Source organism: Pelodiscus sinensis, chromosome 28 (genome assembly GCF_052426305.1).
Source record: "Pelodiscus sinensis isolate ZL-2025 chromosome 28, ASM5242630v1, whole genome shotgun sequence".
In the NCBI taxonomy this organism is placed as follows: domain Eukaryota; kingdom Metazoa; phylum Chordata; order Testudines; family Trionychidae; genus Pelodiscus; species Pelodiscus sinensis.
Window position 1 is genome coordinate 3,291,018 of NC_143079.1, and position 144,179 is coordinate 3,435,196.

Sequence of the window (144,179 nt, forward strand, 5' to 3'; positions counted from 1 at the left end):
CCTCTTGGCAGCCTGCAGAGGGGATATTACTCAGCTCCAGACAAGCCTTTCATTGTTTTATTGAAAGATAAATACTGAGGTGCTGAGATGTTCCAGACCCATGCTAGCACTGGGTGGATAGGAAGGACTTAGCCTCGTTCCCAGTGAAGGGTGGGGGAACTCGGCGAAGATCTGGATGTTCACATCTTAGAGCCATCCAAATGTATCTGACACTCACATGTTTGGAAACTAAACCTCGCAAGAACATAAGGACACAAGAACGGCCGTACTGGGTCAGACCAAAGGTCCATCTAGCCCAGTATCCTGTCTGCCGACAGTGGCCAACACCAGGTGCCCCAGAGAGGGTGGACCGAAGACAATGATCAAGCCATTTGTCTCCTGCCATCCCTCTCCAGCCTCTGACAAACAGAGGCCAGGGACACCAATTCTATGCCCTGGCTATTAGCCTTTTATGGACCTAACCTCCAGGAAATTATCTAGCTTCTCTTTAATCTTCCGTGACAGTGCTGGGATTGAAGCCTAGCACATTACTCCAACATGTGTCCTGTGTTTCGCTTTCGTGGCTGGGGCACATATAAGGATAATAGCCTACTCATGCTTCCAGCTCAAGAAGTGGCTCTAAGCTTCAATAGATGAGACTCCTGCTTTTAGTTCTTTCAAGATTTAGTCCATTGGCTATGTCTAGACTACGTTCTATTTTCAAAAGAGGATATGCAAATTCCATAGGAATTCGCATATCTTCCGTGGGAATTTGCATATCTTCTTCTGATCTCACTTGTGAAAGAGGATCTTTCAAAAATGAAAGTAGTCTGGATGCAGGTTTTTTCAGAAAAAAAACTTTTTTTGAAAAAAAAAATGCTCTTTCTTGAAAAATGAGGTTTACATTTTTTTTCAAAAAGGGTTTTTTTCCCCCCCAAAATGTGTCCAGACTACTTGCACTTTTGAAAGATCCTCTTTCAAAAGTGAGATCAGAAGAAGATATGCAAATTCCCATGGAGGTGCATGAAAAATTAGGCGTAAACTGACTCTCGGGTGAAATGTTGACCATGCTAATTCACACAGCAAACCTCAGGGCAGGTTTTGCGTCTGATTCAAATTTGGGGCCAGTTCTAATCGTGAAAGGCTCATTAGCGTTCTTACGCCACCTGAAATAGAAGCGGCCGAATGAGCAGCAGTGTTGACCCACGGGTCCTGCCAAAGCCATTGCAACCTCGAGGTGTTCAGCACCTCTGGGAATGCGCCCGCTTCTTTAAGAGTTTAAGGTAAGTTGAGGCACCGAGGATTGGAAATGTTACTTGGCCCAAAATGACACAAGCTTTGGGCTCCGCTAATCAGGTTACAAGGTTGTGTTAGGAGGCTCATGGTGTTGCCACCATTATTTCTGCGGGCAACAGGGGAGCGGTGGCTGTAATGCTGCCCAGCTCGGAATGCAGCTGCCAACCAGCAGCAGTGCAGACGTCAGGGTGGCTGCTGAGCGAGGGCCCGGTGCATCAAGCAGCAGCACAGAAGGAAGGGAGGCAACATCATACCAGGACACCTTTCATCTGCACTGCTGCTGGCAGTAGCTTTACCTTCAGAGCTGGGCTCCCAGCCAGCAGCCGCTGCTCTCCAGGGGTACGTCTACACTGCATCGCTAGTTTGGACTAGGGATGCAAATGGAGACGACCAAAGTAGCTAATAAAGCGGGGATTTAAATATCCCGCACTTCACTAACATGATCTCGCCGACGCGCGAATCACAGTCCGAACTAACGCGTCCCGGCGCGCACTTCCTGGTTCGAATCAGCTGTGATTCAAACTAGCGCGCCGGCGAGATCATGTTAGTGACGCACGGGATATTTAAATCCCCGCTTTATTAACTACTTCGGTCGTCTCCATTTGCATGCCTAGTCCGAACTAGGGATGCCGTGTAGACGTACCCCAGCTGCCCAGCTCTGAAGACAACGCTGCTGCCAGCAGCTGTGCACAAGTCAGGGCAGCAATACCGCAACCCCCCTACAATAACCTTGCAACCACCCCTCCCACAGCTCCTTTTTGGGCAGGACCCCGACTGTTACACCACCGTGCAATTTCAGATTTAAGTAGCTGAAATCATAAAATTTCCCAATTAAGAAATCCGATGACAGTGAAATTGACCAGAACGGACCGTGAGTTTGGCAGGGCCCTAATAAGTGGTGAACCAGAAACATCGTACGCCATTCAGAAGCCGAATCTTAGCTAAGACGTTCAGCGAGCCTCCCGCCCCTCGCCGTGGGGGTGGAATCAACCGATCTCCTGTGCAGCGGGCTGGCATGCTGCGTGTGCACACTTGATCAGTCTTATGCTGATTGCATAGCCCTTTATTTTGCTCTCCTGCCAATGGCTGTTCAGGGTAAATGCTCTTCCGGCCAAAAACTCAGATAACTCGTAGCCCTGACTCAGTCTTCAATATATTTTTCAGCTAGAGACCATAATTATGGCTCTGGGTTACTGGAAAATGCTCCGTTTTTCTTGGCTCTCTCTAGTTAACATGAAAAATTTAAGAAAGAGCGAGCGAGAGAAGGTCCTACCTAGATTAAACTGTTTGTCTTAAGCTCTCCCAGTGGACGGCACAGAAATCCCAACAGCAATATTGCGCTAATTTTGTCTGGACTAACGAACAGCCCTGGTGTCATAGCACGTGGTTAGAGAGAAAACATAAGGCCGCAGCCCCGTCCCATTTCTATCGCACGATTGTTACTCCCATTGGAATTGTGACCCTCGTTTTCTTGTGCGTTTGGACCACACGTCCTTAGGTTGTATGGGGCCCTACGCAGGCCTATTAAGCTGCTGCCCTTATGCCCGATGGCAGCCGGAAAGGGGATCCTGATTTTATCATCTTCTGCCACACACCGCTGAAAACATTTGAAAGCAAATTTTAAACGAAGGCCCTGTTGACTCACACTGTCCACTCACAAAGCGATAGGGCGGCTGCAGCCCTGGAGCCGGGTGCACCAAAGCCAGGTGACTGGGGAAGGAACCCAGAAGGGAGGCGGGCCATGCCTGGTCCAGTGAACTCCCTCCTCCGAGGCCAGTCAGGTCCCGAGGGTGCCGGACCAGGGAGGCCCAACCTGTACCCCATTATCCTTGCTATTGACACTGTAAAGGGCAGCACCAGAATGGAACCACAGCCATGGCCCTCAGGGAGACAGAGGATGAGGAGACACTAATGCAGGCAGGCAGGCTACATATTGCAGGATGGCAATGGGCTTGGGTGAGTGGCTCTGACGTCTAGAACGCGAGCCAGATGTCCCCTTTCTTACCCATGGGAGGTAAACGAGAGATTTGAATTAATGTGTGTAGAAATGACGGCTGTTTGGTTATTGCGGGAACTCCGGGTAGCAAGCAGGGGGACAGTAGTTGAGGTCGGCTTTTTTTTCCCCCTCAAAAGATTCTAGCTACAAACCTCCCCAGGTCTGTTGCTAACCAGTCTCTCCTCACGCCCAGCTTCACCCGCACTACTCCCCAGGAAATATTCTATTTCCTGGGACTTTTTAGGTTAGAAAACAGTAGACTAAGGGGGGGATACGATAGAGGGATATAAAATCATGACAGGTGTGGAGAAACAAGAGCTAAGGGGGGGTGTCAACAAATGAAATCAATAGGTAGCAGGTTTAAAACAAACAAAAGAAAGTTTTTCTTCATGCAGCGCACAGTCAACCCGTGGAACTCCTTGCCAGAGGATTTTGTGAAGATCAGGACTTTAACAGGGTTCAAAAAAGAGCTAGATAAATTAACGGAGGATAGGTCCAACAATGGCTTTTAGCAAGGCTAGGCAGGAATGGTGCCTCTGGCCTTTGTTTGCCAGAGGCTGGGAATGGGCGGAGGGATGACTTGATGATTCCCTGTTCTGTTCAGTCCCTCTGGGGCCCCTGGCATTGGCCACTGTGGGAAGACAGGACACTGGGCGAGATGGACTTTGGTCTGGCCGCTCTTATGTTCTTGTGATATTTAATTCTGCAGAATAACAAAGGGTGGAAAAATGTTATTTTCATTTTCACTGAACCTTTCCACACACATTTTCAGGTTTTCGTTGAGGCTTTGGTTTTCCAAAAGGCATCACGTTTTAGTTGTCAATAAACTGGCCAATGTGTGCGTGTGGTTGTTACAATGTAAACGCAAAAACTGCAGATGAAGACAGATTCTGTTTCATGCCAATTTTTGTTTGTCAACACTTTTAGCCATAATCCATCCAAAAAAAGTGTTCATAATTTTTTTTGACTATTCGATGGGGGAAACAACTAGGTCTAATGCTAGAGAAGAGGATGAAGAATCAGAGCTCCTGAATCTTACCTAGCCTTTGGCACTGACTCACCATGTGACCTTGAATAAATCACATCCCTTCTCTGAATCTCAATTTCCTGATGTGTAAAATGAGGATAACAAGATGTTAGGAAGGAAGGAAGATGACAAAGAATTATTATATTCTTGGCAGTTATGGTAGCACAAAGGATGAGGGATTTGGGGTCGATAAATGTTCATCGTGTCATGATTACCCATAATGCACTCCCTGCTGGCTTCTGAGCTCTAGAATAATTCCAGTGAGTGTGTTTGAGGTGGGATCCGTGGGATCTTCGCTGCTTTTCACGGTGAGACAAGTGACATTTTTTAACCGTGTGTGAGTGTCACAGACAGAGGGAGAGAGTTGCCGATTCTATGACATTAAGATGTTTTGCTAATTTTTGTGGACTGCATGGAGTTGTGTAATTTAACAAAAAGTAACCCCCCTCACGAAACTCTACAAAAAGTGTTTTATTTGAACATTTTTTTAAATCAAATAGTTAGATTTTTGGATGTGAAGTGACTTTGTCAATTTGGATTATTATTGTTGGAAACATTTTTCCATTGGTTTATGGGCTATGGTGAAATTGCCATTTACCAATAAAAATGTGATCATTTCAAGAAATAAACCAAAATGTTTGTTTGATCTGGAACATTTGTTTAATTCTAAATTTAAGGAAGCAAATTTCAAAACAGAGAGGCAAACAAGAAAAATGCGGCTTGAAAATGGTTTAGAATTCAGTTTATGGCTATTTATTTTGACAAGTGATGTTGACAATTTGGCTACGTTTAGACTGGCATGATTTTCCGCAAATGCTTTTAACGAAAAAGTTTTTCCGTTAAAAGCATTTGCGGAAAAGGGCGTCTAGATTGTCACGGACGCTTTTCCGCAAAAGCACTTTTTGCGGAAAAGCGTCCGTGCCAATCTAGACGCGGTTTTGCGCAAGAAAGCCCCGATCACCATTTTCGCCATTGGGGCTTTTTTGCGCAAAACAACACCGCATTGTCTACACTGGCCCTTTTGCGCAAAAGCATTTGCGCAAGAGGGCTTTTGCCCTAACGGGAGCAGCATAGTATTTCCGCAAGAACACTGACAATCTTACATGAGGTCGTCAGTGTTCTTGCGGAAATTCAAGCGGCCAGTGTAGACAGCTGCAAGTTTTTCTGCAAAAGCAGCTGCTTTAGCGGAAAAACTTGCCAGTCTAGACGCAGCCTTTGTGTTTTAGCTGTTATAAAGCTTTAATTTTTTGAATCTCAATGTCTACCATCATGAAATAATTATTGTCTGAGCCCTCAAATTCCCACAATTGTGAAAATTTAAATTGCAAAAAAAAGTTTTAAAACAATATTATAAACACATAAAATTAATTTTCCAACTAAGTATCCAGGACCAGAGGGAAAAAAAGCATCTCAGTCATTCAGCCTCTGCTCAGTCACATTTAGAGATGGTTGCAATTTCTTGACTTTTGAAATTCAAACTTTTCTTATTTTCTTTTAAATTTGATTTTTTTGGTTGGGGAGAAACCTCCCCATGAAATATCATTTAAAAAAATACCACAACTTCTTCCAGCCACTGAAAGAACTGGATGAAATTTTTTCACCCTTTTAAAAATATTGACATGATTCTGAAATTTAAAATGAGACAGGAAACATTTTTCAAAAAGTTGCGATGACATGGTTAATTCCTCTCACCTCCCCCAACTTGCTCTAGCACCCCCTTCCCCAAAGCACAGATATTTGGGGGGGCTGACTTTATTATCTGAATTCTAGTAGTGCCCAGAACCCAAACCCGGATCTCTAGCGCATTGTGTGAAGGCCTGTACATTAAAGAGCCTACAATCTAGACAGACCAAGGTTATGAAAAGTGTGATCATCCCTTATTTCATAAAGGAAATGCGTAGGCACTGTGTGTCACATCCAGGGCCTGTGGTCGGAGCAGGCATCAGAGAGGAGCCGGCAGAGCTGGCGTTGGAAGTCAGAGACCAGGGCAGGGAGGAAGAACAAGGTAGGAAACAAGACAAGGTGAAGAAGGCAGGAGGAAGGCAAGAAAGAAGAGTCCAATGAAGCAGCCAGCCAGGGACTCACCTAGTTCTAAGACAACTTCCTGTATCACCTCCTGCCTTTAATAGCGCAGCAGGACCAATTGCGGGTGCCAGGTGCTCCTCCAGTCAGGACACCCTCGGGTGATGCCTCTATGGGGCTGGGTTCCATTAGCCAGTAGGCCTACTAGTTACTGGCCAGCTGCTGGATGGCAGCTCGGATGTAACCATGGCCAGGAGACCTGCCAACCCCAGCACAAGACCTTGAGAGATTAAGTGACTTGCCAAAGGTGACAAATGGATTCTGGGAAACCAGAGCTCCTGAGGCCTACACTGGTTCCTTAGTTACGAGCCCATTCCGCCTTCTTTTGTAGGGACACGGTGGCTTTGGGGCACCACTCCAGCAACTTGCTTAGCTCCCCCGGATCCCCGCGGACACTGGTGGGAACGGAGGGTGCTTAGCACTCGGCAGCATTGAGCCTTACACAGAAAGCACAAATGCCTCTTGCACGGGACAGCTCGCCAAGGCATTCTGGGCACCACCCCCCACGGAGCCCAGGCGACCACGGTCCGAAGACAACGTGGTCCACAGGATGCGGCCTGCTCTCTCGCCCTTCCCTTCCCCCTCACACAGCTGTTTTCCAGCACCTTCCCTGTGCCACGTGGCTTCCGTTGAACCCTCCATCGCCTGCCGTATCAAGTAGCCAACATTCGCTTTCGGTGCCGGCGCGGCAGGAGCAATGATGGGGCATGGAGGAAGAGAGGCCGGTGGGGAGACGCCTGCCCAAGACAGCACCCCGCCCAAGCACAAGCATTTTTTGCTTGAGCAGGCGGGGCCTGGCTGTGCTGAAGCCTCCATCACCGGGTAGCAGGCCCAAAGCCTCTCTGAATATGTACACAGAGCATTCCCGTGTACTGTCGCCAGCGTGACCAATTCGTCAGGCTTCTCCGAGGCCTGGAACTGGGCGTGCAGTGCTAAGCCAGCTTTTTAGCTAAGCGCACATACCTCCCTCTTCCTCCCCTGTGGAGGAGTGTTCTCCTTCCCCACCATTTCCCCTCCCCAACCCGAATGAGCCCTTCTTTCCATAATGGGTTTTTTCCACCTGGTTGGCTCGATGAAAGGTTTATGAGTTGACATTATGTGCGAGAAGAACAAAGCGAGCATGGGGACGCGGGCCGGCGCGGGGAGGGAGGGCTCGACAGAGCTGCTGAAAACTTTATTACAAACCAAGAGACGTTAGGAGCAATAAATCCGTCAGAGACTCGCTATTAGCCGGCAGAAAAAGCCGCTGCGGAATTGGATGGAAACTATGCAGCATCTTGAGTACACCAAAATTTCCATGGACTTAACGTACATCACCACCAGACAGTGCTAAGCTCCAGAGGTCCCAAGTTTGGTTCTGCCTGTCGGTGTTACGTTAGCGCCACGGAAGACGGGACCTATGTCACTGCAGGGTAGAGAGTCACCGGGCCTTGTCCCACATCTGCAGACGTGACTGTCAGCCAGCAGGTAGAATGGAAGGTTTATGAGATACAGTGTAGAACAGGAACCAGAAGCAATCATCATCCTCCATCTTGCAGAGAGGGGCTCAAAGCCCAGGGCCCTGCCCCCCATCTCTGCCCCCTCCCCTCAGCTAGTGAGACTGACACACCCAGCACACCCCCGCCTTGCGCCTTTGTCCAGCTTTCCGGGCAAAAGGTGTCACCTGGTCCCCTGCCCCTGCCTCCGTCCCTGCCGAAAGCATCAGCCATTGCGTATGCGGGGAAGGCTGTCACACTGAAATTCCCATGCCAGGGAAACTGAGGCACACACACACGGGGTTACTAGAGGCCGGTAGAAATCACCTGCACCAGGACAAAGCGAACAGAGCGAATACAATCCCCACTTCCGGTGAGATACAAGGTAAGGAGCAGAAACTGCTCAGCAGCCCTCCCTGGAAAGCAGAGCCTTTAAAGCCTCTGAATTGGCATATCCAGAATTGAGCCAACCAGAACCCCATTGCTGACTCCCGTTTGAAGATGTTAGGGTCCATATACCACAGTGGCAGGGGAGATCTTCAGAGCCCCCAACTGAAATTAAGCACCCGGCTCCTGCTGACTTTCAATGGGAGCTGAGCATTTATCTGCACTTTGAAAAACTTCCTGTCTCTCTCCATAGGAGTCTGGAACCAACCCTGCTTAGGAGCGTCCGGGACCCTTTTAAAGCTTGTTGTTAATGTTCATGTCTTTTGCTAGTTGCTCCTCAATTTGTTTTTTTGGCCGGGCTAATTGTCATAGAATCATAGAACCACAGAGCTGGAAGTGACCTCAGAAGGTCATCGAGTCCAACCCCCTGCTCTAGGCAGGACCAGTCCCAACTAAATCCACCCAGCCAGGGCTTTGTCAAGCCAAGACTTAAACACCTCTAGGGATGGAGACTCCACTACTTCCCTAGGGAACCCATCCCAGAGCTTCACCACCCTCCTAGGGAAATAGTTTTTCCTAATATCCAGCCTGGACCTCTCCCACCGCAACTTGAGACCGTTGCTCCTTGTTCTGCATCTGTCACCACTGAGAACAGCCTCTCTCCAGCCTTTTTGGAACCTCCCTTCAGGAAGTTGCAGGCTGCTCTCAAATCCCCCCTCACTCTTCTCCTCTGCAGACTAAACAGACCCAACTCCCTTTGCCTCTCCTCGTAGGTCATGTGCTCCAGCCCCCTCATCATTTTGGTTGCCCTCCGCTGGACCCTCTCCAATGTGTCCACATCCTTTTTGTAGTGGGGGGCCCAGAACTGGACAATACTCCAGATGTGGCCTCACCAGAGCCGAATAAAGGGGAATAATCACTTCTCTGGATCTGCTGGCAATGCTCCTCCTAATGCACCCTAATATGCCATTAGCCTTCTTGGCTACAAGGGCACACTGTTGACTCATCTCCAGCTTCTCATCCACTGTAACCCCCAGGTCCTTTTCTGCAGAACTACTACTTAGCCAAAAAATTATACTTTTACACTTCGCTTGGCAGTGCGCATCTTCCTTTCTATTTTCCTCTATCAGGTTTGCCTGCCCATTTTTAAAACACGTCTTTTTGTCTTCAACCACCTCTTTTACTCTGTTGTTTAATGGGTGGCTTTTTTTGATCCTGTGCCTAGTTTTCTGAATTGGTGATATAGATTTAGTCTGAGTCTCTTTCAGGTTTAGAATGTTTCCATGCAGCTTACAGGTACTTCTCTCTAGTTGGTGATACTGTGGTGGGCTTCTGGAGCATTTAGCTGCGATTGGTCCTGCTTTGGGTAAGGGGTTGGACTCGATGACTCCTGAGGTCTCTTCCAGCCCTAGGATTCGATGATTTCCACCTTAAAAAATGTTAAATTTAGTTACATGGTGGTCGCTATTACCCAACAGTTCAGCTATGATCCACTCTTGGACCAGAGCCTATTCTCCAAGTAGGTCTAAATCGAGAATCGCTCCTCCCCTTGTGGGTTCCAGGAAGTGATCATGAACGGTGTGTAGAAACTGCATCTCTGCCTCTCATCCTGAGATGACATGCCCAAGAGCTTACAGTGATAACCTAAGGCCAGCCCTTCTAACTCAAGCCCGACTGAACATCCACTGGAGGGACAGCTTGGAGATGGCTTGGAAGGTGTTGCCAGAGTCATATTGGCAAGCAAGGGAGGCTCCAGCTGGTAAAAATGTTCTGTTATTAGTTAAGGAGAAAGAATTGGCAGAAGATTGGGGGTGGGGAGGACCGTGCTTTGTTTCTCCTGCCTCGTGGCTGGGCTCTTTTGTCACAACTGAGCAAGGATCACCTGGCTTTGTGTTATGATCAAAATTAGAGCCTCAATCCAGTTTCCAGCCTTGCCGAGTAATTGTGATTAGCGAGTTTGTAAACTCTATAGGCCTGGCTCTGGTCTCTCTGTTGCTGTTGAGGGCTAACTCTAGGGAAGCCAATGGAGTTGAACTGGTGGGAGGAGGAGGATCGAAAGGGCCCTGGTGTCATGTCAATTACTCTGAACGTTCTCCTGTGAGAAACAAAGTGGCTACTGTCTCTTCTTCCCACAATCTCCTGCGATGTGTAAAACGACCAAGCCGTGTTCCCTGTAAGCTGTGCACTTCTTCCCAGCTAGTAAGCAGAGCACCTGCAGTGAGGTCTTTTGTTTCTACTGGTGGTGCACATCTGCACATTAAACATTGTTCTGCACATGGATGGAAAAGCGAGGAGGGAACGTTGCCGCCACATTCCATTCCATGCCATTCTAGGTGGGCTCGTTGTTCTCTCTCCCGAGCAATTGTTTGCTCTGCGCAAAGACAAACACGTTTCTGTGTGACACTCTAATCCAGGGCTGCGTCGTGCCTTTTGGAGAGCGGGCGTCCTGGAAATGTCACCGCGGAGTGCCACGCTTCAGGAATCAGAGGGGTTCCACTTTGCAAATGACACGGCACCGTCGCAGCTGGGACTCTGGCCCGAACAGCAAGAGCCGCGGCGCAGGCCAGAGTCTGAATTAAAACCAACACAGACCAGGTGCTGAGACTTCCCAAATTCCCCTGGCTTGGCGTTGTAGGCGCTAATCCCTCGAAGGCTTCGGCCCCAAGTAAATGAAGCCGAATTCCTCTAGGGCAGCGGTCAGCAACCACTAGTTTGGGATCGACTGGTCGATCTTGGAGCCTCTGACAAGTGATCCTGACTGGTTTTAGTCCCATTTAGTCCTCATTCCACAAGGAGTACAGCTAGTTCGGATTAGGAAGCCTAATCCAAACTAGCTACTCCATGCTGCGTGTAGCCGCGCGGCACGGGGTTCGAACTGCCGGCATTTAAAAATGGCGCCGGCCGGCTTTATGCAAATGAAGCCCGGGAAATTCAAATCCCGGGCTTCATTTGCAATTGTGGTATGACTACATTACCCTCCTATTTCGAATTAGGAGGGTAGTGTAGACATACCCTTAGTGGTTCTCAACTCGTTTCAGTCCACAGACCAGCAGGCCAATCAAAAAATGTTGGTGGCTCACCTCCTTTCTGAGACATGATAAAAAAGAGCAGACAACCAACAGTTTGGTTTGAAATGTATTTCTTATTAACAGATTTTTGGTGCCTGCCCGTGCCGTGTGACTTTGGACAGTGTTCCTGTGGACCACCAAAAAAGTCACCATGGATCACCAGCTGAGAACCACAGCCCTAAGTGAAGTGTTTGGCCCATTCTTTGTAAGCGCTTTATTTGCAGTTTGGCCGATTCCCAGCTGTTTTCCAGACCACGCAACAGCACCTGGAGCCAGAACAAATTTTTGGCCAGTGGATTGCAGCCCGTTTTATTGGATGCACACCTGGCTTCTGTGAGCCATGGATGGAAGGAAAAGCGCTTGACACTGGTAATCACTCCAGATTCACTCCTGTTTAACAGAGAGCAGGTTAGTCCTAGGATTCTAGGATAAAAAAGATTTCCTAACTATTCCAGTGTTTCACCACCCGGAGAAATAGCCCAGAGAGGCTGTGGAATCTCCACCACTGGAGATATTGACGAGCAGGTTGGACAGACACATGTCAGGGATGATCTAAGCGGTGCTTGGTCCTGCCAGGAGGGCAGGGGACAGGACTTGATCACCTCTCGAGGTCCCTTCCAGTTCTAGTGTTCTGGGATAGTTTCTTTCACACCCCTGAGCTATTATGGAGCCATGCACCTGACGGGGCTGAGACTATAAAGAATGTTTATAACCCAACTGCCTGATTCACTATATTTCCAATCCCCGCCAGTAAATAAATGAAAGGAGTTCTCTTCCTCCCTCCACACTACAGCATGTATACATGAGTGTTATTGAGTCTATCAGATCCCTGTACAAAAGACACTGCCGGACTATTAATAATCTGGAGGAACACCTTGAAACTTGACTCAATGAGGGCACATTGCAAATGGGCGCTAATGGCTTGTATTTCTCATCCCTGTCAGCTATGATCTAATCGGCCACTTTCCCATTTTTTAGCCCATCCGCTCCCTTCTACAGTCGCCCGAGCACCAGGGGAGTGAGGGAGGAGGTTAGCGATCTTTTATTCACAAAGAAAGGCCAGGTGTATCATGTGGCAGGGAGCAGAATCCCAGAGATTCTGAAGGGGTTGGATGTGAGGGGGTTGCATCATGGTGGGGGCCAGAAACAAAGGGAGGTTGTTGTACGAGGCAAATATCATGCTATGGCACAGAAGGGCTTCTCCTCTGGAAATAACAGCTCTTCCTCCTTCTGTGGCCCATGAGAAAAGGTTTCCTGGAGAATAAGAGGCCACAAGAATGGGCTCTTATCAGCCACAGCTGGGTTTCAGCCCAGATATGGAGTCTACAAAGAGGTCTAAATAAACACCCCATTAGGTAATTTCTTGTTCAGGTTCTCTAGTCTTCTCACCGCTTTTGGAGATGAGCCACGTCCATTCTGATTTAATTAGTATTGATCTCTCTCTCTCTCTCTCTCTCTCTGATAAACTGAGTTGCAGCTCACAAAAGCTCTAATACCTACCTGGTCATGCAATCATGGCTTTAAAAGTTGCCGTTCTTCTACAAAGGAATTTTACCAGCCAGTTACAGAGAGAGAGATTGCTGAACTGGAATTCATATACAAAATTGACACTGTTACCTTGAATATAGACATTAACTGGTTAACGCACTACAAAGCCAGTTTCTGCTGCCTTTGACATTCACATTTTCACATCAAAATGTATGAATGGGCACATCCAGCCCACTTAATTGTAGGACCCGTGTTAATGAAGCTAATTAACAGGCACTTCTTTTGCTGTTATATATACATGTTAGGTTCTGTTATTTCCCCTCCAACTCATCTGATGAAGTGGGTCTTACTCACGAAAGCTCATGATCCTATATATTTTTGTCAGGCTCAGAGGGTATGTCTACACTACCGCGCTAGTTCGAACTAGGGGGGTAATGTAGGCATACCGCACTTGCAAATGAAGCCTGGGATTTGAATTTCCCGGGCTTCATTTGCATAAGCGGGGAGCCGCCATTTTTAAAACCCCGCTGGTTCGAACCCCATGCAGCGCGGCTACACGGGGCTCGAACTAGGTAGTTCGGACTAGGATTCCTATTCCGAACTACCGGTACACCTCGTTCCACGGTACTACCTAGTTCGAGCCCCGTGTAGCCGCGCTGCACGGGGTTCGAACCAGCGGGGTTTTAAAAATGGCGGCTCCCTGCTTATGCAAATGAAGCCCGGGAAATTCAAATCCCGGGCTTCATTTGCAAGTGCGGTATGCCTACATTACCCTCCTAGTTCGAAGTAGGAGAGTAGTGTAGACATACCCTAAGAGACCACAGGATAACCTAATACATTTGTTAGTCTTTATGTTGCCACTGAACTTCTTGTTGTTTTTGCTGAGATTTAAGGTGCTTCTCCATTTCTGAGCTGAACCAAGCCCTTTCTCCACACATCCCTGACCTTTGCAGGAAGGAATGGTTCAAAAGCTGGCACCTACTCGCCTTTATGCAGCTTGGGCACCAGCCTACACATTAAAAACAATGCTCAGAGTTCACATTATAGCTCTTCTCATCTGCTGAATGCTTAGCAAATATTAATTAGTTGTTTAATTAAGTCTCGCTTGCCTCTAGACACACCTGGTTTGAATTCCAAGTGTGAAATCAAACACAAAGCCAGACTATTGGCTTGTGGGTTTGGGTTTCACTTAGAACATTTCACATGGCTCTAGTAATTACTTTAATTGGATGTAGGCCAGAGGACTGGGGTTAGCACCTCTAGGCTTACAAAGGGATAATTAATAACCTTAAACAGGCCAGGCTTTGGTTCTCTCTCTCAAAGCCACAAGCTTTGTAGACTTTTTTTTGAGAAAACAAAGCGATGGTTATTTAGTTCTCTTTCCTCTGGAAAAAATTAATCGAAAGAAGACACTCCCCGTCCTTTAAGAAGATACTGATATCCAGAGTTGTTGTTTCGAGTCCCATAACTTGTACTCGAGTCCGATTTAAGTCGCCTAGGTGACTCGACTTGAGACTCAACTTGGGTTCATTGTTTGAGACTTGAGACTCGACTTGAGACTTGCTAATTTTGTTACATCGACTTACTGAAAAAATTGTCCAAAAATGCTGATGTTGATGGCTTGTACAAAAGTGACTTGACGTTTTTTAAATTAAGACTTGAGATTCGACTTGGGACTTGACTCGAAAGTGACTTTAGTAACTCGAGACTCGACTTGAGCCTTGAACTGTAGTGACTTGAGACAACTTGGACTTGACAATGACGACCTGAAGACAACACTGTTGATATCATTCCCATATCTGAATTGGATCCTGGATAACAACATGACAGATAGATCCAGAGGAGAGCTGGGAAGCAGCCACCTGAGATGTATAAATTCAACAGCCTGTGCTCCTGGAGAGCGATCTTAAGCCCTTCCCATCTTTGTCTCTTACCCCAATGTTACGATCTGTTCAGAGGCCCCATCATTTCTGTTTTATATGGTTCCCCTAACATTGACTTCAGAACTATTTCCCAAACCTCCCATGGGAATCCAGCCTGGTTTTCATAGACAATGTGTGCGCAAAAATGACTAATGCTCCTCTTTCAAGTGAGTAGGAGAGAGAAGACTTTTGACTCAAGGTTGTTGGGTTTTTTTTTTTCTTTCCACTCCTTCTTCTAAGTATCTCTTTACTCATCACTTTAATTACCTAATCGTCAATTTCATTAGGGCGTTGCTCAGAAAGAAAATTAGCATCAAAGCCTGGCAGCAAATTCAGGGGCTTTTGGAGCTGGTCCAAGCCGTTTCACCTGTGATTAATTAGATGATTTTTTTTCTTTAAGTGCCAGAGGGCTGTTGAGGTCTTTAAACAGTTACATGACTGCTGGCAGCTGAGGAAATATGATTGATGTGTCAGTCTGATGTTAAGGGTTGCAGCTTCTTTTTGGCGTGTGTCCGCAGGCAAGGCAACACGCGCCTTTCTAACATGAACTGTTGTTATAAAGACGCCACCAACATTTTCAGAACTGGGCCCCTAAATCCACTTTGAACGCCTGTAAAAATGTCCCGATTTTCGGAAATGCTGGGCCCGCAACCCATCTTGTTCTAATGGAAAGCTCTGGATGCTTAGCAATTCTAGAAATCAGGTAATTTATTCTGGCCCATAAATATGAGCCAAAGGCCAAGAATTTTCCAACATTCTTTGGAAACTAGGGGCTACCAAATGAAATTAATGGGTAGCAGGTTTAAAACAAATAAAAGGAAGTTCTTCTTCACACAGCGCACAGTCCATCTGTGGAACTCCTTGCCTGAGGAGGTTGTGAAGGCTAGGCCTATAACAGGGTTTAAAAGAGAACAAGATAAATTCATGGCGGTTAAGTCCATTAATGGCTGTTAGCCAGAATGGGTAAGGAATGGTGTCCCTAGCTTCTGTTTGGGAGATGATGGGGATGGATAGCAGGAGATGGCCTGTTTGGTTTACTGTTACTCTCTGTGGCACCTGGCATTGGCCACTGTCGGCAGACAGGATACTGGGTTGGATGGACCTTTGGTCTCACCCCGTATGGCCATTCTTATGTTCTTAAAAGGCCTAAAAGGCCCAATTTCAGACAGCTTAAGGGGGCTTGATTTTCAGAGAGTGGCTCTCAGTAATGAACAATGGAGCCACCTCCCAAGTGACCAGCCATTCTTAAATAACATGGCCAAACTTCACACAGCTATTTCTGAACTTTCATGCTCTTGTGTCGGCAGCATGGAGAGGGAGTCGTGGACATATGTTTTCAAAGGCAGGACAGATTTAAAGACCCCAGCCAGCATCTGCTCTACCCAACATCCTTGTGTACAAACACAAACATCAACAGTAGCGCACACAGGGGTTGCTGGCAAAGGGTCTTGGCTGGAGAAGGAGAATTGGCCACAAGTCGGTAGAGTTTAAGTCCCCAAACAATAACACTGCTAAGTCATGGCTGCACTGTTATTCTGAAGCCTCCCGTTGAGTGAGTCTGTTAGGGGAAGAATATGAGGGAAAACAAACAGCAAGAATAAAAAAATCCCATCACCTGAGCACCAAACCTCCTGTAAAAATTTGGGGCTTTTCCTCTCTGATAGCACATCTTGACTTGCTCCATATCTGCACCGGAGCAAGGACCCTCCAGGTCTGTGTCTCAGACGCATGGCAGAAGGACTTTAATAGCCCCTACTCAGGCTCTGTGCTGGAATTAGTTATCAGGGGCTATCCATGTAGACCAGAGGCTGAGGACTGAGTGGCAGAGAGATAGCATGGCCTAGTGGATAGAGCACTAGGCTGGGAAGTTGAGGGTTCTTTTGGGCAGCCCTGACAAATCAAATCACATGCGTTTCCTCTCCCACCTTGTCTCTGCCTTCTGGGGAGGGACTGACTCTCACAAGGTACATGCCTAGTTCCTATATAAAACGACTTCCGATCTCACTGGCACCCCTTGACGTCCTAGAGTACGACTAAAAACAAGTGGTCTTTTACCTGCACCAATGACCTTTGCCGCTTAGGACGGAGGCAGATCAGCAGACCAAAGTATGGGGGAAATTGGACATCTATTGTCCGTCCTGTGCCTGCTTTATAGAATTCACTCACCAGGGCTTCTCATCACTGGCTCTAAACCCCATAAAACCCATAAAATACACAGAAATCAAACAAATACATAGAATCCTAGAATTGGGAGGAACCTCAAAAGGTCAAGTCTAGTCCCCTGCCCTTACGGCAGGACCAAGCACCATCTATATCATCCCTGATAGATGTTTATCCAACCAGCTCTTAATGATGGGGATTCCACAACCTCCCTTGGGAATTTATTCTTCTAGGCTGTGTCTAGACTGCATCCCTTTTCCATGAAAGGGATGCAAATTAGACATATCACAATTGCAAATGAAGGGGGGATTTAACCCCCCCTTCATTAGCATAAAAACCATTGCTGCTTTTTTCCGGCTCAGAGCTTTGCCGGAAAAAAACACCAGTCTAGACGCGGATCTTTCGGAAAATAAAGTCTTTTCTGAAAGATCCCTTATCCCTCTTAAAATAACGGATAAGGAATCTTTCGGAAAAGGCTTTATTTTCCAAGAGATCCGCATCTAGACTGGCACTTTTTTCTGGCATAGTTCTGAGCCGGAAAAAAGCGGCAGCCATTTTTATGCTAATGAAGAGGGGGGGAGATTTAAATCGCTGCTTCATTTGCGATTGCGATATGTCTAATTTGCATCCCTTTTATGGAAAAGGGATGCAGTCTAGACACAGCCCTAGCGTGTAGCCACTGTGAGAGGTAGGAACGTTTTCCTAATGTCCTACCTAAACCTCCCTTGCTGCAGTTTAAAGCCCATTGCCTCTTGCCCTGTCCTCAGAGGTTTAGAAGAACAACTTTTCTCCCTCCTCCTTGTAACAACTTTTTAGACCCTTGAAAGTTGTTATCACATCCCCTCTCAATCTTCTCTTCTCCACACTAAACACCCCCAAGTCAGTAGAATATCTTAAAGCTGAAGATTCACAGCTTCAGAGAACACACACACACACACACACACACACACCCCGCTGGTCTCTGGCACCTTTGCTTCTTGCAGTTTGTGACAACAGAGATTATTTCTCACCGGGAAAAGGCAGCATTGTTGACATAAAAAAAAAAAGCCCTTTGCTTGAACAGCACATGCCGTCTTGATGGGCTGTCTCCGGTGCCTCAGCTGTACAAAGCATTTAAACCTGCCTAACATCAAAAGCAAGGTAAGACAAGTCACTTTGATACTCCACAGAACATGCCTAACATGATTACTGCAGAATATTCCTGGTGATAATAGACTTATGCAAAGGAGGCCTTGACCCATTAACGCTTTTACCTTTCTTAGAGTCCCTCCCCCCTTCTTTCTCTCCTGCAAAGCAGAGATACATTTGTGCATAAATGCCAACCAAACACAACAGAATAAATAACGGGGAAAGCATCCAGTCCCCCCTCCTAGACCCCCTCCTCACAACCTATGAGGTTTAAAAAGTAGGGGGTGTCAGGTAAGATGAGTGGAAACACGCCATCGAGGGAAAGCTTCCTTGCTTATTCCTTTTTCACTTCCCATATCACCCCTCTCTCTTCCAGAAACCTTGTGAACATACGAAACAAGAGCATCTGTCACCAGTCATCAGCCATGCTGATGACTGACAGTCACTGGAATGCAACTGACAGTTTCACATCTAAGGAGCCCTTGGAGGCAAAGTACATGAACAAATACAAAAAGCCAGCTTCAAGCTGCTCTTGTAGCTGGAAAGAAAAAGGGCTCGATTCCCTCTGTGGCGCCAGGCCATGTGACCTTGTTGTGAGTTGGGACAAGAATGTTTAACGTATCTGGCAGCTGGATAAAACAGAACTCGGAGAACTATAGCGAGCACAATAATACAGATGCCCCCCCCCCCCCAATGTTTACCCGTTTATTCTGGGGCTGATTCGGAACAAGGGAAAGGTTGAAATTCATCAAGCAATAAATAAATACAACTAAATTTCCCACTTGCTTTCTGACCTGGAGGAACCTAGGAATGTCAGATTTGGATGTGCATCAGAGTTCTCTTGGTTGAAATCTCTTCTCAGGCTAGGTCTACACTAAACCCAGCAGCTCTGCTTAAGGTATGCGACTCCAGCCATGTAGAATATGTAGCTGGAGTAGGCTTACCTTAAGCCAAGCTTGCTGGCATCCCCACAGTGGGATGCTGATGGGAGCAAATACACCCATTGGCTTCCCTTACTCCTGGAAAGAGCAGGAATACTGCATGCCAAAAGGGGCGCACTCTGAGTTTGATTTAGCAAGTCTTAACTAGACTCGCTAAATCAAACTCTGGAAGATCGATCACAGCAGCGTCGATCTTTGTGGAGTGAAGATGTGGTCTAAGTGTGTAGGAGTGTGTTGGAAAGGCAAATAAGATACCTGTGTGATCTAATAAATGTTAGTCTCCAAGGTGCCACTGGACTACTTATTGTTTTTACATCTACAGACTGACATGGCCTCTCCTCTGAATCAATGTAGGTGGTTATCAGTGAGCCCTAAGTTTGAGGAGTCCACGGGCTCCATGTAGGATCAGAATTTATTGTCCTGTTCCCTTCCCTTCTCCCGCAAAGTTTGACTTTATTAATAAAGACAATGCAAACTCCTGTCCAAGACTTCTCTCCAGTCTAAGCGGGTCTGTGTGTTCAAGCTCATGGCTACTCAGCCTGCTCCTTAGATCTTCTCTCTCACAGATATAAACTACAAATTTAAAGTACTTACATGGCCCTGTTACCATAGTATCTGAGAGCCTCACAATTTTTAATGTACTTACCCTCACAACAGTGCAGTGAGGCAGGGAAGTGCAACTATCCCCGTATTGTAGAAGGAGAACTGAGGCACAGAGAGGCTAAGTGATGTGCTCAAGGCCATACAGGAAGTGTGTCCCAGAGAAAGGAATTCAGCACTTATCTCTCAAATCCCAGGAAAGGGCCTTAATCACTGGACCATCCTTGTTCTTTAAAACCCAGGACCTCTCTCTCATTCAGGGTCGCTCAGCTCTGAGACCTACTTTCATCTGTTGCATTCTTATCCAGGCTTTAGATTGCAGGGAGGTGTTTCAGAGAAGGGCAAGCTGTCTCCAGGACAGAGTATTAAACACTTCCTTCTCTGATACAGTGTCAAGTTTGTCCAGCCCACCTCAGCAAACAATACAGCTCATGAGTGAACTTGAGGACAGTACTACTCAATTAGGCCATTGAGAAGCCTGCAAATTGTATTGATATCCTTAGGCCATGTCTCTACTTACCAGAGGATCGATGCTCTAGCGATCGATCTTCCAGGGTTTGATTTAGCAGGTCTAGTAAAGACCCACTAAATCGAACGCTGAGCATAAGTGGTACTACTCACTGTCACAAGGAGTAAGGAATGTCGATGGGAGAGTTTCTCCCATCAACCTCCCACAATGGGGCCATCCCAGAAAATCAATGCAAGGTACATGGACTCCAGCTACTCAGTTCACGTAGCTGGAGTTGCGCATATTGCATCAATTTTTTTCACCTAATACTGTTCTGTGTTCCTGCTTGTGACTGAAAGGCAAAAGGCCTCATCACCATCCATGTTCCTTGGTTTGGATTCTTTTTGCATATTTACTTCTCTCCGACTCCTGCATGAGCCATAATAGAAATCAATGTGAAATCAATTGACCATGTTAAAGAGTAACTAAAGCATTAAGCCAATCACCTTTTGCACTTGGAAATAATTGGGCTGCGCTTGTCAGTTGTGGAAGAAAGCAGAGTCCAGTAGTGAATTTTCTTCTTTTCTCTATATAAGAAGTGGCTGTCCGGTTCTATCTCCATCAAAGGAACCCCTGCTGTGCAGTGACAAGCTTACAAAGTTTCTCTTCAGGTTACCGCTCTGGAACGTGTGTTTATTTTTAAAAGGAGCATCATTGACAATCTACAACCCATCCTGGAAAAGGATTCCTCACTCTCCTAGGCCTTAAATGGACACATCAGACATAAGCAAAGGTAACATACAAAACCCAATAGGGGAACCTGTTAGCTTCCCTGGACACAAAAGTAGCCATTCTGCTACAAAAAAAAAAAAAAAAAAAAAAAAATCTTCAAAACCAGAATACAGGGAGAAAGAGCGGAGCGGCAATTCAGTTGCAAATTAAACAAGATTGAATTAGGACGGAATAAGATTTAGAGTGGGTCTCTCACTACAAAGGCAGTTTTCCCTCCCTTGTTATTCATAGCACTCCATCAGCTGCATCCATGTCTACACTGCAGAATTTTTTCGGAAAAACGGCCAATTTTCCAAAAAAACTTCACTTACATCCACACGGCCATCGCATTCTTTCGGAGAAAAAAAATCAAAAGAACAAAAGGGTTTTTTCAACCATAAGTAAACCTCTTTCTATGAAGAAGCAGCCTTTTTCCAAAAGAGCTGTTTCAGAAAAAGGTGTGTGTGGATTGGGAAGAGGGAGTTCTTTTGAAAGAAGAGGAAAGAGGAAAAAGCACAGGTGCCCTGGTGGCCACTCCGCCCATAGTAATCACAACTGAATGCGAGAGAGCGTCCATTCAGTGTGGACACGATCTTCTGAAAGAGCAAATCGCTCTTTCAATGCGCTTGGGCAGTGTGGATGTTCACTTGCGGAAGAAGTTTTTTCAGAAGATCTCTTCCAGAAAAGCTTCTTCTGAAAGAAGTCTGCAGTCTAGACATAGCCTGGCTAAATTGGCCTTGTTAACACTGGGCCTTCACTTGATGATTAACTCCCTCTTTTTGATATACTAGTACAGGCAGTCCCCGACTTACGCGGATCCGACTTATGTCGGATCCGCACTTACGAACGGGGCTTTCTCGCCCCGGAGGTCGAGGTAGCGGATTGCTACCTGCGAGCTCCGGGGCGAGACAGCCCCATTTGTAAGCTGCTCCTGTGCCCCTGGTCTGCTGGAGACCGTCTCCAGCAGACCAGGGGCACCGGGCGGGTTCCCGCGCTTCTGAGGCTTTGCCAGAGCAAAGCCTCAGAAGCGCGGGAACCGCCGCTGCTGCCGCTTGAGACCCGGTGCCTGTGGTCTGCTGGGGACGGTCCCCAGCAGACCACAGGCACCGGGACTGAAGCTGCAGCCGCGGGGGGGGGGGGGTCCCGCGCCTCTGAGACTTTGCCAGAGCAAAGCCTCAGAGGAGCGGCACCCCGCTGCCGCTGCTGCTCTGCTCCCTGTGTCCCTGGTCTGCTGGGGGCGGGGCGCGGATAGTGTGCCCCCCCCAGCAGACCAGGCTTTTGTTTTGGACCCTGGAGCAGAGCAGCTGGGGCGCTGCGGATTGGTCCTGCAGCACCTGCTCTGGGCACTATTGGACCAACCCGGCAGCACCCCAGCTGCTCTGCCCCAGGTCCTGATTCAGCCGCTGCTGGTCAGTTTCAGCAGTGGCTGAATCAGGACGCCTGGGGCAGAGCAGCTGGGGTGCTGCTGGGTTGATCCAGTAGCGCCGAGGAGCGGTGCTACTGGAGCAACCCAGCAGCACCCCAGCTGCTCTGCCGCAGGCGTCCCCAAGTCAGCCGCTGCTGAAACTGACCAGCGCTGACTACAGGAAGCCCGAGGCAGAGTTGCTCTGCCCCAGGCTTCCTGGAATCAGCGCTGGTCAGTTTCAGCAGCAGCTGACTTGGGGAAGCTTGGGGTTCTTAAGTTGAATCTGTATGTAAGTCAGAACTGGCGGTCAGTTTCAGCAGCGGCTGAATCTGGACGCCAGTTCCGACTTACATACAGATTCAACTTAAGAACAAACCTACAGTCCCTATCTTGTACGTAACCCGGGGACTGCCTGTACAGTGGTTCGCAACCTATTCGAGCATACGGACCCCTTTTCAATCTATTCAAATTTCACAGACCCCCCCACCCTGGGGGAGGAAAAAAAAAGGAAAAAAAAGGAAGGAAGGATCAGGCCCACCATGGAGGGCTCACTCCTTATTTGTAAACTTTCCACGGACCCCCGGCAGTACCATCACGGACCACACGGGGTCCATGGACCATAGGTTGGGAACCCCTGTACTGGTATATATCTATTTCTCTATCACCCTCCCTCTGTCCTTTCCACTCCAATGCATCTGACACACAGTGTTTTTTACCCACGCAAGCTGATGCCCAAACACATCTGTGAGTCTCTAAGGTTTTTGCAGACACAGACTAACCCAGCTCCCTTTCTGAGACTAAAATTTTAGTTACGTGCCCAAAAGTTAGACGGCTTCTCCAATCTAAGGGTATGTCCACACTTGCCCCCTAGTTCAAACTAGGGAGGCAAATGAAGCATACCGAAGTTGCAAATCAAGTGCGGGATTTAAATATCCCGCGCTTGATTAGCATATTCGCGGCTGGTTGTCATTTCAAAATGCCGGTCGCCTGATTTAACTTGCCGCTTGTAGACGCGGTAGTTCGATTTAAAACCCTTCCCTTGAAATAACTGGTACTCCTCATGAGGGAGGAGGTTAGGGTTAAATCGGGCGACCGGAATTTTAAAATGGCGACTGGCCGTGAATATGCTAATCAAGCACGGGATATTTAAATCCCACGTTTGATTTGCAACTTCAGTATGCTTCATTTACCTCCCTAGTTTGAATTAGGGGGCAAGCATACACATACCGTAAGTGAAGCTTTGGATGCTAGGCAAAAAAATCAGGGTAGTTCTCATTCCTCTTTGATCCCCTGGTGTGGTCCTCCGTTGCAGCAGGGCTGATTTCGGCCTGCACAAAAAGTTTGTGGGTGGAGGAGCTCCTGAGAAACTGGCTGGCATGACCACGGACATCACGGAGTGAAATTCTCAGGCGTGTGTTATGCAGGACAGACAAGAGGCTCACAGTGCTCTTCTGGCATTAAAAATTTATGAATGGCTCCAGCAAAACACACCCTAAAACACCCCCTCCAGCAAAGCCACCCACCTAGGCTGAACACAGCGATGGAAATTCCCCGGGTGTGTGCTGGGGAACTGCTGAGCTGAAATCACCGATGACAGATTATCTGGGTTTGCCTGTGAGTTCCCTCCCACCCTCCCTCCCAGAGGTTAGATCTGTTAGTCATGAACCCTTTCAAAAAACCTTTTACATTTCATTTCTGTCAGCACTTTATTCTCATCTGCCGCAGGTGAGACTCCACCTCCGAGTCTGTTACTTCCGCAGTCATTAGGGCAATCTCGTCGGATGTGTGGGGGCATGTGTACAGCTGGTTTTCTTACCGAGCCCTTCTTCCGAGAGGGATTGTCTGCCAACTTTTCTATGGAAACATCATGAGCCACAACAGCTCCAAAAGCACACCCCACTAGAACAGATGGAAGGAGTTTATAAAAGAAGTGATTTCATTGGTGCTGGCCAAAATACTACACGTGTACCTTGAGGAATGCTGTAGATGGATGATCACGTGGTTAAGAAACTGGACTGAGAGTCAGGAGACTTAAGACTGAGTCTTGGCTCTGCCACAGACTCACTGGGTGACCATTGGCACATCCATTAATCTCTGTGGTTTCATTCCTCCTTCCAATTATCTTGCCTTTTTGGACCGTAAACTCTTTGGGGCCAGGAACTGAGTTACTTTTGGTCTGTACGACGCCCAGTGCAATGGCCTCTGAGCTCACTTGTCTTTTAAGGTGTTTCTGCAAACAGTAAATAAAATAATCAGAATAAGGAACCTTACGATTCTAACTTTGAAATCCAAAGGCCCCCAAATGTGTTTCTTTGGAATTAATTCCATGTTCTGTACTAGCTCACAACACTTTTTATTGGGGGGCAGGATTCTGGACTAGATGCAGTACTGATTCGGAGGCAGAGCAACGTCTATAGCCGTAGGAACATGTGTAAGTTCCAGTGTACAAATTTGCCTATAATTGGTGGGTTCCTCCCCTAAAAAATACCCCTTACCACCTCAAAAATCCCACAATGGTCCTGTAGCAATGTAAGAAAAGAATGGTCTGCCTAGCCCAGTAGCCTGCCTTCTGACAGTGACCAATACCAGATGCTTCAGAGGGAGTGATCAAACCGGAGAAATGATTAAATCATCCATCCCCTACCATCCAATCCCAGCCTCTATTACTCAGATGTGACAGGACACCCAGAGCACGGGGTCACCTCCCTGACGGCCTTGGCTATTAGCCACTGATGGGTCTGTCCCTTGAGCAACTCATCCAATTCTTTTTTTGAATCAAGTTACATGTTCAGCCCTTACAAAATCCCCTGGCAACGGGTTCCAATGCTTGATTGGGCGTGATGTGAAGAAACATGCCCCGATGTGGGTATTAAACCGGTTGCCTCTTCCTTTTACTGGGTAAGCCCCTGGTTCATGTGTTACGCGATGGGGCAAAACTTCTTTATTCACTCCTCCACACCCTCAGTGAGTTTACAACCCTCTGCAATAGCCCGGTCAGTCATCTCTTCGCCATGCGGAACTATCCCACCCTTGTTAATCTCTCGTCATCCGGAAGCTGTGCCATACCCTTAATCCTTTTCGTGGTTCTTCTCTGCACTTCGGTCCAATTCTAATCTCTCCCTTTTGGGATTGAAGGTGACCACAATTGCACGCATGATTTAAACTGGGAAGTGCACCATGGATTTATATTGCAGCACTATGGTATTTTCTGTCTGGGGGTATTTCTTGGTCATCGGGGGCGATGGAACAAGCCTGTCTCTAGATGCTGACTATTAATATTTGTCATTGGGCCTGCTGATGGAGGGAGTGGTGAAATTGCTACTGGGGCAGCATGCAGTGTGCTCCTGGCATCTCTTAGGACTGTCTGGACAGGTGGAAGGGCTCCGAGGTACGCTCCAGACAGCACTGGGAGGGGGTGCTGCAAACTGGACGGCACAGAGAGTCTGCTGCCTTTAGCCCCGCCCCTTCTTCCTAAGGCCCCACCCCTTCCTCCCGAGGCCACGCCCATGCCAGGAGCATGGAGCCAGCCACTGCATCTTGCCCAAGGGCCCAGCCTGGCTGTCGGCTCCCCATTGGTCATGGTTGCACTTGAATCCTAGATCAGGATCGTATTGGGCTAGGTGACACACACAGTAATTAACAGCCGCGGTCCTAAATTGCGTTCAGTCTTAACAGGCACAGGGTGAGTCATCAGCCTTAATTTGCCCAGATCACTCAGGCTGTTTGTGGCAGACCTGGGAAAGGAACCCAGAGTGCCTTCGGTTCTTTAAGCTGCCTCTCACTCATGGTGTAATCTTGGATTTGCCAATTACATGGGCCCGAAAGGACTTTTAATCCAACCTTTTTTCCTCCCCGTTCCCCTTCAAAGTAGAAAAAGGACTTAGACTCTCTTCCTGAGCTCCAGGGCTCCATTAATTGGCTCCCTAGTAAAATTACATGGCATCGGCTGCCTGATCGTGATTGTAAATGACAGCGACGATCAGGTTTACCTTGTGACTTCCCTGGGGAGCTTGCAGTTAGTTTAGTCTGAACTCTGCTGCAGCTGTTCGGGTTCCTTTCTTCACGGCATGCGATGGCTGGACGCAAGCTGCCATCTTTCAAACCTCATTAGCATTAAGGGAAGAGGGAAAAAAACCAACATCCTTTTCTCCTTCCCTTGGCTGACTTTGCAATGTAAGGACAGAGCCTAATTTATGGCACACGTTCCTATTGGCCGTGTCTACACTGCACCCATTTTCCGGAAAAGGGATGCAGATTAGACAAATCGGAATTGCAAATGCAGTGGGGATTTAAATTTTCCCCGCTGCATTTGCATGAACATGTCTGCCGCTTTTTTTTCCTCTTAAAATCAGGAATAAGGGACCTTTCGGAAAAGGCTTTATTTTCTGAAAGATCCCCGTCTAGACTGGCGCTTTTTTCCGGCAAAGCCCCAAGCCGGAAAAAAGCAGCAGCCATGTTCATGCAAATGAAGCGGGGAAGATTTAAATCCCTGCTGCATTTGCAATTCCGACTTGTCTAATCTGCATCCCTTTTCTGGAAAAGGGGTGCAGTGTAGACACAGCCTTTGAGTTTTATACGTCAGACCAATCCCTTCAGTTGTGTTTGCATGAAAAGAGGATTTGAGAGTACAGGTTGATCCTCTCTAGTCCGGCACGCTCTGGTCCAGCAACATCCATGGTCTGACATGATTTTAGTGAGCTGCACGTCCACTTATCATGGGTTTGGCCAAGCTGCTCACGGTCCCATCAAGTTTGTTTACAGCCACCAGGCCTGGCTCAGTGTTCTGTGCTGTTATTTAGCTCTAATTTACCCCTAGATACTCTCTAAGATCCCAGCAAGCAATGGAAGCATTGGTCAAGCTGCTAGACAACAGTGACCTCCCATGGTTCAGCAAATTCTGTGGTTCGGCACCAGTCAGGTTCCAAGGGTGCTGGAGCAAAGAGGTTCAGCCTGTACTCGGGTTTGTGAACATGAGGTCCTCTCTCCCTCACCATGGTAAAGGAGCAACTAATCCCCCCAAAATAGTTAATTATAGCTGATCCATGCATTGCTCAGCAGAGTTTGAAGCATCTTCTACTTCCCATGGGAGAAAAGGCATCCACAGGTCCATCACACTGGTTTGATATTAACCTTTGAGCCGGTCAACATCTTAAAACATCAATGACATTTTAATTTTCAAAAGTCCATCTCTCCTCCAAAGCCAAGCCAAACAGAAATGACAAAAATTCCCACCCCGTGCCTCTGTTTGGATCAGCTCTAGAGTGGATTGGCTTTTTGTTCAATTTTTTTAAAAATCACATTTTGAAATTTCAGAGTTTGAGAAACCGGGAATATTTTCAGGGAGGAAAGTCACGATCCTCCAAGCCTTTCTTCTGAGCATCTCAGGCAGGCAGGGGTGTTTCGATCCTCTTCATTCAACGTTCCTTGGCCCAGATCCTTAGCCCTCCAGCTGACCCACAGGTTATTGTTTCACACTTGAAAAAAGGAGCTAAGCGAGGAAGATTCTCTCACTTGGCACAACGGGCACCTATAAGATACAGGAGGGAATTTCCTTCTCTGAAGTGTTATTGACCATAGGCAGAGCACTGTGCTAGAAGGACAGATGATCTAACCCCACATAGCGTGTGTCCAATAATCTATAGTGAGAGAAGGCTCAAAAACAAAGGGAAAGAGTAAAAAGATGGTAAACGATTGATTAGAGGGGAAGACGGCGTGGAAGAGAGACCAATCTGAAGAAGTGCGTCGTGCCCACAAAAGCTCATGAGAGCCACCACTATTTTACTGCCTAGCCAAGCCTTATACCCACCTACTTCTGAGACCATATTTGATTAAGATTTGACCTCTTGTCTATACTGGGCATTTTATTTGGGGCATTCTGAGCATGGTTGTAAGGGTTTGCATAGATAGAAGATTCTTCAGTCCCTCAAAGGAAATCTGGCTAAATACAGCCTTTGCATGCTAACAAGAGACTTATTGCTAAATCTTCTAACTGAAGGTAAGTCATGTATGCAAACTGATATGAGGTCTAATGTGGCCTCATTCTAACTATTACTACTACCAGGATCAAGCTGCAGAGCCGATTCAAATAATCATGAAATTTCTTTGATTACTCCTGCTTTGCATAAGAAGTTGAGTTTCATCGGTTTTCCTGTAGAAAGAGTTCAGGCGCTTGCTAAGACATGAATGATTATTGACTTGATCATCGGAACTCAAGTCATGGGTCAAAGGTTAATGTGAGTGCTACGGAAAAAGCCACACAGATGCACACATCCATGTTTACGCCTTTCAAACTGCCTGTTCCAATGACCAAGAAACCTCACTGTGCGGTCTTAATAATCAATCACTACATTATATTTTATTTCCAGGGAATACATCACAGGCTAGGTTCTTGCTGCTCTCTGGAGCTGTTGGTGTGGCTCTCCTGCCGCCGTGGTGTGCAAGTTCCTCCTCACAAATGGACAGATCCATCGTTGCTGTGGTGCTGAACGGGACAACACAAAACAGCAGATCCGTAGGTAGCATCTTGAAGTCACTGGGGGGCCGAGCAATCACACACCTGGAAAAGCACCAGAACATGAGAATCCAACAGCTCTGTAAACTCCTTCCACCTTTGCTAAGCAATGCTTCGGGGAGATAGAGTACATCAGCTTTTTGCAATGTCTAATTGCATCTGAAATGTCCTTGTGAATAATTACTGTACCATCCGGAGAGGCCTACTTCTATCCTTCCTTATAACTAGGGACAAGAGACATTATTCTAACAGTGAAGTTAATGGATCATGGGAAGAGATTACCAAGGGATGGGGTAAGTTACAGTGGATGTCTTTCTAAGAGAATTGCTCTAGTTACACCAGCATTCTTGGCTCCTTGCAGGAATCAATGAGTGCGATTCTCTGGCCTTGGTTCTACTGGAGATCAGATTAGAGTATTATTGTGCTCTGTTCAGAGTGTAAAATCGATGCGATCTATGAGCTTGAACTGCCCCACTGCAGCAAGTAGTCACAAGCATTATGATCTCTCATGGTGGCCTCTAGGTAGGCCCCGTAACAACCACAGAGCTAGCTTTATCTAACGGTCTCTGTTCAGGGGATACCCAGAGACGTAACAAGGGTGTGTAGCTTCACTCAAACCTGGGGAGCGACCCAAGACTAGATTATCATAGAGATACAACACTGGAACAGATGGGGCTTCTCTAGTTGAAGGTGAAGGTTCTCATCAGAGCTGCAAGTCAAGACTGAGGTGTTTTGTTAGAGCATGTCGTTAGAGAATACTGTCACTCCTTCGTTTCCATGAGCACTCCCAAAAATTGATTGTCTCTCCTTGCCCGGCTCTACAATAATTGCTGCATTATGATCATGATTGATTAAACTGATCTTTCTGGAGACCTTTCTTGCTCGGCTCAAATTGAGGTACAGAGATCTCAAAATTTCAAAGGAAGAACACTCCCCTATTCTTGTATGGATTGGGCTCTTCTTCCAGACGGTGAAGACCAAAGCAAAGGATTCCAAACCAATCTAGTGCTTTGCAGTAAATGGCTCCAAAGGTATCCTGCAATGAGAGAACAAAAAAAGTGCGCTCAGCTGGAAGGGTTGTTCAGCTCTCTGGTGAGAACAGTTGATAAGTGGAATTTATTATTGGCATTTCTGTAGTATCGAGGAACCACAGTCAGGGACCAGAAACCTACAGTGCTCGGTGCTGTAGAAGCACAGACTAAAAAAGGAGCTTGCCCCATAGAGTTTACACTCTGGCTGTGTCTAGACTGGCCAGTTTTTCCGGAAAATCAGCCGCTTTTCCGGAAAAACTTGCCAGCTGCCTACACTGGCCGCTTGAATTTCCTCAAAAGCACTGACTTTCTACTGTAAGAAATCAGTGCTTCTTGCGGAAATACTATGCTGCTCCCATTCAGGCAAAAGTCCCTTTGTGCAAAACTTTTGCGCAAAAGGGCCAGTGTAGACAGCTGAGATTTGTTTTCTGCAAAAAACCCCGATTGCGAAAATGGCGATCGGGGCTTTTTTGCGGAAAAGCGCGTCTAGATTGGCACGGACACTTTTCCGCAAAAAGTGCCAATCTAGATGCTCTGTTCCGAAAATGCTTTTAACGGAAAACTTTTCCGTTAAAAGCATTTCCGGAAAATCATGCCAGCGTAGACGTAGCCTCCCAGTATATTAAGTGAGGATACTAAGTGGGGATATTGAAAACCCTTGGCCATATATTCAGATCAGATTTAATTAACTTGAATTTTACATACGCCACCTCATCTTCTGTCTCCAAGGAAAAGGTTGAGTTTCAGAACCAGCCAGTAGAGCAGAGGCAGGCAGTAAGAAAGTGCTGGCCCTTCAGCGTTAATCCCTGGCGGCCCGCCGCTATGTTTAGCTGCACCTCTGCAAGTATCGGGGCCATCGCAGCTCTGGTTGGCCTCAGATTGCCAGTCGCAGCTAATGGGAGTGGCGGGAAGTAGTACAAAGCAGGACACCACGTCCCACTGCTCCTATGGGCTGCGAACGGCGATCCGCCTCGTGAGGGTGTGGAATCTCCATCATGGGGGATACTTAAAAGCAAGTTGGACAAACACCTGTCAGGGATGATCTAGATGGTGCTTGGTCCTACCGAGGGATGGGACTTGACGACCTCTCGTGGTCCCCCTCCAGTTCTAGCATTCTATGATGTGCTCTATTAGGGCAGTCCCATGAGCATCTGAATTTGAGTCTTGATCCCACCTCACTGTGAGCCTGAGCTATTTCTTGGGTTAGCAACGTTGTGTCACAGGAGTGGAAATGGTGCTTGTTTCATTGCGTGGCTGTGTAACCCTCAGGACACTTTGCACTTGTGTGCACATGACTTAATACAAAAGGCTGAAGAAGCAGAGCGATTTATTCCGTTGCGCAGGCGTGGTCCAGACCAAGAGCCCTTGCATCTTAGTGGTTCTGGAGCAGGTCTTTGGCTGATGTGAACTGGACAGTTGACAGCCAGCTGAGGATCCGACCACCTGTTGCCAAGCAGTAATGGGAGCTGGCGTCAGACTGCAGTAGGTGATGAGGTTGGATAAGGGAGGAGGTATTTATTGACTGCACTTGTTGACCAACTCGCTTTTCAGTGTGAGCTCATGGAATATTTACCCCTTAAAACACTGAGATATAGGACAAGGAATGGGTTCTCTGGGGAGGGAGTTAAATCTCCATCCCTAGAGGTGTTTAAGTCCCGGCTTGACAAAGCCCTGGCTGGGATGATTGAGTTGGGGTTGGTCCTGCCTTGGGCAGGGGGTTGGACTCAGCCCACCTTGTGATTCTATAACAAGCCACATACATGGTTTAATCTAAAAAAGAACGAGTAGAACACTAGGACTGGAAGGGACCTCGAGAGGTCATCGAGTCCAGTCCCCTGCCCTCACGGCAGCACCATGGACGTAGTCCTGTGGTACCTTAGAGACCAACAACCCCTCCCCTTCCACACACACACCAGTTTAATCTGTTTACACTGCTGCACTGAACAGTAATCTGGGACCCAACTCAGTACTGGGTTTCCATTGACTTGCGGGGAGTTACTTCAAACCGACACGAGCGTGAAGTCATGGCCAAGCCCACAGAGGGCTCCACTCCCAAGATCCGGCAATAACTCACCTGGGAGTCCATTAACAGTCTGTTGGACAGGGGCAGAAGGCCGAGTTTGCACCTTCCTCTGGGTGCCACGAAGCCTATGTTGTTGAAATTGCCACTCAGCATATTCTTCTCTGCCAGCTGTTCCTCCAATTCCGGGCTTGTCCCACCCGTCACCAGAGTCTGGAGCAGAGCCAAGATGTGATGGTTACGGTAGGTCTGGAAAGGAAGGCCAAGCAGACAGGAAAACGGCCAGTTTGTATCAGGCTGACAAAAGCAATCACCCTGTCACTTTAAGAAGGCACTGAACTATGGATCACCTCTAGTACGGAGCAGGCAGGGTTGGCCCGAGCCATTTTGGTGCCCTGCGGCCCAGGCTCGCAGCCCCGCCTCCGGGCGCACGGTGCATGCACGGGTCCCCCCCGGGGTGCATGGGCGGACACATGCGTATATGCTGCCTGGGTTGGGCTGCGCCTGGCTGTGCAGGGCCCTGCGGCCGCGGGGGAAGGGCGCTGCTGGCCGGTGCTGCACGGATTAACACGGCTCCCGCCCTGGGCGGCCACTGCAGCCCGCCGGGAGCCGAGCGCCCCCCCCGTAGGTTGGCGCCCTGGGCAGCTGCCCAGCTAGCCCACCGCTTAGTGCGGCTCTGGGCGCAGGATTATTCTCCACAGCAAATGCTCCAGTGTTTACACTGGACCTGGTCAGAAAGTCTACGTCTACACACCAGTGCTATTTCGGGATACTGGAGGTATCCCTAAACAGCTACTCTGTGTCTTTTGAGCGAGCCCGTTATTTCGAAATATAACAGGCTCACTATTCTGACGTCCCTGTAAACCTCATTGCACAAGGAGTAAGGGACATTTTGGAATAGTGATTTATTTTGAAATAAGTAATGTGCAGACAGCACCAAATTTCAAACTAAGCGATTTTGAAGTCACATCAAAAGAAGATACAAAATCTGCATAGCTCAAATTGAGTATCTTACTTCGACCCATGGTGCAGTATAGACGCACCCAAAAGGAGACTTCTCTCCTCCTTTCCCCATCCCAGAAAAATTAGATGAGAAATTCACTGAATCATGACCAAAAATGAAACCAGCTGAATGAACCAGAAATGGGAAGGAGGGATGGGCAAAATTGAACTGGGTCAACAGAAAATGTTTCATCTTGATTAGGAGCTTTTTTATTTGCTTAAATGCTTGTTGCATTTAAATGATCTTAAAAAAATGTCTAAAGAAAAAGTTGTTTGGAGCCAAAAAAATGGAACTTTTTACTTAAGAAATGTCAAAAAGGGAGCCCATGGGAAAATTTGGAAAATTCTTTTTTCAAAGGTTTTTCAAAACAAGAAATTAATTTGAAAACAACCCTTTTTTGAGAGAAGTTTTGGTTTTGAGGAATCTGTGTTTTCCAATGAAAAAATACTTAGTTGAAAATTTCCCCTCTATCTCTAATTACAGTCTAAATCAGGGGTTGCAAACTCACAGCCCGTGGGGGGTGCAGGGAAGCCTGATCACTTCCCAGCACTAGGTCCCCCTCGTAATCCCCGAGGCTGTATCCCTGGGGGGACTGGGTGCCATGCAGGGGATTGGTTGGGATGGTGACGGGTAGGGGTGGGACTTAGGTGATGGGTTCAGACTTTCCCCCCAGGCTGCCAGGTCTCCTGGGCTGGATTGCAAATATGCTCTGGCCGTAGACGGCCCACGGGCTGTGAGTTCGAGAGCCTTGGTCCAAACAGACAAGTCAGACAAGGGGTGAAACAGAAAACAGGCAGGGGAGTAATGAAAAGACTTGCCTAAAGTCACACTGAGGTCAGTGAGCGACGGAAAGAAAGCGCAAGTCTTCTGATGCCAAGCCCAGTGCCTTAATTATGTGGCTTTTCTTTTTAAGATACGCAGGGCACTTTTGGCACACGGGTGCTCTGTTTTAGAAGAAGCCTGGTGAAAATGAAACTAGCATCTGGAGCTTTCAAAACACCCTACTGACAGAATGATTCATTTACACCAATACACAGTGGGCAAAAAATGCTACCAACTCAGATCCACAAGTTCTGAAACAACACTCTTCACAACATAAGTAACTCCACAAGGAAAAAAACAACAAATGGTCTGGTAGCACTTTATAGACTAACAAAACATACAGATGGTATGAGCTTTCTTGGGCACAGCTGTGCCCACGAAAGCTCATGATACCATCTCCATGTTTTGTTAGTCTATAAAGTGCTACCAGACCATTTGTTGATTTTTTCTGTAAGGGTCCTGGGTGGGGGAGGGATAGGTCCACGGGTCCAGGGTTATTCTGAAGTGAGACTGCTCCTGAGGAATCAGCATTTCCCACATTTCACGAAAGCACGCTGAGCGGTTTCACATATTGTTGGTGCACGTTTTGACATCAAACGGATTCGGTTAGCATACATGGGCGAATGAATAGGATTTGTGTGTCACCCTCGTTCTGTACTTTCTTTGCTCAGCTACACTGTAGGAGCTTGAAAACAAGTTGCGAGATGTGCAAGAGCATACTCACGCAGGCGCGTTTCGGTGTGCGTAACACGGGGCTCCGAGCTCACTGTGAAGGAGCCATGTTCGTGTGAGGAAAGTCAATACTGACTTCTCCAGCTGGTATTTGGTTACAGCCTGCACAGAGCGGATTCCCTTGGAAAGCACTTTACAGGACAGGGCAGACGGTGATCTTTTTTCTTACGTGACTGAACAGTTAGCCAGTCGGCCCATTGACTCCATGCTGGGCACGAGCATTATGGAGAATCCAGAGTAATTGTTGTAGGGGCTGAGCATTTGCAAATCTGGCCCTGCATGAGTTGCCTCCCATCACGCAGGAAGCCTGCGGTAGAGCTGTTCATTGGACTCTTTTCAGTGCCTTATCTGCAAGACCATCCTGTCTCTCGTCTGCCCAGCCCTCAAGTATCAGGTTAGCGCGAGAGCCATTTCTGCGTCACACTTCTGGGAGGGGGTGTATCACTTGACAGAACCAACTGTAGTTGCTTTTCCCACACTGGCTTCGCTAGCACCATCCTTTTCAGTTACAGGAAAACAACAAGCCAGCTCTTTGGCAGTCCCCACCCCCTAGCAACAACGAGTAGTCCTGTGGCACCTTAGAGGCTAACCAAAATATATATTACCATGAGCTTTCATAGGTACGAGCCACTTCCTCCGATGAGTTGGAAGTGGGTTTTGCCCATGAAAGCTCATGATCCTATATATTTTGGTTAGTCTCGAAGGGTGCGCCTACACAGCGCCCTAAACTCGAAATAAGACACGCAATTTGCTCTACACAAATTGTGTATCTTATTTCGAATCTATTTCGAAATAGCTTATTTTGAAAATTGGCACATCTACATTACACCAAATTTTGAAATAATGTGCCATTTCGAGCCATCCCTTATCTCTTGTGCAACAAGGTTTACTGGGATGGCAAAATAGTTCGCCGGTTATTTTGAAATATTTTTCGAAATAATGAGCAGCTTGTGAAGACACGGGGTAGCTATTTTGGGATATCTCCGGTATCCCGAAATAGCTGTGCAATGTAGATGTGCAGGACTACTTGTTTTTAAAGTTTCAGACTAACAGCTACGCCCCCCCTCAACTCAAAAACCCAGGAACGTTCAGCAGCTCTTCACAAAGATGGGAAAGCGACGGTGATATTTCACTGGAGTGCTTTCCTTTATTCTTTGTTCTCGTTCCCGTGCTTCGCTTTTCCCAGCCCTCTGCCTGACACTGAAGCTGCCAAAGAACAATCATGTCTCTTTTCCTTTCCCCCTCCACGTAAGAGCCAGCCGCATTGAACCAAAGACGCTCTCCTGCTGAAAATAAGAGTTGAGTGTTGATCATTCCTGGACTAACTTGGGATCTGAAGCCAGAATGAAATTTTATCCTTTAAGACAGGTCATGCTAGATCTCCAGTTGCTTTTACACTTGACACCAGCAGTCCTTAATTACAGTCAGGCTGACTGACATATCAGTGACTCGCAGGAACATAATACTTTCCCTAACACTGGAACCTTCTTGTGGAAGCATAACTGGCCTTGACACGTTTTTTTTTTTTGTTGGACTGATTATCCCTTCAAGATTTTCACTGTGTATTTATTCAATGTCTCTAAAACTGCTGCCCAAGCAGGATCTTGTTACACCTGCATCCCGGGCAAGTCACGTGTAACATGACTGCGGCACAGAAGGGAGTGGGGGAGGGGATGCGGCACAGTTAAAGGGCAGCCAGTTTGGGAGGTTGCTTATTACGAATCGAGCGGCTGTTTTGCTGACAAACCGTTGGCTTCGCTGCCCCAACCCTTTCCGTCATCCCTGTCACCACCAGGAGTATCACTCACTTCTGTCAGCGATCTGACATGAAACCATCACAGAGGTGGGGACCTGCCATGGTGTCTCTGCTCACCCCATCCCATGTACCATGCTAAACACGCTCGTACAGATACACACGTCCCACAGAGCCACTGCTAATCATTTTTGCAGGTTCAAAACGTCACCACTTTTGTAAGGGTCCTAATCGGGTGTGACTTGCAGACATCTGGATCGCACAGGGACCAAGATGGAGGCAACATATGTAGAAATACAAGCTGAACATCTCTAATCCAGCACCCTCGGGACTGGACTAGTTTCGACCAAGAGAATTTGCCGGACCATGGGAGGTCAATATTGTCTAGTAGTATTATCAACACTTCCACTGCTTACTGGGCTGTTAGAGGACTTTTAGGGGTAAATTAGAGCTAAACAACAGGACTGGTGACTGTAACCAAACTTTATGGGACTGTGGGAAACTTGGCTACACCCATGAAAAATGGACATCTGGCTAAATAGAATCGTACCGGACGATGGATGTTTCCGGACCAGATAGTTCTGGATTAAAGAGATTCAACCTGTAGTTGTACACCTAAATCCCTTTGTAGATTATATACTACCGCTGTGATGCAAAACCCTCTAAAGTCAACAGGACAACTTCTCTTGACTTCACAATCCAGCCCAGTTAATGTCAATGAGGGTGCAAGATGGCCATCCCAATAGAATCAAATGTTCTGTTTGCCCCACCACCGTTATTGCATGGTGGTGGTCATGCAAACATCCCCACACTTCAGCTCAAGAAGGCTCTGCATGCCAGGCTTGGAGGTACCTCCTCCAGGGATGAGCAAGAAGTTTGAGTCTTACTAGGCCATTCTCTTTTTGGCACTACTATTGTGATTTCCAACAAAGGGGCCAAGTGGCATTAAAGGTAGCAATGGTTTGAATTAATCCTTTTCCCTTCATACTTACAGCTGATCTAAACTGTAGTCAAAGAAAATCAGACTCCCAACTATCTTTTACAGCAAGTAAGGATTCTCAGGCTATGTCTAGACTGCAAGCCTCTTTCGAAAGAGAGCGTCTAGACTGCACGGAGAAATTTCGAAAAAGCGGCTTGCTTTTTCGAAAGAAAGCATCCAGTGAGTCTGGATGCTCTCTTTCGAAGAAGCCCTATTTACATTGAAGAACGCCTTCTTTCGAAAGAAGGCGTTCTTCCTCGTAAATTGAGGTTTACCGCCATCGAAAGAAAAGCCGCGTTCTTTCGAATTAATTTCAAAAGAACGCGGCTTGAGTCTGGACGCAGGGGAAGTTTTTTCAAAAAAAGGCTACTTTTTTCGAAAAAACCCCTGAGTCTGGACACAGCCTCAGAAAAACAAACTCTTATGAAAACACTATAAATTAACTGCAGGCAATTTGTATTTATATAGTGTCAAAATGGAGAGTACTAGTAACAGTGCACTCTGAATGAGAAGTCTTGGAATTCATGGTTCTCTGGATTCCCATTTCCTGTGGCAATGAGTTCCACAAGGTATCAAGGCCAAAAGCAGCATTCAAAAGGGAGTAAGCATTTCTCTGGATTGCAAGACTATCTAGAGCTATAAAAGTTAAAAGGATTAAAAATAGACAAGAGCATTGGAAGAGCTATAAACCCAGGGCATAAACCAACCTCCAACTCATCCCACCACTGCCAACAGCAGGGTTTTTTGTGCCTTGCTCTGAAACAGCTGGTGGTGGCTGTTTGCGGAGACAGGATGGGAGCCTTGTTAGATGTAACCCATGTGGCAATTGCTATGTGCCTTGATCAACTGTTCCTGCCCTAGTGAGTGGTTGTTTAGGAGGCAACCAGTCCTAGAGGTCAGTGACGTACTTACAGTGGACAAGAGAGAATCCAAAAAGCTATCGGAGAATATAGTTTCACTAGGAAAGGTGGTGGTAAGATCCAGCTCCTGTCCTGGGGTTTGAGAGTGTCTGCTCGTGTGTTGATCAATGAACTGCACATTTGATGTAGCCTCTGTGGAATGAAGCATCAATCCATCAATCAAAGAAGGAATGTGAAAGTTCAGAAACATAGTAGTTACGAAGCAGAATGGGAACAGAATTAGGACTCATGTCGCTCATTGTCCTGTCTCCTGCACCAGCCAGATCCTATTGCTTAAGAAGAAGGGAGGGGGGGAGAAATGTTTAATGAAGAACCCAAGCGTTAGTGATGTAGCATAAAGGTTCCCAAAGCACTTAAGTGACTTAGGAACTAAAAGGGAGAGGATGAAATCCAATCGCCATGGCAAGTAACATTGAAACTCCCCTGGTTTTTCATTGGCCCAAGATTTCACCCCGAGATATTAAGGGTCTAAGATATTAAGATGCTTTTTCGGGCAGGTTTTGAGTGGTGTGCGACTGGTACCCAGAAGTTGCCTTTGGTAGAGGATAACATTGGTAACGGGCATCCTATTGCTGAGATTGTCAAGTGGCACCCAGCAGTGACCAGAAGTGACCACAGACTTGATCCAACAAAGCCTTTGTGCTAACTTGAAGGCCCTGCCATAAACGCTTCACTGGAACGGGGTGGGGAGTCTAGGCACGGGACAGTTTGTTAGAGGTCGTCCATCAAAAGAAAGCCCCCAGCTTTTGTGTGGGTCTCTGGGTCATGAGAGCATTTGCCTTCCTCCCTTGCCCGAGCCGGCAGATTCCTATTCTATTCTAGGCCACTGAACAGAGACTTGGCACCCTGACAGTCCATTGCCGGTCTGAAACGGTCAGCTCAGCAGTACGTTTTCTCCTCGGCAGGGCAGTATCACAACAGGCAGCTCACAATACATTCTGAGGTGCTGAGCAAATATCAACACATGACTACAGGAAATCCAGGTGTCCGAGTGGCCCATATGTCTGAGATGCTGGTAGGGGCACGTGTTATTATCTGCGTATTATTTTTACTGCAGTATTGGCTAGGAATCCCAGTCACGGATGAGTACTCAGTTCTGGGCACCACATTTCAGGAAAGATGGGGACAAATTGGAGAGGGTCCAGAGAAGAGCAGCAAAAATGATTCAAGATCAAGAAAACATGAGTTAGGAGGGAAAATTGAAATAATTGGATTTGTTTAGTTTAGAAAAGAGATGACAGAAAGGAGACACGATAACAGTTTTCAACCCCCTAAAAGGTTGTTACAAAGAGAAGGGAGAAAATTATTCTTCTTAACCTCTGATGACAGGACAAGAAGCAACGGGCTTAAATTGCAGCCAGTGAGGTTTAGGTTGGACATTAGGAAAAACTTACTAACTATCAGGATGGTTAAACACTGGAATAAATTGCCAAGGAGGTTGTGGAATCTCCATCACTGGAGATATTGAAGAGCAGATTAGGTAGACATCTATCAGGGATGGTCTAGATGGTGCTTGGTCCTGCGTGAGAGTAGGAAATTGGGCTTGATGACCTCTCGAGGTCCCTTCCAGTTCTAGTGTTCTAAGAGCAGATTAGATACACGGCTGTCTACCTAGGGAAGTAGTGGAGTCTCCATCCCTAGAGGTGTTTAAGTCTCGGCTTGACAAGGCCCTGGCCGGGTTGATTTAGTTGGGATTGGTCCTGCCTAGAGCAGGGGGCTGGACTTGATGACCTTCTAAGGTCTCTTCCAGCTCTATGATTCTATGATTGGATGGTCTAGGTGGTGCTTGGTCCTGCCGCGAGGCCAGGGGATGGGACATGATGGCCTCTCACAGTCTCTTCCAGTTCTCTGATTCTATGATTGTCCCTCCAACTACAATAACTACTAGGTTACAAGCTACACCCCTACAGCCATCTTTGAAGTTTTTCAGTACTTCCTGCGCCAGCCAGATCTGGGAAGCACAAAGGGTCATGGAAATAAGAGAACCAACCAATCAATAAAATAACATTATTGTCAAACCTCAGACCAACCAACCAAGCCTGACCCGGAGCACTCAGTTCCCATTGCCAAAGACGAAGGAACCAGGGTCCGGGCATAACGCTCAGCGCCACACGATGCAAATGTGCCTCGTGTCAGCACTCTGAGTGGAACTCAACATCTGCCCCCAGGAGCCGAGCAGCCAGCCCTACCGCTGTGGGGGTCACACTGCCTGTTGGAATAAAAAACAGGACTGTGTAGCACTTTAAAGACTAACAAGATGGTTTAGGTGATGAGCTTTCGTGGGCCAGACCCACTTCCTCAGATCAAATAGTGGAAGAAAATTGTCACAACCATATATACCAAAGGATACAAATAAAAAAAAATGAACATATGAAAAGGACAAATCGAATTTCAGAACAGAAGGAGTATGGAGGGGGGGCAAGAGGGGGAGGTAAATGTCCGAGAGCTAATGATATTAGAGGTGATAATTGGGGAAGCTATCTTTGTAATGGGTAAGGTAATTAGCGTCTTTATTCAAATTTGAGTGTAAAGTGTCGAATTTAAGCATGAATGACAGTTCAGAGGATTCTCTTTGAAGTGAAGTCTTGAAAGGTGTTTGAAGCAGGATGCAGGTAATCAAGTCGTTGAGACAATGTCCTGGTTTTTGTTTTGCTACACAGTCCTGCACCAGACTAACACGGCTACATTTCTACCACTGCCTGTTTGGTTTCTCATAATCGGTTAATCACTGCACAGGTGTGTAATTAATGGATTTAGTACGTCATCACCGGGGGATGAAGGTAAGACAGCCACAAGGAGCAGGAAAGAGGGTGGTGGGCTGTCTGTGTAATGAATGGAATCCAGAGTGGCTGAACAATGCGGGATGTGATGCACAGATGCCTCCGCTGAGCTGGCTACTACAATGCCCTGAGCTCTCCCGTGTCTCCACACGTGCAGGGACCCCATCACAGGAGTGGCTGAATCCCTCACAGTCATTGTGAGTGAGCTCCGCAGCCCGTCCCTGAAAGGCAGGTGGTACTTGGACTGCAGGCTCTTTGGTACAGGGACTGGCTTTCTGGAGAGTGGCCTGAGGCCTATTGGTGACAGAGTTGTACAAGGAAAACGAAGTATGAATAGCCCTAATTTTACATATGGGGAACTGAGGCAGAGAAAAATTAAGTGATGTGCCCAAGTCCCAGAGTGAGTCTGTGGCAGAACCAGGAATCGAACATATCTCTCTTGAGGTGCAGGTCAGTCGCAGAGCCACAAGGTCATCTTGTTTCTCTCAGACTCACAACACACCGGGGATTTTGTAACAGTCTCTTATAGATTCACCCCCCACCCCCTCCGACTTCTTCAAAGCCACCAAATTAACATTGATGTCGACCCTTTTAATGCTCCTTGGACATGCAGCGCTTGTTGTTTTCAGTCTGTGAATTTTAAAGAGGCCCGGGGTAAATAAATAATGCAGCATGCCTATCGCCTCTGTGAAATGTGTTTCCAGAGAATAACTTACTCAGCTCCGTGATGACGGGGATCCTTTTATAACTCGGCACTGATTCATTCTCCGGCGTTCTCCCTCGGACAGCTGCCTCTGCAGAAAGAATCAACAACAACATGGGAAGGGTAAAAGTAGGACCTGCAATGGTTCAGAGACTGACAGGGGCAGAGAGCCCCTTACCTGAGCCTTAAATTTTTTTTAAATTGCATTGTCATGTAAAAATTCCAAAGCACTTCCTGCACATATAAAGTTTCTTGCCTGGCTTTGGTTTTCCAAGGTGCATTTTATTCACTCAGAGTTTCAAAGGATTAAAAAAGAACAGCTCTCCTGGGAGCTGCTTATTGACATCATAACTAAAATATAATTACCCTCTGCGGAGCAGCGGGGCTGGTAATAGTGTTGTTAGGTACAAAACCCCTAGTAAGCCAATTTGCACTCCAAGGGTTTTTTTTTTTTTTCCACTTAAGGAAGGCTGTAAATAAATGGATTGCATATGCACCGCAAAAGTGAAGGGGAAAGCAAAAAGGCCTGTGTCTTGCAACTCAAGATTCAAGTCGGTGATTTAAGAGAGATCTTCTAAGGCCTTCTGGAAATCATTGCTCCTGATTCTCCTCTGACTTTACCCTCTCTGGGGCCAGGTCCACACTAAAGGGGAAAGACGACTTAAAAGATGCAACTCCAGTGACGTTAATTACGCAGCTGGAGTCGACGTATCTGAAATCATGTTTTTACACCATCCACACACCGGAAGGCTGAGGGGAGCACATACAGCCATTGGCTTGCAGGAGTACCAGCACTGACGGGGGTGCCCTCTGAGTTTGATTTAGCGGGTCTTCACTAGACTCCCTAAATCGAACCCTGGAAGATTGACTGCTGCAGTATTGATCTTCTGTGTAGCGTCCACATGGGAGCCTTCATGGAGTTCTCTCTGACTTACATCACTGGAAATGAGAAGAAAACCAGACCCATTTTATTTAAAGACAGCTTTCAGAGCCTGCACCAGATTGTCTGCTTTCCCCATCTCTTGTTTTGATAAGGTCTGAGTCCATCTCCCTTACTTATGTTCTATCAATCAACATCTAAGTGCTTATTTGAGTGCCCGTCACTGTAATATCTGAGTAGGTGACTATTCACTGAGTAAGGCATTATTGACAGGAAAGATGGCAGAATCCATGTTATGCTAGGGACTCCGTACAAAGCAGGATCTTGTCTCAATCAGAGTGTGCATTAGATAGTCTAACAAACCCTATATAAAGTGGCTGAAAAACAGGGAGAACAGACGTATTCTCTGGGTCTGGAAGTAAAATGCATCAAACCTCCCCTCTGACTCAACACTGATATGGTGGTAGCTAGGCCACAGGTCTAATCTAGTGTGACAATTCCTAAATTCAGGTGACAAAACTGCCAAAAGACATTTGAAATGTGGAGCACAGAAGCACTCTTCATGCAGCATCGAAAACACCTCCTGGGCGTGCATTGGCATTTCTGAACATCTGCTGGTGACATCAACTAAATGCCTGAAAATGAATTATTTCCTTTATTCCACCTTTCCCCGTACTGCAGCAGCTGATTTGAATGTATGTCAGATCATTGCCTGGATACATTTTCCTTATGTCAATATTTTTGCTACCAAACGGTACACTGCTCTGTACCTGAAATTTTACACACTGGCAGGGTGCTATTACAAAAGATTACTTAATTGTAGATTACTACTGTACATTTGAATTTCAATAGCGTATTAAGTTGTCAGACTTAATTACTGTTATATATTTAGATTATGCCACAGATTATTTAGTTCAGTACCTAGGTTTGCCAACCTGTTCTCGTCGTGACATGACAGAGTGATAATTACAGCATTACTGGAAAACCCAACATTTTCTGTGGGAAAGACTAGAAGTCCTTGGCGTTTCAGCTGACCCTAATAAGTTGCAGGTATTAATACAATTTACTTCCATGGGAGGGTCTTGCTCCACTAAGAATTTTCCTGTTGCATACTCCTTGGGACAGGTAATGTGTGGGAGAGTTGGGCTAGGCTCGGATGGAGCTCTGCTACATGTTCATGATGAAAGCCAAACCCACAAGAAACACTGGTTGAAGCGTAGTTACAAATCCTCAAGCTCAGACCAGGTAGCTGCAATGTTAACTTCACTTTTCAAGGAAGTGAGGACTTCTGCATTAAGTCATGACCCACATCCAACTTTTGCAAGGTTGGGGGCATAGAATGGGGCAGGAGGAGATTTTATTTACAAGGTGCAAAGTTTAAAGTGATGGAGAATCAGGATTAGGCAGGTGACTTGATGGCAAGCCAAGTAATTGAAAGGTCCATCAGCAACTGATACAAATTGCACAGCAAAGTCCAGGTCTTAATTCTGTTTTTAAACCAGGTCAGCTGTTTCATAACCAGGCATTTACATCTGTCCCATCTGGATTTGCTAGCTGCTCAGCTTATTAGGATGTTAAAGACCTTCCTAGTCCATCCTCTCTCTTATTTCCCAGACCAAGTGACTGTCAGCCAATGCTTTCTGCTCCTGATTCCTAGGATCAGTCTGGGTGCTATCAAGAGCAGGTCTCCATCAGTCACTGGATCTCTGGTATGAACCCCACAGACCCTAAAGCAGGGACCCAGTGGTCATGTTTTGTGCTGCAATCTCACTTAGTTCAGAAGGACTCTTTGGACTATTTATCAGTTCCCCTTCCCTTGCTTCAGTTCTGGCTCCTGAGTTAGTTTACAAGTTTGCTCCCCAGTCCCAATTCTGGGACCAGTCGGGCTCGGTCTCCACTGGGAGGTTTTTGTTTGTTTTTTTGTCTTGTGATGATCTTAAGGCTGCACCAGTGTAAACCCCCCGTGCAGCTGTGCTGCACTGGTGCAAAAGGAGCTGCTGTGGTCTGGTGCAATTCACTGCCAATGAGGTACTAGGGTGGCTTGCAACAGCACAAGCCGTGATGGGCTTCTACAGGGAATTGCTTTTTTTTTATCTCTGGTTTCCAAAAATATAAGGATGGATGGATGTCTATCCTGTGCTCTGGGCACCTCCTCCACCCATTCAAGTCGCCAACTATGCAAAGAGTTGACTCTCAGTGCACCCACTCCTTCCCCCAAAGCCTTATGAAAGAAAAGAGGGAGGCTCTATTAGGGGTTTGCAGCAGAGCAATTGTATACCCTGGTGCAAGTTTCCCTATTCAAGGCCAGGTGCCTCTTTCACTCTACGCACAAGCTTGGTTCCCACAAAATCTATTTGCATGTGCCTGAGTGCCTGAGAGCAGGGACCTTTTGAGACAGAGCCCTGGCATAAATAGCTTTGCTAGCCTCACCCCTGCTGAGCTGGGTGTATTGGGCAGTCTCTGGCTCTGTGCTCTCTTTCTCCTCTGCTTTGGCTTGGCTCAAGTCTGCTCCCTTGCTTTTATCCCTCCCCCCTTCTCAAAATAGAGACACAGAGCAGAGCCCCTCCCGGCCTTATTTATAGCTGAGTCATCAGCTGACCTCAGCAGGCTCAGCTGTCTCATCCCGAGGCCTTCCCCTCCATTAGTGCCACCTGGGCTCAGCTCAGCAGCAGGGCTGCTCCCTGTATTGCAGGAGACTTTTAGCCTCCTGTCCTACCACACACAGAGCCCCTGCTGGAGCAGTCATAGAGGCAGGAAGGATCAATTGTAATCTGCCCTTGGGGCCAGGTGTTCAAAGGTATTTAGGGATCTAAGCCTGAAAATTGGCACCTCCTGGGAATTTCAAAAGCAGCTGAGAAGGCTCCATGGCAGCACCTAACTCTTAAGTGCCTAGAGAATCGCAGGAACAGCACCATGAGCCATAATGCCAGGTTACTGGGCTCCATAACGTCCACACAATGCACAGGGGGAAAAAAGTGCCTGACAATGCAGCCCACAAAACAAGGGTGCTATGGGGGGCAGTAGACCCCCCCCTAAAGTTTCAACCCCTGGATTTCATACTTGAGGTCTGCTTAAAGCTACAGGCCCTGGCTCCAGAGGCAGCTGTTAATTGCAGTAGAGTTTGAGCTGCTGCCAGGTTTACCTTTGGGGCTGGGAGTTTGTTGTAAAAAAGAAGGAGGCGGGTGATTAAAATCATCATGAAAACATTGCTGGGTGCTCCCCTTAAAAGATAAGGGGGGGGGGGGGAGAGGAGTGGGAATGATTGATGTGCTGTTGAGATCTGCATTTGGACCAGGACTGTGAAACTGATCAATGGTCTTGAAAAAGGGCGAGACAGTGAGGTGGCAAAATGTGCAGACACCACAATTACTCAACATGGAGAAAGCCAAAGCTGACTGCAAATCGTGGCAAAGGGATCTCACAACACTGGGTGACTGGGCAACACAAGGGCAGCTGCAATTCAGTGTTGAGAAATGCAAAGTCATGCCCATGGCAAAATATAATCCCAGCTATTCATACAACAATGCTGGGGTCTAAAATAGCTGTTCCCACTCAAGGAAGAGATCTTGGAATCATTGTGGCTAGTTTCCTGAAAACACCCGCTCAGTGTGCAGTAGCCATCTAAAAACTAAAAAGTGAACAGAATATTGGGAATTATTAGGAAATGAATAGATAATAAGACAGAAAATATCATATTGCCTCTATAGAGAGTCATGCTATGCCCACCTCTTGAATACTGCACGCAGATCTGGTCACCCCATCTAAAAAAAGACCCTTCTAAGAGAGATTAACAAGATGGGGACTTTTCAGCTTCACTAGAGGGTGGGGGGATGTTAGAAATCTAGAAAATCATGAATGGCATGGGAAAATAGAATAAGGAAATGTTATATAGTCCTTCACTTACATAACACAAGAATCTGGCCCAATTACATTGATAGGCAGCAGAGGAAAAAGTGAATCAAGTGGTTGTTGAAATAGGAGCTGAAACACCTGGATTCTACTCCAACTTCTCACCACTTTTGTTCAAAACCTCCTGGCTCACCACATGCACTTGCTGGGACTTGATTTATCCATGTGCAAAAAGGGTGTAATGATAATTTACTTCTTCCCAAGAGCTGCATGTTTGTAAGATGGTTTTGAGATCTTCCTATGAAAAGCCCCAGAGGCATGTAAAATATGGGTTCAAGCTTTGGTTGGATCGGCAGGGGCTTCCTACACGTGGACCTAGACTTCCAGGCTCTGGGCCCGTAATTATAAATAATGACAGCTGCAAAGAAAGGGGGCTGGTTATTTTAACATGAATGAACCTAGAAAGAGGAAAGAGCTGATTTGTACTCAGAAGGTGACTTGCTAAACAGATTTACTGGCTGGCTCGGGGAAGAGGAAATGCTGGTGTTGTAGCCTTATTCGCAAATTTATCTTTATTTACTGATGAGCATGTCCTGTAAGTGAAGACGACTTTTCTGTCCCCAGAAAACAGTGTAAATCTGAGAAATGGCCTTAATGGAGTAGCCCAGGACTTATGAGACTGGGATTGGAGTAGGGATCCAGCACTCACTAAAAAGTGAGTTCAGAGGCACCTTATAAATACCTGTGTGACAAACCTAGAATGCAGCAAGAGGGACCGTATGGAGGAACGCTGGCTTTCGCCAGAAGATGTCCAAGCAGTTAGAGTGGCGGGGGACAGAAGCTCTTTCCTTTTATTCAAATCATTCTTTTAGAAAACAAACAAACCAACCCTGATCACAGTCGGGAGTAATAGAAACAAGACTAATTTCCATTTCCACTTTGCCCTTCGGGCCGAAGATCTCAAAGCACGCTGCAAACTTTAATTAATTCGGCTTCACAACACTCCTGTGCCTATTACTACAAGGCTACGTCTACACTGGTATGATCTCCCCGGAAATGCTTTTAACGGAAAAGTTTTTCCGTTAAAAGCATTTTTGGAAAAGCGCATCTAGATTGGCAGGATGCTTTTCCGCAAAAGCACTTTTTGCGGAAAAGTGTCCATGGCCAATCTAGATGTGCTTTTCCACAAAAAAGCCACGATCGCCATTTTCGCGATCGGGGCTTTTTTGCAGAAAAGAAATCTCTGCTGTCTACACTGGCCCTTTTGCGCAAAAGTCTTTCGGAAAAAGACTTTTGCCCGAACGGGAGCAGCATAGTATTTCCGCAAAAGCACTGACAATCTTACATGAGATCATCAGTGCTTTTGCGGAAATTCAAGTGGCCAGTGTAGGCAGCTGGCAAGTTTTTCCAGAAAAGCAGATGATTTTCCGGAAAAACTTGCCAGTCTAGACACAGCCCAAAGGTATAAAACTGGGCTGCAGATTGGCTAGGTTGTGGCCCAAGGGCACACAGCAGGTCAGTGGTAAGGATAAGAACAGACCTACTGCCAAGATTCTTGCTCTACATTGTAGACACCGCTTCTTCCTGAATTCAGAAGCCCTGACTCGCAGTTCCTTGCTCTAACCACTAGGCAACACTCTGTTCATGAGTCAGAAAGAGAACCCTTGATTTTTAATCAGTCATCCCATCTCCAACCAGTACACTAGACTCCTTCATTGAAACAGAGTCTAGGTGCATGTCTACACAGCAACGTTATTTTGAAATAATCGACGTTATTCCAAAATAACACAGCGCGCGTCTACACAGAAAGCCATTATTTCATAATAATGTCGAGCTGGAGGACTTCTTACTCTGCTTCCTGTAACCCTCCTTGTACGAGGAGTAACGGAAGTCAAAGGAAGAGGGCTCTTCCTTTGACTTCCTGCTGTGTAGACCGCACCAAAAGCCGAATTAAGCGATTTTGACTACAGCTACGCAATTGACGTAGCTGCAGTGGTGTAGCTTAATTTGACTTTTGCCCTGCAGTGTAGACATGCCTGGCTCTCACTCTGATGCTCTAACTACTAGTCTTTTTTTTTTGTTGCCATTTTTCCTTCTCCAGCGAAGCAATCTGGGTATGTCTACACTACCACCCTAGTTCGAACTAGGGTGGTTAATGTAGGCAGCCGGAGTTGCAAATGATGCCCGGGATATGAATTTCCCGGGCTTCATTTGCATGTTGCCGGGCGCCGCCATTTTTAAATGTCCGCTAGTTCGGACTCCGTGCCCGCGGCTACACGCGGCACGAACTAGGTAGTTCGGATTAGGCTTCCTATTCCGAACTACCGGTACACCTCGTTCCACTAATCTGAACTACCTAGTTCGTGCCGCATGTAGCCGCGGGCATGGAGTCCGAACTAGCGGACATTTAAAAATGGCGGCGCCCGGCAACATGCAAATGAAGCCCGGGAAATTCAAATCCCGGGCTTCATTTGCAACTCCGGTTGCCTACACTAACCACCCTAGTTCGAACTAGGGTGGTAGTGTAGACATACCCTTTGATTCCTCATCGTCTGGTCAGTGTCCCTGCATCTCCTACAGTGGGGCTGACTGGGCTTTTCCATTGCCCATGACATACGATTTTTTTTCTCCGTCCCTCTGGGTCATTTCAATGAATGAGGAAACCAGAGGCATTGGATTCTACATACTCTGCTTCCATAAAACAAATCATCTTGTCATCTGTGCTTCTCCCCACAGAATTGCTAGAAGGAGACCTGGTGTGAGAAAGGAGGGTCTTGTAATTCTGCTGGGCTACTCGTATATTGATGTTGTTTTTTCAAGGTATTGTTTAAAAATGTGTCGCTGCCTTACTCTAATTTTTTCTCCAGCCCAGCCATTGTTTTAAAAGCCTGGTGAATGACAATAAAGTGCGGGGAAAACACTTAGGAGAGCCATATATTTCTCGACCCATTCTCCGTTAATTAATACTTCTCCTTTCCCCAGAGGAGGACAAATCTTGGCTGCTTTGCCAAATGAAGGGAGGAAGAGAGATGCAATAAATATTCGGCTGGACTGGAGTCGTGTTGTTTCCCTGGCAGTTCTGTGTCACCACCGCTGGTTAGCTGAAAACAGCAGGGTTCACCTGCCCCACCCGCTGTGGGGAAACACACACATCTGTGTGCCCTCTAGTCCTGGCCATTAGCTCCACTCGAAACAGGAGCTACTAAAGCTTCAGCAGGAAGTATGGATCCCTCCCCTTTCCCCTCCGTTACCCATCCTCAGAGGGTGGTAACCCAAAGTATTGCTGTGAACTGGCAAGAGTTACGGGGGTATTTATCTTTGGGAGGGATTGGCCAAGTATCAGAGCTGTGAGCGGGCCGTGTCCAGGGGGTGGTGGAGAGAGACAGACAGACACAGATTCCTCATAACATTTTTCGATGTGACTCAGTCGTGTTTTGCTCGGGCACCCTGGGTGGTTCTCTGAGAACGTGGAGAACAGGTCTCATCGACCCATTAGTTTTCTATCCAATGAAACACCTGCTTATCAAGCAAAAAAGTCTCCCCCCCCAATTCCTGGACTCACCTCATTACTTAAGCTTTCTCTGTATTTCAATTTTTCCCCCCAGTTATTTTAGGACAGAGGTTTCCTAGCAACCGAAGATGGCCTGAGGAACACCCAGGCCCCTACGGTTGTTCCTGGCAGTGGTAGCGGGTATATCTCCCAAAACACGCTTCTCACTGTTTCTTCTCATTGGTGAGAGTAACCGGCTTCCTGGCTCTACTGGCCCCTTGCCAAGGGGTTACTCCTACTTGCTGCCCCTCATCTCAAAGCTACAAGATGGTGGGAGCTGCCCCCTTGTATCCCCTGATTTCTACCAACCTGACACCAGTACTGAAGCAGACAGAGAGCCGAGGCAGCCTTGTCTTTAAAAACTTTTTCCAGTTGGACAAGCAGGGCAGGGATTGTAGCAAGAGTTTCCACGTGCAGTCCATCGCTGGAGAAAGTCCAGCGGAGGGCAACAAAAATGATGAGGGCCCTGGAGTGCATGATGTATGAGGAAAGGCAGAGGGATTTGGGTCTGTTTAGTCTGCGGAAGAGAAGAGTGAGGGGGGGTTGAGAGCAGCCTTCAACTTCCTGAAGGGAGGTTCCAGAGAGGCTGGTCTCAGTGGTGGCAAATGGCAGATTGAGGAGCAAAGGTCTCAAGTTGCAGTGGGGGAGGTCCAGGTTGGATTTTAGGACAAACGATTTCCCTCAGAGAGTGGGGAAGCGCTGGGATGGGTTTTCTAGGAAGGGGGCAGAATCTCCATCCCTGAGGTTTTGAAGTCCCAGCTTGACAAAGCCCTGGCTGGGATGATTGAGTTGGGGTTGGTCCTGCATTGGGCAGGGGGTTGGACTTGTTCAGGAGCAGCCTGAAGCCGGCTGTGGCAGCTGGCGCTCCAGGCGGAAGGCGCGATCGGCGTCCCTGTCTGCATGGCCGTCAATGGCTGTGACGTAATCATCGGGCACCCGGGCACCCTGTGACGTCATCATTGGGCGCCCCGGGCCGGCGGCACCCTAGGCGACCACCGAGTCTGTCTAGGCTCACAGGCCGCCCCTGGACTTGATGACTTCTGAGGTCTCTTCCAGCCCTAGGATTCTGGGATCCTACTGGTGGGCAGGGATGCTACATACCTACCAGCCCTTGGACAAGGCACAGGGCATGGCTTCATGCTTCCAAAAGGGGCCAGGCTAGAGGCAACCAGACCACGGTGCTGCCTGAAGTGCACCATGCCATTCCCACCCCCCAACCAGACCTCAGAGCCACCCGGAGGATGCCGTGCTGGGCTCCGGCTGCCACCGCGGCTGCAGTAGCGGCACCAGCGATCAGGAGCCTGGGGCCCTTTTGAATCGCCGGCCTTTGGGTCACTTGCTCTCTTTGCACCACCCCTGTCTTTGGGCCTGCTGGTGGGACCTTGAAAACCTCAAAATTGATGACCAAATCGGATACAACCCTCCTGGATGGTGTTGTCCACTCTCCATGAAAGATCAGATTCAATTTGTCCTCTGCCAAGGTGTGCGCAGAACTAAACTCCAGGATTCCTCTGCTAATGCCACTTCTCGAGAGAGGGGAGAGCATTGTATATCCCCTGCTTCTGCACATCAAGATGCTCACGAGCATCCCTGTGAAGCTCTTACCTCCAGAAGCCGAACCGCTAGTAAACTGCATGGACTGGATGTTAAGAGTCGCTAAAATGCTTTCGGTGTCCATCAGAGTTGGATTAGTGGAAGTCCTTAGGTCAGAAGACAGGATGGTACACATGGTGCAATCCCTTATATTCACCGCGGTCAGGTCTGCACTAGAGAGTGCGCTGCCCTGGTGAAAAACGACAGAGAGTTTGAGTGTGAGAGCCAGAGAAGGGTGAACGTTAAAGGGCCATAGGTTTGGTTCAGTTAAAGGAAGACCATTTCAGAAACGTCTCCAGCGCTCCTCTCCTCAGCAAAGATCCAGACGTAGAAACCACAAAAGCTTTGGGCTTCTCTTGTGAAATTTTGGATACTTTCCGACTTCTTGTGGGGAGTTGGTTCCCAGGGCTTCTGCAGGAAACCAGACTGTACAGAGGCACCCATAAAAGAAAACAAACTTTGAAGAAGGGAAAATTTGCCAAGAAAGTTCAGGTTTAAGCTTGAGGCAGAAGCTCCGTTAAGTCCCTGTTGAATCTCAACCGATTTTCCATCCCCTGATGAGAAGACAGAATTGCCAAACCCAGCAGACGACAAAAGAAGCAAATTCTCATCATAAGGGAAAAGCATCATATTTGGAGGGTTGTACATGGGCACTAAAAACATCTTGATTTTTAAAATTGTCTAAAACATAGACAGATGAGATGAAAACGAGGCTATGTTTAGACTTCAGGCTTCTTTTGGAAGAAGCTTTTCTGGAAGGCTGTGTCCAGACTCAGGGGTTTTTTCCGAAAAAGTAGCCTTTTTCCGAAAAAACTTCACCTGCGTCTAGACTGCAGCCGCGTTCTTTCGAAATTAAATAGAAAGAACACGGCTTTTCTTTTGACGGTGGTAAACCTCATTTTACGAGGAAGAACGCCTTTTTTTGAAAGTGCTCTTTTGAAAAAAGGCGTTCTTGAATGCAAACAGGGGTTTTTCAAAAGAGAGCATCCAGACTGCCTTTCGAAAAAGCGGCTTGCTTTTTCGAAAGTTCCGCTTGCAGTCTAGACGCTCTTTTTCGAAAGAGGCTTTTTCAAAAGTATCTTTCGAAAAAGCCTCTTTCGAAAGAGGCTTGCAGTCTAGACATAGCCAAAGAGATCTTCCGAAAAAACTTCTTCCAAAAAAGAGCGTCTATTCAGCAAAATTGCATTAAAAAGGCGATCTGCTTTTCAAAAGATAGCGTCCACACTGAATGGACACAATCTTGCATTTAAGCTGTGATTACTATGGACAGAGTGGCCTCCAGAGCACCTGTGCTTTTTTCTCTTTCCTCTTCTTGCGAAAGAACTCCCTCTTCCTCGTCCACACATGCCTTTTTCTGAAAGAGTTCTTTTGGAAAAAGGCTTCTTCCTTGTAGAAAGAGATTTACTAATGTTGGAAAAACCGTTCTGTTCTTTTGATTTTTTTTCCCCGAAAGAACACAATTGCAGTGTGGACATAAGTGACATTTTTTCGGAAAAACTCTACAGTGTAGACATACCCTTTGAGAGACTGAACAAAGAAATTCTTACCGGGAACAACAGCAGTTTTGGGAAATTCTGGATAAATTTCCACTCTCTTTTCAAATATTTCAGAGACCCGACAAAGACGATGTCTTTCAGCTCCTGATAAGTGAAGTTACTGGCTCGTAAAGGCATGACAAAGTTCCGGAGCCCAATCAGGGTTGAGTTAGCGTTTCCAAAGACACAGACCACGATATGATCCCGCAAAGGTGAAATAGTTTGCCCCTGGCACGTCTGAAAACAGAACAGACACCAAACTGCTACTTTTTTACATTTTTCTTCAGTGTTAGGAGACCTTAGACCAATTCCTTCCTGGATAATACCCCTGTAATGGAATTAAACTTCCGTATAAAATGAAACAATTCCTCATAAGTCTTTTGAGTTCAAATTCACTCCGTTAAAGTTTCAGTAGTGGGAATACTACATGTCAGAGAAAATAGCATGTAAAGGTGAGGGGAGCTATATGATCCAATCCCAACAGGATCTGCTGAACCCTACAGTCTTCTCAGGCCATGTTGCCGCGATCGATCTTCTGGGCTTCGATGTAGCAGGTCTACTGAAGACCTGCTACATCGAACTCAGAGGGTGCCCCTGTTGGTGCCGGGACTCCTGCTCCTCATGAGGAGCAAAGGGAAGCCGACGGGAGTGTTTGCTTCTCCCGCTGCCCCCGTCCTAGCATAATCTTGCAGCTCTCATTGATCAGGCTTGCAGCAGTTCACAGACCCACATGGCCCCTCAGCGGATGCAGGGGCATGGAAGGCAGGGAGCCTGCCTGAAAAACCTGCTGGGCCGCTGGGCGGGAGTCACCCAGGTAGGTCTCTTGACCAGTGCCTGGCTCTGTTCCCCTAGTCCCTTCCTTCCCCACAACCCTCTGCCCCCCCACTCCTGGCCCTCTACCCCTCATAAACCAAACCCTGTTCCCCTTCCTGCACCCAGGCGTCCTCCAGATTTTGCACCACAATCCCCTACCTCAGGCCACAACCCCTTCCTGCCATAGGACAGAACCCAAACCTCTGCACCTCTTCATCCCCCGAAATCCCCTGTCCCAGGTCACCAGGGCTCGCTGAACTGCAGCGCGCCCTGCTCACCAGCTGCACTGTCCGGCGATCTGCGCATGCACAGATCGTTCTGCGCACGCACAGATTGCCCGAACCCGGCTCTTCCAGGTTACAATCTACTTACCACGGGCGAGTAGATTGTATAATTTGTCGAGCCCTGCAGGTCACAACCCCCTCCGAAGCCCCCTCCCAGATCCCACACCCCCTCCTGCACCCCAATCCCCATCCCCACACTCTCTTCTCCACCCCACCTGTCTCCCAGGCCCGGCACCTCCCTTGTTAATATCGTGGAAGAAGGAGGCCCTTGACCACTTCCCAAATTCTTGGAGTGGCCCCCTACCAAAGATGATTGCCCACCCTGCTCTAAAGACACAGGGTATCCTACGTGAACCCGGAGGAACACGAGTAAAGGGAGGGAGGAAGTGAATGGGGCCAGCCCTCGCTACACCGCCCGAAAGCCTCGCCGATCACACCGCACCTACCAGGACAGCCTGTTCCAGCGCCACCGCCTCACACCAGTGAAACATTCCCGTGGCGTCCAGCAAGCTACTGCTATGTTTTCTCATGGTCGCCGCACTCCTAAACAGACAGAGCAATGCATCAGCTGCAGCACAGCCCCATCGCAATGATCCTGTTGCCAAGATCCCCTCTTGGTCCATCTGTCCCAGAGCCGCCGAGAAGATCACGTGTGTGACGCCTATAAGGGGCTTATTTCGAGGAACTCCGTTTGTATGGGTGTGCAGAGCCAGGCAAAGGCAGGAAAACCATATTCAGCAATGCACCGGGTGAACTCGTGGTCGCTTGTGCTCGCTCCCCCCCGACTGCTCTCACCGCCGCCCTCAGCAGCTAAGATGCTGGTGGAAAAAGTAGTTTAAATGCAGCCCTGGGCTGGCCCCCAATCTCTGGGACACTTGGCGTTGGCCACTGTGGGCAGACAGGACACTGGCCTGGATGGACCTTCGCTCTTATGGTCTTAAAAAGGATGGACAACGATTTGCTGCCTTCACAAAATAGGTTGATAGAAGGGCTAGAATCGGACGCCAGATTTCCTAACAATCGGTCTACTACAGCATCCATGAGCTGCAGGTTCAGAGGTGCTTTTGTAACCCACACACCAGCTGGGCACGGTGTGCTGTCCCTTGGGGTGACACTTGGACCACTTACAGAGACAGAGAATGAGTTTGCTCTACAGCAAGGGTGGGCAATAATTTTTGACTGGGGGCCACTTTAGAAATTTTTGAAGTGGCCCTGAGCCACCCCGGAAGGGGCGGGGCCAGGACACTTCCATCCTTCCCCTCCCACAGATCCTGGTTGGTCTGGGGAATAAACACTGGAATGAATTGCCTCGGGTGGTTGTGGAATCTCCATTTCTGGAGATATTTAAGAGTAGGTTAGATCAGCCATTCTAAAACTTTTTGGCTCCAGAGCCCTTTACATGCGTAAAAATGTATGCGGAGCCCCAGCGGTCCACTGATTGTACGTGTTGTACCTATCGATGTTTCTAGTTTGTCAACCTCGCGGAGCCCCTGGAGATGTCTCACGGAGCCCTGGGGCCCCACGGAGCACAGTTTGAGAAACACTGGGCTAGATAAATGCCTATCAGGAATGGTCTAGACAGTGCTGGGTCCTGCCGTGAGGGTAGGGGACTGGACTCGATGACCTCTCAAGGTCCCTTCCAGTTCTAGTGATCTAGGACTCTGATTATTTTGCAAGTGAGGGATGGTTGAAAATTGCAAACCACTCACTTATGCTTGCATCAGTGCTAGGTCTCTGGTAGCCCCTAACTATGGCAATTTGGGGGCACATCTCCACTGGAGCGTTATTTCACGTTACTTTGAAACAACAGAGTGCACATCTACACAGCAAGCCTGTTATTCTGAAATAATTTCGAAATAACGGGCTTCTTATTCCAGTTCTGTAACCCTCATTTCACGAGGAGTAAGGGAAGTTGAAGGAAGAGTGTTCTTCCTTTGACTTCCTGCTATGTAGACAGCGCCTAAAGCCGAGTTAAGCTACTTCGACTTCAGCTGTACAATTAACTCGACTTTAGCCCGCAGTGTAGACATATCCTAGGAGACCTACCCCACCCTCGATTCACCAGCTGTGACATCACCAGGACATCATGATAAACTGTGTCAAAACTAGTTACCTCTCGTGGTCCTGCTCGTGTTTCTACATATTTCACGTCACTTCACTACTGGAGAACAGTCACTGTTTTCACTGAGGCGTGGGAAAAAAACGCCTTTCGCTCACAGCACAAACTTCTGAAGGGGGGCACCGGGGAAGAAGGGATGAGGTTTGCCTCCTGGTGGAAATTGGTGCAAAGTCCACAAGTGGTGTGTTTTGCTTGAGTATGGATGACTGAATTTGGCCCCTTAATTATTTGATCAAAACCTCAGAGCACATGATGAGTGTGAAGGAACAATATTGAATTGGGCAAACAGGGGAAAACAAATCTGATCATAAAGATGAGTAATGGCCAATGACAACCATGCCATTTTCTGTGAGTTTTTCCACAGTGCCCTCTTCCCCCCTCCCCCTCCTTTTGGTTGCTGCTTATCAGAATTTGCATGGCTAGTTAGCAGGTTAATTTAATTATCAGCAGTGCTTCTCAACCGCCTGATTGGATAAATGGATGGCAATAGAATCTGTTCTTAAATGATGAAACTGCACAGTCTCACACATCTGGGGGCCATCGTGGGACACGTCGCTGTCTTGCAAACAGGCCTCTAATCTTACAATATTGTGCGAGACGCTTCCAATCAGTCCATGCTTGCAGGAGGATGGTGACGGGGAAGGGTTGGGATAATTCATGACTCAGTGCCACCAGCCACTTCCCCCCACTCCTCGTGACACCATTGCAAACTCATCTAAAGAACAGAACTTGGGTTAGTCAAAACCTTCATGGGGGGGGGGGTGTGAATTTTCACTAAGGCTGGTAGCCAGCGAAAGCTGGGACTCAGCTATGCAGCAGCTCAGGCCTGCCAACAGACGTGGCAAATAAGGCAATTTCCCCAGGTCCTGGTGCTTCAAAGGGGCCTGGAGCAATGCGGCCAGAGCCCCGGCCCTTTTATATCCCTGCTGGAGTGCCACGTGGTATGGTCTGGACAGCACCAACGGTTGGGAAGGGGGGCACGACACTCTTCCACTGCCACTAAGGGCTGCCGAGCCTTAGCTCCGCCTCTTCCGCCGGAGGTCCCGCCCCTTCCGAGAGTATGGAGTAGGGCCCACCCTGCCTTGCCCTGGTTGCCGGCCCTGCCGCAGCCGGATACCACGTTGAACTAATACTCTAGCAAAAAAGGACGACTCCAAGTCCTCCTTCCTTAAAGCGAGACTCCCCCGGGAGCGTCAGTGCTGTGTGAGGCGAGGGTGGAAATTCACTACTCCAGGAGCTGCCCAGGGAGGAAATCCAGGAATGTAAAGTTTTTCTTTAATTAAAGATGATGTGATTCAGTCTCCAGGAAAATATCCAACCGTAACAGGCGACCCCTGTCCCACTCACCTAGGTGGAGGTGCAGGGAAACCCTGCAGGGCAGCAAGGTAGCTTGTGGGGGGAGAACTAATTTCCCTCAGTCACAGGTTGAGCTATTGTCGGGCCTTTACCATGTCCTCAGTCCGTACACACAGGTAGCTCCCACTAACGGCACAGTCCTTACACCCCGGTGGAGAGGCTCCGCATGGGCACCATGCACCTCGTAAGCCTTCAAATTCAGAGTAAAGTCGGTTATTATTGCTGGTGGGCCTAGAGGCACTCAATCAACAGGAGGGCCCTAATGCCCTAGGCAGTGGTCTCTAACCTTTTTACACCCAAGATCACTTTTTAAATGACAGGCCAAGCCAAGCTCTACCGCTCTGCCCCTTCCTTGAAGCCCCGCCCTCTCTATTCTCCTCCTCTCCATCACTTGCTATCCCCAATCCTTATACTGCTACTTTTAAAAAAAATTCCCACCATTTCTCGCAGCTACTCACCTGTGCTGTTGCTCGGTGAGTAGCTGCTCCTCAAATGAGGAAATCTAATGTAAATGTACTGCACAGGCACGCAGTTCAGAGAGGGCTCAAGAGCTACTCTTAGAGCCTCCGAGATCTACCAGTAGATCACGATCTACTGGTTGGTGACCATGGCCCTAGGGGCTGTACACAGGCCTACCAAGAGAGAGCTTCTGCCACAAACAATTCACAATTTGATACACAGAGGAGCCTGGTGCACAGTAGAAAATTAGCTTCAGGGGGTAGCTGAGTTGGTCTATTATAGAAAAAAACAACCAATGGTCTGGTAGCATTTTATGGACTAACAAAACATGCAGATGGTATCATGAGCTTTCGTGGGTACAGCCCACTTCGTCAGATGACCAGAGTTATCAGCAGGGGATATGAAAACTGGAAATAAATAGGAGAGGGGAAGAGAAAGTAAAAAGGAAGGGGGGTAGAGGGGGGACAAGGCATCATTAAGTATCTGGAGAATGGGTACTTAAACCTAAGCAGATAAAGATCAAAGTCAATAGATTGCTGAGACAGGAAGGATACCACTCAGAAAGCTGTTAGAGCTTTCCCCACCAGCCTATATCTTGATTGAGTCCATTAGCATGTGGAAAATTAGGTCAATTTAAATTAGGTGTAGGGATTGAAGAATCCATCTTCCCAAGTGGCTTAGCACTGCTAACTTCGGTCTCCACAGAGCCTATGTCTACACTGCGGGCGTTTTCCAGGATACCAGAGGTGTACTCCGCCCTGTCCAAGAAACGCGTTTGCTCTTCCATTTTTTTTTTTTTTGCTCTTTCAGGGAGCCCTGTTTGCCTTGTGCTATGAGGGATAAGGGTTCCACCGAAAGAAAAAGCTTTTCCACCATTTGGTCCTATCTAGACTGGGCCAAATGGCGGAAAAGCCTCTTCTGGAACAGCGATTGGAAAAAGGAACGCAAATGGCAGAGTGCAATTTGCGTAGCTTTTTCCGACAAAGAACTGTAGTGTGGACCTAGCCAGAGATAGTATTAGGTCAATGGAAGAATTCTTCCACTGACCCAGCTACTGTTTTGAGAGGAGGGGGGCTACCTCCACTCAGAACGTAACGTAAGTGTGGGTCGGTAGCTGTGCCGCTGTCACATTATTAAGTGCAGACACCCCGCCCAAAAATTATTATCCCCCTTTTACGGAAAAGGAGCACAGAGATCAAGTAACTAGCCAACAGTCATGGTTTGTGGCAGCCATGAGACTGTCCTTCCACTGCCTTACCCACAAGCCCATCTTTCCTTTAAACATGGCATATTGCTCTGGGGCTGGCTTCCTGCTAGAAAGCACGCTAGAGCACCAGCTTCACCAACAAAATATGGCTGGCTTGTATTCCAAGGAGCTCAGGATCTTTGCTAATCCACAGCATACCTGTTTAACTCAAATCCCCGAGCAGTAATTAAATAGTTTTTAATGGATCATTACAGTGTGATTTATGACTTTTGTGTAATTGTCAGAATTACTGTAGGTAATTAAAATACAAAGTGCACACTGCCAGAGACTTCAGTCACTCTGCACCTCATTAAAAATCAGGGGCTGACCAAACGAGAAATAAATTAGTTTGCACAAGTTCTCAGGGAAAGCTAATTATGAAACTTATCCTGCTGCATTCAGCATTCACAGTGTCATGCAAATTCTTAAAGTGATTATCCTATTGTAGAATGTGAAATGGAGTTAGTAATATATGGGTGGGAACAACTCTCATTCGCTATGCAATGCAACTTTTTTTTGCAGAGTAAGTGTATGCCCCAAAGTCTTTAGCAAGCTTGATAGTGGGCATGAAGGAAGGGAATGAACAGTTTCAGGGAGAGAGAAAGATTGGAAAGTGCAGGGTATAGCAAGAAGTTGCAGAGAAGAAGGTTTTCTCACCAACAGCAGCAAGCTGGAAAGAGAAAGAGAGAGAGAAAGAGAGAGAGAGACCAAAGCACAGAGAATGGCAGGTGAAGTTGAAGTCTGTGAGGCTGGCTGATATGCTTCCACTGACATCCTTAAAAACAAGGAAGGGAGATTTGTACTGGACTGTGAAATGCATGAATAAACAAGGAACTCAGCAGATGGCAGGGGCTGAAATGGCACAAAAGCTGGCTAGGAGTTCTCTGGAAAACTGTTTTCCCAACAAAATATGTTGATTCATCAAACCTGAAACTTTGCAGAAAAGGGCTTGTTTCAATTAAGTACCTGCCTAGAAAAAATAGGGAAAACAAGATGAAAAATTGTTGAAACAAAAAGTTTCAACTTCATAGCTCACGATGACTTTTCCTTTTGAAATTAGTGCTATGAGAATTTTTAAATTTTATTATTAAATTGAAATAAAATGTCCCTCAGTTACTTAAATAAAATGACTAAATAACCCAAACCATTTTTTCACTTTTTCACAGGTTTGTGAAAATTTGAGATTTTGACTGTTTCTCCTGCTTTGGGATATGAATTTTTTTTCTACGTTTTTAATATTTTCCCAATGCGGATAAAACATTTTCCCCATCGATGGAGTTGATGATCTTGGGGCATGACATTCTACATGTTCTACTGTCTGGAGAGTAGAGACGAGAGGATACGGAGACCAACATGCAGACTTCAGCTGAATTTAAGTAAAAAAATAAATTGGTGAAATCATAGTCCTATTGCCCGTCAATGGCAAAACTCCCAATGCAGACAGGATTTCACTTCTAGAGGCAAATGGAGATTTTCTTATAGGTGCTATGTAAAAATGTAGTACTTGTGTTTTGGTATCAGTAAGGGTACATCTACACTGCGGTGCTATTGTGGGATATTTCTGATATCCCGAAATAGAGTTTTCAGCATCTTGACAGCACGCCCGTTATTTCTAAATGTAATTGAAATAATGGGTGCACTATTCTGATGTCCCGGTAAACCTCATTCCATAAGGATCAAGGGACTTGTTGGAATAGCAGTCTATTTTGAAATAAACTCGAAAAAAGGTACGCAAATTGAGGAGCTCAACTTGCGTAGCTTATTTCGAACTAGCGCCACAGTGTAGACGCACCCTACATGAATCACATTTATATGTAAACAGATTTATGATAAGTCATTTATATGTAAACAGATTTATGATAAGTCATTTAGCCAGGCATCTGGAGTATGTCTAGACTACATGCCTCTGGCGACAGAAGCGGGGATTATTTAAACCCCGTAAACCTCGTTTCACAAGGCATAAGGGATTGGTCGGCAAAGGCTTCCCCAGACAACCGATCCGCATCTAGACTACCACGCTGTGCCAGATCAGCTGATCGTCAGCACAGTACGACGGCCATGTTTATTTTAATGAAGCGGGGATTAAATTATAAAATCCCCGCTGCTTTGCCTATGCCAGGTAACCTAATCTACATTCCTCTGTCACCAGAGGCATGTAGTCTAGACATACTGTAGACAGTTTTTGCACTCTTTCCACAGCTGTTGTCTCTTATACCAGTGTTTCACAACCAGTTGTATAAGTACCCTTAGGGGTACTCGAGAGAAGTCTGGGGGTACGTCCACACAACTGAAATTTAGAGAAAACTGAATTTTTGTTTTAAGTTTTACAGTATTTTATTATTGTTGTACTTTTTACACCCAAAAATTTCATCCCCCACCCAACTATGATTAAGTTGTTTAAACAAATGTGTTGCAATGGTAGAAAAAAAATTGTGTCTGAAAACTGTAGATCCTGGGGGTACTTATAATTTTTCTTTTTAAAGGGGTATTTTATAAAAAAAGGTTGAGAAACACTGTCTTATGCCATAAAACCACAAAAACCCTGGTTACAGACACTTGAGGCTTATTGGTTGAGTTATCCTTACATTGAAAAAGACATGAGAGGTCCAAGATCAAGATCTGTCTGGTGCTGTGTTAGATAATTAATAAGGGTGTTTCAAAAATTCACTTACAAAGGAAAAGAGGAACCAATATAATGATGCTGGAGTGGAGTTGGGTTCCCATACCGGACTCTGGAGGCTAGGGGTTGTGGAGAGTGAGAGAACGTATTCAGTGCTGGATTAAGACATGCTAACACCCTAAAATATGTCAAATTTAAGAGGCCCCGTGGCATTAGCAGTTAAAAAAAAAAAGAAATTTAGTAATTTTTAAAAATAATCCGAGGCCCTAAAATGTATCTTATTTATCTTGTGGGCAGATCTGGCACTGACTATATCCCACTTGATTTGCCCAGTGTAGATAAACCCAACAAACTGCATAAACTTTTATCTACTGAATTTATCTATCAATGGGTATGTCTACACTACCCCACTAGTTCGAACTAGGAGGGTAATGTAGGCATACCGCACTTGCAAATGAAGCCCGGGATTTGAATTTCCCGGGCTTCATTTGCATAAGCGGGGAGCCGCCATTTTTAAAACCCCGCTGGTTCGAACCCCGTGCAGCGCGGCTACACGGGGCTCGAACTAGGTAGTTCGAACTAGGCTTCCTATTCCGAACTACCGGTACACCTCGTGGAAATTCAAATCCCGGGCTTCATTTGCAAGTGCGGTATGCCTACATTACCCCGCTAGTTCGAACTAGGAGGGTAGTGTAGACATACCCAAATCTCTCTAATCTGTCATCTTGACACAGACAGGGCTTTTTACTAATAACAACAGGAAGCATAGGACTTCACTGTAGGGCAAAGAGTAGAATGCAAAATAAGACCCTCGCTTTCCAGAATGAAAAAACAAAACTTTGCCTTGGAACAGATTCACCTATCTTCAAAAAACAAAACAAAATGCTCATTTCATGAGTTTACTCTCCACCCTTCACAATCTTGCCCCCAGCTCTGCCCCGCTCTATGTTTAAGGTCATATGGAGTCCGAACAAGATTTGGGAAAATGTGGACAAAATAAGAAATGGCCTGCTAAACATTTCCCAAAAGCCCAGTCAGACGGATTAACTTTGTTTCTCATTCCTTGCCCCTCTTAAAATGTCTATTTCCAAATGACATTGGAAGGCCCCAAATTTCCTAGACAAAAGGGGCACAGAGAAACCTCTGAACTTCTCACATTAATGCAGGTTGTGTGATGGCTTTAAACACCCATTGACATTTCCAGCAAGAGAAAAACAAAGGGAAAGTGAAACTTGTATTTCTTGTAAATTAAGTTTCCCCCACCCCCACTCAAATAGAGGCAGCTTAACTTTCCTAGAACCCCTATCCCTCTGGGTAAATGCCAGGTTGGGAGCAAAGCCACACAGTTCATGCTGACAAAAAGGATCTTGCGTATCGTAACAACACTTTCTCCACCTCTATCTATCTCCCTTTTCTTGAGAACACAGTTTTACACTTGTCCTTCATACAAATAACCCGAGGGTGAGAATTATTCAGAAGGCTCGTGTTTGACACCCCATCTGTTCACTTCTGACAGCGATATATAATGTAAGGCTATAAAAACTTGAAAAATAATGCAACATAAAAAGGGATTGACTTGGCTCCAAGAGGCCATAAACGGTAACAAATACCATTGTATGATTTATTTCATGCTGTAATCTTTACAGTAAGTCATCTTTCAGACATTTCCATGTGACAGGTTTTAATAATATTAATGCCCAGAGCAATCCAAATCATCGCCAATAGACATATTTATCAAGCTGCCAATCCAAGTAAATGAAATTCTATAAGCAATAATGTAACATGTTTAAAGGAAGCTAATAAAACAAGTCAGCAGAGAAATATTACTTCAAAGTCTTCTCTCTCTAATCCGGCCCTGGATGTTAGACAGCCAAAATGCAAATCTTTCCCTATGTGATTTATGGCTCCAAAAATAACGGTGACCTTTTCTCGAGCTTCTGCATAGCCCCTCACACACATTCATAAAGACCGCGATGCATTCCGCCAGATTAGCTGTGTGCTGGAGTGCTTAGCATTATTGCTTTGTTTTGCTTTGCCTTTGGATTGAGATGTGATGGGTAGCATCAAAGAATAAGTTCTTACATCTTTACGATTTATTAAAAACTGACAAGCCCTAACATCAGGTTCACAATTCCGCAGGTATTTATGACCAATTATCCAGATGCTAGATAAGTTTCAATTAAAGAGGAACTAAAATTGGGTTCTTTATAACCTGGTTTTCCCTTTCATCTAATTCAGGTTTTGATGAATCCTTTGTTTTGCTAAACAATCAGGACAAAAAGGAATCTGTCAAGAAGCAATATGGGATCTTATGCACACACATTCTTTAGTACCGATCTAGAAACAGAGCAGAAAGGAAAAACAAGAGTCAAGAACTCAGCAAAAAATACACCATTAAATATGTCATGCCCATAGGCAAGAACATGTGGAAAACCCATGTCTAATAAAGGAAGTGTATTGATGGAAGGACTCATAAGTATCTCAGGTCCTAACAGGCTCATATATTCACTGACAGCCAGCTTTAAGAATCCCTTTTGTTAAATGCTATCACTTAAGTTAATTTCCTGGGTAGAAAGACCCACTTCTGGGAGATCTAATTTGGGGGAAAGAATGTGTATGGGTGTATCTGAGTTGTGTGTGTGTATGTCTGAGTTGTGTGTGTGTGTGGTTTGAGAGAAGGCATCTTTAATCTGAGATCTGCAAGCAACCAAATATCTGTGCAAGACTGGGCCCGATGCATATTTGAGGGCATGAAACCCTATTCCCTCCAATGGGACACCTGAAATTCTGAAAATGCAATTCTGTCGAAGAACCCCCCTCCTGACAAATGTAGACACAAGAGTTCTGTCTAAGAGGTTTTGACTACATAGGGAGCTAGTGAAAACTTTTTGAGCAGTAGAAAAAATGTGTTGGTTTTTGACCTTCGAAAAGTTCTGACATGCCATCAAAGCATTTTGAAAATTCCTGATGTTTTTAATTTTGTTTTTTGTTGGGGGCTTTTTGTACCTACTCTGCCTCGTTTCTTGTTCCTTTGATGGAGTCTGTGTCAGTGGTATTTAAACATTTTGCTTCTCCATGGGTCATTCCCTTTGGGCCTGTCTGTACTACAGAACCATAAAAACATAAGAACGGCCATACTGGATCAGACCAAAGGTCCATCCAGCCCAGCGTCCTGTCTGCCGACAGTGGCCAATACTAGATGCCCCAGAGGGAGGGAATACAACAGGGAATCCTCATATGATCCCTCCCCTGTCCCCCATTTCCAGAGAAACAGAGGCTAGGGGCACCATTCCTACCCATCCTGGCTAATAGCCATTGATGGACCTAACTTCCATGAATCTATCTAGCTCTTTTTTGAAACCTGTTAAAGTTCTAGCCTTCACCGCATCCTCTGGCAAGGAGTTCCACAGGTTGACTGTCTTCATTGGCACAGCTATGCCAACAGATCCTGCTAGTGGAGAAGCAGGTTAAGTGGACAGCAGTTCTTCTCCCAGCATAGCTATATCACCTCCCCAAAGGACATTTGCGAACATAATAGAAGCAATCTCCTATTAACATAGCTATGGCTATACCAGTGATTTTGCCCAGATAGCTACCTTGGCTAGGGGGTATGATTTTTTCACATTCACAGATGACACAGCTATGCCAGTAAAACTTTGTCACATAGTCTGAGGCTTTGTCTGCCATCTCTATTTAGACTGTGTGCTAGTTTAAAAAGGGACAGTCTCTTACCGTACGTACATATAGTACCTAATATAACAAGATCCTGATCTCAATAGGAGCTGATAAATACTACATGTTGAACCTTTCTAGTCCGGCACTCTGTGATCTGACAACATCTGTAGTCCAGAATGATTTTAGTTAGCCAGATGCACACTTATCATGGGTGTGGCCAAGTTTCCAATGGTTCATAAAGTTTGTTTACAGCCACCAGTCCTGATGCTCAGTGTTCTGTGCTGTTATTTAGCTCTAACTTACGCTTCAATGTCCTCTAAGGGCCCAGCAAGCAGTGGCCGTGTTGGTCATGCTGCTAGTCCATATTGACCTTCCATGATCCAGCAAATTCTCTGGTTTGGCACCAGTCTGGTCCCTAGGGTGCCGGACTAGAGAGGTTCAATCTGTACTACTGTTACTCCCTGAAATACTGTAAAACGTCCTCCCATGAGAAGTGGTGGAACTCCAATCCCTGCTGAAATTTAAACCTATACATCAGGACACTTAATGTAAATGACAATGATGCCTTGTGTCTTTTTGTGATTTGTTGGCGAGGGACAATCTTGATGGGAAAGGGAATTAGGCCTTTGCAGACTCGGCTGATCCTTCAGGGAATCACAGAACATCTAGTAAAATTGATGTTCCTTTTGGTAAGCGGCAGCAAAGAGCTCAGGGATAAAATAAATAATTAAATAAATAAATACCTAATCCCTAAGGTGTAATGCCAGAGTATGGAAACTCACTTCTCAGGAATACCTCCCTCTGGCATAATTGACTTTTCATGCACATTTTAATAATGATATTTCAGTAGGTTGTGAGGGCTCTCTCGCTCTCTCTCTTTTTTTTTTTTTTTTGATAAATTATGTTGGGGAATGTTGGGAGAAAAGAAACGTGTTATAAATTAATTGTGTTTTCCCTTCCATGTAACGAGTTGGCACAATGTAAAGGCGCGTGCGGACGGGTTTACTAGGCCATTCCAATATTTACAACTGACCGATCTGGTTGTAGGGCAGGCGCAACGAACAATGTTTCATTGTTTGGATGCTACATAAATGCTGGGGACAGCTGCTGAGCTGCAAAACGATCTGGAGGAGACCTGGGAGTTTTTGCTATGCCAGTACTCGCCTGGGCTGTCAACACAGAGGAAAGTTTTGGCGTGGGATTTATTTAAGAGGTGTACTCTTTGGGACTATGGTGTTCAAGAACTGCTTACAGACTTTGATCCTTGTGGAAGGAAGGTGACAAGCATTGGTCGTGTGTTCCTCCGAGCCAGGATCATGTGTACTTCCCTTAAGTCCTTGTATAATAACTCTGGTCAATATAAAATAAGGAGTCTGATGGCACCTTAAAGACTAACAGATTTATTTGGGCACAAGCGTTCATGGATTAAAACCACTTTTATGCTTCTGTTTAACCATGAACGCTTATGCCCAAATAAGTCTCTGAGGGTACGTCTACACAGCAGTGTTATTTCGGATTAACTGACGTTATCTGGAAATAACAAAATGCGTGTCTGCACAGAGAGTCGTTATTTCAAAATAAAGTCCAGCTGGAGGACTTCTTACTCTGACTCCTGCAACCCTCATTTCACGAGAAGTAAGGAAAGTCGGGGAAAGAGCGTTCTTCCTCTGACTCCCTGCTGTCAGAAAGAGCACCAAAAGCCAAATGAAGATATTTCGACATCAGCCACACAATCGACATAGCTGAAGTTGCGTCGCATAATTCGACTTTAGCCCTGCTGTGTAGATGTACCCTAAGGTGCCGCAGGTCTCCTTGTTGTTTTTGCAGATACAGACAGACTCACCCCTCTGTGATCCAGTATGTGCCTCATCTCCTTTACCGTCTGGTTCATTAAATTGTAACAGCCTACTACTGCTGATAGCTAAGTATGCAGGCCCACTGATGGTGAATAGGACTCCTTGGGGGTAAGCATTATTCAGCACGAGAAAGATTGTGATACTCTAAGCTGACTGGAGTCTGGGGCATTTGGCAAAGTAGGTTCCAGCCCACGAAAGCTGATACCTCTCCCTGCCTTTCTCTCCTATTTATTTTAGGTCTGTACATCCTAAAATCAAAACTCTGGTCATCTGAAGAAGTGAGCTGTGCCCATGAAAGCTCATGATCCCATCGACATGTTTTCTTAGTCTATAAAGTGCTAGCAGACCATTTGTTGTTTTTTCCTGTACAAACTAACTAGCTTCCAAATAAGCTACCACGAGATTCCCCATTGCTTGTGCTGAAATAGACTAACCTAGCTATCCCTCTGACACTTGACTGGAGCGACTCCTTTAGGCACTGCAGGAGAGGTCTTTGGTGCAGTACCCAGGTTCATCCTCTTCCTCAGCGCAGCCGACAGCTTCCGCAGGCTCTCGCGCAAGGTGCAGGAAGGGGTAGGACTTCAGGCAGAAGAGGCGGGACTAGGAGCAGGCAGAAGAGGAGGGACGTGGACCGCGGCTGGCTCCTCCAACCCTAAGAGCTGCGTAGTGCGTGCGGAGTGGCACTACAGTAGTGATTTAGCAGCACTGGTGGCCAGAAGCCCTGGGTCTCTTTGCAATTGCCCCCTTAACCCCCTCCATTGGGGGGGCGGCTTTCTTTCTCATGATCTTAAATCCAGGGCACACACGGCAGAAGGAATTGAGACTGTGAAACCTGGAAAAGTCTCCCCTTGGAGTTACTGCCCCACTAGGGTCAGCAGTGTGATTCACACCAGTGCTTCAGCTAGACAAGTCAGGCTACCGGCAAGGGGTTCTCTGGAGTTCAACTCAGCTTCCTAACACGCTTCTCCCATGCCTTCCCACAGTCCAGATTTGCTAACCTTCCAGGTGTGCCTGGTGCTGAGTTCAGCACACCTTAGCACGCTGCAGAGCATTGCCCTTGCAGGAGGGCAAGGCTTGGTGGCCCAAGAAGCTGGATGTGCAGGGTTGAATTGAACTTCTCCAAGGCCACTGAATGAACCGAGGCAGGGAGGAGCCGTTAAACCCACCCACTGCAATCGGAACCCGGAGCAATGCCACAAGGAGTGGGAGCCAAGGGTTTTAATTTCATCCAAGGAAACACCCGGCCGTTCTCCTCTTACTCACAAATACTCGCTGCAGCCAGGAGACCGCGAGGAGTCCTGAAAATCTTACCTGGCTGCGATACCTGAAGCAGGAAGGATCCCAAGAGACCTTGACTTCACCAGCACTCGGTCTGAAACATGCAGAGAACTATGGGGAATCCTCAGCTTGTCTGAAAGAAAGATGACGAGAAGGAACTTGGCTCGATCTATCCCTCGCTTGTAGTTATATGCTGGTTGCAAAACGGGGCTTTGGGTGATTGCTTAGCCAAACGACCATACCACTAATACACAGTGGCAACATATTATGGTGCATAGGTATAGTGTGTATATGACACCCTTCTGTCCGACTAATGTGACTGAGCTACAGAACTCCTGGGTTCGTTCCAAAGGCCCTATTCAAATGCATCTTTTTGTTTGTAGTGTTTAGGGGACTGATGCATCCCAAAATGCAAACTTGAAGCTGCCAAGTTTTGCCCTCCAAAACAGATGACCCGCCCATGAGTCCTTTAGTAACAAGAACTCCAGACCATCTCTGACAGGTGTCTGTCTAACCTGCTCTTAAATATCTCCAGTGATGGAGATTTCACAACCTCCCTAGGCAACTTATTCCAGTGTTTCACTACTCTGACAGGAAGTTTTTCCTAATGTCCAGTATAAACCTCTCTTGCTGCAATTTAAGCCCATTGCTTCTTGACCTATCCTTAGAGTTCAAGGAGAATAATTTTTATCCCTCCTCTTGTAACACCCTTTAAGTACTTGAAAGCTGCTGTCATGTCCCCTCTCAATCTTCTCAGAACTAAACAAACCCAATTCTTCCCGTCTTCCTGCATAGGTCATGTTTTCTAGCCCTTTTATCATTTTAGTTGCTCTTCTCTGGATTTTCTACAACATGTCCACATCTTCCCTGAGAGGTGGCGCCCAGAACTGGACACAACACTCCAGCTGAGGCCTAATCAGAAGGAAAAAATTGCTTCTTGTGTCTTACTCACAACACTCCTGCAGTGTCACATTGTGGACTCATGTAGCTTGTGGTCCACTAGATCTCTTTCTGCTGTACTCCTCCCTAGACAGTCCCTTCCCATTTGGCATATGTGAAACTGATTGTCCCTCTTTAAGTGGAACACTAGGCATTTCTCCTTATTGAATTTCACCCTATTTACACCAGTTGTGGATCTGGCTCGCGATTTTTTAACTCACATCAGCTGACTGTCATTGGTACTGATTAAGCTACATTACTTCTATTGTCACAGACTAACACAGTGATTTTGATGCAGTGTTTTGTTGTGATACATCCAAATTCCTAGGGGACAATTATTGCTTAGCAAGTGTCACTTGCACTAAAATCCCACCTTGTCATTTCATCCAGCCCTCTAAAATTGTACAAGAAAGAAAAGGAAAAGCCTTCAGGTGTGAGCACTCTTATAGCGTCACTATCTGTCCGTCTGTCTCTAGACGACTTTTCTGGAAACGCCTCTGTATTTCACGGAAACCCCTGTTCTGGGAGGCATGTGACTTTCGGGGACCGTAGTTGCATCTATTTTAATATGTATGTGGAACTGAAAAAACGAGCTACGGTTTCTCTTTGTAAATGACATTCCTACATGGAATCCTCCAGGGGTCAGCATGCTTGTGTTTGTTCACATGGCTTGTTTTGTGGAGCGCTCTCTATGAATGAGTTTTTCCTTTCTCTCAGCCCAGTACACTTCAGATATTTAATAACGAGGCTTGGCTGCCATCTACTGCTGAAAGGAGATTTACTTTAAAATACGGATTTTGTGTTTGTGTGAATGTGCTGGCTACTGAGGAAAGATACCTGACTGACAGCTCTGTATGGCAAAAGTCCAGTATACCCAAGGCACTGCCACAATGGCTGAGAAATTTAAAACAGTCTAGGAGATTGACAGACGCATTCTTCACTAAAGCTAGAGGATTTAGACACAGCTCTTCCGTTAGGGTATGTCTGCACCGCAACATTATTTCGAAATAACTAGTGTTATTCTGAAATAACTTAGTTCACGTCTACACAGCAGGCTGTTATTTCGAAATAATGTTGAAATACTGTCAAGCTGGAGGACTTCTTACTCGAACTCCTGTAACTCTCATTGTACAAGGAGTAAGGGAAGTCGGAAGAAGAGGGCTCTATTTCAAAATAAGTGCCGTGTAGATGCTTCCAATTTCGAAATAAGCTATTTCAAAAGAAGCTACACAATTGACGTAGCTCAATTTGCATAGCTTATTTCGAGTTAAGCTCTGCTGTGTAGACGCACCCCCAGGCAGCTTCTGAAAATTTCGTAGCTGCAGTGCATGGCGCTGCATACAGACGCTGCAAGAGAGCTCAACATTAGTCTGCAAACATTATTGGGATTAAGAGGGTATCACAGTTTCTTGGCCCGTCTAGGCATGCTGGTTATAATACACGTTGTGCTCTAATCAAACACAAGTTGTGAATTTTAATGGCCTGTTATACACAGAAGGTCAGATTAGGTGATGCAATGTTATTTACTAGCCTTGAGCTCCATCAATCTATGAAGCAAGTGGGGTGTTAATTAGTAATGAACCAAGTGGCGTGGACATGTGTCCAGTAAGGAATGGACTGAGATCCATCAAGTCACTATCTGGGTGAGGTGGTTGACTTAGTACTGAAAAAGGTGTAGGTCCCATTTTTTATCTCAGGGAAATTTGGGTGGGATTGGAAGAGCTATTCCACTGTTGCATTGGCATTATCATGAATAGGAGTTGTCCCCTCCAGTCTATACTTTCCCAGTTTTTAACTCCCTAAATCTGATCATACATCCTTGCTCCACCTCAAACACGTTTTCGTTTTTATTACTTCCTAGTCTTACGGTGAGGATAACATAGAGAGCCATTTCCTGACATCCGTACTCATTGTCATACTCAGCATGAGTTAGGACAGGCTCAGAGGGGAAGCCGTGTTAGTCTGTCACTGAAAAAACTTACAAAACAACAAATAGTTCTGCAGCACCTTAGAGTACCTCTACACTGTACGGCTATTTCGAAATAAGCTATTCCGGAATAGTTACCGAAATAGTTTATTTTGAAATAGCATGTCTACACTGTAGGGAAGCCTCAAAATGAGTCTGAGGCAGGTTTCCCCAATGTAGATGTGCTATCTCGATTTAGAGCACCAGGAGGAATAACTTAGAATGGCCATAGTGAGGGGCTATCTTGAAATAGCAGTGTCTACGCGTACCTTATTTGTAAATAGCTATTTCGGAAGAGGTGTTATTCCTTGTAGAATGAGGCTTACAGAATTTGGAATAAGCCATCCATTATTTCAAAATGATTTCTAAATAATGGAACGGCTGTGTAGATGCTCACATTGTTAATTCAAAATAACGCTTGTTATCTCCAAATAACGGTGCAATGTAGACACACCCTTAGAAACTAACAAAAGATGTAGATGGTCTCATAGGACAATTCCTAGCAACTTTAATGAGAACTTTGCTTGAGCAGGAATTGAGTACAACATGAGAATGGCCACACTATGTCAGACCAACTAGCCCAGTAAACTGTCTGCCGACAGTGGCCAATGCCCGATGCCCCAGAGGGACCGAGGTCAACTGAGTAAGGACCTCTGCGATGATCCTGTAGAATCTTTCATGTCAAAGCACCTTACAAATTATATGTATATTGCACCAATAAGATGCCATTGTCCACTCTCCAGGAATTAAAGAGCAACCCAGGCAAAGCATGACCATGAGGGTAGGGGAAATTCTGTCCAAGGAGATGTGGTTCTTAAAAGAAAATGCAACAGGAAACTTTAATGTCCAATCAGAGTAGATGGAATCTAAAGGTCTTCTGAGAACTCCAGTGGAAGATCTACACAGGCAGAGGAAATAGGACGTAGTTAGGTAATTCATACCTGAGTCATAGGTTACTGGACCATCCTCTTCTTTATTGTAACTGAAACCTAGTCTGAACAGAACATTACCTGGTAGGGATTGTCTCCGAGATTTGTTTTTACAGTGACATTTTTTAATTAGCTCCGGATTATCAATATCGCTGTGGCAGACTTTACAGTAAAAATGAGCCCTGGGTGACAAAAGCAAATGGGGAGATACTGTATTAACTATAGGGGAGTGGAGGAATATGTCCAAATGCATTTGTTAACTCTTGAAAGCTCTACTTGTCCAGACGTTTTTTGCCGGAGGATAATATGGGACGTTACCTTCTGATTTCTGCCTTGGATCTGGCAATAAAAAAGCCCATTGTGTTTTGGTGGAGCTTGATCTCAGCAGATGGGTTGACCAGGATGCTATTGGAAAACAAATGAACAAAGTCAAGTACCCATTTGCAGATTCAAAGGCCAAAAGAAATCCTGGTGAGTCTTTAATCTGCCTTTCTATGTCACTCTGGCCACAGAACTTCCCAAAATAATTCCTAGAGCTGATTTTCTGGAACTAAAAACCATCTAATCTTTGTTTTCAAAGGCTCTGTGACAGAGACTCTACCATGATGCTTGGTAAATTGCTCCAATCATGTGCAATTTGGCCTGTGTCCTGCAAGAGGTCAGAGCAGATGCTCATAATGGTCCCTTCTTGCCTTACAGTCTACAACGCGCTTATACATTTCTCCACTCACACTGTCCTAGTCGAGGTTCACAATGTGCCCACAATTAAGGGAAATGGTATTCATCCCATTTTACAGATGGGGAAGTGAGGCAGAGAGACTGACTTCTTTATGGACACATGGGGGCTGTGTCTACACTGGGCCACTTATTCCGGAAAAGCAGCCGCTTTTCCGGAATAAGCTGCGAGCTGTCTACACTGGCCCCTTGAATTTCCGGAAAAGCAGTGACGATTTACTGTAAGAAATCAGCTGCTTTTCCGGAAAAACTATGCTGCTCCCGCTCGGGCAAAAGTCCTTTTTCCGGAAAACTGTTCCGGAAAAGGGCCAGTGTAGACAGCACAGTAGTCTTTTCCGCAAAAAAGCCCCGATCGCGAAAATGACGATCGGGGCTTTTTTCCGGAAAAGCATCCTGCCAATGTAGACGCTCTTTTCCCGGAAATACTTATAACGGAAAACTGTTCTCTTTTAAGCATTTCCGGAAAAAGGTGCCAGTGTAGACACAGCTGGGGAGTTTGTGAAAGAGGTCCAACTCAAACTCTAATCTTCTGAGTCCCAATCTAGTATTGTAACAAAACCAACTTTCATGTCATTATCAAAATGTAGTAAAGTTTGGGTTTTAAAAAAAATGTTTGTTATATTGTTAAGTTTATAGGAAACTGACTCTTTTCATTCTCAGAAACTATTTAAAACCTTTAAATTCACAGTTTAGCTGCAGGTGTTGAATATCCCAGATAGATCCAGGTGTCTTGCAGAAGATGCCAACTGCTTCCATTAAAGCTTACCTGTGGTGCTTCTCAATGTATTAGGGATGAACAGGTTCCATACACCTGCTGCTCTGCTAAACATACTCCTACTTCCACCTGAACAGTCCAGGCCCATTCTGGAGCATGTCCCTGCCATGTTGCTATAAGTACTAGGTAGAAACCCTCAGCGGTGTTACTAAATTTATCAGCTGCAGTTAGGCAGAGCTGTGCAGCTGCCTAGATGTACCAGTCACATCCTACTGATTTCAACCCAGTCTTAATGGGTCTTGGCAGGACAGCTGAAGTAGGAAAGAGCCACCTAAGGATTTATCTTTTCAATTCTCATCCAGAAAGGAATAGGATACCTCCCCTCAACTCCTCCTCCTCCACAGCTGCTTGGTTACTAATGAACAAGACAGCAGAGGCAGAAGCAAGAATTATTCATTAATTATTATTGTCAACACAAAAGACTTTGGCCAGACTGGGTCAGACCAAAGGTCCATCTTGCCCATTGTCCTGTCTTCCAACAGTGACCAATGCCAGGTGCCCCAGAGGGATTGAACAGAACAGGGAAACATCAAGTGACCCATCCCCTGTCATCCATCCCCAGCTTCTGACAAACAGAGGCTAGGGACATCATCCCTACCCATCCTGGCTAAGAGCCATTGATGGGCTTATCCTTCATGAACTTATCTAGTTCTTTTTTTGACCCTGTTAAATCCCTGGTCTTCACAACATCCTCTGGCAAGGAGTTCCACAGATTGGCTGTGTGTTGTGTGAAGAAATGCTTCCTTTGGTTTGCTTGCTTCCTTTTGCCACCATCTTGGCAGCCCCTAGAGGACTCATCATTGGACCAAGACCCCATTGTGGTCGGTTCTGTACGAATACAGAACACAAAGATGAATTCCCCGCCTCCCTTGTTATCCACATATTTCCCTACAAAGGCCAGAAGCACCAGATTCTCCCAGGAGCTAATCACCCCATGACTTTCACTGAATTCATGGTCGTGAGCTTTCACCACCTCTGGAAATCAGCCCTGTGGGATCTTTAGCAGTTTTCTCTCTCTTCTCTTCCTTTGTTTTGTTAGTTTTCCTTTTCAGGTTCTCAGTTTTCTCCCCAAGGCAGGCAGACACTTCATTTACAAAGGCAGAAAAAAATAACTGCTCTCAGTAAAGTGCTGGTTTCTGGATAATTTTGCAGCGTTTTCTAAAATCTATAGCACCAGGTCTCGGGTGTCTTACATTTCATCATTAGAGAAGACTATTATTTGCCTTGGGCTCAGATCAGCTTCAGATTTTAGCAACGTCTGCTGTCCGCACTGACGGATTAGACCTTTGTGACCACATGTTGTGGCATTTAGGAGCCGTTAACTCCTGAGGGTAAAGCCTAGGGAAGGGTTCCTATTCGTCACGGAAAGAACCAGGCTCAGCTTGAGCTGGGTCATCCCAAATCGAGGTGAGACGTTTGCAGTTTGCACAGGAGATTGCAGTTAAGACCATGAAGTGAGGCCTAAACCAGGGAAGTTAAATAGGGGTTCATTGAATAGTCGATTAACCTCCTGAATTCTTATTGGTTACTGGACTATTTTATAGTCCCCGGGGGCGGGGCCGCAGCCAGTTCACTCTGTTTCCATGCGCAGGGAGCCCCCTGCCACTCTGAACTGCTGCCTCGGTATCAGAGGCAGCAGTGTGTGGTGCTGGGAGGAGCTTGTCCACGAGTTTCAAAACCAGCTCCCCTCAGGGGCTGGCTTCTTATCACCCTGCACTGCTGCCTCTGATACAGTGGCAGCAGCCCCTGTCCAGGGCAGGAAGGTCTTTGCTCCAGGACCTGGCATGAGCCAGAACTGAGCCGGGCTGCCTGCCCACCTGGCTCCTAATACACTTTCAATACAAAGCGGCAGCAGGGATAGGTCCTGGACCAGGTGCAAGCTGGGACTGAGCCAAGCTGCTGGCCAGCCTGCTAAGAATGTACTAGCGAGGGTAGGGGGAAATGCGTGTAGTCGATAACATTAACCGATAAGCTTTTGCTACTCAGTTAATCGGTTAATCAACTACATGTTTACATCCCTAGCCTAAATGGCTGAGCACTTCCGGTTTTCATGTGCCTTCCTCTCTCTGTGGTCACATCCATGGTGCCAGGGTCTTGTACTGGCTGGAGAAAGGACCTTTATGTCAAGCAAGAGTGGGCTACACTGATGCAGGGGATTGTTCTTCCCCTGCAATGTTAAAAAAATCCCTTGGCTCCCTGGGATGGGGTGGTCTAGGATGCAGGGGATCTCTGGTCCAGGGGCTCTCTGGTTCAGCAACATCCATGGTTCTGCTGGACCCTGGATGGTATCGAACCAGGGCGTCTCGGATCAGAGAAGTTCAACCTGTAGTCAGGGCTGGCCTGAGCCATTCGTGCGCCCCGGGCCCCGGCAGTGCGGCACTGTCCCCAGGAGTGCAGCACATGCACAGCCCCACCCCCGGGCGCCCGGTGCATGTGCGGCCCTACCCCCGCCCGGTCCGGCAGCCCCGCGCGGTGCCCCCTACAATGGGGCATCCCAAGTGGTAGCCCGGTGAGCCCGTAGCTTGGGCCGGCTCTGCCTGGAGTAGCTTGAGTACAAGATGGTGAGATCTGGGATCCATTCCCAACTCTGCCTCTGCATGAGCTGGGGTGTGCCACGGCACATCGCTGCCTCAGTTTACCCATCCATAAAAAGACAGGTAATGATCCTGACCTCCCTGGTAAAGAGCTTTGAGATCTATCTGGAAGATTTGAGAGGGCTATGGGGAAAAGAATTGCCCAGATTCATTCTTCTCTGGGGAATGGACAGTCCCTGCAGTACTGGGGTGCACACTGAAATCTAGCTCATTTGCCATTCCAGTGATCATCTTGGAGGTGAAAAGGGAATGGAGGAAACTAATCCTTTGTGGTGAAATTAATTCCTTTTCATTCACTCATCTCAAAGCCGTATCTCACATAGGTCTTCAACCCAGGCTGAAGCCAGAGGTATGCCGTGCTGTGCTAGCGCTCTGTCCCGGGATGAATTCCATCCAAGGCGGTGTAGGAGTGGTAGCTGCCTTGAGAAATGGATCAGCAGCTTCACTGCTCACCTGTTTCCATGGATGCCTGATCTGAATTCAACGGCCAGCAGTACAAGGTCCAGCTTCACAAAGCACAACCTAGAGAAAGGAAAGTGTTAAATTGCAGCACGTCCCTGCGTAAGCGACCTTCAATCACACTGTTAATTCACTTTGGAAATGAATTAAGCAAAATCATATGAAGGTCCTAATAGCTTGTCTACACTGGGAATTATTACAGAATTGCTATTCCTAATTAACTCTAGAGCTGACACTTTTGTTCTGGAATAAGAGCTTCCAACGTACGAAGTTGATAGGAACAGTTAATTCACAGCCTCCCGTACTCTGGATTAAACTGCATGTGTAGACAAACCCGACAAGAGAAGGAGGCGAGAAACAGGGATTTCTGTTCTACCCACCGGCAAACCTCTGGAAAAGTCATGTCCACAAAATCATTGGAGAGCCAATGCGTCAGCAGTTTATAATCTTTGCCTTCAAAAGCGTTCCGGCGCCGTACGCCTTTTCTCTTCTCCTAAAAGAAATAACCATGAAGCAAAGGCTGTTTTGCAAAAAGGGGCCCCGGAACAGTGGGCTGCCTCTGGCCACGTGTTTATACATTAGTGCGGCAACCTTGAGAAGGCAGCCACGTAAAAGGCAGCCCCTAGAAGAATGGGTCGAATTATTCCATAAATCATCTGGATGCGTCACACGTATACGCTCATTGTGGCTGGTTGTTTATTCAGACGAAAAATGGGGCAAGTCACACGGTGAGGGAAAAACACAAAGAAGTCCCAGGGTCAGACAAATCTAAGTGAACTTTCCTTTCCTTTGCAATGACAATTCGGGCATGTCTACGTTTAAAGCACCAACAAGACCCTATTTTTGCACAAAAGCCACGGTTGCTCCTCCACTCGCTTTCTGGGCTGAAAGTCAGAGGTTTCACTGCAAAAAGAAGACCCGCCCCCACAAGAGGCATACAACTATTACTGGTGATGTGTTAGTGAAGATGCTTCCTGCTTACAGAGCGTTTAGCCTCTGCAGGATATCCCATAGTACCAAGCTGACCACTCTGGCCAGTAGATCTGCTTGCTTCATGCCAGGTCTGCCTCCCCCTCCCTGTAAAACCCTGGCAACTTTGAAACTCCTCTTCCTGTTTTCTTTGCAAGTGCTCGCCCAGTCAGGTGACAATGGCTGCTCCATGGGGGCAAAAGATCCCTTGTGTGGAGCAATGCTGAGCTACTGGAGCTGATCAGTGTTAGAGGAGACGAGGGCTGTGTGGTGACCCAGGATCGCACATCCCCTTCTCACAAGTTCTGTCATCAAAATGGAGAGAGATGGGCTGTTGGATAGTTGGGCTGTTGGATAGCTGCCTGCAAGTGCTCCAAGATAACCACTCTCTGACACCTGTTGAAGTAGGTACCCAAACCAGAGCTTGTTTTACACCACCTCCCTATCACCAGTGAAGCACAATGCAAAAATTCTGCAAGTGTAGACATAGCTGGATCTGTCTACCTACCAATAGCAGGGCTGGTCTTCTCTTAAAAGCTTTAGTTTGTTGGCTAGAGGTCAGACATTTTGCTGGCATAGTTATACTGGTAAAAGTCATAGTGTAGGATAAATTATACTGGGGTAAAGGCACTTTACATCTGTGGTGCTTATTTTAGTTCCTCAGTTGGAATAAGCGGTACCAATATAGTCCCCTTTAACTATGTATAAATGTGTGTGCATATATACAAGTATATATACAAGTGTATATATATTCAAGTGTGTATATATACAAGTATATATGTGTGTGTCCAAGAGGCATTGCTGCTTTAACTATACGTCTACATCTACACTGCAGGCTTTTTGCACAAGAACTGTTTTGCAGAAGAGTTCTTGTTCAAAAAATCTTCCACAAGAGCGTGTCCACATTGCCATGTGCGTTTGCACAAGAGATGTGGTTTTGCGCAAGACCATCCATGGCAGTGTAGGTGCTCTCTTCCGCAAGAAAGCTCTGGTGGCCATTTTAACCATAGGGGCTTCTTGTGCAAGAAATTCATGTTGCCTGTCTACACTGCCCTCTTGTGGAAGCGCTCTTGCACAAGAGGGCTTATTCCTCATGGGGAGAGGAATAACTCTTCCGGAAGAAGCCCTGTTTTCCTACGCTATACTGTAAATTTACTTGCACAAGAACGTGCATGCGGTGTAGACAGTTTTTGCGCAAGAACAGCTGTTCTTGAACAAGAAGCATACAATGTAGACACAGCCTACTAGTATAGTTAAAATAGCAAAATTATCTAGTGCAGAGAAATCCTTCTGGTTTTACACTGTTCCCCACTCCCGCCCATCGTCCCGCCAATCACCGTGGTATCTTTGTGCCTTTTACGATAAACAATTCATGGAGCTGTTTATGGGAAATTTTCTGACATGATTTTGTGTTTTGCATTTAAATGGGAAATGGCTTTATTGATAACATGGACATGTGGGGATGGGGGAGAAATGGCCATTGTCCAAAATTTTCAGGTTTAAAAAAAAGAAAACCGTTTTTTGTTTGCTTCTTTATTATGTTTTTTGTCAACTTAAACAAAACAGAGATTTTGGTTGAAAAATAAACACCTGAAAAATTTTGCGAGAAAAAAATTCCTCACCAGCTCAAATAATTATTAATAATTAAATAGTTTTGTGGGCAAATTTAGTCCATTGCCATAATTACTGTTTGATAATGGATCAGTTCTGAATTCCATTGTCACTCAACAATCACATACACAAATATTTTGGGGGGAGGATAAAATAAAAATCAAGAAGTGACCAATAGAAAAGATACATGTATTACATCCAGGCACAATGAACTAAAATATTTTTTCTAATGCAATTCATCAGGTTTTCCATTTGGGTCTCTTTTTTTCTCTGGCCAGCTGAGAACTCAGCACACAAAAACCTTCGTGTCAAAAGTCAACACATTTCTTCAAAATATTTTGGCTTTGATGACACAGTATAGTTTGATGAAAATATATTTCGTCAAACACGTTCCGACAAGTTTTAGGTGGAACTTTTGTATATGAACGAGACTGTATTAATTTCAGATTCCAGTCACTTAATCTGGATAAACAAAACTGTGAATAAAAAGTGTCAGAAGTAAAAAACACTAGCGTAATTCTCTTGTCACTAAAATATAGGGAAATTCAGCCAGCATGTAAGTCACTACAGAAGGCATCTCAAATGGCCACTAGGTGATAGTAAAAACATATCCATTGCACAACACAAGGAAACACGAGGCTTCTCCAAACAACTTAATGCTTGACCGTTATTTCCTTTAATCTTTTTATTACATCTTCCGGCATTGGCTGGAGGAATTGCAGAGCAATTTTGTCTATTGAAAAGATGGTATCTTGCTTATTAATTTTTTTTCTTTAATAGGAACAGATCAGGAAAGGGCAAGTAAATTAGTATTCAGTCTTTTGCCGAAGGACATTACCTAAGTCCTGTGAATCACTTAAGTCCCAATTAAATTCCATTTGGAGGCTAAGTGGCTGAGTAGCCTTGTTCTGTCCCTGTGTAAAGGCTGAACAGAAGGCTGTGTCTAGACTATCTGGAAGTTCAGACTGTAGGGCTGTGAACTGCCGTGTGCACCAAAGCATTGCACTGTATCTCCGATATGTGGGTGCTGTGCGCATGAACTAAAAGGTTCCTGATTCATGTGACTGTTGCCCTGTTTACCTTTGAGTTCACTCCCCTAGTGTGCAAGCCGGGGGAGTTACACCGGAGCGCTTTGGTGCGCACGGCTTTTCACTCCCCGGTAGTACAACCTGAAGGGCTGTGGAGACAAGCCGTGGTCAACATAAAGTTAGGCTGACAGAACTCCGGTGCTCATGGGCATGCAAAATTCGCATGCCTGGGCACCACAATCCGCTGTGTAAACATAACTAGGATTCTTCTAGCTCCCTTCACTTGGAGAGAATGACCCCTAGAGCAAGGCTACTCAACCTTGTAAGTCCTGGGGCCCACAATGATATTCATAGCACATGTCGAGGGCCGCAACTTAAGTTTGGTTTCCTATACATGCAAATATATATGCAAATATATGCAAATAGCTTCTTTCACACTGACAGGCGTGAATACGCATGGAGGGTAGGTCCATAAAAGGCTATTAGCCAGGGGATAAAATGGTGTCCTTGGCCTCTGTTTGTCAGAGGCTGGAGAGGGATGGTAGGAAACAAATCACTTGATCATTGTCTTCGGTCCACCCTCTCTGGGGCACCTGGTGCTGGCCACTGTCGGCAGACAGGATACTGGGCTGGATGGACCTTTGGTCTGACCCAGTACGGCTGTTCTTATGTAATACAAAGCACTTCCCACAATGCCCCAGCACTTCCAGCACCTCTTCCCTGGGGCTACAAACACCAACACCCTGTACCCGTCTGCTCTAGCCATCCTGTCCGTTTGCTTTTTTCAGTGCTCACCCCACCTGGGAGACACCTCGCCGTTGTAGAGCGTGTTCCCAGTGGAGGCCGTGTCCAAAGGATCCCACCCACTGGCCGCATGTTGAGCCCCACGTAACACCAAACTGCTCCTGGGCCACAAAGAAACGAGCCACAGGCCACGTGTTGAGTAGCCCTGACCTAGAGCAATGGAAAAACCCCTTCCCTTGCTGCGGGGAAGTAGACCCTGGCATAGCTACAGGCCCAGGAGCACACTGGCAATTAAAATAGGCCCGGGAAACGGGTTGAGAACAGCCCTCCCCATGACGTCACCTCTGCGTGCCCCTCAAGCCCCGCCCCTGTGTCATGTCTGGCACACGGTGCAGGCGGCGGGTCAGGCTCTGCATGCCGCATACAGCATGGATGAGGAGCCGCTTGGTGTGAGGGGCAACGGCGTGCGGACACGACGGCCCACCGGACAACGGCCTACCAGGAAATTCCCGATATCCTGCCGGGCCAGTCCTCCCCTGTACAGGCCCAAAGCCCATCATGTAGACATGACTTAACTCTGTCAGGTTAAAACAGACAGGAAATCGATTCACGCAGGGAGATCCAAAAGGGTGTGAACTAATACAAAGCACGGACAAGCTATCCCGGGACTAACCCTCCCCTCATTGACCTCAATCAGGTCACATCAGGAGTAATTCCAGTAATTCCAATTGAGAGCAGAATCGGGACCCCTTCATGCAGCAAAGCATCATTGCAAACAGATGGCGTTACATAAAAATCGCCCGTTCCGCGAGCTAGTCTCCCCTGCCAGATTAAGTCCCGGTTTGCTCAAGCAGAGTCTGAAAATAGACAGACCCATAGTCTCCTATAGACAACCACCTAACCTCAAGGTGATTCTTACCAACAACCACAGGACATACCACACTAATACCAACCCTGATACCTTTCCTTGCAACAAACGCCGTTGCCAGCTTTGTCCACATATTCACTCTGCTGATACCATTATTGGACCCAACCAAGTGAGTTATAAGATCAAGAACACATATTCCTGTGCATCCAGAAATATAATTTATGCAATCATGTGCCGAAAGTGTCCGTCTGCTATGTACATTGGACAAACGTCTCAGACACTTCGCCAAAGGATCAATGCCCACAAAACAGACATCAGACAGGATCACAAAGAAAAAAAAGTTTCTTGCCATTTCAGCCAGAAAGGACATTGTCTCAACGACTTGATTACCTGCATCCTTCTTCAAAGACCTTGTAAGACTTCACTTCAAAGAGAATCCTCTGAACTGTCATTCATGCTTAAATTCGACACTTTATGCTCAAATTTGAATAAAGACGCTAATTATCTTACCCATTACAAAGATAGCTTCCCCAATTATCACCTCTAATATCATTAGCTCACAGACATTTACCTCCTCCCCTTCCCCCCCTCCATCCCCCTTCTGTTCTGAAATTTGATTTGTCCTTTTCATATGTGTTCATTTTATTATTTGTATCCTTTGGTATATACGGTTGTGACAATTTTCTTCCACTATTTGATCTGAGAAAGTGGGTCTGGCCCATGAAAGCTCATCATCTAATAAACCATCTTGTTAGTCTTTAAAGTGCTACACAGTCCTGTTTTTTGTTTCAGCAGCATCAGACCAACACGGCTACATTTCTACCACTATTCTGAAAATACCCAGGCATCGCTTCCACTCATAGGACGGACACACACTGGCCAGATAAGGTCCCCATTCACAGGGCTGGGAAAAGGCGAGGGCTTACCTTGGAGCTCTTTTTCCTAATGAACAGGCTCCTGAGGAGCGTGGACAGGCCTGGGACCAAGCAACTCTGTGCTATGAAGCCGAGTTTTAGTTCCGCAAAACAGATGATGCTGTCTCCTCTCCTCCAGTCCCAGTGGGGGATTTTGGACAGGTAGGCCTGTCTCGGGATAAGACAGTGAATACACATGAGGATAAAGGCAGGCAGGTCCTTTGGTCTGACCCACTATGGCCGTTCTTATGTTCTAAAATAGAATGATGTCCCTTTCAAGGCAGACAATGTGACTGAGAGAAGACATTTAGTAACAGTAAGGGTGTATCTACACTGCATGGGTAGCTCGAAGTAAGATACTCAATTTGAGCTACACAAGCTGCATATTTTATTTTGATCTTATTTAAAAAAGCTTATTTCATCATTTCAAATTAACCCGCTATTCCAAAACGTCCCTTACTCCTCGTGGAATGAGGTTTACAGGCACATCGGAATAACGAGCCCGTTGTATTTTGAAATAATGTCCTTACTGTGAAGATGCAGGATAACTATTTCGGGATACTCCAGTACCCTGAAATAGCATTGCAGTGTAGACGTAGCCTAAGTGACACACTTGATGTGGCAGTAATAGAAGGGTGAAATCCTCTTTTTATTGAGTCGATCAGAATTTAGCCCATTGATTTCAGTGGGGCCAGACTTTCACCCAGGATGATCAGCACTAAATGAATAAAACCAGACTGACAAAGCTACTGGGCTACCTTGTTATGAGACTGGATTATCTGTATGATGACTCTTGTCTTTGGATAGTGGTTCTTGACAGACAGCACCCTGTGTGAAAACATGCCTGTTTTATGATAGGTTAACCAGCTTTGCTTATCTTCAATTCCCTATTGACATCTAAAGCTAAAAATGGGACAATTCCCGCCCACTCAATTAGCCTCATTAGCACCCGGACTACAATTGACAGGTATTTTTTCCCCTCCCTCTCTCTTCTTATTCTGAGGGGCCACCTTTTTTTTCCTCCACTGAAGATCATCTCCTCTGAGGAAGTGGGTTTTGCCCATGAAAGCTCATGAGACTCTCTCTATATTTCTTAGTCCCGAAAGTACTCCGGGACCACTTGTTGTTTGCAAAGTTACAGACTAATCCAGTGACCCCCCTGAGACTTTTAAACACACGTAGCATGTCAGAGCTAATGTCATCAATGGGGTCTAGTTAGATGGCATGGCTGTTTCCTCAGGATAAAGGAACCTGCCCACTTGAGGGCCGCAACATTATTCACGAGGGTGAGAAAGCAGAAATATCCACTGCAGGGCTCGGGAGGTTAGAGCGCTGCCCTCTTCCTTGGTCCTCTTACACCATAGCGATGCTATTCAAATGAAGGAGCGGTCAGAGAAATACATTTCCCCTCTCCTTGTGTCTGCTCGTGGCATTTGCAGGTGTTAACGTCAATCGCATACAGAACGCTGGAGGAGCTCAACCTACCTCATGATATTAGAAGTGTCTTCAATATAAGCGTCTGAGGAGCAAGTATCGGCTAGGATCAGACAAGCATCTGCAGAGCCCATCTGTTTCCCAGGAGAGAAAAGCAAACATAGGGCTTGATTCCACATAAAATGCAATATCCCCCTGGGCATAGCTGGTTTATTTATTATCTAGAGTCTTTACTTTCCAAAAAAGGCCACATTTTATAGAACCATTTCACCTGCTTCTCCTAAGACCAATTGGTCACAATTCCGTTTAAACAACGAGGAGACCTGTGGCAGTGTGAAGGCTAACAGATTTATTTGGGCACCAGCTTTCGTGGATCTAAACCCCTTCGTCAAATGCAGTTGTTTATTTTCATTCTCCATCTTTACAAATCTGAGTCTATCAGGCTCCAGTATCTTGCATTACATTCTTGGTTCACATGCTGTTGGACCTTACTCTGCAAACTGCTCCTTTGGAATACATGGGCATACTTGAAGTAACTATTCAAAATCGTGACTTAAATTTTGATTCAGTCAAAATTGTGGCAACAAAAATGATAAGGGGTTTGGAATGGGTCCCATATGAAGAGAGATTTAAAAGATTTACACTATCAGATTAGAAAAGAGGAGACTAAGGGGGGACATGATAAAGGTCTATAAAATCATGAGTGGTGTGGAAAAAGTGAATAAGGAAAAGTTATTTACTTATTCCTAGAATATAAGAACTAGGGGTCACCAAATGAAATTAATAGACAGCAGGTTTAAAACAAACAAAAGGAAATTTTTCTTCACTCAGTGCATAGTCAACCTGTGGAACTCCTTGCCAGATGATGTTATGAAGATTAGGACTATAACAGGGTTCAAAAAAGAGCTAGAAAGGTTAATGGAGGATAGGTCCATCAATGGCTGTTAGCCAGTGTGGAGACAGGAAAAGGAAATAAGGGAATTTGTGTGCAGCCATCTTGGTCTTGTTAACAAGAGAGCAAGAATCAGGCTAAGTCTGTGGCCTGACAACGCGAGATCTGTAATTAGACGCTGCCTTTGCCTCTCGCCTCCATACGGAGATAAGGATAGAACGCTGACTCTGGCAGGGACTTTGAGATAAGGAGCATCTGGGTGGAACTAAAATAACTGTTAGCCATTGGTGTTTGTAATGGGAAGGAGACTAATTGTTATGGAAACTGCTTCATAATTGCTTGTATTCGAAGATCTGCCTCGGAGGAGGGGAGGCTTTCTCTTCCCCCTGTCCGAACCAGTTTTTCCCTTGCTGCAGCTCATAATAAAACTGCCTCTGGCTACTTGTTTTCTTCCACACCAGGATAGGTAGAAATGGTGTCCCTTAGGGTATGTCTACACTACCCCGCTAGTTCGAACTAGGAGGGTAATGTAGGCATACTGCACTTGCAAATGAAGCCTGGGATTTGAATTTCCCGGGCTTCATTTGCATAAGCGGGGAGCCGCCATTTTTAAAACCCCGCTGGTTCGAACCCCGTGCAGCGCGGCTACACGGGGCTCGAACTAGGTAGTTCGAACTAGGATTCCTATTCCGAACTACCGGTACACCTCATGTTCGAACTAGCGGGGTAGTGTAGACATACCCTAGCTCTGTTTCTCTGGAAGTGGGAGATGGCGGAGGGATCACAGGAGGATGTATCTGTTGTGTTCCCTCTCTCTGGGGCATCTGGCCATGGCCACTGTGGGCAGACAGGACACTGGGCTAGAAGGGCCTTTGGTCTGACCCAGTCTGGCCACTCTTATGTTCTTATGTTCTTACGACTCATGGAATGGAAAAAAAGGGGGGAGTTACCTTCACTCTCTTCAGATCTTCATCATTCAGTACAGAGCCGTGGAGGAAAGTGGTGTAGGCAGAATAGCATTTGAATACAGTTTCTAGCTCAAGACTGGGAAGAGTTCTACATGATAAAAAATCCAGAACAGAAGGAAAATGCTGATGAGCCCCTAGTAACGATACCCTTGACTTTTCCCCTCTCCCTAAAATATGCCGCATTTAGGTGCTTGAAAGGGACACAGCGGATCAGTTAAAGTACATCATTTAGGTTTCATAAAGCCCAAAGAGCCAAAGTTTACATTGCAGTGAAAAGAGTGGCTGTTGAATGAAATATAGTTCTGCTAAAATGAGTGCACTCTGAAAGTGCGTGAGACGCAGAAAGCCAAAATCCCATACTCTGCCACCAGATGGAGCCCACAGGGTCTGTTTCCTTCTTCCTCTTAAATTTGGTTATTTTACTAACTTATTTCCACACCCTCGTTTACTCTTACTCCAAACGCAAGAGCTATGATCCACCGTCCCCTCATAGAATAATACATTTTAAGACCCAAAGGGAAGTTGAGGACATTTTGACGATCCTATGGAACACAAGCCAGGGAATTTCACCCCATTTCCTCCTTATTCAGCCCAATAATTTATGTTTGGCTTAAAGCGAAGAAAGGCAGCCAGTCTTGATTTGAAAACAAGGGATGAAAAATCCTCCACTTCCTTTAGTCGTTTGTTCCAGTGGTTAATCACCCTCACTGGTAAAAAATGATACCTCATTTCTAATTGGAAAATGTCTGGCTTTATATTCCATTCACTGGTTCTTATTATGCCTTTCTCCACTAGATTAAAGACCCCAATAGTACATGGTATTTTCTCCCGATGAAGATAGATGTATACTTATCGAATCACCTCTCAATCTTCTTTTTGATAAGCTACACAGATTGGGCTCTTTAAGTCTTTCACTGTAAGGAATTTTCTCCAGTCCGCGCCTCATTTCTCTGCTTCTTCTGTACACCCAGTTCAGTTCTTCAGCATCCCCCTTAAAATATGGGTCCCAGGACTGCATGCATTACCCCGGCACCGGACCCAACGGTGCTGCATACAGAGGTAAAATCAACCCCCCCCCCCCGCCAACTGCTCATTTTTCTCAGACTGTAAGTAGGCGTCTATTACAATAATTAATGTGCACACGGCCAACCAGAGAGAGAGAAATGTCTCTTCCCCCAACATGACAGGAGCAGATGGATCAATATTTGGTGACCTGCCTTAACTAACAGCCCTAGAGAACACCTGTTTATGGTATAGATGTCACTCCTCACACATTTTCTATTGGTGTCTCAATGATTATGCTGAGAAATGTGATACAGGCTTTCACTAGCAAAATGAAATTATATTCTCTGACAGGAAGTAGATGCCAGAACTAGGGGATGCTGGTACCGTTATTTAACCCAGGACCTCTGCCACATAGCTCCAAGAGATCTTTGGGCAGGGGCAGCCCGTGACTATAGGCCGACTCGGCTGTTGCCTATGGCTCCGCCTTCAACAGGGTGCCCGATTATGATATCACAGGGTGCCCGGGGCGCCCGATGATGATGTCACTCCATTGACAGCCGTGCAGGTGGGGGCGCTGATCACACGTTCCGCCTGGGGTTTCCAGCCCCCCACCCTCAAGGCAGAACCAAGACTCCTGTCTTTGGGTCAACAGTTTCAGATAGTCAGGCCTACCGACAGGGATGGGGAGGAAAAGGGGAGTTGCCCCGTGCACTCCTGGCAGTGCTAAGGTCTAGGGGCAGCACGCTGTGCTCCGGGTAGTGCTGCAGGTTGCCTGAGGACTGGCGTGGTGCATTCTGGGCAACGCTCAAAGATGGCTGGCCCCGCCCCTTCTGCCCAAGATGGGCCCTTTTCAGGAGAGGGAGCCAGGCCCCCCATACGTTGCTGAGTGGTATACAGAGGCTGTTGGCACCCCTGGATAGAGTGAGTCTAAAATGCAAGATACAATTGAAAAGGAAAAAATTTAAAATTTTCATTAAAGATTTAGCACAGAGACCATTTTATCACAAGGTGGGAAGGTCTCATAAGTGTCTCTGCAGTTTACCATTTCCCTTTACTTAGTTATACAAGATAAGCCAATATAAGTTAACCAATATTGTCCGGTTCTCAAAAGCCACCGGACAATAAAAGTATCCTCTAGCTCCCCCCAACAACTGTATTTAGAAAGTGACTTTGAAATGTCTCATGGGGATACTTACTCTCCCAAAAAGACAATCTCGGTGCAAATATCTCCTGTGTCCTGGGCCAGGAAGTTTGTTAAGAAAGCCGTCACACTGTCCAGAGTGATATCGCCACAGACAACAATGAACCTACAGAAAGAGATTCAGATAATTCTATCATGTTTGGGACATAGAGAGTGCTTATTATAAACATGGCATTGTTAATTAGTCACTAGATGTCTCTGTATGCTATACAGAGCTCTAGATAGGCTGAAGTCCTTGATAAATATGGCCAACAAAGTTGGAACTCGAGCTGTGCGGAAGCTTTTTTGTTTGAACCTGCAGTTGTGCTTATGATTCCATATATCACACCTCCGTAGTTTGAAGGGTTATTTTGTAAACGGTAGAGCTATACAAGTACAGACAGTCCCTGGGTTACGTACAAGATAGGGACTGTAGGTTTGTTCTTAAGTTGAATTTGTATGTAAGTCGGAACTGGTACATATTGTAGGGGAAACTCTAGCCAAACATTTCTCCAGAGCTCAGTTTTATTCTCCCACACCTCACTTCCCACAGTCCTTTATTCTCAAGCTGAGGTGTCTGCTGAGAAAAGCCACTCCGCGTCTCCCTGGTCTGCTGGGGGGGAGGGGGCTAGCTTCGCGTCTCCCTGGTCTGCTGGGGGGAAGCAGCTAGTGCGGGGTTGCCTCACCCCGTTTGTAAGTAGGGATCTGATGTAAGTCGGATCCATGTAACCCGGGGACTGCCTGTATTATAATGGTGGAGACACCAAAGGGAAAAAGGACTCATTTAGGAGAGGGAGAGGGATACTGAAGAAATTCGGTTCCCTAAATGAAGAATGGATGTCTTTCTAAAGGAGATAATCTAACTCAACCACAAGTTATGGATTTGAGGCAAGATTACTGGGTAAAATGTTATGCAGAAGGTTAAAATAGAGCATCATCCAGGTCCCTTTTAGCATTAAAGCACCCACTCTATGAACCTATAACTAGGAGTGATGAGATAACATTAAGACAAGGGCAATGTAGAAGGAATATCAGCGAGAAAATGCTACAAGCGATTTCTTCAATACTGCGGGATAGTCCCCCAAGGAAATGATGGCAGACCTATCACTTGAGTCATTGAAAAATAGAGCTGGTTAACCAACAGGTCAAGGCAAATTAACACGTCTGTTTTCCTTTATTTTGAATTCAAAATTTAGAAAAATTAAACTGTGAAAAACGTTGACTCCAAACATTCCTCCTTCCCCTTGTTTTGTTTGATATTTTTAATGTCAGTGGCATGTTTCACTGAAATTTTTTATTTTGAAAAAAACAACAACCAGTTTTACTAAAAAATGGAATGGACGAAGCACTGAAGAATATACCGGAACGGTCTTTCTTGGCTTGAAAGGGATAAGCTAGCAATGAGAGGCGTCTTCTATCTCTAATTTATACTTTCTTCCCTCTTAGGCTGTATCTATGCTACAGCCTATGTTGGCCTAGCTTACCTCACTCAGGGATGTGAACGGAACATAAGTCACACTGACCTAAGTCCTCGTACCCAAAGCATCATGTTGGTGGGAGAGTTTCTCCTGGAAACTTTGCTTCCACCGTTTCCAGAGATGATATTTTTATGCCAATTGGAAAGCTCTCTCCCATTGGTTCAGAGCTCCTTCCCCAGATGCGCTGCAGCAGAAAAACTGCATCGATGCCCTGTACATATAGACTTACCTCTAGAAATAAAACTCATACTGAAGAGAGCTATTTTCATCTACGTATGCACTCAGATACCTTGGTGAGGAGGGCCAAGATGGATGGGGGGAGGGGTAGACAGAAAGTTTCACAAGTATCCCTTATTATTTTCTCTGAACTAATTTGTAGCCTGTTGGTGAAGCTGTTCTTTGTTTGGAAAAGACAATATAAAGAATCACACTTACTTCCTCCCTCTCACCACCTCATAGGAGTCTTTGTATTGTTGATTGCCCCCAACGATATCCACAATTTCAGGGATAAAATTTGCAAACAGAACCTAAAGAGTCAAGAAACACAGTCCTGCTTAGAGCCATCTCTGCTGTTCCCAGCGTTGGTTGGGGGTGCCCCCTTGTGTCTGTGTCTGGGGAAGAGCTCTCCCCAGTATGATCCCCCACCTCCTTTGGTCACTCACACGGGGACCACTCTTACTCTCAAGGCATTGAACTGCTTCCACTTCCTGGCCAGGTCACTGCACCGTTTTCCCTTTCTAGGGTAACAAAGTCTACCCCATTGGCTGTCCACGTGCCATTCCAGGCCCTCTCCTGATTCCACACTGTGCCACTTTCCTGGTGGCTAGGAGACTCAGGCCCTCCCTCTGAAGACTTTCTTCTTTTTCTGTGCTCTCTGGGTTTCCTCCTTCTCTCCTCACTAGGCTCAGAAAATGCCTGCAGACTTCCCCTCCACAGCCCCTTTCTCCAAGCACTTCCTGGCTTTTTACAAGCTCCACCTACCGCTGCCCAGATGGGCGCCATCTTCCATTAGCGCTTGTCAATGAAGCCTGAGTCTCCTCCTAGTTGCAGCCTACTAAGTTAATTCGCCCACTCTGAGCTACATTAACCCCTTCATGTGTGGCGTGAACACTCCATCCTGTCCACCCATGTTAAATTTCAGAGCCTACATGGTGAGTGCAATTGAGAAGCAAGAAATCCTGCGGTAGGTAGTTATGAGAGGGGGCAGTTTTCCCTTCCCAGCTGTCCACTGTAGTGGTGGAAGGATGATTTAGAAGATATAGTACTTAAGTGAGCCTCAGAAAATCTGTGTTCTAGTCTCACCTCATTCATAACCTCCCTATGTATCCTTGAGCAAACCACTTAATCTACCATTATACCTCAATTCCTCATCTTTAAAATGGGGCTAATTTATCCCTCCTGCATAGGGCTCTTGCCTGATACAATTCATTAACGATTTTCTAATGCACAGATAAGATTTTTTTCCTAACTGATTAATCAAAGATTGGCTTGTGCTTTCAAGCATGAGGGCTTATACATTAAATACTTGGATTTTTTTTTTACATTAAAATCCTGAATATTCTTGTTAATAGAAATCTAGCCAATCCTTTTTTGAATCATCCTAAGCTCGTGGCCTCTATGGTATCTTGTGGAAGTGAGTTTCACAGATTAATTGTGTTTTGCTCAGAAAAAAAATACTTATTTTTAGCTGTTTTATATTTGCAACCTTTGGGTTTCATTGGAAGTCAGCTGGTCTACTGCTAGTCAGGCCATCATCTGGGAGTGAGGAACCCAGAGCTTGGGGGGCTGGCATTCAACTCAACTAACATCTGGTCCTTGCGTTCAACTCAAGACAATCAGCCAGTGGTAGAAAGGAGATAAAGGTTTCTTACCAAACCAAAGATGATGAAGAAAATCATGAAAATACGACCCAAGCACGTTTTAGTCACCACATCTCCAAAGCCAACTGTTGACATGGTCACCATGATCAAGTATAAACAGTCAAAGTAGCTCAGGGACTGGGTATTTTGATGGTCAAGCCAAGGATCTCCTGTATTCTCCACCTGTCGGAATTATAAAAGGGAAGGGAAGATTTGGAAGGAAACATCCTGTGGATGTTGCAGACCATTTTGAAAGTGTCAAGACCACTTGGAATGGTTTCGTTGAATGATCAGTCTTACTATTGTCTCCCGGTCTCTCTCGATTTTCCCATGGCTGAAAGATGCGTTTTTTGTTGCTAAATAATCTACTACTTATTTCCTAGCAAGCGTCAAAGTAATCCTTTCCTACCAATGTCCAGTGGCCCTGTTCAAATATTTAAACATACAATATCACTTTCCTCCCTCACCTACCCCTGATTTAGGTGTGGGGAACCTCTTTGCCAGAAAACATAAATATAACCCCCTAATGTAGACACGTGACACCAAAGGGGGTCGGTACCAATCCAGATTCACCTGCTAACATAACCAAGTACGCTGCGCTGGGGTAAACTCTCCCTTACTCTTTTGGATGTTGAAAATCTGAAGCCACCTCATCCTTGTTCCCCTGTCCCCGTGCAGCTAAGAAGCAACTGCTCCTCCATTTGTCCTATTTTATAGTTGAGATAACTTGCTAATTCTAGGCCCAGGCATGAAAAATACATCCCATTGACTAACATAACTTTGCTGACTTCCTGCCATGTATAGATCCACCTACGTCCATGGAAGAAGACATCCATCAACGTTGCTACCAGCATTTGGGGCAGGGGAGCTCTTTACCCGTCCATGGATGGAGGCTGAGTCTATCCCACAGGGTTGTGCTGGCATAGATAAGACTATGTAGTACTGACATACCCTTACAGTGGTCTTTCAGATCAATATGTATCCCATCCCATATCGCCTTAGTAAAAGGTTACATTCCCCAAACGAAACATTTACAGAGAATATTCAGGTTAAAAGTTTCCCCTCCAGGTTTATGATCAGGAATGGTAACACACATAAAGCTGTAGGGGAACCTATGGTCACTCAAACATGGATTTAAAAGTCGCTATTCTCCTGCAAAGGAAATTCTCTAGCCAATTACAGAGGGTCTGCAGAACCAAAATTTATCTACAGATTTGACACTGTTACCCTGGGTCTAAACAAAGACATAATCTGGCTGGCGCATTACAAAGCCAATTTCTCCTGCCTTTAACATCTGCATTTTCACATCAAAAGCTATGAATGGGATAAAACCAGTCCACTTAATTAGTCTCATTAACACAGATCCTGCAATTGACAGGTACTTTTTCTGCTGTTATATAGCTCTCTTTGGTTTCTGTTATTTCTGCTCTAATTCATCTGATGAAGTGGATTTTGCCCACGAAAGCTCATGAGTCTATATATTTTGGTAAGTCTCTAAGGGTGCGTCTACACTGCACCATAACACAAACTAAGATGCACAATTTGAGCTACACAAATTCCGTCTCTTATTTTGATGCCATTTCAAAATAGCTTATTTCGTCATTTGGCGCTGTCTACACAGTGCCAACTTTTGAAATGAAGCGCTATTCCAAAAAGTCCCTTATTCCTCACGGAATGAGGTTTACAGGGATGTCAGAATAGTGAGCCTGAAATAACAGGCTTGCTGTGAAGATAAGGGATAGCCATTTCAGGATACGCCACTATTCCGAAATAGCGTTGCAATGTAAATATACGCTAAGGGTATGTCTAGACTACATGGCTCCGTCGACGGAGCCGTGTAGATGAGTTTTCTAGACATAGGGAAATGACGCGGCAATTTAAATAATCACTGCTTCATTTACATCAAAATGGCTGCCGTGCTGTGCCGATCAGCTGTTTGGTGGCACAGCGCGGCAGTCTGGATGCTCCACGGTCAACAAGGGAAGCCCTTGTCGACTGTGGAGCATCCAGACTACCGCGCTGTGCTGCCAAACAGCTGATCAGCACAGCGTGGCAGCCATTTTGATGTAAATGAAGCGGCAATTATTTAAATCGCCACTTCATTTCCCTTCATTTCGAGTACACTAATCTACATGGCTCCGTCAATGGAGCCATGTAGTCTAGACATACCCTAAGATGCCCCAGGAACAAACGTTGTTTTTAAAGTTACAGACTAACCCAGCAACCCCTCATACACTTAGCACTGTTTTAGGGCTCCCCAGGAAGGAAGTGGAAATGATTGTACATACCAAGTGTATAAATCCTGCAGCTGTCAGCCAGGTGGTGAGGACTACAGCTAACAATCTGGTCAGCTTGATGGAGTTACTGGGGACAGAAAGGGGAAAAGCTTGTTAAAGACTTTGCATAAGTTATGTCATAGTTATAACTGCCCACATGACCCTCTCTGCCGACTGCACCTGGGCTCTAGCCAGGAAGCTCCTACTGGGCAGAATAACATTGATCTTCTTTCTTCCTTCTGAGTAGATCATCCAGAGCCATGAAGATGGCTACGGATAAGTTTGCACAGCTCAGACTCAGGGTCAAGGGCCAGATGCGACATGTAGATCCACGTGGAATCCTGGATCCGAATTTTCCAGCAGTGTATTACACCCACTTCCTCCATATCTTAAGCCAGCCAAAATACCAGGAGGTAACAATACATGGAAGCCATCACTTGACCACGCTTTGACTTACCTTGTCCTGGTAATCTTCAGAAACTGAAATATTTTGGGAAGTTCTAACAATCTCAGTGCTCGCAAAAACCGCAAACCTGCAGGAAAACAGCAATGGAAGAGGACAGAGAAAAGCTACGTAGAGCAACAAGACTCTCTCTCTCTCTCTTTCTCTGTGTATGTGTGTGTGTCTTGTGAAGGCCTAAGTGAGGCATAAATGAGGACCAGACCTTGAGAATTACATCAGAATGTCCATACAGCATCAGACCAAAGGTCCATCTAGCCCATTATCCTGTCTTCTGATAGTGGCCAATGCCAGGTGCCCCAGAGGGAATGAACAGAACAGGGAAACATCAAGTGATCCCTCCTCTGTCATCCATTCCCAGCTTTCAACAAACATAGTCTAGAGACACCATCCCTGCCCATACTGCATAATAGCCATTGCTATAGCTTCTCTGTGAATTTATTTAGTTCTTTCTTGAACCCTGTTATAGTCTTGGACTTCACAACATCCTCTGGCAAGGAGTTCCACAGGTTGACTATGCACTCTGTGAAGTAGTACTTCCGTTGTTTGCTTTAAACCTGCTACCTGTTAATTTCATTTGGTGACCCCTAGTTCTTATGTTATGGGAAGGAGTAAATAACTCTTATTTATTCATATCAAAATGTCAAGGAAGCCTGCCCATAGTACTCTTCCATTTGAATTCCTCATGGGAGTAACACCTCATCCACAGGGTTAGATGCCTGATGGGCATGGCATTAAAAGCTAGACAGACAGATAAATATAGCGGAAGCAGAACTTAAACTGTGTGTTGGACTTGTGCCAATTTTCTTCCCAGAGGAGGTAAGGGCTGCGCTACCCTCAGAGCCTAATTCTGTCCCAGGCAAACACACACACAAGAACAGTTTCCATAGTGCAGGAAAGTCAAGGCCATCTTTACACTAAATGAACAATCAATGCTCCTGCAATTGATCTTCTGGAGTTTGATTTAGCAGGTCTAGTTAAGACCTGCTAAATCAAACTCAGAGGGTGTCTCTGTTGGTGGCTGGTGCGCTTACTCCTGTGAAGAGTAAGACAGGCATCTCACTGTGGGGATGGTGGGGAAACTCAGAACAAGGTATGTTGACTCCAGCTACGTCATTCACATAGCTGGAGATGTGTACCTTGATTCAACCTTTCCTTTTAGTGTAGACCTGGCCTAGAATAAGGAGGCACCTTCACCTCTGTGAAGTAAAAGAAGGGGGCCTCGGAGTAAGACATGAAACAACAATGGTCCCCACGTGCCACTTACCAAGCCAGTACTTCTTTAAATAGAAGGAAACACAGACTGGAGGGATGGTGAAGAAATCCACAATGGAGTTGAGCTCAAACCAGAATCTCAGCTTATTGCCCGCTGCCACAAACTACAGAAAACAGGCATGTCAAGGACCGTTAGGACACTATGGGTGTGTCTATACTACAGGGTTTTTTCAACAAAAGTGGACTTTTGTCGACAAAACTATACCTGCGTCTACACTGCCGCTGAGTTCTGTCGACAGAACTCAGCAGTTTTGTCAACAGTGGTAAACCTCATTCTACAAAGAATAACGCCTTTTGTCGACAGAGTTCTGTTGACAGAAGGCGTTATTGCATCTACACTGTCCTTTGCGTCTACACCGCCATGTCGACAAAACGGCTTGCTTTGTCGACAGAACTGGCTGTAGTCTAGATGCTCTTTGTCAACAGAAGCTTTGTCGACAGTATCTGTCGACAAAACTTCTGTAGACAAAAGCCTGTAGTCTAGATGTACCCTATGAGAGTGAAGCACGTGGGAGCAGGGAGACAGGTGAGTAAACCCAGAATGGGGCTTCTTTTGCTGAATGCAGCTAGCTCCGCTCTTGCTCTCTCATTTGCCCCTCTTTGCACCCAGTGACCTCTTCCGAGCTTGTTTTAAAGCAGGGCAGCTTGGGGCAAAGTCATCCCTAGCTTAGCTGGACACACTGACTTCAGTGGAGAATGGGATTTCAATGCCAGGTACCCCAGAGGAAGTGAACAGAAGAGCTTGATAAGTTCATGGACGTTAGGTCCAGCAATGGCTGTTAGCCAGGCTGGGCAGGGATGGTGTCCCTGCTCTCTGTTTGTCAGAGGCTGGGAATGGGTGACAGGGGAGGGATCGCTGGATGATGCCCTGTTCTGTTCTCTCCCTCTGGGGAACCTGGCATTGACCCCTTGTTGTAACTCCACCATCTCATTGTCAAAGGCTTTGTCTATCCTGCAGTCACGTAAATAACACAGAGCGCATCTAGACTACAAGCCTTTTTGTCGAAATAATGTCGAGCTGGAGGGCTTCCTACTCCGACTCCTGTAACTCTCATTTCATGAGGAGTAAGGGACATCAAAGGGAGAGTGTTCTTCCTTCGACTTTCTGCGGTGCCAAAAGCCAAATTAAGCTATTTCGACGTCAGTGGCGTAGCTCAATGCGAGTTTGGCCCTGCTGTGTAGACGTACTCCCAGGCTACGTCTACACTGGCCCCTTTCCGGAAGGGGCATGTAAATTTCAGCAGTCGTCGTAGGGAAATCCGCGGGGGATTTAAATATCCCCCGCGGCATTTAAATAAAAATGTCCGCCGCTTTTTTCCGGCTTTTAAAAAAGCCGGAAAAGAGCATCTAGACTGGCCCCGATCCTCCGGAAAAAGTGCCCTTTTCCTTTGAAGTACTTTGAAGTAGGAATAAGAGCCTCCGGAAAAGGGCACTTTTTCTGGAGGATCGGGGCCAGTCTAGATGCTCTTTTCCGGCTTTTTTAAAAGCCGGAAAAAAAGCGGCGGACATTTTTATTTAAATGCCGCGGGGGATATTTAAATCCCCCGCGGATTTCCCTACGACGACTGCTGAAATTTACATGCCCCTTCCGGAAAAGGGGCCAGTGTAGACGTAGCCCCAGTGTTGTAAATAAACCACCTCCAGGAGAGGAGCAGCTAACAGCGTCACTGGGAGCCTGTTTACCCTGGCGCTTTACAGTGCCGTGACTTGCTAGGGGCTTTTATCCCCCGTACTCGTGAGCGAGAAAGTTACAGCGCAGTAAAGTAGCAGAGCAGACAAGCTCATTGTGATGAACACTGATATTAGTTACTCATTTTCCCCTCTAAGGCACCTCTTATGGTATCTAAGTGCGACTGACACTGAAAACCCAATGACTGGCAAAACCCAGTCATAATTACCCAAATCTGTCATGAAGAAAATCCTCTTTTCTAAAGACTGCGCCAGAGTTCTAATGCCAAAAACGACGAGAAAAGGGCATTTCACATCAGAGCAGTCAATGATCTGCTAACAGATGCACACTGTGATCCACTCCATGCGAGGGAGAGTGGGAGTGAAATCTAGTTAATTGACTAGATGATGTGAACACATCATTCATGGCGGGAGCAGCAAACAAGTTTAAGAATGTACCTGGCTGCGGGAAAAGACAGATGAAAAGCCAGAAGGACAGGAAGTTGTTGTGAGCCATGGTGGCATTTGTACCCTGGCTTCAAAAGCTAAATAATGGCAACTGGATGTTGTTTTTCAAAGGGCAGACATGACTATCAGGGACAGGGGGAAGTTTCCCTCCACAAAAATCAGTGCATCAATCCGCGTTAAGAAGCTACGCACTTTCATCTGAAGCATCTAATTTTGCTCATTAGAATCAACAGTCTGAACCAATAGGGCCAGTCTTATGTTCTTAATTGGCAACAACTTGCTTCATAAAGAGTATACACCTATCTCACTACTGTTATGCCCCCCCATCACCATGTCACTTGAACCTCACTAACTCTACAGATGTTTGCACTAGGGACAATGTCAAATTGAAGTACGCAACTCCATCTACATGAATAGCATAGCTGGAGTCGATGTACCTTAGTTCCAGTTATCATAACACCCCCGGTGCGGGGTAGTCGATGGGAGAAACTCTCTTGTTGACTCCCTTTATCCCTCATGACCTGGTGGAGTACCAGATTTGACAGGAGTGCAATCAGCGGTCAATTTAGTGGGTCTTTACTAGACCCGCTAAATCAATCCCCTGGAGATTGATCCCTGCAGTGCTGATCTGGCAGTAAGCGTAGGCAAGGCCTTAGTTTGCAACACTAAGGGGGCAGAGAAGTATTTTTATCCCCATCTTACAGAGTACACCTTGTCTAAGTTCACCGAGGGGGTCTGCGACAAAGTTGGGAATTGACTCCAGATCCTGAGACCCAGTATGCTAACATAACCATTGTTCCACCATAGCTGCTGCTTCTGGAGAGCGAATCTGATGACTTTGCTCATGGTGAACAAAACCTTATGTCACTATTGGGATTGGGGTGGAATGAAGTGCTATGTAATATGAGGGAGGATCATAGAATCATAGAATACTAGGACTGGAAGGGCCCTCGAGAGGTCATCGAGTCCAGTCCCTGCCCTCATGGCAGGACCAAATACTGTCTAGACCATCCCTGGTAGACATTTATCTAACCTACTCTTAAATATCTCCACAGATGAAGATTCCACAACCTCCTTGGGCAATTTATTTCAGTGTTTAACCTCCCTGACAGTTAGGAACTTTTTCCTAATGTCCAACCTAAACCTCCCTTGCTGCAGTTTAAGCCCATTGCTTCTTGTTCTGTGCTCAGAGGCCAAGATGAACAAGTTTTCTCCCTCCTCATGACACCCTTTTGGATACCTGAAAACTGCTATCATGTCCCCCCTCAATCTTCTCTTTCCTAAACTAAACAAACCCAATTCCTTCTGCCTTCCCTCATAGGTCATGTTCTCTAGACCTTCCATCATTATCAAAAGCTAGCCCTTTTTATAATGATGCCCCTTGGTCTGAGGGCTTATTCCCTCTTGCTACCAGGAATGTCAAGTCTCTCTTACACCTTCGGATCTGAGACATGACTATAATCTCATGTGAGTGCCATAGTGGTGTAAACCCATTGGTTTCAGTGGAGTGAATTCCTGCTTCTTGTTGTGATGGGAGGAGAAATGTTCCTATCCTGTTCCCTTGTGCTGTTACATTATCCCTCCCGTCCTTATTATTTTACCTGAGTTTGTGAAGTCTCCTTACCCGTAATCCGAAATAGAAGAGGAAGAATACGTTGAAGCCCATATCTACGGAAAGGGTCTCGTCCGTGAAAGTCTCATAGTGCTCCACTGGGCTAAGGGAGGAAAAGTCACCATAATTTAAACTGACATTGTTCTTTTCATGCAAGAGTCTTGAAATACTTGACTCACTCGTTTATTAAACTCTTGTAATCTGACTATGAATTAGGGATTATTCCTCCAAATATTTTTCATGATTAACTGCCTGATCCAAAACATATTAAAGTCACTGGGCATCTTGCCATTCGCTTCAGTGGGCTTTGGATCAGACCCCAAATGAAATGAGAAACAGTAAGGTTAAGTGATTTGCCCAAATGCACACATAGAATCAGTAGCAGAGCTGTGAATGGGACTCCAGATTCGGAGCCCCTATTCTAACTCATACACCTCCACTGTGTTTAGCCTGGTGTAGTGCCATGTTACAGCGGCACTGGCAGGGTCTAACACAAACAAAATGTAAGTGTGTTTGTACCTGCATGATGTCATGGTCTCATTTACACACGTACACCCTGATCTGACATCCATTATAGCCAATGCAGAAACTTTCAACGGCCACTAGTCAGGCTTTTAGTTTGATTGTGGAATTTTCCCCAAACCATCGGCTAAGAACACACCAAACAATTTAAATCGCTGCTTTCTCAGCCCTAATCTACACTAGGGAATTATTTGGAAGTAACCCCCCTTATTTCAAAATAACAAGTGGAGTGTCTGCACTACGCAGCACGTTATTTTGAAATAACATGCTGGCTATTTAAAAATCTGTACTCCTGCTTTCATCAGGGAATAACGCTAATTTTGAAATTGTTATTTCGAAATAGCGGTAGTGTGGATGCTCTACTGCTGCTATTTTGAAATAATGACTCCCCAGAGTAATCTGAAGTAATTACTCCCCAGTGCTTCCTGGGGCTCTAAATCAAGGGAGCATGCCCACACAGTGGGGTTACACTATTTTGATTTTGTTATTTCATATTGAGTTATTTCGAAATAGTTTCCAAGTGTAGACATGCCCTCGGTGAGTTAAGGTGTGAAAACTAATATCAATTTGCCTTAAACTTCATAAGTTAGCTAAAAGATCACCTGACTCAAAAAACAAAGAACGTTTATCGGAAATCTTATATCAGAGGGGTAGCCGTGTTAGTCTGAATCTGCAAAAGCGACGAGGAGTCCTGTGGCACCTTATAGACTAACTGCATCTGACGAAGTGGGTCTTTGCCCACGAAAGCTTATGCTCCTACACTTCAGTTAGTCTATAAGGTGCCACAGGACTCCTCGTCGCTTTTATCGGAAATCTTAATTTTCATCTAGTCACATAAGCATTTTATTAGATACTAGATTGTAGGGAATGGTGACACAGGAAGCAAAGGTATCCCTATACTAGCTTTAATCAAGTTAGTGTGGATAACAAGATAACTAGTTCTTGTTATCCACACTAACTAGAAGGTATGAATACTGTGTACAGATGTGTCTTCTCATCTCAAAAAAGATATACTGGCATTAAAAAAGGTTCAGAGAAGGGCAACTAAAATTATTAGGGGTTTGGAATTAGTCCCATATGAGGAGAGATTAAAGAGACTAGAACTTTTCACCTTGGAAAAGAGGAGACTAAGGGGGAATATAATAGAGGTCTATAAAATCATGAGTGGTGTGGAGAAAGTGAATAAGGAAAAGTTATTTACTTATTCCCATAATATAAGAACTAGGGGCCGCTAAATGAAACTAATGGGCAGCAGGTTTAAAACAAATGAAAGGAAGTTCTTCTTCACACAGCGCATAGTCAATCTGTGGAACTCCTTGCCTGAGGAGGTTGTGAAGGCTAGGACTATAACAGGGTTTAAAAGAGAACTAGATAAATTCAAGGAGGTTAAGTCCATAAATGGCTACTAGCCAGTATGGGTAGGGAATGGTGTCCCTAGCCTCTGTTTGTCAGAGGGTGGAGATGGATGGCAGGAGAGAGATCGCTTGATCATTACCTGTTTGATTCACTCCCTCTGGGACACCTGGCATTGCTCACCATTGGCAGACAGGGTACTGGGCTGGCTGGCCCTTTGGTCTGACCCAGTATGGCCATTTTTATGTCCCCCCTTATGTTCTTATGGAGATACAGACTTCAGGGTGAGCTAGTAAGCCAAGTATCGGCTCCTGGGAAGACTTGCTGACGCTTGCATTGTTACATCTTCGCTGCAATTATTCCTCACGCTAGCTAGCTTACAGCTGGCCATGGGCATGGATACCTATGATAAGATCAACATGTCCACATGCATTCTAAACATACCCTGAGCATGAAATCTTGGCCCAGCTGAAATCAGGAGCAAAGTGGCTATTGACTTCACTGGGCCAAGATTTCACCCTGAGTAAGTGCTAGATTCTCACACTTGCTATCTCTGGAATGCCACCTATGCCCGGTTGATTTTGCTGACCAGCTGAAGCCTCTGCCATATCAGGGGCATTCTTAGCAGTAGAGATCTGGCCAGCTCGCCATACCTGAGAGGTCAATCAGTTTAAAAATGTAGTTTCATTTCTAGCACGCCGTCCTATTCGTGGAGAGAATAGGGTGCAAATAAGTGTAAGCACTTGTTTGTTTCTTGAAAAGAAAACTCTTTTCCCCTCTGTAGCTACTCCTACTTCAGCAGGTTTCTGATGTCTTGGGACCAACCACAAAATCGTATCGTGCGTGATGTATAATTCAGCTTCAGAGGTTTCCCCTTTTTGTTTGAACTCCCTTCAGTTTGTTCCAAAGCTTTTATATTTTATTTATTTTGCTTTAACATTCCATTTATTCTCCCAGCGTTATGCGCCAGTCCAAATAAAATGCTAGGGAAAGAAAGCCGGCTGCAGCATAGTCAATTGATCACCTGGCTTTAAATACTAATATCTTTTTCACCTCTGCTCACTTCCTGTAAAATATATGTATTTGGGTGAAAGATGGCTGGAGGCCACAGGACTGCTTCCTACTCACTCTAGTTATTTTACATCTGTCAAATTGGTTTGCAAAGGCTGTTTTTTCAAAAAGACCTCAAACCCCATTTAGGCACTCTAACAGGATGGCACACACCTCCCGCGAGTGCCCCCATCTGGTTGAGTGTGTTTGTCTGCTCCTTTTGTAGGCCTCCCTGGCCTCTGATTGGCCATTTCCTCCAGAGCTTCTCTAGCTTCCTGGAGGACTTATCTATGGCTCTTTCTGGGATCAGGGCCTTGTCCATTCTGTCACAGGCACCAAAATAAGAGGACAGATTTTTAAAAGAGTGCACACTCTCGGGTGAAGAGTTCTTCTAAAAATCTGGCGTCAATTGTGCGTGCATATAGGGATTGAGATCCAAGATAGCTTGAAAATGTAGCTGCATGAGGGGAAAAGAAAAAAGAATTAAGTTTAATGAAATCTGAGCAGAAGAATGATCATGGGAACTTTTCCTTTTCTGACTACATGATATAATTCAGTGACTGTAAAGATATGGCTATTACAGTATAATTACATTTTAGTTATGCTTTTTTACACCTATTATTAGCCCTAAATTTGCAAAACTGGAAGTTTAACTATATGGCCAAGTAGGTGATTATAATGTAAATACAATGCAATTAATGTATCTGAAAGCTAAAAATCCGCATATAGTGTATGCAATCTAAACAGATGATAAAATGTAATTCTGTAACATAACTTCTCATCCCATGAATAAATGGTAAATACTTAATGTAACTACAGTGTAATTACAATGCAATCACACTTAAAGTTTTTTCCCCTTCTCAAAGGCTACGTCTACACCGCAAGCCTTTTTCGAAAAAGAGCATTTAGACTACAAGCTGCTTTTTTGAAAGCAAGCACACAGGCAGTCCGGATGCTCTCTTTCGAAAAATCACAGTTTGCATTACATAGCGTCTTTTTTCGAAAGAGCACTTTCGAAAAAAGGCGTTATTCCTCGTAAAACGAGGTTTTCCATGGTCGAAAAAACTGTCGCATTCTTTCAATTTACTTTCAAAAGAATGCAGCAGCAGTCTAGATGCAGGTAAAGATTTTTTGAAAAAAGGCCACTTTTTTCGAAAAATCCCTGGAGTCTAGACACACCCAAAGAATACAATTACATTTCTAGAGTTTCTTGTGCTCAGGACAGCAACTACACATAAAAATAGTCTCTTTTTTTTCTCAGCACCAGATCTGTGGATATTTTTGGCCACACACAGGGATTCACTCTTGTTGGCAATTCCAATCAAGTGCATCTGTGTAGGAACTCTATGGATTCTGGTCTGCCTCACGCATCATCCGTAGAATCATCAGTCATCGTCTTTATGGCTGTGGATGATGTGAGAAGCAGCTGGATTTTGTCAGCTAGATATTATCTCACTTGGCTGCCCCAGCAGCTGGAAAAAAAAAAAAGATCATTTACCTCTAAATCGGAGCCAACTTGATTTGGAGGCTGCAACAAGAGATATTTATATGGCCCCCTCATCACCTTCACATCTGAGCACTTCACAGTTGGTAATGAATTTATTCCTACCTCTAGTCTGGGAGGCCGGGCAAGATCACAAACCTGTTCTACAGCAGGGGGACTAAGGCCTGAAAAGTTTCAGGGGCACAGGCTCAAAAATGCTCCGTCCGCAAAAATGAGGTCAGATAATGAAAAGTGATTTCCAGAAGCCCAGGTGGGAACTCGCAGATGCCGCGTGGTGTGTACCTGAGACTCTGGCCACATTCCTTAGGTGGGCACTGATTTGAAAACCTGGCCCTAAGTGAACCAGTGAAGGACACAAAGTGGCAGAAGAGGCAACTGAACCCAGAAATCCTGGGTTCCATTTTGGGGTTTGAACTGTTAGGTCACTTCCTCCAGAGAATATGGCTGCCATTTTCAAATGAACATAAGGGAGTTAGGCACCCACCTTCAAGTGAAATTTAACAGGGGGTGCAACTCTCTGAGGGCACATCTACACCCCGCAGAAGATTGACGCTGCCGCGATCGATCTTCCGGGGTTCGCTTTAGTGGGTCTAGTATAGACTCGCTAAATCGAATGCAGAGGGGGCCTCGTTGGTGCTGAGACTCCTACTCCTTATGAGGAGTGAGGGAAGCTGACAGGAGCGTTTGCTCCCATCGACCTCCCGCTGTGGGGACGGTGCAGAAACTCGATTTAAGATACGTCGACTCTGGCTACGTAATTAATGTAGCTGTAGTTGAGTATCTTAATTTGACCTTCTGCTGTAGTGTCGACCAGGCCTGAGGCTCCTTGTGCCTGGTCGCATTGCCACAAGACCACCCTTTAAGAACACATATCATGTGGGGCTTCTACAGCTTGTTCCCATGTATGAGGAAGCAATGCATCTTTGGGATAAGCATCTAGATTCTACTTACAAGACACAGTTGATGAAGTAAATGATGAGGGATCCAATGCTCAGCAGGAACACCAGTATCATCTACAAAACACAAGCATCACGCAGGAGGTATGTTACTTGCCTGTTTGAAATGGACTCTGTCAGTACCCCTGCAGCATCCCCTGTGGCATTTATCGGTGATTTGGGGCAGAAAGGCAAGAAAAAACCAGTTATCTGTGCTGTGTGACAAAGGTGGGAAACGGGCTTTAATCTGGATTAGCCACTGAGGATATTCAGATGGTGTAAATCGGTGACAGGGCTGCATGCAGCCCATTGTGGGTCTGTGTGTAGCCCATGAGACACTCCGTTTACCGTTGTCCATGCATAGAGTTGCCAGAGTCCACTGGTTTCCATCCATGTCGTTTTTTTGCTTCCTGGTATTATGAGAGTGACTCACACGTAACGCAAAGGCCCGTGAAGTGAGGGGTGGGCTGACTGCACCCAGCCCTGACTGTGAAAGCCTCACGCTCCCCCTGCAGCTGTTCAAAGGGCCGCTACCGCTCGGTCGACACATCCCACAAATTCTAGATACGCAAGTCAATGAGCAAAACTGCCCTATCATGGGAGACGGTCTTGGTTAAGACAGTCTTATGGCTCACTGGGATGAAGAGCCACCCATGTGGCCCTAGGGAAGTCTCTGCTATGAAGTCCCCGGTACACCTAGGGAACCAAGTACATTGAAGAACTGGGGATTGTCCGGGTCTCTGCATTGATTTGGAATAACTTTTAGACCACTTCATGTTTAGGCCTTTCTACTGTCATGAGCATTGTCATCTGCGTTATGTCAGGTAGCAAACAGAGATTATTACCCTTTGGAAGGTGTTTGATGGAAGGAGCAGGTACACTCAGTCTAATAGAAAGACATTAAATAAAGAGCTATCACAGTCGGCCCCTGTATCACTGTTAAGAAGGCAAGCACCAAACAGGTCCTGAGAACTAAGTCCTTTTGATTATCCACAGGATGAAGTTACTATGGGTATGTCTACACTAGCTCATTAATTCAAGCTAGGTAGGCAAATGAGGCAACTGGAGTTGCAAATGAAGCCCAGGATTTAAATATCCCAGGCTTTATTTGCATGTTCCCGTCCGGTCGCCATTTTGAAATTTCACTAGCCCGAACTCTCTGCTATGCGGCAGTGAAACGTTACTTATTTCGAATTAACGTTTCACTGCCGCGTGTAGCCGTGTGGCAGTGAGTTCGGGCTAGTGAAATGTCAAAATGGCGACCGGACAGGAACATGCAAATAAAGCCCGGGATATTTAAATCCTGGGCTTCATTTCCAACTTCGGTTGCCTCATTTGCCTACCTAGCTCGAATTAACGAGCTAGTGTAGACATTCCCTATGACAAGAAGCAATGGGCTTAAACTGCCACAAGGGAGGTTTAGGTTGGACATTACGAAAAACTTGCTCACTCTCAGGGTGATTAAACACTGGAATAAATTGCTTAGGGTGGTGGTGGAGTCTCCATCTCTGGAGATATTTAAGAGCAGGTTGGGTTAGACACCTGTCAGGAATGATCTAGATCAGGGATAATCAACATGAGACCTATGGCCCGTTTGTTTGCGGCCCACGGGGCGGTTTGGGTTTACGTGGGGCTCAACATGGCCTCCACTGAGAACACGTTCCACAACGATGAGGCATCTCCCAGGTGGGTTGAGCATTGAAAGACGCAAGCGAATGGGCTGGCTGGAACAGACGGGTACAGGGTGTCAGCTTTTCTAGCCCCCAGTGAGGAGGTGCTGGGAGCGGCGGAGCATTGTGTGAAAAAATCTATTTGCATATATTTGCATACATATTTGCATGTATATTCAATCACACTTAAGGAGTAGCTCTTGGCACGTGCTGTGAGTATCATTGTGGCCCCCGGGGCTTCCCAAGTTGAGTAGCTCTACTCTAGATGGAGCTTGGTCCTGTGGCGAGGGCAGGGCACTGGACTTGATGACCTCTTGAGGGCTCTTCCCATTCCCCTGTGCTAGGATTCTATACAACCTGACCCCATCTTGACCGGAGTGACCATAGGGCTGTGAAGATCAGTCATTTCATGGGTGTTCCTTCTGCTCAAGGAGACTCTTCCAATCCCTCACTCCAACCCAATAATGTTTGTTTGGAGGAACTGAGGTGAACTGTGGTGTAGGGCTCCCTGGAGCACCACCGACAGACTTTCACTTTGCTACAGGAAGACCCTGCCAACCCATCCACTTACCAGCACACGCCCCATGTAAGTCTGAGCTGACAGCATCATCTCCACCGACTCCAGGAAGGCTCCTTCCCAGCGAACTGATGTTTGCCTCGTCTTGGGCAGCCACTGAGCCTGCGGGGTGTGTCTGCCCTACGAGCAACACAAAGCGTTTGGGACCGAGAGAAGTACCAGAGTTTATACAGCTTGCTAGGAGAACAACAGCCGCCATAAGGGATCCTGCGACATGCCTCCCAACACATCACGTGACTGTAAGCAGAGTGGAAAGGAAACCGACTTGGGTTCCTCGTCTTCAGCTCTCCCAGGTGAGCCAATGGGAAGAATTCTCCTGGAGGAGCTGGCAGGGGTGGTGGACAACGGACCCCAATGGTCACAGCGCCACAACAGGGAGGTTAATTTTGCATCTGCCGCATGGAAGTCACAGAGCCAATTAATAAGGGGTTGGAATCTACAGACCTGCCGGAGAGGGAAAGGGGAGCAAAGGGGACCCTGTGATTCTAAGGGACCCGGCAGCTGGAGCCCCCGGCCCTTTAAATCACCGCTGGAGTGCACACAGTGTGCTCCGCACGGCTTTGAGGGCTGGGGGTGGCGGGACGGTGCACTGTGGGTGGCACTGAGGGCTGGCTGCCCCCAGCCCTGCCCCTTCCACCCAAGATCACCCCTTCTGGAGCATGGAGCTCCCCCCACACCTCTTCTCTAGGGGCCCATGGAAACTGTCGGCCCCCCCTAAAGCGCGCGCGCACACACACACACACACACACACACACACACACACACACACACACACACCCCTACTCCTATGCCCACCCTGCATTCTTAAAAAGAAAACAGTGAATGTGGTTTTCTTGCAGCCAGCCACGGAGCTTTCTCACCATCAGCGAGCGGCAAAACTGCACCACTGAAAGGGAAGTTCTACAGGACTCCAGAGTAACCCAACCTCGTGAGTCAAGGTGTCAGGGGGCTGACTGCTGGAAAAGGCACGTAATGCCCATGAACAGCACTGTGCATTTGAGCTGGTCCATGACGTGAGGGTTGCTTGCCTTCCTCAAAAGCATCATGAGAAGATCACTGCTTTAGATAGGAGACAGGACTACCTGGGCCTGCCTGAGGGTGTTGTGCTGTCATGGATGATGTATGTCACACATCTATCCAAGACGACACCATCACAGGACCTAACCACATCAGCCATGACAGCAGGGGCTCATACAACGGCACATCCTCATTGTGATCTAGGCCATCAAGTGCCAGCAATGCCCCTCTGCCATGTATGTTGACCAAGCCGGACAGTCTCTGCGACAAAGGAGAAATGGACACACACCAGACATCAGGAACGGAAACACGCAGAAACCTCTGGGGGAACATTTCAACCTGCCTGGGCTCGCCGTCATGGCTTTAAAATTCGCTGTTCTTCTACAAAGGAATTTCACCGGCCAATTATAGAGGGAGAGTGCAGAGCTAGAATTATTTTTGCAAATTTAACACTGTTACCTTGGACTTGAATAGAGACATTAAGTGGTTAATGCACTACAAAGTCAATTCCCCCTTTAAAATTCCCATTTCCACATCAAAAGCTACAAATGGGACACATCGCACCCACTTAATTAGCTTTATTAACACGGACCCTACAACTGATGGGTAGTTGCTTTTTGCTGTTATATAGATCTTGGATTCAGTTATTTCCACTCCAACTCATCTGAGGAAGTTGGTTTTGCCCATGGAAGCTCATGGTCCTAGATTTTTGTTAGTCTCTAAGGTGCCACAGGACTGCTTGTTGTTTTTGAAGTTACAGACTGAGCCGGTGACCCCTCTGAGATTTTTTAACAATCCTTATGTTAGGGCTTTTTTTAACCGGGGGCTGGAGGAAAACACTTTGGGCCAAATTCACCCTGGAGTAAGCTAGCACATCTTTTAAGGGGTCTGTCGCTCCTGCTTGCACCAGGAATGAATTCAATCCATGAGCTTTGGCTCACTTAAACAATCAATGACGGCATGTAAGCCTAGGAATAGCCCAGCTCTCGAGGTTCTTTTAATGCAGCCTGTAGGATTCACATGGTTTTTTTTCCCTTATAGGTGACCCCAACATGTCCCAGGTCTGGGGCTTTCCATTGTCCTTGTAGCATCAGTTCACGGTGATTAGTTTCTCACATTAGCAGGTGTGTTTCTTGTCCTAGAGGTCTGGCTACAAATTAGTGCAACAAATTCTCAATGCAGGTTTATTCTATGGCTAGGAAACGGTAAGCGCCGCTATCCTCAGCCGTCTGCATTTTAGAGCTGATTGTCTATTGGCTTCCTTGCTCTTATAACCTATTTCCGGAGCGCCTGTTCTCTGTGCATTGCAGAAGAAATCATGCTGAGCCCAGTTTCTTTTACACGCCGTTTTTCAGGCTCTTGCAGCCAAAGGCACCAGATCATCCAAAATTAATTCAACTCCTTGGCAAATGGGAATCCTTTCTGCCTTGCCAGTAACCCATATGCTCCCTTCATTTTCTGCCCACGCCATCCAGGTGGGTTGATCATGTCAAGTCATTTCTCTACGATGGAAAGAGGTGGCAAGCTCCAGTGGTAGCACAACGGAATGTAAGGAAGATGCAACAGCATCATTTGAAATCATGTCGTGAAGCAACCACTCCAGACTTATTCTTTCGATGCATTCACACCTTCTGTGAGCCACTGTGTCAGTGTTGTTGAGAGAGCTAGGAGCTGGGCTTTCGAAAGGGGATCAAGAGCCCAAACCTCACAGAAATTCATTGGGAATTAGACACCTAATTTTCCTTATCTGACCTGGTGTGCACACATGTTTGAGAGAGACAAATTGTGTGTGTGTGTGTGTGTGTGCGTGCACGTGTGCACGCGCACACGCGCCTGTGTGTTTAATCATCAAGTAAAATCCAGAATCTTTCATGCCAAATGACCACATTTTCCCTGGACACCTGCTCTGTTCAGCACAACAGAGCAGAAGATCGAGTCAGAGATGGAATTTCCGATCCGGAGCATAGCTAAGAATACTAAGATCTTCTGTAACAAAATTAAAAAGGCCCCCGACTTCCAAAATGTAGATTTTCCTATGTCAGCACCCAAACATGCACCACTTCAAGAAGACTTTGTATTTACCTTTGTGCTCCGAACACACTTTGAGACGACCCTGTAAGCATATCGGGCTATCCTGGCAGCTAATATGAGAAACAGGCCTCCTAAGAAAATTGACAAAGAGGAAAGGATAAAAGCTACTTGGACAGATTTTACACACTGAATTCTATTCATGTCCCTCTGCCTGCTTCTTTCTCGGTTTCCTCCCTGGCTCAGCTCTGGCATTCTAAGAACACGATGCTTTTGTGGCACCGTTGTGACCTCATTATCAACACGCAGCACTGTGAGATCACCTCTGGTACAGGAAGTGAAGAGGTGGAGCTGCAATAAAGATGTTATCTGGATACAGGGCTTCTTGAATATGAGTCATCTCTCATAAGTAGGGATATTGATGCATTCATTTTTGCTGTGGTGGCACATTGTATTACTGTTAACTTCATAAACAGCAATTTTCATCTCATAAAATCTGATCTTCTTTGGTTCATAAATAATAGTATTAGAGAGAGAAACAATGGTTTTGTGGTTAAAAACTGGATCTCAGTAACTCAGGATCCAACAGCTGGTTTTGCCCAGACTTTGATTATTCTGAGAAAAGGGCATCTCACTTAGTCTATGGGCCTCAGTTTCTGATCTGAAAAACTGGGAGAACAATTCTGCTCTGCTTCCATTCCTGGTTCATCTCGCTTATTTAGATTGTAAATCCATAGGACAAAGGCTGGTTCTCTGTCTAGCACCGTCTCAGTTTGGACCTCAGGCACAGCTGTAATATAAATAATGATGCCACAAACATTGGGTTTTTTTGCAAAAATGTGGGTCCAGAACTGCTTCCGCTTTTGAGCATCCATGACGGAGAGATGTGGGTGGGAGGGTGGATCAGCTAAGAGTTCTTGGCTGAATCCATCTGTTCAAAGAGAAATACAAAAACGGGACATTTATATTTGAAAACAAAAGGTGATGAAAAGGGCTCAGATAGCCAAAATTGAACAAGGAAACTCTCTTCCTATTCTGTCTGAATGCTGAGTTATTGATCCTCTTCATCAACATATTTTAAGGAAAAACTAAGCTCTTCTTTAAACTTCAGTTTCACAACCATCCAGAAACGAATGGGTGGTATACTTAAATGATACTAAGAACATAAGAACAGCCAGATTAGGTCAGACCAAAGGTCCATCTAGCCCAGTGTCCTGTCTGCTGACACTGGCCAATGCCAGATGCCCCAGAGGGAGTGAACAGAACAGGGAATCATCAAGTGATCCCTCGCCTGTCACCTATTTCCAGCCTCTGACAGAGGCTAGGGACACTGTTCCTACCCATCCTGGCTGATAAGTATTGATGGACGTATCCTCTGTAAATGTATCCAGTTCTTTTTTAAATTCTGTTAAAGTCCTCGTCTTCACAACATCCTCTGGCAAGGAGTTCCACAGGTTGTGCGTTGTATGAAGCAGTACTTCCTTTTGTTTGTTGTAAACCTGTAACCTATTAATTCCACTTGGTGACTCCTAGTTCTCATGTTATGGGAACAAGTAAATAACTTTTCCTTATTCACTTTCTCCACACCAGTCATGATTTTATAGACCTCTCTCGTATCTGCCCTTAGTCTCCTCTTTCCCACACTGAAAGGTCTCAGTGTTTTTCAGGTCTCTTCATATGGGACCCGGTCCAGACCCCTCATCATTTTTGTTGCCCTTTTCTGAACCTTTTCCCATGCCACTAGAGAAGTTCTTGCAGCATTCTTGCAGCTGGCTTGGTGCCACGATATGAGCGAGGCAAGGCGGAAGAGATAACACACACATCTTTTATTAGACCATCTTTTGCTGGTCTTGACAAGAGCATGTGATCCACCTTTTAGCCCGTGGGTGGCAGCATTTCCTCAGTGATTGGCCAACATGCTACTGAAGGGGGATACCAGAAAGATTCTTTGAACTGCTGCTCCCACAGCCAGCCTCTGCCCCAAGAGGTGAACAATAGAAGAGGAGCAGCACATTACGCCATATTCAATAAATTGCTCCATAAAAAAAACAACCACCCGTCTTCTTCCACCGCCACCACGTCTGCAGCTGCAGAGGCAGTTGGGTTCAGATGCAACCAGTTAACTCGGCTTTTTTTTTTTTTGTATTTTTTTTTTTTTACCCCATTGAAATCTAATTTCATCAAAAGCTTTAGGTCTCCTCCCCGGTTTTTTTTAAAGTCTTTTTATGAAGCTTTCAGATGAATAATGCAATCAGACTCTTTATGCAATCAGGCCAGCTGAGTGTGCAAGTGATGATTTCTCCTCAATGAGGGGATGCGTGCACATGAAAACCGAATGGCAAAATAACAGGCTTGCGGCTGGTTGTCGGGTGGGCGCAGAGCGGTTCATTGTGGCCTTTCAATACGGTCATTATTTAATACCCCAAAGGGGGCTGCGAGTGATTGGAACGAAGGGGACGTGTCTCGAATGGGGAAGACTGGAATTGGACAGTTTGTCCTCTGGCAGAATTGTTATTTGTGTCTCTGCCGCTCAATGTTGACACGCCACGGTTACAATCAGCCAGGGCCGGATTAAGGGGGGGGCTAGCCGGGCAGTTGCCCGGGGCGCCAACCTATGGGGGGTGCCTGATGGCAGCTGTAAGGGGTGCCACGCACCCGATTGCAGCTGTAAGGTGTGAAGCGCGCCGGGGGGTGGGACTGCGCATGCACCGTGCGCCCAGGGGCGGAGCCGCGCGTGCGTGGCACGTCCGCTGCCCGGGGCACAGGAATGTCTCGAGATGGCCCTGCAATCAGCTTCCCATTGGGGGGGCCAAAGGGCTCGAGCCAGGAATCGGAAGCTGTTGGAACAAGTTCCCGGTGGGAGATAAAAAGGCCATTGTCCTACGTGGAGTAACTTTCCGCCGGCTTTGTGCCTTTTGTGCACACGCCCTGAATTTGGCTGCCTCCCTCCGTGCCCGGCATTTCCAGAAGAGTTTGGAGGGCGTCTGTGTCCAGGAGCGAGTTGTCCGAAGTTCTGACGCTGCTTGGGAAGTGCCAGATGTAGAGACTAGAACTCTTCATGGGGATCACCCCAACGGGTAAACACATCTGGGGGCCAGCTGTGCTGTGTAGGGCCCCCTGAGTATTACTGCTGCTAAGTTTCAATGCAGACACCTCCAGCACTGTAGTACCTCCCCTCTGCTGAGCAAGACCATCCACGTGGGAGGATGGATGTTCTTGATAAAGCGGGGGGAGGGGGGCCCTCCAAGATTTTGGTAGGTGATCAAGGGCTGCACTTCTCTTAGGAAGGGGTGGGGATCTGGGACAGAGGTTGGGTGCAGAAGGGAGCTCGGGGTATGGAATTGGGGTGCAGGAGAGGGCGTGGGGGCTGAGAAGGAGTTTGGGTGAAGGAGGGGATTGTGATGTAGGGCAGGGGTTTGGGGTGCAGGGTCCGGGAGGGGATATGGGTGCAGGAGAGGATTCTGGCCTGGGGGAGGAGGTGCAGGGGGAGGGCAGGGGGTGCAGAGTCAGATCCAGGCTTACCTAAGCAGTTCCCGGCCAGCAGCTCTTTCAGATAGGCCTCCCTGCCTGCCAGCAGCCCCTGGCTAGCTGGTCCATGTGGCTGTCTGCAAATGGGAGCTGAGAATTTGTCCTGCACTGACCCCACCCCTCACAAAATCTCTCTGCTCCCATTGGCCGGTTTCAATAGGCGCTGAGAATTTTTGCTGGGGTCAGGGGCAGCCTGGAGGAAGCCCCTTCCCCCACCCCAGCAGAGCCACATGGAGCAGCCTGGGACTGGAGCCAACAGGCAGGGCGCCTGGCTCAGATTCCTGCAGGGCTGCTGGCTGGGACCCGCCTTGGTAAGCGCCTCCCAGCCAGAGCCTGACATCCCATCCCCTCTGTCCCCCCAACTACCAGTCCCAGGTCGCCACCCAAACCCTTTGCACTCCCCTCTCCCCACCTCCTCCCGGTCACAACTTCCTCCCAGACCCTGTACCCCGTCCTATACCCCTCCCCCAAGCCGAAATCCTCTCCTGCACCCCTCCCCCAACCCTACACCCTATTCCCCTGCACAGATCACACCTGCTCTTTCACCCCCTCTTAGACTCCACACCTTCTCCTGCTCTCCAGTCCCCTATCCCAAGCTCCCTTCTGCACCCAAACTCTATCCCAGACCCCACACCACCTCCATAAAAGTGCGGCCCTTGACCACTTACCAACAGCTTGAATGCCTCCTCCCCCATTAAAAATTACTTCCCACTCTGGCTCTGCAGCCTTAGCTGAGATAGCTGGCTTTTAGCTAAAGCTGTAGAGGTTCCTGCCCCTAAACTCAAGGGCTGTGTCTACACTGGTGTGATCTTGTGCAAAAGCACCCGCTTTTGCACCAAAACTTGCTGCCTGTCTACACTGGCCGCGAGTCCTTACGCAAGAACACAGACGTTCTAATGTATGAAACCAGTGAGTCTTGCACAAGTAATATGATGCTCCCGCTCAGGAATAAGCCCTTTTGTGCAACTGTTCTTGCGCAAGAGGCCAGTGTAGACAGGCAACATGAATTTCTTGCGCAAGAAAGCCCGATGATTAAAATGGCCATCAGAGCTTTCTTGCACAGGACAGCGTCTACACTGGTACGGATGCTCTTGCGCAAAAGCACATCTCTTGTGCAAAGGCACATGCCAGTGCAAACGCTCTCTTCTGGAAGAGTTTTTGCACAAGAACTCTTCCGCAAAACAGTGCCAGTGTAGACGTAGCCTAGAGGTCCCCGGTTTGGTTCCGCCTACCGACGTTAGGAATGTACGGTACCTGCCAACATTAGAGGAGTGTCTCTCTCCCTTCAGAGGCTGTGCCGCCGTATGGACGTTTTGCCTCTGGGTGGCAGCATGGGCATGTTTTTGCAACCAGTCAGGGAAGGGCTGGTCAAACAACGCCAGCTCCTGTCTCAGTTTGGTGTCCCCAGAGCAGAAAGGAGAGATTCACAAATCACAATCGCTCCGCGAGAGGCCAGAGCTGCAGAAGGAAATGTGCAAAAGTGATTTATTAACATGCCACGGTGCAGTATCCTGTCGTCGCAATGACAGAGACGGGACCCAGGAACAGGAGAGCACGGGGAAGCAGATTTGTAATGTTAAGCTCACGGTGACTGTATGTTTCACTGATGTGTGCACACAGAGAGTTAAATACAGAGTGGAAATGCACCGGGAGATGTCACACTGCAGAAGGGAGGGAATGAGATGTGTGTGCAAAAGTGCTGTATACAACATCTTCCAAGTTCCATACCCACCTAGGCTGGGAAATAGCTCGGTAGGATGATCGTTTTTCAGATGGGGAAACTGAGGAAAAAAGTGACTCGAAGCCTCATAAGAAGTCAGTGGGGGAGCTGGGATCAATTGCTGGGAGGAGACTGAATGGCAAATGGTTTCCCTTTCCCACAAAACTTATTTGAGAGATCGAAAAAAAAAAGTCCCATCCCACCTTGAGATGCAGAGTCAAATTCTCGAAAACTTTCGCAAAACCAAAAATTGTTTCCACTCAAAACGTTTGCTCTCGATTTGGCTCAAATTCAGATTGCTCAAATTGACCATTCCCACAAAAAGCGTCAGTTTCGACAAATTGGCATTTTCCAATGGGCATTTTTATTTTTTTAATTCCTGAGTTAGATCTCAGGAGTTCCTGGCTCCCAGGCCTGAGTTTTCAGATCATCAGTTGCAGGGCAGTGAGCAAAACTGTCACCCGGTAACTTCTGTAGCAATCCCATAATTTCTGTTTTATGATACTGCATCCTGTCTTAATGTAGAGGCTTCTGGTGGTGGAGAATCCACCACGTCCCTTGGTAAATTGTTCCAATGTCTAATTACCCTTAAAATGTGCCCCTTATATGTGGTCTAAGTTTATTTAGCTTCAGCTTTTGGCCATTGGCTCTTCTTTTACCTTTGCTAGATTGAAGAGCCCTCTACCATCAGAATTCTTTTCCCCGTGTAGGTTCTTGCAGAACCTGATCAAGACACTTCGCAAGCCGATCCATTGCACAGATCGATCTCCTTAGATCTCTCACTGTAAAAAACCTGATTCATTCATCTGGCTTTTTTCTGAACCCTTTCCAACAGTTCAATATCTTTCTTTGAAGCCTCACAAATGGTCACGGATGGATCTCTAAGGTAATTAACAAACCTGATCCTTGAAGGGGGAGATTTAAGTTTGGAATGTGTCCGTTGTCTGGTGTTGGACTGGGAAGAATGAAAGTTGAAGTGCTGGGGCCGATGGGAATGACCCCCCTACATGGGTGATGAGAATACTCACAATTACATTAGAGAGGATAAAAGAAAAAAAACGGGGATATAAATTCAGCGGTGCCAAGGGACACTCAAAGCACTAACTGATGGAGGCTGGGAAGGATCTTTTCCTATGGACAAGTTGCGGTTTTCTTGTTCATTCTCCTGTTAGAGAGAGGATGCTGGCCTACATGAACCCAGAGAATAACTCCTATGTTGCTATTTGGTCAAGAGCCAGGCACACCTAGGCAATGTCTACACTCGTGGCTTCTTGCGTGAGTAATATGCAAATGAGGCTAAGCGTGGAATATCGCTGAGCCTCATTTGCATACCTAATGAGCCACCATTTTTTTCAGAAGAGGCTCTTGCACAAGAAGGAGCATCTACACTGCCCCTTCTTGTGCAAGGAAAACCCTCTTGCGCAATGCTGTTACACCTCTTACTTTTCAGGAAGAACGGCATTGCACAAGAGGGCTTTTCTTGCACAAGAAGGGGCAGTGTAGACACTCCTTCTTGCGCAAGAGCCTCTTCTGAAAAAAATGGTGGCTCATTAGGTATGCAAATGAGGCTCGGCAATATTCCACGCTTAGCCTCATTTGCATATTACTCACGCAAGAAGCTGCGAGTGTAGACTTAGCCCTACGGTGTGTCTAGACTACCGGGTTTTGTCGACAAAACTATACCTGCGTCTACACTACTGCCACGTTTTGTCGACAGCAAGTAGACGGAACGCGGCAGTTTTGTTGACAGTGGTAAACCTCATTCTACAAGGAATAACTCCTTTTGTCGACAGAGTTCTGTCGACAAAAGGTGTTATTGCATCCACACTGTGCTTTTTCAAAAGAGAGCATCTACGCTCTCTGTCGAAAAAGCGCTTGCTTTGTCGACAGAACTGGCTGTAGTTTAGATGCTCTTTATCAACAGAGGCTTTGTCGACAGTATCTGTCGACAAAGCTTCTGTCGACAAAAGCCTGTAGTCTAGACGAAGCCCTAGACAGCAGCAGCAGAACTAAAATAGGCTAAAATACCAATTCCTCATGTTGTCCCTGTCCCCTCCCTCCATTCCTGAATCTTTCCCGGGAGCTGCTGGGAAATTAAATGGGGCAACATGCTGTGCAGCTGCTTCATGAAGAAGACACATCCAGGCGTGAACGTGCCACTTTTCCCGCCCCTGCTGGTGAACGGCGGCTGCTTTCGCTGTGCTACGAACCTTCCAGGCGCAAAATAAAATGGCTTGGCCTGGAATTTGGATGTGAATGAGTCTGGCTGCTTGCTCTGGGCTTCCAATTTCATAACCATGCGTCTAATGAACAGGCTGTCACTTCCCTCTCCTAGAAATCACCTGCTCCCCTAATAATCATGAAACAAATGGAGAGTGCGATGGCCAGGACCTCTCCTCTTAATGCCACCTGCCCCAAAAGGAAATTAACCCGCTCCTGGTTTTTCAGAAGGGCCTTCATTCTGCTCCATTTGAGAAACTCGCCATCCCTGACAGAGGACCAAACACATGTGCCGGGAGAATATTCACCGCACGGCATCATTTCTTCTTGTTTTCCCTTTATGAGAATAATCCTCCTTCATGTTCCTGCAGTTCTGCTCCTCTGCCAGCAACAGCTTTGTGGGCTCTTTCTCGGTGAGCAGGTGGCCAAGGCTGACAGCTGCCTCTGGGGCAGAACCCCGCACCGGACCCTAGCCAAGAAGAGTGGCTTCTAAGGAGGGATGGGATATCACTGTTGCAGAGTGGCCAGTGCATAAACAAGACGCTGCCCTCTGCAGGAAGGCATCTGAATTGCTCAATTGGATGCCATAAGCCCTATATTGCTACGTGCTAATGGAGGTTGTGGCTATGTCTACACTGTGGGGCGAGAGGTGGGGTTCAGAAAAAGATACACAAATTGCAAACCTCAATTTGCATATCTTTTTCCGCTTTTTTTTCAGAAGAGACTTTTCCGACATTTGGCCCGTTTGCACGGAGCCAAATGTCGGAAAAACCTCCACTTTCGGAACATCCCTTATTCATCATACAATGAGGAATACTGGGGTGCGGAAAGGACGCGTCCGCTTTTTCGGAAATTGTTCCGAAAAAGCGGAAACATTCTTTGGGCGCAGCAGAGCTTTTCCGGGATACCGGAGGTTGCCCAGAAAAGCTCTGAAGTGTAGACATAGCCTTATTCTGAGTTTAGCTGGCTGAGGGCTTTGCTTTAAGGAACAGAAGGATCTAATTCCTCTTCAGGTTGTTATCACTGCCTGTTGCCCATGGAGACCACTGGTAGAGCCTATGATCTTTTCAAAGCCCTCTAACGGCTTTTCGCCTGATTATTTGCAATCACGTCCACGTTCCCAAGGTGGCGTCTGAAAGGTTCCCTTTTATATTTTGATTAGAAAAGCTGGGGGGGGGGGAGTAAACTCCCCACACTTTGCAGATGTAGCTCCACAACTCCTAGAATAAGGGTCAGGACCATGATCCTGTGTCTCATCCCCAATTTCCTATGGGCAATACTCACCAGCGCATTTCATTCCACGTTCGGCTGTTGGGCCCTTCTTGATGTAAATTTGTTGGGCAGGAATTTTTTCCTCTAGTGAAGAGGAAATTCTGTCTCCATGCTGGCTTAGACCTCATCTGCCTCACGCTGAAAAATGGGGTAAATGACACTCTGGATACGCCTACACTGCACATTTTCAGTAAACCCTGAGTTATCTGGCACACTCGGGGATTAGGGCCAGTTGTCTAAAAATTCCAGTTATCTGAGGGTCCCATCAACCTAGGAAAAACCAATGGACAATAATAGGAAAACTCCAGTTTTTAATATGGGTAGTTTTGTAGTGTGAGGCATCTCATGGCAGGGCCCAGTACTGTCTAGACCATGCCTGATAGACATTTATCTAACCTACTCTTAAGTATCTCCAGAGATGGAGATGCCACAACCTCCCTGGGCAATTTATTCCAGTGTTTCACCACCCCGACAGGAACTTTTTCCTAATGTCCAACCTAAACCTCCCTTGCTGCAGTTTAAGCCCATTGCTTCTTGTTCTATCCTCAGAGGCAAGGAGGAACAAGTTTTCTCCCTCCTCCTTATTACACCCTTTTAGATACCTGAAAACCGCTATCATGTCCCCCCTTAATCTTCTTTTCCAAACTAAACAAGCCCAATTCTTTCAGTCTTCCTTCATAGGTCATGTTCTCTAGACCTTTCATCATTCTTGTTGCTCTTCTCTGGATCTTCTCCGATTTGTCCACATCGTTCTTGAAGTGTGGCGCCCATAACTGGACACAATATTCCAACTGAGGCCTAATCAGCGCAGAGTAGAGCGGAAGAATGACTTCTCATGTAATGCATCCCAGAATCATGTTGGCTTTTTTTGCAACAGCGTCACACTGTTGACTTATATTTAGCTTTAGCTAATGATGATTAGTACTTCTTAAATAAAAAAGTATTAAGCCAATCATGATAAACCAAGCAAGTCCTGTGCGCCTGAAGAGGTGACAGTATTGTGGCTGGAGGCAATGCCAGTTAACAAAGTTTTCTGGTTAACAGAGTGCCGGATAACAAAGATTTCACTGTATTTTGAAATAAGCTATTCCATAAAAAATAGCTTATTTTGAAATAGCACGTCTACACTGCAGGGAAGCCTCAAAATTAGTCTGAGGCAGACTTCCCTAATGTGGACGTGCCACCTCGATATGGAGTTCCTGGAGGAACTGGGGAGTAATTACTCTGAACGGCCCTGGGGAAGAGCTATTTTGAAATAGCAGCAATGGAGCGTCCACACTACCGCTATTCCGAAATAGCTATTTCAGAAGAGGCGTTATTCCTTGTGCAATGAGGTTTACAGAAGTCGGCATAAGCTGTCCGTTATTTTGAATTTATTTTGAAATAAGAGAATTGCTGTGTAGACGCTCGCATTGTTATTTCGGAATAATGCCTGTTATTTCAAATTAACGCTGCTGTGTAGACGCACCCTAAGAGACAACTATCCACCGCAACACCGCCTGCTCCTGCCTCTGCTCCTGGATCTGTCCCTCAGATCCTAGTCGGTGTTAACGTTCCCCCGACCCTCCTATTGTCTCCCTGCCCTGCTGACTGTGGCTCCCCGCTCAGGACATGGTCTCTCCCGGTCTGGTTGGCTCACTCAGCCACAGGTGCTCCCACCCAGCACAGCCGGGGAGAGGGGGGGGGATCAGCAGCCCCAAACTCCCAAATCCCGAATCTCCAAAATGGCAGCTCCTGGAAACACCATCTGCTTGATTTTCCTGTGCTCTCAGTGGTTCATCCCAGGATGATCTTCCAGGAGCGTCTTACATCCTGTCTACTCATCTCCGGCCCTGGCAATCTCTTTTCAATTGGTCTGCAAAGCTTCCTCCGCTTCTGCTGTCATTACCCAGGGACACTTGAGGCTAATGAAGGGGTTTAACAGCTTTATGCAACCTGCTTGATTGGCTCAATCACACTGATTTGGAAATCATGTTTCACCTGATGGGCGCCTCTTAAAACTAATGAGGGCACAAAAAAAAAAAAAAACCCCACCCCAACAACCCAACGTTGGGCTAATAGGAGACTGAGTGCGTAAGGGATGGTGACGGACACAGCTCGTAATTAGCAGCACTTTGCAGGCAGCAGGCAGAGGGGCTCACGAGGAAAGAAACTGGAACTGGGAGACGTGGCACTCTACAGACAGGTGCACAGCATCCCTAAAAGCAGGGAAACGGACAGGCTACCTGCCAGAGTGGGGTCGCATGAGGCGTGATTCCAGGAAACGGTCTTTCATTGTGCCAGTGTTCTAGCCCTGCATGTGTGTGGCTTGGCTCCTGGGCGAGGAGCAGGGTTTGATGGGGAATATCAACCCCACACTGGGCCTGCAAAGGTTAACCCTGGCTATCAGGCTTGAAAGGCCCCACCCCACAGCCCTGCTGAGCATGCCCCAGTTGGAGGCCGGCTATAAAGACCGGTGGAGTGGCTTAGTTGGAGCTGTGGCCGCTAGGCTCTACTGCCTGGAGAGAAGGGAGTGTTGCTGTTGGCTCTAGGCACTAGGCCCTACTGCCTGGAGAGAAGGGAGTGTTGCTGTTGGCTCTAGGCACTAGACCCTACTGCCTGGAGAGAAGAGAGTGTTGCTGTTGACTCTAGCCACTAGGCCCTTCTGCCTGGAGATAAGAGAGTGTTGCTGTTGACTCTAGCCACTAGGCCCTCCTGCCTGGAGAGAAGGGAGTGTTGCTGTTGACTCTAGCCACTAGGCCTGACTGCCTACCAAAAAGGAGCGTGGCTATTGATGCTATGCCATTGAAACTGGGAGACACTCGAGGTGAGCACCATTTGGGGTTCCTCAGAGGCCTGATGGGCCACCCTTCGGGCTCGGGCATGCTTGCCCCATGACACAGGCATTGAAAACTCCCCCTTCCCCGCTCGGGGGAGGAGAGCCGAACCTTGTGCTGCCCCGTCCATACTCACCCTGTCCTGGGAGACATTCACCCCTATGTGGCCCCCCGGGCATAAAGCCAAACCCTCCTGCCCTGCCTCCGGCTCGGTGCTGCCTCCGTGACATCTCTGCTGCATGGAGGCTTTCCGGGGAAAAGAGGGGGGCTGGGTGCAATGGCCTTGCCCTGGGCCGTTCCTGCCTGCTGCAAGCCCCAGGAAACGTAGCCTGTGGGTAGCCACAGAGATGCCTGAGCCGGCCCCCGGAGAACGGGCGAGTTTCGAGAGAAGAAGCTTGCAAAGGACGAAACAGGCTCGAAGAGAAGCCTCTGGCTCGCCTTTTACAGAGCCCTTGTCCCCGCCTCCTGGCGCCTTCCAACCCCTCGGCTTCCCGGTACGCTAGGGAGGGGCCGTCTCTCCCATTTTACAGAGAGGGAATGGAGGCCCAGGGGGGCCAACGTTGATTTTCCCGGTGTCACAAAGGAAGTCTCTGGGCGAGTGGGATTAAACACGGATCTCTTGAGTCCTGTCCTAGGCTGTGTCTAGACTGGCCAGTTTTTCCGGAAAATCAGCCGCTTTTCCGGAAAAACTTGCCAGCTGTCTACACTGGCCACTTGAATTTCTGCAAAAGCACTGACTTCCTACTGTAAGAAATCAGTGCTTCTTGCGGAAATACTATGCTGCTCCTGTCTGGGCAAAAGTCCTTTTTGCGCAAAACTTTTGTGCAAAAGAGCCAGCATAGACAGCTGAGATTTATTTTGCACAAAAAAGCCCCGATCGCGAAAATGGCGATCGGGGCTTTTTTGCGGAAAAGCACGTCTACATTGGCCACGGACGCTTTTCCGCAAAAAGTGCTTTTGCCGAAAAGCGTCCGTGCCAATCTAGACGCTCTTTTCCGCAAATGCTTTTAACGGAAAACTTTTCCGTTAAAAGCATTTCCGGAAAATCATGCCAGTCTAGACACAGCCCTAGTGTTCTCTCCCCGGCCACCCTTACTGCCTTGTGCCTCTCCCTCTTCTCATTAAACCCATGCAACAGGCTTCTAACGGTAGCTACATTTTTGCCTTTGAGTTTTATGGGGCTTCTGCCTCCTGTGTCAGTGTCTGTCTCTGGATCCCTGCTTGCTTCATCACTGTCTTCCAGGGTGTCCCTTGCATGGGGCTGGTGTATACCCAGACAATCACATGCCGCATAGCCACTGAAGCACCGAAGCTGCAAATTAAACCTTGTGCAGCTCCTCAGCACAATCCCTCCTCCCACCCCCCCATGCGCCTTTCCCAGGCCTTCGCAATGAGCTGGCAACAGAGGCAGGCACGGAACCGGCAAGTCCTAACTCCCAGAGCGCGGTTCTCCTCCACCTTGTACTTTGTGATGCTCTTGGCCTCTGGGCAGTGTCAACGCACGACCGCTCTGCTGCGGTCACAGCTGGCGCTCTCTGTGCACGGGTGTGAACGTGCAAACGGGGAGAAAGGCTAAGGGGGGGGAGGTCAGGCCTCTGCTCTATTCGACCACCTCCTCTGCTTCTACCCTCCTCACGGCAGACTCACAATAGCACCACTCACACAGGGTACGTCCACCCTGCACACTTATTTCAAAATAAGCTATTCTGGAACAGTTGTTCCGAAAGAGCTTCTCTCGAAATAGCACGTCTACACTGCAGGGAAGCCTCAAAATGAGTCCGAGGCAGGCTCCCCTATTGTAGACGTGCTCTCTTGATGTAGAGCCCCAGAGGCACGGGGAAGGAATAACTTAGAATGGCCGTGGGGAGGGGCTATTTCGAAATAGCAGCAGTGGAGCCTCTGATCTCACCAAGCCAACTGGCAATCAGTTTGCTGTATAACATCAAGGCAGTACAGGCCTTTGGCTTCAGTGATGCTGATGGTCCAGTTCAGAAGAGGGGCTTGCTACTGTTTGGTCAAGTACTGGAATATCTGGAGAGGAATGCAGGAAACGTGCTTTGACTTTGACATACCTGAGTCTGCATTATTCAGTTGCAAAAATTTTGGCTAAGCAGGCTCCTGAGTCTTGGCCCAGGAGCATCTACGACAGTGCGGCAGGAAGCAAAGCTGCTAAATCAACATCAGTCCTCTCTCCGGACTCTCGGAGAATTCAGCAAGCAGGCTGGCTCTCGGCTGGTGTACATGGTACGGCGGGCGCCATTAATCTCAACAGAGCTACACCGGTGGAGCCAGATGGATTTATAGCCGCTGAGCTTCCAGCTTTGTAGCCCTGTTGTTGCAGAGAGGCCTGCAACTTTTAAAGCGCACAAATTGTACATCATGGACAGCTGGTGGTTGAGAATGACCATTTGAGTCAACCCTTCTTTTAAATCAAATTCCTTTCCTGACTCCAGAGATACTGGAGGGGGTCTCAAAGGTGCCCATTGCTCCTCTAAATTGCAATGGCAGTTAGCCTCCTAAATCACTTAGGGTATGTCTACACTACCACCCTAGTTCGAACTAGGGTGGTTAATGTAGTCAACTGAAGTTGCAAATGAAGCCTGGGATTTAAATATCCCGGGCTTCATTTGCATCTTGCCGGGCACCGCCATTTTTAAATGCCCGGTAGTTCGGACTCCGTGCCCGCAGCTACACGCGGCACGGAGTAGGTAGTTCAAATTAGGCTTTCTAATTCGAATTACAGTTACTCCTCATGGAGTTAAACTAGGGACCAGGAGTAACGGTAGTTTGAATTAGAAAGCCTAATTCGAACTACCTACTCCGTGCTGCGTGTAGCCGCGGGCATGGAGTCCGAACTACCGGGGATTTAAAAATGGCGGCGCCCAGCAAGATGCAAATGAAGCCCGGGATATTTAAATTCCAGGCTTCATTTGCAACTTCGATTGACTACATTAACCACCCTAGTTCGAACTAGGGTGATAGTGTAGACATACCCTTAAGTTCCTTCTGGAAACCTCCTTCATATCGCTTTTGTTAGTCCTGTGGTTCATGTAGACCCATGGTTTGGAAGAACATCCATACATGTAATGGATTGTCATGCTATGTGTAAAGCTATGCTAAAGAAAAAAAAATTACCCTGGATATAGGTTAGTCTAACCAAACCGCATCAGACAGACAGAGATTAACAAGCCTAAATGATACATGTGTTCTAATTAGAGAAGGTAATCACCTCAGGCTGACTCATTATTGCTCCCTTTATGTTTATCATTTCAGCGGCGTTAGGAGGCCTGACAGATCTTTTATCTGACTTTTATATTCAAGGGCATCAGGTTTTTAATCATTAAACACCTTAAACTCTTGTTTCCCAGGGACTTCCGAAGAATAATAATTTTTTTCTAGTGTCAACTTTGTATCCCAGAAGTGTGGTGCGTATGCACACACACACACACACACACACACAGTTTTCTCATAAGCAAATTTATCTTTTTGTGAAATTTCCAAAATTTCCAGCATCTGCCTCACCACATCAAAGTATCACAGCTGTAGGGATGTTCATGAGTCCATTTCCCCTCTTGGCTAACAAGGGCGTGCCTCAGTTTACCTTGTCTCTCAGCTCCTATCTCTTATTTCTCACTCCTATCTCTTGCAGAAGCGGTGAAGTCTTTGGGTCTTTTTGTCACCGCTGTATAGTGACCATAACCATCCTAATTTCCCCAGTGGAGCCCTTAGATGCTGCCATCATGCAATTAATATTTGTTATGCTGACAAATGTAAGACCTTGGTGTGCATAGTACTTGAAAGTGCCCACCTGGAACCTTCCACTAAGTTGACATTCGGTGAAGAATAAAAAGAACATTTTGGAAGAAGGAATGTGTCATCAAACAACAAATTATGGCTCATCTGATACCTGGTTCCTGTTTGGGAGCAATTTTTAGACTTGATTTCCCCAGAATTTGCCAGGTACTTGTAAACCACAGATTAAATCTTACACATTAATCCAGGTTTCATATACACGCCTCAGCTTCCTGTATTATTCAGAATCACTAGACAAGGCGAGAGGCTCTGGAGCATACAAAGTGAGGGCAAAACCGAGTTGCTGTTATTGCCTGGTTCAGGTGGTGGGTTGGATTTTTTTTTGAAGGATTGGAGGTTTTAAGAGTGATTTATATTCTGTCAATTTTATTCAAGAGAAATGATATTCTGCATTTCAGCCTTTTCTGATTAATGCCAAGGGAAGGAGAGAAACTTTTCCCTCTCTACATTGTGAAGCCTAATCTTATTTTTCTCTTTTTTGTATTTGGCACTAATGCTAGAGTTACTGACAGAGTTTGAAACTGGTCATGAAAAACAACTTATTTGTTCAAGACATCCCTCTCTCCGTTACTTTATATTCCATTGGGACATTCTCAGCCGACCAGTTTCAATGAATGTGTGAATATATATATAGAGAGAGATACTTATAAGAATATGTCTTATATATAAATATATAAATGCTTGTATATACACATGCATACGTTTTATGTTAATATAAATACTGATCTTTGTGCATGACTGTGTACACATTTGAGTATGTATATGTATATCTATAGAACATGAACTATGAAGGAAGGCTGAAAGAACTGGGCTTGTTTAGTTTGGAAAGGAGAAGACTGGGAGGAGACATGAGAGCCGTTTTCAGGTACCTAAAAGAGTGTCCCAAGGAGGAGGGAGAAAAATTGTTTTCCTTGACCTCTGAGGATTGGACAAGAAGCAATGGGCTTACATTTCAGCAATGGAGGTTTAGGTTGGACATTAGGAAAAACTTCCTAACTGTCAGGGTGTTGAAACACTGGAATAAGTTGCCTAGGGAGGTTGTGGCATCTCCATCTCTGGAGATACTTAAGAGCAAGTTAGATAGACATCTATCAGGGATGGTCTAGACGGTGTTTGGTCCTGCTGTGAGGGCAGTGGACTGGACTCGATGACCTGGTGAGGTTCCTTCCAGTTATATATATATATATATATATATATATATATATATATACAGCTTCAGAAGGGTAGCCAACTTAGTCTGTAACTGGAAAAACTTAAACAACAATGAATAGTCTAGCAGCACGTTAAAGACTAACAAATCATGTAGATGGTATCATGAGCTTTTGTGGGTACAACCCACTTCTTCAGATGGGTTGTTCCCATGAAAGCTCATGATACCATCTGCATATTTTGTTAGTCTTTAAGGTGCTGCTAGACTATTCATTGTTGTATATATACATATATATGTGTGTGTATATAGATTGCTTGAGACATGATTTATTTCATACCTTCCTTATTCATGACACTGAAGTCAACTGCCCTTTATGAGTTTAAGGATAATATATTAATATTCTGAAATATAAGAAATATATGTGGAAAGGCTCAGAAAAGACTTGGCATAACATTTCTCACATTCGTTAATACATGTTTTTATTATGTGGTTGGCTTTCTGCAGTTCTGAGGAATGCATAAATCTGGCTCAAAATATAAAAATAACCCACTATCCATCTTTCTGTAGCAGGAGATGCAGTTTCACTGGTGCAGGTAAGATGTGCACTAGGAAAAAAAAACTTTACAGCTGCTTGCATAAAGCTGTCAGCGGATGAAATGGGGAAGTTTTTAAGCTCAGGGAAAGAGAACCATTCTGATACCAACTCATATAGCAGGAATACTGATGAGACCCTGTATCTGTGTGTGTGTTGGGGGGGAGGAATTCTAAGTGTAAATTTCAGAACTGTGCATCAGTTTGACTCCAGCAAGTTGTAGAAAAACTCTGAAGAAGCCTATTTCGGTGAAATTTCTGCAGGCACGTTGCAAATGATTAGGATAGGCCCTGCTGCATTGTGGTCTCCGCATATTTTGGCTCACTGACAGCAAATGAGCCTTAAATAGGTAACCCTGACAATAGCTTGTTATCCCATTATACAGAGAGGGAAACTGAGGCACACGGTGGCGAAGCCAAGAACAAATGTCAGGGCCAGATCCAGAAATAGAATCTCTGGCATCCTCATTATCAGTCTCATGCTGCAGTAACAGCTCTTTCCATAACAATGGAAGGTTTCCCAGAGCTGGTTTGGGAAGAGACATAGTGGGGAGGGCATGATTAGGCTGTATAATTTTTCTGCAGTTTTGCACAAAGCCTTGTACTCAGACATAAGTAATAGGAGGCAATGTTCCCTCTAATTTTTTCCAGCTAGCTGCCGAGCTTTGCCATCCATGTGCGGAATATTTTTTTCTCATGTGCACCAGGACATGTGTGAATGCGCACCACCCGTAGAAACAAAACCTTGCTGTGGATGCGCTGCCAGTTAGCTGGTGACATCTGAATCTTTCCTGAGTGGTCACACAAGCACACCGCTTTCAGGGAATTCTGATTGGGGATGGTGCTCACAGAAAAAGTTCCGTCAGCAGCAACCAGATCTAAAAGCTGCGAGGATACATGTGGGTACCAGCAGTTGTTGGTGCAGAGCTGCTTGCTTCTTATATAACCAACGACATCAGTCAGACGCCACAGAACTCCACCGCCTAAACGCAACTCAGCACCCAAAGAGATTAGCCAGAGGCCCAGTGGCTCAGAGGACTTTTGTACAAAGTTTGGTTACTTGTATTAACATTTTGGTTGTTCCTAGGTCTGAACTTCTGATTTTAGCTAGGACATAAAGCCAATTATACCATATTGGGTCATCTGCTCTTGGGACATTCACCCTCCATGGATGACAGGCATATGTGCCCAAAGGGCTGACAGCCTCATTGGGTCTTGGGGCAAGGTATTATTCATTATTTCCCATAATATAAGGACTATAGGACACCAAATAAAATGAATGGGTAGCAGGTTAAAACTAATAAGCGAACGTTCTTGTTCACACAGCACATAGCCAACCTGTGGAACTCCTTGCCAGAGGAGGCTGTGAAGGCTAGAACTATAACAGAGTTTAAAGAGAAGCTAGATAAATGTATGGAGCTTAGGTCCATAAAAGGCTCTTAGCCAGGGGGTAGGAATGGTGTCCTGGCCTCTGTTTGTCAGAGGCTAGAGATGGATGGCACAAGACAAATCGCTGCTCATTGTCTGCGGGTCCGGGGCTCTTGGTGCTGGCCACTGTCGGCAGACAGGCTACTGGGCTAGATGGACCTTTGGTCTGACCCAGTATGGCCGTTCTTATGTTCTTGTGTTCTTAAGGTGGTGGTGGGAAACGTGTGCTGCACCCCTGGAAGGGGTGGGGTCTAAGGCACAAGGGGGTCGGGCTGGGCAGCCCTTGACGCCACCTTGAGGGTGGCATTTCAGCAGCAATTTGAAGAGCCCAGGGCTTTGGACACTGGCTCAACTGCGGTAGCGCCGGGCCGGGGCAATTTAGACAGTAGCTGGTAGCTCCAAGCACTTTTGTATCGCTGGTCCCTGGAGCAATTACCCCCTTCCTCACTCAACAATCCCACAGGCCTGTATTTGTCACCAGAGCCAAAATGTAATAGTATCTGCAGGAGATGGTTCTAGCTTTGATTTTTCAAGCTGGGATGTTCCATTGCTTTATAGAGACCTCATCCTGAGCAGATTGTGTCAGCTCATTGCTCTGGCTGATGTGTGAGAAGACTGACAACCTAAGTAGAGAACTTTATCGGAAGCCCATCCCGCATACTGCGGGTTGCTCTGAGAAGCGCGTAGAATCCTAGGGCTGGAAGAGACCTTAGGGGTACGTCTAGACTACAGGCTTTTGTCGACAGAGGCTTTGTTGACAGATACTGTCGACAAAGCTTCTGTCAACAAAGAGCATCTAGACTACAGCCAGTTCTGTCAACAAAGCAAGCCGCATTGTCGACAGAGAGTCTAGATGCTCTTTTGAAAAAGCACAGTGTGGATGCAATAGCGCCTTTTGCTGACAGAACTTTATCGACAAAAGGCGCTATTCCTCGTAGAATGAGGTTTACCGCCGTCGACAAAACTGCCGTGTTCTGTCGACTTACCGTCGACAGAACTCGGTGGCAGTGTAGACGCAGGCATAGTTTTGTCGACAAAAGTCCACGTTTGTCGACAAAACCCTGTAGTTTAAACACAGGAGTCATCGAGTTGGTCCCAAAGCAGGACCAACCTCAACTCAATCAGCCCAGCCAGGGCTTTGTCAAGCTGGAACTTAAACATCTCTAGGGATGGAGATTCCACCCCCTCACTAGGGAACCCATCCCAGCGCTTCATCATCGAAGGCTAAAATGATCAAGGGATAAAGAGTGAGAGAGACCTTGTGAAGCTGCTGCAGAATCTCCACCCAGTCCGTGTCTCATAAGGCCCCCAAAAAACAAGACTGTCAGATGTGTGTGTGTGTGTGGGGGGAGATGTTCTGGTCTCGAGGGCTCCCCCACCTCAAAGGATCCTACATTGAAAGGAAACAGCCCCTTAGCCCACGAGTCAGCTGGTACAGGCCAATGGCAGGTATCTAATTGCAATGCAGACATGCCCGTTAGATGCAGCTTTGTTGACAGCTGCCCCAAGGGGTGGCGGATATAAGCGGGAAGGGAAAGCAGTGCCTTCTCTGGGTCTTAGTGTTCAACCTCTCCACTCTTCCTGTCCCTGTTCTGAAGCATCCTGCAGCTCCTACCAGCTGGCTACTGAGTCCTCGATCAAGTACCTTAAAAGTGAAAAAAAAACCTTCCTCCCTGCCAGACCTCTTAGAGCCATTCAAGTGGCAATGAAACCATTTAACAGGCATTTGCCAACCCCTGCATAAATATCCTGTAAGTCTCTGAATGTGCTGATAAATGTGCATTACAGATTACTCAGAACGTATCAGTACCTTAGTTTAAAATGTGCTTTAAAATATTTCATTCGTGTGTTGCTGAAGATTATAAAAATCACAGCTCTAAAAAAAACAACAACCTTGCGGTGATATTCAGCTGCACAATCTGAGTACGCTTCCAATGCTTGGATCTTTGGACAAAGTTTGTTAAATAAATCCTTCAAAAAGACCACCATTATCGGAAATACAAATTTTAATTTTAATTACTATAATATAAAAAGCTTGCTTCCACAGACTCCCGTCTTTTCTGTCCACCTCTGTAAATTTAATCTTTCTCCTTTCATCCATACCCTACCCCCTCTTTAAGAATGCTTTTAAAAGGACAATACTGCTTTTCGTCCAGATAGTTTCCCTTTCTTTAGAATCATAGAACCATAGAGCTGGAAGAGACCTCAGGAGGTCATAAAGGCCAGCCCCCTGCCCAAAGCAGGACTGATCCCAACTAAATCAACCCAGCCACGGCTTTGTCAAGCCAAGATGAAGGAGATTCTACCACCTCCCTAGGTAACCCATTCTAGTACTTCACCACCTGCCTAGGGAAACAGTTTTTCCTAATATCCAACCTAGCCCGTCTTTATGTCTGGCATGACTTCTGGCTATTTGGCTAATTAGTTTTAAGAGAATGCTCCAGCAAAATCAGTACCTTAGTAAGATATAAAGTCCTTGTTATGCTTATGTGGAAACATATGGGTTAAAGCTGGTGAAATTTCATAAACATGTCTTTTTTGAAGATTACACAAAGTAAATTAGTGTTATTTTTTTTAAAAGCAATGAACATTGTTATGAACACATTAAACCTCTGTGCCTGATTATTTTAAATGTCTTTGTTTCAGTGAGTTAAATATGTCGTAATCTGGACTGATTACTTTATGAAGGCTTAAGAGTACACGTAAAATATAAAATCACCTTAGAAATACTTAATAAGAACATGTAAAACAGAGGAGAGCTGCATAATGTATTCCGTAATGGTTACTGTTGTATTCAGCAGTACAGCTGATGTCCGCTATGCCAAAGTTTTTGCACATAAAACTCTGACAAATTTCAAGTTATACCAAAAAACCTGTGACTGATTTTTTTTATGCCCAAATTTAGTGCTTTTAAATAGTTACCTTCTTCAGGTCCAGTCCTCACCATCTGGCATGCAGTGGGAAACATGCTCCATTTTCCTTAGAAAGAAAATGCAGAAGTGTGGGTTTGTTCTTCAAATATCATTTGCTTCATTTGGGGTCTGGCATTTGGCTGGAAGGAGGGGAGTGGGTGGGGCTTAGGCAAAGTGGGTGGAGACATAAGCAGAAGAGTACAACCCCTCACAGTACAACCCAATTTGATGCCATGAATTGGCATTAAAGTGTTTGAATGCTTTCTCCTGGTCGTCTCCTTCTGAAACGTCATTGCCAGTTAATGACTCGGGATGACGGGAGTTGGTTCGTTTCATAATCAGCTTCCTGTCAGTGGCTGGGAATAAAAATGGGGGTTATAATGGAAGAAAGGAGGACTGTACATCTGTACTGAAGAGTCTGTCTCTGCTGAGGTTTGCTGTGTTACAGGAATTGAGTTATGCCCGGATGTTGCGAGTTGCGAGTACGCCCCTGCATAGAATCACTCGTGAAAACAAAATCCAAGGCTACATCTTCACTGCAACACTATTTCAGGATGCTGGTGTATCCCAAAATCGCTATCTTGCATGTTCATAGCAAGCTGTCTATTTCAGGTTTGCTATTCCGGTGTCCCTGTAAACCTCATTCCATGAGGAGTAAGGGACATTTCGGAATAGTGCTTCATTTTGAAAGTTGACACTGTGTAGACTGCGCCAAATGACGAAATAAGCTATTTTGAAATAGCATCCAAATCAGAGAGAGAATTTGTGTGGCTCAAATTGCACATCTTAGTTCGAGTTAGGGTGCAGTGTAGATGCACCCAAAGAGGCCAAATTCTGGGAGCCAATTGTCGTAGTCCAGCTGGAAAGGGAAGAAAATAGAATTCATGATTATTGTACCTACGGCCCCAAATAAAAGCAGGATCCGATGGCGCTAAGTTAAGGACATATAGCTATACACCCCATCCCCATCCCCAATCCTGCAAATTGTTGTGTAGCCAAGTGGGAAGCCCAGCTCGGAGCCGAATGCAAGAATTCCAATTCCCATTCCTGTGCGTTAGCCAACAGCCAAATGAGGACAAACGTGTAATATATCAACTGAAACCTTAGGACCAAATGTCAACACGCAAATGTTGAGCTGCTGTCTGCAGTTAGTGGTGCATTCTATGTGGGGTCTGATCCAAAGCCCAGCAAAGTTCGTGGCAAGCCCCATCATGATGTATCACTGAGAAGCATTTGACTGAGCTGTCGAGAGTGCTGGCGTTTACATTTTGTAAGTTGCCTGGCATTTGACATTGGTGCTGCTGGTAGTGAAATCAATCAATCGGTCAACAAAGGCACCAGCGTCCTTCTCCAGCACTGTCAGGCAGGCAGCTTTCACCAGGCGCCAATTAGTCGCTCTGGAAGGGTGTGGGCATGGGAAGGGGGATTGTTTTTATGTAGAAACTAAAGCTGATCCAGAATGTGCAAACTTTTCTTCTCCTATTCATTTCTCCCTGGAACGGCGTGGCTCTCACCTCCCACGAGTGCCCCCTTCTGGCCGAGTGTGTGCGCCTGTACTACCTCAGGCTTCAGCCTTTTTGGCTACTCGGCCCTCCGGCCGAGTTACATTCCTGTGTGCAACACAACTCCCTTTCAGGGTACATATCTAACAGGAGCCCATCTTAGCGCCCTCTGGGCTTCCTGTCCTGGAGACAGCATCCTCGCTCTTACCTCAGGCCTGTATCACAGTTCATTGATCTCACCCTAGTCCACAGTCTGTATCCAGCTCCCACTCAGAGCTGTCTCTGCTGCTGCTTCTCCCTCAGCCAGCCAATCACCCATGGTCTTCTCTCCATGAGCTCTGTACTGCGACTGACTGCTTCTGGGCTTTGCAGCGACTTTTTTAGGCCTTGTTGGACCCTTATTGGCTGGCTTTTTCACAGCTGCTCTAGCCTCCTTCGAGGACTTCTCTATGGCCCTTTCTGGGCTCAGGACCTGGTCCATTCCTCCACATGCCCCAGGCATTGTACATACCCCTTCTTTTTCCGGTACAGTGACTGTGTGTCTACGGAACTCCATGGGATAAATCAAGGCTCATATTTACTTCAAAGGATGCCCAATTCTCTCCTTGCACCCATGTAAATCAGGAGTAATACGACTGACATCAAAGGCAAGCACAAGCCATGGTTCCACTAAAACTTTTGTATTTACACCCACTCTAATGCCCCTTTCTTTCCATGCCAATGTCAACACTGTGATGATTTCTCCCCACAGGTGGGATAAGTCGGTCTTGGTGTAAATGAGAATTCTGGCCACCTTTGTCGAAACCGGTTTAAAAGGAGGAGAATCAGGCTGTATGTCCTGAAGAAATGGATGGCTTTTCTATGACACAGAGACTCGGGGATAGTCTCTGGAATTCCCTCTGTAAGCTAGTTGCCCTGCAAGGCTGTGATATTTTTCAAACGGCCTGACACCCGAATTGCTGTGGAAAATACCATGAATTCTTTAATGACCCTGGCATCACACACCCTCCGAAAGTCTGTTAGCAAATAATCCTGCAAACCAGTCACCATAAAGCCGTTCAATGACTATATCGTGCTGATTACATCACTTATACACTGGCTCAACCACAGTACTCTGCTTCCAGCCAAGAATTCTCCCTGTTATTAGAAAATCAATTACATCTTCCAATCCAGACTGCAAATATCAGAGGTGACTAAGTACCCTACACTCATGCTCACTCATAAACTTCTCTCCCTGCAGTAGACTCACCTCGGAGGCGATAATAAAATTTGTAACCGGTGGTTTGTACACATTTCAATATAATTTCCTGCAATTCAGCCTGGTGAATGGAAAACAAATTTAAATCATGATAAAAGCCCAGGCAGATGCCATCCATAATGTTAACTGCTTGTCATATGCAGAGATGTATTCTGTATCCTTTGGGAATGGCAGTTCTCATTTCTCCTCCCTGCTAAAGCTGTAACATTTATTGTCTCTGAACAGGAACGACGAGGTGTTCTCCCTGGATGATCTGTAGGCCCAGAATAGGTTTCTGTGGTTTGTAATATTGCTTCTGTGGCCTCTTTTTTCTGTTTTTCTCCAGTACTACAAGGACTCTGCTTTTTTTCCCCCCTACATGGCTTCTATTCATTTTCACACCCACACACTCAAACTCAGAAGTGTCTATTGTTTTCCCCCCTCTGGGTATGTCTACACTACCCCACTAGTTCGAACTAGCGGGGGTAATGTAGTCACCCGCAAATCCCGCAAATTTGCATGAAGCCGGCCGGCGCCATTTTTAAATGCCGGCTAGTTCGGACTCCGTGCCGTGCGGCTACACGCGGCACGCAGTAGCTAGTTCGGATTAGGCTTCTAATCCGAACTAGCTGTACTCCTTGTGGAATGCTTCCATATAGTGCTCAATGCTAAGCCATACATTAAAGCACTTAAGCATGTGTGTGTCTTTAAGTTGAGAGGACCCACAAATCATACGGTTAAGGTTATGTCTATGCTTTGGAGCCAGTCCTAACTGATAGTGTAGTCAATGGAAAGACCCCAACTGGCTTTCCAGGGTGTTGGGTTAGGGTGGCATGAGCCAGATTTTCCAAACAACTTCCCTCACCATTGAGAGCTGAGCTCTTAGAAATCTGGTGCTTGGTGATTTACTGGAGAAGGACTTAAGCAAGTGAGGACTGGGTTGCTGAACACAGGAGACTTGCAAAGTACTTCCGGGTACTGCGGTTGAGTTACCATAAATGTGTCATTCTTCTCTCCATGCCAACAGTGGAGCACCAGTGCAAGGAGACACTGTACTGTTGGAAGCGTTGTCTTTTACCTTACTATATATTTTAGAAATGTGTGTGCCTGAGTGTCTGTCTGTCCATGTCGGAAAATCTCCCTCTTTCGAAAGCCCCCTGCTTCCTCGTAAAATGAGATTTACAGGGGCTTTCAAAAGAGCGTTTCTTTCCCCAATATTTGGCCCCATGTAGATGGGGCCAAGTGGTGGAAAAATCCTCTTCCAAGAAAAAAAACGGAAGAAGGTATGCAAATGCGAATGCTATTTGCATACCTCTTCCAAAAAACCCCAACAGTGTAGCTGTACCTTCACAGTGGATAGCGTATTATTTACTTCCTGTCCTAAAGTGTTGCATGACATTGTTTCACTCTGCTAAACAGCAGCCCTAAACAGTACCAGAAGTGGCTGCATTGTAGTGGTAGGCAAGGAGATTCCACCTGTCATACAGGGATGTTTCGAAGATAAAATTGATTAATGTGTGTAAAGAATTATAAAGTCTTAATGTTGAGTGCAGCTAGGCACAAAGATGAGTAGAATCTGCCCTCTAGGCTGAATCCTTATTATTTACTTGTTCCCGTAATGTAAGAACTAGGGGTCCCCAAATGAAATTAATAGGTAGCAGATTTAAAACAAATTAAAGGAAGTTTTTCTTCATGCAGTGCACGGTCAACCTGTGGAACTCCTTGCCAGAGGAGGTTGTGAAGACCAGGACTTTAACAGGGTTCAAAAAAGAACTCAATAAATTCATGAAGGACAGGTCCATCAATACTTGTTAGCCAGAATGGGCACGAATGGTGTCCCTAGCCTCTCTTTTTGTCAGGGGCTGTAAATGGGCAATAGGAGATGGATGACTTGATGATTCCCTGCTCTGTTCACTCCCTCTGGGGCACCTAGCATTGACCACTGTTGGCAGACAAGATACTGGGCTAGATGGACCTTTGGTCTGACCCAGTCTGGCTGTTCTTATGTTCTTATCCTTAATGCAATCTATGCAGCTAACTGATCAACAGCAATAGAATTGGCAGACCAAGGGCAGAATTGACCTTCTTGCTCATGCCTGTAGTGAAAAACAAAAGCATTTGCCCTCACTAAAGTTACAACAGGCTGGAAATATAAAAAAAAGAATTCAAATAAAAAAATAGTCAGATGCACTTGAGATGTTTTCTGGAAGCTCTTTCACACACCTGCAAAGGAAGCGATGGAATTGTTCCCAGAACGAAGGACTATTCAGCCCCTGAATGTATTTAGCCTTCCGAACAAACCTGGCAGCTCAGTTTTCTGCCTTTCTGTACCCTTGGGACCTGACCGGTTCTGAACCAGAGAATTTTCCAGACCGGAGAGGTCAGTATTGTCTAACAGCATTACCAACACTTCCACTGCTTACTGGGCTGTTGGAGGACATTTCGGGGTATATTAGAGCTAAATAACCCTCCCCTCAAACCAACGAAAACACAAAGTGCTGCCAATCTGACCTGTGGGAATATAAGAACATAAGAACATAAGAATATACCTTTCTAACCCCGCCAATACCAATCAGAGCTTGAGTTCCTTACAGGTTTTATCAGTGGTTGAATGACAAGCAAGTCAACAAACAAAACTCAACTATGCAGACAAAAGAAGCTAGAGGCTTGTCTGCACTGGCAAGTTTTGTTGCCAGAAACATTGAGAATGTTTAAACTACATTGCGACTTTTGTCAGGAAAAAACACCCAGTTTTGGCGTCAAAAAGCTTCCAGCTCTAGAAGAGACTTTGTCTTTTCCCCTCCCTTTATTGTCGACAAAGAGCCAGTGTGGACTCTGCTGTTTGTTTTGGTGAGAGAACTGGCTTCCACCAGTATCCCGCAGTGCCTGGCCTGATGGCTCTGCTCAGTGTTCTGTGATCTCTGCTGCCCTGCAGGCCTGCGCCCCTCCCCCCTTCAAAGCGCCGGGAAGTGTCTGACAGTTGAGTGAGCTGCTCTCTTTGGGGAGCAAAGAGCAAATCATTGGAGTGCTCCTGTTCTGCCCTGCTAGAAACCCAGTGGCAGGCAGACAGTTGCTGCAGAGGGAGGTCTGCAGAGATTTCTGTGCTGCTTGGACGTTCCTCAGCACGGAGAGCTCCCAGAGCTACAAGGGAATCCCAGGAAGCAGGGGGGATCTGCTCTGCCTACCCACCACACTGTTCTGTGGAATGCTTACCCACAATGCTTTGCTCTATCTGTCCATAGGGGAGCTAGCAATGTGGTCACGAAATGTCAACCACGGGAGGCAGAAAAACGGGTTTGACCAGTTTTCACTTTTGGTGACTTCTGCCTGTTGGCAGCACTTTCCTTACCAAACCGTCCCAGTGATTAATCGTTTAGCTTGGAGGCCCCGATTCATCCCAGACATTAGAGGAAGATTTGCAAAGACACAAATGGGAGTTGGGTTCACAACTCTCTCTGACGGACAATGGGAAATCGGGCCCCTAACTAGAGCTGGTAAAAAAAGAATTTTTTTTCTTGCAAGAAATGAACCATTTTCTCCACTCACGTTTTTCATCGAAACCTGAATATTTTTCATTGAGAATCTTCAACAAAAAATTGATTTTTCTTACATATTTCCATTTCATCCTAAAGCCATTTCCATGAAAATAAAGAAAACATTTCAATGGGAAATATTTGTCCAGGTCTTTACTTAACTACTTCTGCTTTTGAATCTCTCTCCCTTTAGCATGAGTGTAGTGCTAAAACAGGGCCTTAGCTTGAGTTACTGACACGGGGAGTGGGGAGGATGGGGCAGGCATGGTGATCAAGCAGAATCGGTGAATATGTAATGAAGAGGGTGGAGTCAAGTCAGCTGGTGGAGTCTCTCACCAGCCCAGGAAAGAACCAATGCCTTGCCAAAGTCTGTTTCAACCCATTGTTTCAGGACACAATTTACTGGTTCAACAATTTATTGGTCCTAGCAATGTTCCCTCTAATCTTTTCCCTCTAATCTTCTCCATCCGTGTGCAGAATAAATTTTTATGTGCACTGAGGCATATTCTAATGTGCACCACTGGCAGAATCCAAAAACTTAGTAGAACTTGGCAGAAGCTCTGCTAATTTGCTGGGCAGCATTTCAACCTCTCCTGGGGGGGTCACACAAGCACACAGCTTCCAGGGAACACTGCTTCTGAGAAGCTCAAACCAAAACTATTCCTTTATTGTTTTCCCCTTCCCTCTCTCAGCCCTCCCTTTAAATCCCCTTGTGGTCATGTGACAGGCAGGTGGCCCTTAACCCTTTCCTGGCTGTTGTGCTTTGTGCCACTCCAGCATCTTCCTAGTGTTTTCCTTGGCATCAAGAAACAACTCGGTGTATCTCAGTCCAATAGCTTGCATGGGGTTGTGTCTTATCTGAGGGATGTGCCCTTTTAAAACTCACATGGACAAGCATCCCCAAAAAAGACACTTCACTGAACTGAAACATCCTTTCACTGACAATGTTTGGTTGGCAATACCAGACATTGAACCAAACACAAAAGCCCAGGCAGCAAGAGAAAGAGAGAGAGGGAGAAATAAAAAAAGCAGAACAAATCAAGCCAAGTGAAGTGTTCCCTGCAGAAATTCAGCTTTGCCGGTTGCTGCTACAGAGCATGTCAGAACCGCAGGAATCAAAGTGACAGCAGTGTTAGCCTGCAGGAAAAGGGGCACTTGCTACTTTCTGTGGAGGTAACTGGCTGAGTATAAGTAGGTACCTGTTGCTATATCTGTACTACAGATTGAATCTTTCTAATCTGGCACTCTCTGGTCCAGCAACATACATGGTCTGGCATGATTTGAGTTAATCAGGTGTGCAATTATCATGGGTGTGGCCAAGTTTCCCACAGCCCCATAAAGGCTGTTTACAGTTGCCAGTCCTGGCTCTGTGTTTGTGCTGTTATTTAGCTCGAATTTACCCCTAAAAGTCTTCTAACAGTGCAGCAAGCAGTGGCAGTGTTGGTAACACTGCTAGACAATATTGACTTCCCTTGGTCTGGCAAATTCTCTGGTTCGGCACTGGTCAGGTCTCAAGTGTGCTGGACTAGAAAGGTTCAACCGGTATCATTATAATTGGCTTTCCTTTTCCACCTCTGCTTTTGTGGGTTTCAAAGGACAGCACAATGCAAGCTCTGCTAGAAACGGAAGATTAGCCAAAATGATATTGCACACAAATGAGCCAAGTTACTGCTGTGTAGTATTGGATAGCTTGGGCTATTCCTCCACTGCAGAATATAGGTGTGTTTTTACATAGCGATAGCTAACACAAGACCACTCTCTTGATATAAAATTTATCTTGATGCAGGTAGTCCCAGTACGCTCCACAAGGTGATGTCGGGTTATCCTCAATGACCTACAAAGAAGTAAAACTTCTTGTGGGATTGGGTCTTGGTCCAATTCTTAATGAAAAAGTGCTCCTGAAATACCAATTACTGCCCACCACAATTAACATGCTCGTTGACTCTCAGCAGAGAGTCCCAAGACTAAACGGGCATGGGAACAGTTCGATATTTGTGCTGTAGAGACAAATTGTCCGTCTTTCTCCCTGGGGTTCTCAGTTTGGTGTTCCTCACTGGGCCTAGCACTCTCCTAAGGTATGTCTACACTTGCAGCCTAATTCGAAATAGGGTTGTAAATGTAGGCATTCAAAATTGCAAATCAAGCCCGGGATCTAAATATCCTGCGCTTGATTTGCATGTTCCCAGTCGGACGCCATTTTTTTGAAATGGACAAGTCTGGAATAACTGCCCGCATCTACATGCGGCAGTGAAACAGACGTTTTAAATAAAGCCCTAGTTCGAAATGCCTGTTATTCCTCCTGCAATGAGTTTTAACAGGTATTTTGAACTAGGGCTTTATTTTGAATGCCCATTTCACTGCCGCGTGTAGACGCAGGCAATTATTCCGGGCTTGTCAATTTCAAAAACGGCGCCCAGCCGGGAACATGCAAATCAAGCGCGGTATATTTAGATCCTGGGCTTGATTTGCAATTTCGAATACCTACATTTGCAGCCCTATTTCGAATTCGGCTGCAAGTGTAGACATACCCCTATTGACTGCTCTCAACGTTTGAGCTCAGTTGATGTCCTTTTTGACCTCTGCTGTCTAATCAAGGAGACGGCAGTACCCTATTTGAGAGACCTCTTCTTTTTCCCTTGTCCTCCTCTAAGGTCATATGGGCAGATGCCTTTCACTGGTCACAAAGCCCTGATTCTGTAACCTCCGTGGCTGTTTAGCTCCTTCTTTCTGTGGGAACAGAACCTGGAACTAAATTACAAGCACACTCATTTTAAAAAATGAAATGAGCAGGTGGAAAGAACGTGTCATTTTTTTGTTCCCATTTTCTCTCAATCACCTTTTATTGTTCAGAGCTTCGGGAATCAGAGCCATTATGTACCACCCGCGCTATTAAGATTATGTAATTAATTTAACTAATGAGAGAATCTCTAAATGTGTTTTTTAATATAATTATTAATTTTTATGTGGTTGCCTAATTTCCTAGGTAAATACCAAGCGACTGACATTTTGCAAGGCTCGCATTTATAAATAGCATATTTCCAGTGCGCTAAACTTAATAGAATCCTCTTAGAAAACCTATTACACTCTTTAATGTAATGTAAAGTTTTATTACTTTTGAGCAATTACAGAGTTTGTTTTGTAGAATTAATTGCCAACTGCCTTCAATCTGAACTCATCATTTCAAGCTTGCTGTCTTTTTTCCTCTAGCTGTGAGTTCCAAGTCCAGATCATTGCAACAACTACCGGCGATTAAGCGGGGCAGGTAGATTTGTGCGCGTGAATTTGACAATAAACATATTTCCTTATGAAATACTTCAGCTGGACTTGGATGCTTAGGCAAGGAATTTTATATGATCAGATGGCTAAAAAGAAAGGCAAGTTATCCCTTTTTCCAGGCAGGCTTTCAGCAGATTATAAGACACGTATTTATTGTCTATTCTTCATATCTTTTGAGGTCTATTGAATTGAGCATGAGAAACATCTTTGAGATATTGTGATTATTGTCTACTATTATTATTAGCATGTTATTATAGAGCCTCGACCCAGAATCAGCTTATTGTAATAGGTGCTGTAGGGACACTTACGAAAAATGTCTGCTCCCCAAAAACTTCAGCCCTTATGCTAGAGAAAGGACTGGGATGGAAGATTTTTCTACTTGCATGGAGCTTATGGCCACATCAGGGCAAAAGGAAACTAGCACAGGTTTCATTCCTTCCAGACATGAGCACCTTCCAACTTAGTCTCAGAAGGTTTGTCTACACAGCACCCTTACCTCGAACGTAGGTTATTTCGAAATAGTTTATTTCCAAATTTGGCGCTGTCTACACAGTGGCAAATTTTGAAATAAAGCACTATTCTGACATGTCCTGTGGCAGCCTGAGAACAGGGAGCTGCTGAAGTCTCGTGGAGGGGGCTGGATATGTGGCTTTATGTTCCCTGAGTAGGCTGTTAAAGACTATAGCCAGCCAGCCACACCTGGCTTCAACCTGAAGGAAGGACTAATTGAAACACCTGCAGCCAGTTAAGGTGGATGTGTGCTCTATAAAAACACTTCCACGGGCAAGGCTAGGGGGAAGGAGAAAAGGGACGGACTAGACGAGAACTTAAGAAGAAGGAGCAGTCCAGAAGCAAGAGAACACACCCGAGTGAGTTGATGTGAAGGTTCACTCTGCGATATCAGGAACAAGGTGCTGCAGGAGGGGTTGGGGAAGTGGTCCAGGGAGGTGCTGCTGCTCAAGGGGCAGGGGCCAAGCTACAGGGCCTCCTTGGGGCTGCCCCCTCCTATAGAGCCCTGAACTGGAACCCGGAGCAAGTGGGTGGGACCGGTTTCCCCACAACTGTCCCCTCTGGCTGGAAGGACCAGCAGGGACTGGAAAAAGAAGGACACTACACTGAACAATGATGAAAGAGGTTCTGGAAGCAGGGTAATTCGTGGCAGTAATTAGGGACACTGGGAGCCTCTGAGGCCCACCAGAACCTGCCTGGAAACACAAGAGCCACAGGGCTTAGCCCAGACTTTGCCACACTCCCTTAAGCCTTGTGGAACGAGGTTTATAGGGACACCAGAATAGCGCGCCTGTTATTTGGAAATATATTTTGAAATAATGGGCGTGTTTAAAGAGGCGGAATTGCTATTTCGGGATACTTCCGGTATCGAAATAGCTCCACTGTCTAGATGTAGCCAGAGTATCCCAGGTGTAAATTACATGGATTGGTGAAACATCTCAGAGGGGAAAGCCATGTTAGCCTGTATCTAGAAAAGCAATGAGGATTCCTCTGGCATCTTAGGGATGTCTAGACTACATGGCTCTGTCGACGGAGCCATGTAGATGAGTTTACTAGACATAGGAAAATGAAGCGGCAATTTACATAATCGCCGCTTCATTTACATCAAAATGGCCGCCGCGCTGTGCCGCCAAACAGCTGATCGGCACAGCATGGCGGCCATTTTGATGTAAATGAAGCGGCGATTATTTAAATCGCCACTTCATTTTCCTATGTCTAGTAAACTCATCTACATGGCTCCATCGACAGAGCCATGTAGTCTAGACATACCCTTAGAGACTAATAGATTTATTAGGGCATATGCTTTTCTGGGTAAAACCCACTTCATCAGAGGAATTGGAGTGGAAGTTACAGAAGCAGGGATATTTATAAGGAATCAGTTGCTTGTATTAATGAAGCTCATCAAGTCAGGAGGGAGGTGGCTCATTCACAGCATTTGGTGGGGAGATGTGAATATCTAGAGGGGGGAAATTGCCTGTGTAATGCGTTAGCCAGTTGGCAGCCTTATTCAACCTGTCGATAGTGTTGAATTTGCAAATGAATTCCAGGCCGGCTGTCTACCTTTGTAACCAGGTTTTGAAATTATTTTGTAGGAGAATGGCTACTTTCAAACCCATTCCTGAATGTCCAGGGAGGTTAAAATGTTCCCTAATAGCTTTGTGTGTGTTACCATTCCTGCTGTCTGATTTGTGTCCATTTATCCTTTGGTGCAGAGGTTGTCAATGTACATGGCAGAGGGGCATTCCGGACTGTGGATGTTACCAGACTAGAGAGTCCCAGTTTAGGAAGAAACAACAATAAGTTACCAAACCAAGAAATTGCTTATATATATATATATAATTTTAAAGACCTACGACCTCAACAACAAAACAATTGCGAGCCATTCTGCGCTTTCCTGGAACTGAGACTCAAACCTCATTCTCCTGCTGAGACCACAGATCATTAACATTGTTAATGTTCTCACTAAATCTGTTTGGAGAATGTGACAAGTCTAATTTGTTACTGACAAGCCAGTTGGGAGTGTGTTTAAAATGCATCTCTCGCGCTGTTCTACCCTTTGAATGGATGTGTGGTTCCTGTCAGGTAGACTTGCGATTTTGTTAAAGACTATCTGTTATTTCATCAATCTCTTTGGCTGGCTCCAGAAGGAAAACATTTTTTTGCATTCCGCTCACTTCTGTCCCCGCTATTAGATTTTTAAAAGCTTGTCTTTAAAATACAGTGATTTCTGCCCAGGGAGAGAAGGAGAGAGGAGGCTTTTCAAGGTGGCATTTAGGAACCAGGAGGTGCTTGATTTTTTTTTTTTCAACAGAACTATTTTTAATTAAGTTGTAAAGCTAATTACCATAAAGCCAGCTGCCAAATCTGCT

At 46.2% G+C, this 144,179-nt stretch overlaps 1 protein-coding gene across 4 annotated transcripts; it reads right to left on the minus strand.

Annotated features, from left to right (window-relative positions):
• Positions 1-28,757: 28,757 nt before the first annotated feature.
• KCNU1 (potassium calcium-activated channel subfamily U member 1) lies at positions 28,758-110,555 on the minus strand. Of its 4 annotated transcripts, none has more exons than XM_075910804.2 (26): positions 110,357-110,553; positions 107,252-107,377; positions 105,027-105,088; positions 99,659-99,749; positions 95,891-96,002; positions 94,621-94,696; positions 94,176-94,251; positions 91,900-92,070; positions 90,464-90,555; positions 88,567-88,677; positions 86,348-86,453; positions 84,557-84,639; positions 83,830-83,899; positions 83,084-83,239; positions 77,318-77,430; positions 76,932-77,000; positions 72,693-72,779; positions 72,456-72,556; positions 68,574-68,673; positions 54,378-54,474; positions 52,847-53,071; positions 51,312-51,489; positions 41,441-41,518; positions 37,937-38,076; positions 31,790-31,984; positions 28,758-29,720 (listed from the first exon to the last, which is right to left on the minus strand). In XM_075910804.2, exons 1-26 carry the CDS (start codon positions 110,504-110,506, stop codon positions 29,601-29,603), a joined length of 2,985 nt encoding a protein of 994 aa, XP_075766919.2. In that variant the 5' UTR covers positions 110,507-110,553; the 3' UTR covers positions 28,758-29,600. The 4 variants fall into 4 exon arrangements, with proteins under 4 accessions (XP_075766919.2, XP_089629929.1, XP_089629928.1 ...); XM_089773803.1 differs by lacking the exon at positions 110,357-110,553 and adding an exon at positions 108,118-108,582; XM_089773802.1 differs by lacking the exon at positions 37,937-38,076 and having other exon boundaries at positions 31,790-31,948; positions 110,357-110,554.
• Positions 110,556-144,179: the final 33,624 nt, after the last annotated feature.

What these genes read in the sequence shown, in the direction of transcription:
- KCNU1 (XM_075910804.2), bottom strand. Translation starts at nt 110,506, where the DNA reads ATGAATAGAATTCAGTGTGTAAAATCTGTCCAAGTAGCTTTTATCCTT. An exon ending in CTGAAGATTACCAGGACAAG is followed by an intron (nt 94,252 to 94,620) that starts GTAAGTCAAAGC and finishes TTCTGTCCCCAG; the next exon opens with TAACTCCATCAAGCTGACCA. An exon ending in TCTTCATCATCTTTGGTTTG is followed by an intron (nt 90,556 to 91,899) that starts GTAAGAAACCTT and finishes TTGACTCTTTAG; the next exon opens with GTTCTGTTTGCAAATTTTAT.